Source organism: Gopherus flavomarginatus, chromosome 9, assembly GCF_025201925.1.
Source record: "Gopherus flavomarginatus isolate rGopFla2 chromosome 9, rGopFla2.mat.asm, whole genome shotgun sequence".
In the NCBI taxonomy this organism is placed as follows: domain Eukaryota; kingdom Metazoa; phylum Chordata; order Testudines; family Testudinidae; genus Gopherus; species Gopherus flavomarginatus.
In genome coordinates, this window is record NC_066625.1 from 36,484,136 (window position 1) to 36,623,115 (window position 138,980).

Below are 138,980 nucleotides of genomic sequence, written 5' to 3' on the forward strand. Positions count from 1 at the left end.
GACATCAGTTGGAGATGGACTGGCCAGACCTCTAGCAGGCAGCACATGCACATCCCATTTCAAAAGTGGCTGCTGGTTTTGGGGTGTGGATAGGCACAAGGCTGATCCTAGCCCCAAAATAACCTTTGCAGCTTGCAACACATCATCACAATTGTGCTATGTCGGACGACAATCTGCAGAAACAACATCCCAGTGTGCATTTTGCAATGCAATGGCTGTTTCCACCTCTGAAAAGGGATGGATTTATATGTACCTCCAGGTGTTATATTAGTTTATGTCCGTGCTCCCTGAATCATGCCTGAGGGCACAGTGCAGTAAATAAAGATCAATTGCACAGGTTTGTCTGTCATGGGGCTATCTTGCAGACATGTGGCCGGGAAATCCCCAACGTCCTGCCTTTGGTGGTAGCTTTTAAGATTATTTGCCTGGACTATTTTTAATGGCTGTATATTAATATCACGCACTGCTTGGCTGGCAATAACTGTTTAGCAGCAGCCAAAGAGGCTTAGCTACAAAACAGAAAACGGTTAAACAACACCAAAGATTTCATTCACCCAGCAAATGCAGAGAGAACAGAGAGGAACCCCAGGCCCGATTTCTTCCTCCACTCTATTTCCCCTCGTTCAGTGAACAGAATCCAGAGCGCCTTCGGTGTTTTGTAGTTGGATGAAGCAGAGGCGCCACCTGCCCCTTTAAGAGGCTTGGGGGGCGTGTTGCATACATGCTGCTGTCTCTCACGGCCTCCCTCTGCCTGTTAAAGGGGAATCACTGTCTGTCCCAAGCTCTGCGCAGCGAAGTTAAAGTCAAAGGCATCTTGGAAGAGTTTTGCAACAGGCAGCTCTGGCTTTGGAAGCTCTGGCTAGACCCGTCTTCTGTTAGCGGCCCGCTCCGGGAGCCGGGAAAACATTTCCCCACCGCAACAGTAAAGCTGGGCTCCCTCCAGCCCTGCCACACGATCAGCTGGAGCTGCGGGGCACATGATGTACACGATTACCAGGGGACCTAGCAAGCTAGCCACCCAGAGAAGGACAGGTAAGGGGGGAGCCAAATGGGAAGCTGCTTCTCTTTGGTGGGAGCAGGCTCGGCAGAGGGGCGCCCCTGTTTCTGTCCAGCGGGGCCAGGAGGATCTGCTTCCCCTCCCCCGGTGCTGCTCCTCTGAGCTCTCCCCCCGCCCCGCTCGGCTGCGCGCCCTCCTCAAGCACCACGTTGCCTGTGGCAGGGAGTCCCCCGTGCCCCGTTGCCTGCCCCTCTGACCTGGGAGATGTGCCGCCGGGCGGCTGTGGGTCGTGCCCAGGCGCGCCTGGGGCTCGTGCCCGCCCTGACCCCGCTGTCTCCCCGCAGGTCCCACGCAGCAGGTGGAGAGCAAGGCGGCGGAGCTGAAAGGCCGGCAGCCGCCGCACAGCGCCTGGCCTCTGGCAAGGTGAGCTCCGGGCCGGGCTGCATTTGGCACGTGTCGCTCCCGGGTCCCAGCTCGCCGGCAGCCCGGCTCCAGCCTTCCGCGGGGGGTGCCCAGGTGCGGGGCGCAGTAGCCCGGGGGGAGGGGTGACCTTGTGCAGAGGTTACCCGGCTTGTCCTTGCCACATGGCTCCGGAATAGGAGGAGGGGCTGGCGGGGAAGGAGCAGGGGGTGGAGGCGAGCAGCGGACTCGGGAACCGGCCGCGATCGCTGCTTCCCCAGGCCTGCGGGGAGAGGGATCCAGGCTGGGGCCGGGGCCGGACCCGCTGCACGCGGGAGCTGCAGTTGGGGACTGGGGTGAGTGGTGCAGAGATCTGGGGGCGGGGCAGGGGGCAGGGAGCGTGGGGGGCGAGTGCAGTGAGCTAGGGGCGGGGCAGACGGTGTAGGTGGCAGGGGGCGAGTGCAGAGAGCTGGGGGGGGGGCAGGGAGCGTGGGGGGTGGGTGGAGGCGTGGAGCTGGGGTCCCCGGGGGAGGGGGACAGAGCGTGGGGAGTGGAGGTGTGGCGTTGGTTGCCCAAGGGGTGCCAGCCAGATCAGAAGCACTGGCGGCCCCCCCTCTTGCTGCTGCCCAGAGTTAACCTTTGCCCCAGTGTACAGGCACACAGGCTCCCCGCGGGGGGAGGGGCAGGATGAGGGTGTACCGAAGTACGGGCATAGGATGCCCTGAAGCTAAACTCCCAGGGCCTCTGCCTATCTTTCTCCTGCTGCCCCCCATCCACGGGAAGGAGCCATGCTAGCCCATGGCCTGGAATTGCCAGCCCCCCGGGACTCCAAAGCCCCTTTAGTGGGGCTGCAAGATTTGGGACCTAGTAGGATATACAGGGCCTAAGACTGTGCATTTCTTTTTCCCTTTCTCTGTGAGGCATGAAATCCTGGCCCCAGTTAAATCGATGACAAAACCAGTGCTTAAAGTGATCTGAAAAAAGTGTGTGTGTGGTGTCTATTATCATCTGGGAGCAGCAGTTCTGGCAAGACAATGCATTAAAGTGCATGCACATCTCAGGGACCTCGGGGAATTAAAAAAAAAAAATTCTGTGTCTGTGACCTTGCAAACCTCATTCTCTCTTTAAGCACTGTGCATAACTCCCATTGACTTAATTGGGGCCAGGATGTCACCCAGGGGCTCAGTCCCAGGCAGGGGAGCGTCTTCAGAAACTTTTATGCTTGAGCAGGGGGGGAACCGCCAAATATGGAGGTCATTTTGGAAGTTCATGGCCTGGTGCAAATGAGCCATTACAGGATCAGGTGCAACTCATGGGTATTTCTCCCCCTGCCCTTGCAGCCTGTCTGTTCCTTCATTGCTACCCCCAGCTCCCTGCTGCTTGAAACAACTCAGCAAGGAGAGCTTTCACTGCGGATCCAAGCCCTTTACAGCCTGGCTCATAGAAGATCCTCCCATGTTGGAGAAGCAGAGACCCTGTCTCTGTTCTCCCCCCACCCCCTTTCCCAGATAGTGTAGCCTGAAGATAAGGAATTAAACCCTCTTTGTGGGTCTGAAGATAAGAAGGGGTCCAGCCCTCAGGCACTCCGTGGCCTAGGCAAGGGTAATGAAGGTGTATTGGGACGGCCCACCCAGCCGCCTGCCTGCAGTAGGAAATATTTCCTAGTTCCCAGCCCACGTGAGGAGACAGAAAGGTCAGAGCAGCATGTGGCACTATGATGACATAGCCAGAAATCCAGACTGGAGGTGGTGCAGGGGCCAGAGGCAGTTAGCCACTGCAATCCACTGTCTCAAGTCACAGTCACTGCCATGTCCAAGCCTCTCTGTTGTCCACACCAGGGAAAAATAGCCAAGGGCAGAGTGGTATTCCACCTTTGCTACATGCATGGCCCTCAGTTGTGCTGTCAGATCCACCTGGCAGGACCTTGGTCCCCACATGGAGCCCCATGGATGTCAGCAGGGCTCTGTGAGGGCTGCTTTGGCACCCCCTGCTGGATCACCCACATGTACAGTGAACCCTTCCATCTGGAAAATTACCATCTGTGAAAGGTGCATAGAATTGGGATGAAAGTAAACTTACTTTACTCTAATCTTATTGCACCTAGAAGATCTTCCCAGCACCTGCTTGCTATGTGGCCTCCCTCTCACTCATCAGACCTTTTCTTCCCAATCTCTCTCCAGAATGGACTCCCTCACCAGATCATTCAAAATTCCACACAGCAAAAATGCAATAAGAAAACCTTAGGGTTGCACAGCTAAGCCCTCGGAAGTCAGGATATTGCAACATTGCTATTGTACGCACAGCCTTAACGCTGCCCTGTTGGGAGTAAGCATTACTATACTGGTTTTTAATTACATGCTCACATGCTATTTGTCAAATAATGAACAAATGAAATCAGACAGTATTCCCATTTACAAACAGCAGAACTAAATTCACTCTTAACCAACCATAGCATGTACTGTAAAAGTTCTTCAGAAATAACCCCTTGTTAGAATGATTAAACACAGATTTCTGGTGATGACACAGCCATCAGATCTGACTTTTATTCTGTAGCTGCCAATGAAACAGAACTAAGAGTAGGGGGAGACGTTTCACTTAAAGGCCAAAGAAACTGCAGATCTATTCAAATTGATCTGAGGTGGGGGAGGTGTGTGTACACACCTCCAAACAGTAACAGGTAGATTAGTCTATAGATGATATCCTCAGTTCCTCCCTTATCAATTCTCTGGTGTGGGGACAATCTTCATTTTCATGATGGGATGTATACAGTGGGTCTCTGATTATTCCCTGGCAGATAGCGTTGTCTACTTTGGGAAGCTCTCAAAACTTTTCATAGATCAGGCCATACCTTCTTAGAGAGATTGTCTAGTGAGTACTTTCCCTCCCTTTCACCCAGTTCCCTTTGCCCTCCCATTCAGGATCGCATAACACCACGGTGGTAATTGCCTGCATAAAAAATGAACATGAGGAAAGGTGGTTGTGGTGGTGGTTCTGTTAGTGCAGCGTAGCAGCTGGAGACAGGGAAAAGATAGCACCATGGGATGAACTAACTTTCCACAAGCCACCAGTAAGTGCTCTGTAGACTACAGGTTGGTCTGTTTGTTTCTGTTCTTCCACCATTTGAGTAATAGATATAATTATATCTAGGGGATTATGCTCTAGGGGAAACATAATATATTTAATATAAAAAAATCCATCTTTGGAACACTTTAGACATTGCACTGCTAGGATAACATCAGAAGACTATATAATGTACTTACTGTAAAAGCATTGCAACCAATGGAATTTCAGTATGCAAAAGAGCCATGTGATGATTGGGCTGATGTCAAACCCACTGATTACAAAGAAAGGCCTCCTGCTATGCTCCTCTTTCCAGGTGGAGAGTGCCCCTGATTTCCCACTGAAATCAATGGGTTGATTTCACCTAAGCACCTTGCAGGATTGGCCCTTTATCCCTATACTGTCTCTAATCCAAACCCTATTGGAATCAGTGGAATAGTCTGTAATACTCCTTTGCACATTCCATTCAAGGACCTCAGCAGTGCCTGGACCTGGTGAATTCAGCTCCCCAACACCTTCTTAAAATACATATTTTGGCAATGACAAATAAGCAGCCTGTATTATCACTGAATGGCGGTAGAGACAGATGCAAACCTTTGATCAGCTCTATATGATGCGTCTTATCAAATATTTATTATTGCTACATTGTGGTAGATGAAACCGCATTGGGTTTTGCTCATCTGGCTTCAGTGGAGGTAGATTATTCTTGGATTTCACCACTTAATATATTATTTCCCTTAGAGCCTATTGAACAAACCACAGTCTTCATTAACCATGAAAGGCTGTTTCTCATTTTGACCAGACTTCAGTTTAACTTATAGCCACAAGATTCTCCCATCAAGATGACCTGTGTTTGTGCCCTTTTGGTTTGCTTCTTTATGGTATACAGTGGCTGTCTGGAAGGGTCTGATATTTGTTGTTGTCAGAAACATGAGGAACATCAATCTTCCTGTTTTTGCTGGAGAACTCCTTGGATGACACAGTGCTATCATTGGGAACTTTCTCTGCTCTTAACTGATAGGGCTGGAGGTGCTGAATAGGAGTTAAAACAAGAAACAGAGGTTTATATAGTCTTTCCCTCTCTATTAATCAGTTTTCATTTCTTTGCTATTTTCAGTGTCACAGTCCTAGTAGAGCTCTAGTCATCCATAGACTCTCCCAGGGCAGACCTTGGTGTCTAACATGAAAATCATGCAGATTGGGGGTAGGGGGAAACCCTAAAAATCTCAAAACATATTTCTGGCTGTTTTTCTCCATCCTCAAGAACCAAACAAGAAAAGCCGCATAAGCTCCATTTTCCATTGTTAGTTGTCTTTCACACATTAAACAATATGATTGTTAAACATTTACTGTCTTTAAAACTGCAAGTCACTTATTTACCATCCTGGCTGTAACAGTCACACTGTGTTGAATGTTATGCAGAATGCAATTTGCCTTTGGCATTCTGAGCACCTTCCTCACTGGCTCATATGGCATTGCTTAGGTTGTGTTATGGCACTGAAGAATCATCAAGGCAGGGGAATGGCTCCCAGGCAATGGAGCCAAGAATAGACTAGCAGTATTTTGTGAGACTTGGTCGGACAGGGTCTCAAGCACTTTTCAGGACTGACAGTCTCAAATGGTGACAGGGCAGGTCCTGGCCTTCAGGTCACTAACTGAGGCCTTGAGTACAGTGGAATTTCTAAACTCGGGGAACTGTGAGAGCTGGTGAAACTGGAATTTCTGCCCAATCAGAAATTCTGATATTTCAAAATTTGTTTTTGTCCCAAATCAGGAGGAAAAATTGAAATACAGAGATTTTTCCCAGAACAGCAAATTTTGAAGTTTCACTTCAAAACCTTTAATTTAAACGTTTCTGTTTTCACATTTCCAAATTCAAATGGTTTTGGTTGTTTGAATGTCTTGTGATGTATTATCTCCTATGGGACTGGGATCCCTAGCTAGATTACATCTCCCATGATGCATTGCGATCAGGTAACTCACAAGGCCCTCCCACAATGGTTCAGTTACAGGGCCTGCCACAGTGCATCATGGGAGATGTAGTCCAGTCAGGGATGCCATTCAATAGAGAAGAATGGTGGCATAAGGTATCCAAACTACAGTTCCCATGAGACACTAGGGCAGCTCAAGCAGACAAGTGATTAATACTATACTGACCTGAAAAGCTTTGATTCTATTCAACAAACTGAAATGTTTCAATCTGGGTTGACCCGGCCTGAAACACAGTATTTCATTTCTATTTTCCTGACAGAAAATTGAAAAAAGTTTTGCAAAATCAGGTTTTAGGGTTTTTGTTGTTTTTTTTTTTTTTGATGAAAACTGCATTTTCCCATCAAATTCCCAGTCAATTCTAGTGGCTATGCTGTTTTAGACCCTTCTTGCACACTTGGTACATTTGTGAAAAGTGTGGTCTGATGCAGCTACTCCAGTTTCAAACTCATTAGCTCAATCTCTTTCCTTCATTGAGCCCTCCACCTTCTAGGATCTATGGGGAAAAATAGCATGTGATCATGTAACTCATGACTGTACCATAATGCATATGCAGAAGGGGCCAAATTAAGGTTGCATGGGCAATCTTAGTTCTGGCATGTCTTATCTTCTGAATGCACGACTTAGCATCCTTTATGTTCTTGTAAGATAGCATGTTTGTGTGTAATTTCCTAGGTTTTAAAAAAAAAATTAAACTGAACTGCCCCCAGAAATACCATCAAGTGGTATCATATTTAGTCCTACATGGTTTATCAGCAGGATTGGACCCTTTAGATGTACTGCACAAATCTCTGCCACTGAGCTAATGAGGTAACTGATAGCAGTTGGTAGGTTGTTATCCTCTACATGGGTCCAGCACTAAAAAGGTATGGGACACTTTGCCAATGGGTTTCATAGCATAGGAATTGAGAGACTCAGGAATTATGGATTCCATTCCATGCTTTGGAGGGGACTGTGCTTTAGGGGGCACAGGCTCTTCTGCCCATTGCTCCCAACCTGCTTCCTTTTCCAGGTCCCACTCCTCAGGCTTTTCCTCCCAGTCTCCTTGCCCAGCACATCCTAGTCTCCCCCTCTGGGCTCCCCAGTTCCAGTCTCCTTGTCCGGCCAGTCTCACTTTCCCACCTCTCGGTTCCTCATCCAATCTGTGTCTCACTCCCACCGCAGCTTCTGGTCTCCCTTCCCCATTGGATCCTAGTCCCAGTCTTCCTTCCTGGGCTTCTCATCCAATCTCAGTGATCTCCCCGCAACCCTGGTTCCTTGTCCCAGTCTCTGCCTGGCCAGTCCCAGTTCTGCCCTTCCACTCCAGCCCCTTGTAAGATCTGTGTCCCCGCTCCCTCCACTCCTTCCCTCTACCCCACCCCATTGGTATGCAGTCCCAGTCTCCCCCCAGCCCACCTCTCAGTTTGAGTTTCCCTTTCGCTTTCCCATCTGTCCCCACTATCTCTAGCCCCAGTCTCTCTCCACCAGCCCAGGCCCTTTATCCCAATCTACTCCCCAGCCACCCCTCCCCCCCTTGTCACTTTTGCATTCAGATCAGAGAGTTTCCTCTATCTGCTTGGGCCTGGCAGGGGATCATGGCTCTGAAGCAGATAGGGGCCCTGCTAAATCTTTTCAAATAAAAGGTCACTAGTTTGTTTGTTTTTTTAAACATATTTTTCCCAAGCCTCATTACTGGAAACATCGGAGCCATTTTGGCTAAAATCTTCCCCCTCAAAATCAGCCTAAGGCAGACACTCAGTATGGGAAATTTCTGCTTAACAGCTTGAAGTTTGGCAAAGTTATAAGTAACTAAAAACAGGAGCTTACTCTGGGAAGCATCAGGCAACCTTTACTCTAGGTGGTGCTCCCAGCTCCACTTATAGTAAAATATTCAACTCCTTTGGAGATAACATGTGGAGTGTTATTTGAAATTTGATTTATTTGAATGCTTCACTGTGGCCGCTACCTACGCTGATGGCAGGGGTTCCCCCATCACTTTCTTGAGAGGCCACAGCTAGGTCAACAGAAGAATTTTTCCATCAACCTAGCACTGTCTGCACTGGGGGCTAGGTTGGATCCGGGGTGAGGATTGTTCACGCCCCTGAGCGATGCGGCTGGGTTTAACTTTTTAGTGCAGACCTGGCCTCAGAGTACAAAGCCCATATTCTCCTAGGGCATGTTCGGCCTGTGACCATCTCTGCAGCTATGGCACTAGAGACAAGCAGGCTGGATCTCTGGACTGACTTGAGCTTTTCTAATCCAACCAGTTAGGAGCAGTTTTAGTGACATCTACAGACTTGACGTATTTTGCCCTCGGGCTCCCTCTACTGGCTTGAATGGGTAGTGACACACCGTGCCTACACCTCACGCTGGTGCTTGGACACGGTTAATGTCCAGGGCCACGTCCAGACTAGGGTATTAAAATCGATTTTAGATACGCAACTTCAGCTACGTGAATAACTTAGCTGAAGTCGAATTTCTAAAATCGAGGTACTCACCCGTCTGGACGGCGCGGCATCGATGTCCGCGGCTCTCCGTGTCGATTCCGGAACTCCGTTCGGGTTGATGGAGTTCCGGAATCGATGTAAGCGCGCTCGGGGATCGATACATCGCGTCCAGACTAGACGCGATATATCGATCCCCGAGCAATCGATTTTAACCCGCCGATGCCGTGGGTTAGTCTGGACGTGGGCTAGGTCTATTAGATCAAGTGAGGGTTGGGGGTGAACCACTGCACAGGGAAGCCAGAAGCTAGCCATCACAGGATTTCACTTCCTGGCCAAAGAAGGCCAGGGAAAGATGAGGCGCCAGCTGAAATGCCTCTGGCTCGGTTTCTTTTGCCAACTCTGCTGCTCCTACCACGATGGCAACATTTTCCTTCCCAGTGAAAACTCATAGTGCAGTGACTCTGCCATAGCAGTGGTCCACACACTGAGGTTCTGGAAAGTGTACTGGCAGAAAGAGTGGCCCCAACAGTAAACGATCAAAGTCCCATGTGCTGAATTTGATCATTTATAGCAATATGCTGTTAGTTAAAGAAAGCAGACTGCAAATGTTAATCACGGGCTTATCAACTCACCGTGTTTATATTTCACTAATGCCTAGAGCTTCCACCTGAGCTCAAGGCACCATTGTGCTGGGTGCTGGACAGATAAAGGGACAGGTGCTGCCCCAGAGAGCTAATCTACATAGAGCAGACAGCTAAAGGAAGGGGAAATTGAGAGAGAAAGAAGCAAAGTGACTTGTCTCAGGCCGTAACAAATAGAACCCAGGAGTCCGGACTCCCAGTCCCAGTCTCCAGCCACAAAATCCACTTCCTCTCATTACACCATGCCCCCTGCCCCCTATCCTACAGCTTGCTGGCTCTGGATGCAGACAGATCTGTCTTTTCAGCCTCTGATTTTGTCTCTTTACCTCAGTAGCCCAACTCCCAAACTCGTGTTCAACAGAGTGAATGGCAAGAGGCCCCTGGTGACGACACAGCCCACGGCAGCCACGGAGGAGAGCTACACGCTGGCCCATGAGGAGAACGTCCGCTTTGTCTATGAAAGTAAGAGGCCCCCATAGCAGGGTCTGGCTAGTTCAGAGAGAGAAGGGAAGCCTCTCTAAACCCCAGTCTCACAGGGGTGTGTCAGTGCCAAAGGTATCCAGGAACTGTAATGTAGCAGAGGGAACACAGGGGTGTCTCAGTGCTGTGGGTCCCCGGGGGCTGTAACATAACAGAGGGGATGCAGGGGTGTCTAGGTGCTGGGATTCCTGGGGGTGTAATGTAGCAGAGGGGATGCAGGGGTGTCTCGGTGCTGGGGATTCTCGGGGACTGTAACAGAGCAGACTTGAGACAAGGGTGTCTCAGTTCCAGGGATTCCCAGAGGCTGTAACAGACGGGTGGCTCGGAGCTGGGTGTTACCCTGGGGCTGTAACAGAGCCGAGGGTTCCCAAGGGCTGCAATAGAGCAGAAGGGACACAGGGGTGTCTCGGTGCTGAGGATTCTCGGGGGTCATAACGTAGCAGAGGGGATGCAGGGTTGTCTTGGTGCTGGGGGTTCCTGGGGACTGTGACAGAGCAGAGGGGATGCAGGGGTGTCTCGGTGCTTGGGGTTCCCAGGGGCTGTAACATAGCAGAGGGGATGCAGGAATGTTCCTGTGCCAGGGGTCACTGTGGGCTCTAACAGACCAGAGGAGATGCAGGGGTGTCTCAGTGCTGGAGATTCTCGGGGGCTGTAATGTAGCAGAGAGGATGCAGGGGTGTCTCAGTGCCAGAGGGTCCCGGGGGCTTTAACGTGGTAGAGAGGACATAGGGGTGTCTCAGTGCTGGGGGTTCCTTGTGCTTACCCATGGTAAGGATCCTGTTGTGTGACTTGGCCCTTCTCTCACTCTCCCAGCAAACTGCCACCTCCATGACATCCCTTGTCTCTGCTCACCTGAGGATGTTGATTAGAGGTTTCTTGTGATCCAAACATCCTGCAGCCAACCTCTCCTTTGCTTGCCCAGACTCTGGGTGGGGATTTGGGGGTCCTGGTTCAGCTGATTATCCACATGAGCTCCCAGTGTGATGCTGTGACTCAAAGGCTAATGCCATTCTGAGAGGCATGAACTCTAGAGTAGGAGCAGAGATGATTTTACCTTTGTGTCAGTGGCGTAGCCAGGTGGAGTGAACCGGGGGGCAGACATAAAAAAAGGCATCACCCGCTGCGGTGCTTGTACTCATCGGGCGGCGCTCCGGGTCTTTGGTGGCACTGAAGGACGTGGCGCCGAAATGCTGCCGAAGACCCGGAGCGAGTGAAGGACCCGCCGCCGAAGTGCCGCCAAAGACCCGGAGTGCCGCCCGGTGAGTACAAGCGCCACAGCGGGTGGTGTCTTTTTTTAATTCTGTTCCCCCATTCAGAGTAAAAATTAAAAAGGCGCCAAAAAATTAAAATGGTGCTACTTGTGCTCAGTGGGGGAGCAGCCGCTCCCCCTGTTCCCCCCCCCGCCAGCTATGCTACTGCTTTGTGTCTGGCAGTGGGGAGGCTACTGCTGGAATCCTGTGTCCAGTTCTGGTGCCTGCGCAGCTGAAGCAGGATGTTGATAAATTGGAGAGGGGTCAGAAGAGCCATGGGACTGATCAGAGGTTTAGAAAACCTGCCTGATAGTGACAGATGGAGCTCCGTGAGTCTAGTTAGTTTAACAATGCGAAGGTTAAGGGGTGACTTGATCGCAGTCTGTAAGTGCCTACATGGGGAACAAATACTTGATAATGGGCTCTTCAGTCTAGCAAAGATCCAAAAATGGTCCACTGACTGGGAGCTGAAGCCAGACCAATTCAGACTGGACATCAGGTGTAGATTATTACCAGTGAGGGAACTAACCATTGGAAGAAGTAACCAGAGGAGGCACGGGAGGGTTCTCCAGAACTGACAGTTGTTCAGCCCAGATGGGGTGTTTCTGACAGATCTGCTCTAGGACGTGGCTGGGTGCCGTTCTCTGGCCTGCATTACACAGGAGTTCAGCCCCCATGATCCCAGTGGTTCCTTCTGGCCTCTGACGCTGGGAATGTGTGTGTGGGGTGGTGGCTGTTAGCGGTGGGGAAGGAGTCTGCCTGCCCTGCCGCATATGGGCATTTGGCAATTCCCTTGCTAAGGCTGTCACCAGCTCCAGGGTGCATCTCCACAGTGCGGTGGCCAGAGCAGCCCAGTGATGTCTCCTCTCCTGGGTCTGAGCCTGGGGGCTCTACGGGCAGCAGTGCTCTCCAGGACAGGCAGAGAAAGCTTAGCCCTGGGGCGTAGGAGGAGACACACCTGTGGGAGGCACCACCCGTCACTCAGCAGCAACCTGCCCGCCCCCAGCCAGGCACTGGGGCAGCATCTTGTAGCCCTGGGCAGAGGTGTGGGAGGAGGAGGGAGCTGGGGAAAACGGGGGAGGGAAGGGGAAGCACAGAGGGATCCAACATACAGCAGAGCTGGCGGAGCCTGTACTGGACCAATCAGATCGCAGGCTCCCTTGTGTGATGGTGGCTCCTCCCAAGGACCTGTGGCTCACACCTTCACTCTCCATTCCAGCCTGGCAGCAGGTAGAACAGCAGCTGGACGGCAGCCAGCCAGGGGAGAGCGGGCGTGGCCCGGTGCAGTACGCAGAGAAAACTCCTAACCCCGTGTTGACAAGTAAGTGTCCAGGAGCCACCTGCGGGGGCGGCACATACCTCGGCACAGGCTGCATGCAGGAGAGGAAGCGCTGCGTGCTGGCGGTGAGCCAGGCTGGCTTCCTAGAGACCAGTGCATCCCCAGCTCTTTACTAGGCGACTCACCAACTGCATTTAGGCTTCTTGAATGGAGGGGGGGGGTGTCCTACCAATATCCCTGCTCCCCTCTCCCTTCCTGCCCTCTGCTCTCACCTCAAATGCCTGCTGCCCCCTTTCCCCTTCGGGTGCTGACTGTCTGGTCGCTGGCTCCAGTTGCTTGCTCCCAGCCCGGGGTGGCAGGCATGTGCCAGCCAGACTCCAGCGAGCGTGCTGACAGTAGCAGAGTGAATGTTGCAGTGTGGGCTGGAGCTCAGGCTCTGAAGCCCAGCCAGCCCCCCTCAGTGAGAGTCTGAGTGCCAGTCCCAGCCAGAACAGGCACTCGGTGAGCATGAGTGAGTCTGGCCAGGTGGCTCGCTCCCAGCTGCAGTGCAGAGGTCCTCAGGAGGGCAGCATGTTGTTACCCAGGAGCCGGGGGCTCGTCCGCTGCTCTGGAGAAAAGGGCCTTGGGACTTTGAATCAGCCCAAGTCAGCAGGAGCTCCCTTCTCTGGTTCTTTTGTAAAATGGCCTCTCTTCCAGCGACCAGATTGGATCAGGGGCACCTGGGAGAGGGGAGCCCCCACCAGCACCATGCCGGTGGATTGGGTGAGATCTGGCTCAGGAGAAGAGCACCGCCTTTTGAGTCACCAGCAATGTGTAACTTTGCTTTTGGCCAGATCACTCATGAGCACCATTCACTTGGTCACCGCTCAGTCACTAGGGAATCCTTTTACCAGGAAGCCCAGGGCTCTCCTGGGAGCAGCAGGCAAGGTCAGAGTCCCATGGGGAGCACGCTTATCTCCTCCAAAACTGACTGCTAGGGAATCCTTTTACCAGGAAGCCCAGGGCTCTCCTGGGAGCAGCAGGCAAGGTCAGAGTCCCATGGGGAGCACGCTTATCTCCTCCAAAACTGACTGCGCTAAGGTTTTCACGCCTGGCAGCCCAGTCACATGGCTCCAGGGAGCGAAGGCTGCTGCTTTCATGGCAGGAGACCTTTGATCAAATGTGCTAGGAAGAGAACAGGCGGGGAGTTGCTTCATACTCCCAGCAGCCCAAAGAAAGAACTGGGAGAGCCATGATGCAGGCAGCTGCAGCAGCCACTGGGGAGAGCAGATCTGCTGTGGTTGAAAGAAGGGGAGGTGCTCCAGGGCATGGGAATTATTCCCTCCTCAGCTCAAAGGGGCAGTGGTGAGAGGCCAGAAGAAAAGATTTGCCTGCAGTCCAATGTCTCCCCCGGGTGGTAGTTGGGGGAATTGCCATACGCCAATATGAGAGCTGTTAAGCTGTGCTTCCTATCTTCATGCATTCTGTTCTAGTCTCTTTCTCTCTTTCAGATTTTGTGCCAATTGACCTGGAGGAGTGGTGGGCGCAGCAGTTTCTAGCCAAAATTGAAAATGGATCATAAAAAAACCCAACCAAAAATACAGTGTAAAAAATACTAAGTTAAAGAAATACACTTGTTAAAATAATCCCAGCCCAACTGACGCCACTGGAAATGGACCACGGCTCCGCCACCCCACCCCCACCCCTCTGCCCGGACAGGGGAGAAGAGCAGCCCACTGTCTCGGCTGGGATTCCTTAAGTGCCAGTGTTCAGACACTTGAAACTCCTGCAGACTCTGGGGCCCGGCGACACAGCTGCAGCGTGGGTGAGGGGAGAGAGGATTGTGCTTCCCCCTCATCATCTCTCTCCTTTCTGCCCCTTGAGCTTTTCCCCATGGGAAGACAATGGTTATCTGTAGCCAGGACCTTGATACAATAAAGAGCTGAAACTGCCAGTGGATGGAAGTGTGCTCCACCTGTGTGGCTTTGCTTGCAGGGTCCCTGCTGGCCAAGGAGGGGCAAGAGACAGCAAGGCCCTGTGCAGCTACCCACTGCCACTCCAGCTCTGGCAGGCTGGTGGCACCAGACAAGGTCCCGTGTGACTCTGCCAGTTCCTCCACGAGGGTGGGGAGCATGCAAAGGAGCCAGTGCGTGAATGATGGAGAGGGGCTGCTGGGTCAGAAGAACATTTGGGTGCCTTTGCAGCTGGGCTGGTCATGGGCAACAGGGAGTTTACCTGCAGCTTGTGCCCCTGACTGAGGAGGAGCAGAAGGTGTCTATGTCTGACTGGGGTAGCGTTTGGCACACACTGTACAGGGAAACGGCTGCCCCATTGCACACTCGCTGCAGGGCTGGTGCAGCCCCTTCAAAAAGAACTTGGTTCATCCAGGCCAGCATGCCACTTCGGGGTCTCCCAGGCCCTATCCTCACAGAGCCGCCTCCTCCTTCCCTAAGCTAAGCACCCCCGTGACATGCCTCTCACTTCCCTCCCCACCCCATACACCACACAGGCATTGCCCCTCCTTACCTCCTGCACACTCACCCCACCCACTAACTGAGGATTTAGACTTCTCCCGTAGGCGTTGCTCCTCTTGCTAAGCACCTGGGCTGCCTGCCCTCCCCCAATCGCTCTGCGAGCCAGGCCTGGCACCTGTGTGATGATGGGCAATATCTGAGAGGCAAAAAGATGGGCCAAGGCCTGTCTCGGCCAAGTCCAGCTGGGCCTTGTGCCCACCCTGTAGCAGCTAGGGAAGGTGAGTGCAGGAGGAGCTGAGCAAGATCCCCAACTAAAGGCCAGAGACTAGGCAGGATAGCACCGTACGGGTATGGGCACCGCTTTCCTTTAAATGGGTGGGACCCACAGCGATCCCGCTGCTGGTCTGACCCAGCTACCACAGCAGCAGCCCATTAGTGCCCCAGCCAGTGAGCAGCACCGACCCCACCATGCCTGCCAGCGCCCCAGGCAGAGAGCAGCAGCACCCACCAGCTAGGGCTGAGTTCCAGGCTACTGCTGGAGGCGTGCTCACAGCGAGTGCATACAGCCCTGCATGAGGAGACCTCATTAGCAGCTGTCCCTTCTCCACTGCCTTGTGCATTTGGCCATGCAATGCTCCATTCCCAGCCTGGGCCTGAGAATAGGCTGGTGCCTGCACAACCCAAGGGCACATAGCTGAATGGCAGAACGTATCCCTTGGGAGGCTGCAGCCATCACACGTGTACATACCCTCTGTGCCCAGGGATAGTGCTGACTAGTGACTAGTGCAGGGGTGGGTGGGTAGGCAGGACCCTTCCCCATGGCTCAGGCTCCCCGACTGGGCAGTGCACTCAGCAGCCCTGGGCTGACCGGCCCCAGCAATGCAAAGCACTAGATGGGCCGGGCCAAGCCAGGCCCCAAGCGTGGCACTAGCTGAGTGACTGGAAAATGCCAGTGTCCCAAGAGCTGCCTGAGAGGTGCTAGCTCCTCCCAAGCTGCTCTGTGCAGTGGTAGCTGGCAGCCATGAGGCCCCTTTCTGGGCTCTCCCAGGGCCACCAGCACATTGGCGAGTGCTCTGAGCAGCACGCTTGAGGCTCTATACGATGGCACGCGATAAAGGACACTACAGGGAAGCTCCAAGGCCTCCCCCACCCCCCCCCCCACTGTGAGCAGGCGCACAGGGAGCTCCGAGATGGGGAGGAATCATGCCTCGAGGGTCCCCTGCAGCCATGAGCTGGTTTGTGGAGGCAAAGCCATGTAGCGGCAGCCCCTGGGGCAGGGGAACCCCATGGTTCAGCTTAGCTGATGTTTGGCTTTGGAAGAGACCTCACACCATCAGTTACAGCCTCAAGAGCTGGCCTCTAGACCCTGCTCTGCCCATGACCTGCTGTAAGGCCCTGGCCTGATGGCATCACTTCGCTGCACCTCCCATTCGATTCCCACTGTGTGGGGCTCGTCCATTGAGCCTGCTGGCTCTGGGGGAAGGGACTGGGTCCCTCAGTGCAGTGACAGGACAAGGAGACTGAGTGCAGGCAGGGGCTCTGGCTACAGCTCTACCATAAATAACAGGCCAACAGGAGAGGCAAGTGGGGTGTGTTTTGCTTCCTTATTTCCTCACACCCAAATCTGCACTTTGATCCAGTGGATGAAACGATTCCTCGATACAAATCCAGTGTCAGTCATCCCACCCCCTGCTAATTATCCAGTGCGGCCCCCATGGCCCAAATCCTCTCCAGGGCACCTTGGGCTGGGGAGGGGATTGTACCTGGCGTCACAGAGTGCTCACGCTACCCCCATCAGCACATACCCAACACTGAGGACACGTCTACGCTACAGACTTGAGTTACAGTCACTGCAGCAAGTACTGTGGGTTTTCACATCCACACTGCCCTCCTTCTGGGGCTGGTGCATGTCCTCACCAGGAACGCTTCCATCAACTTGAAAGGGGCAGCATGGTGGGCTGCCAGCTCCTGGGCTCTCAGCGCTATGTGCAGGTCCTTGCCAGGAACCTGGCAGCTGCTTGACTCTTGGCAGGGAGCTCGGCACCTGGAGTCCGGGTAGCAGCCAGGTTCCCAGCAGGGAGTCTGGGGGGCACTCTGGCTCAGATCAGGGAGCCCAGGGGCAGCAGGGCTCTAGCTGGAGCCTCCTACCCACCCCAGGGTGAAAGCCTGAGTTGAGCTGGGTGCGAGGTTAACAGGAAACTTACCAGCCTTTCTTGTCAATTTCACAACTCCAGCAGGCACCCATGAAATTGACAAGAATGACAGATTGGTCTTTCTTTGAGCAGGGGTTGGACTAGATGACCTCCTGGGGTCCCTTCCAAGCATGATATTCTATGATTCCATGATTCTGTGACAGTGCCTATTAGTAAAAGCAGGATCTGGTGGCATTAGCTACACCGACATAAGCCCTACACCTCTCGTGGAGTGATGTCAGTGTAGTAGGGCTCTTACATAATTAGGTTGACGTAAGCTGCCTTATGTCGACCTACCTGTGTAAGGTTGACCAGGTCTGAGTCACTGAAACTCTCCCCTTCCACACTTTCTGGGGGACAAAAAGCAACGCTGCCAGCTGTTCATCCTGGGAGTTGCTCTTTACAAGCAAATAATGGGAGGAGGCACTGGTAGGAAAATCCAGTTGATTTCTGAGATGGGACAAGCTTCAATGCTGCAGCCTGGTGCGCACATGGACACGGCCATCCAAGAGCAACAAGCCCTAGCACATGACATGGTCTCACGCCGCCGCCTCCCTCCCACCACTGCTGCTAGGCTGCTCTTTACAGTAGATTGGTTTCACACAAACCAACACAAACCCAGATCAAAATAAACAAATGCGGAGAACGCCATGAGCTGGAAACAGACACATGGAAACCGTGGGTGATATCAAGACATACAGCACAGAGAGGTGCCAGCGCCACCTCTGGGGCTAACTCAAACTGCCGTAGGCTTAGTTCCTGGCATGGGGTCTTGTTATTATAAATGGGCTCAATGCTCCAGAGACCGATGTTGGGCTTAACCCTATGCATTGTGAGCAGATCCAGTGACCTCTGTAGGGCTGCACACCCTGCCTTAAATTAAGCCCAGCCATAAGTGTCTGCAGAATCAGGGCGTGTTTAGTAAATAAGCAGGAGAAAGCATGATGACAGCAGGGGCTGATCATTCCAAGCACTGACTAGAAGGCAAAATTCACAGATCCTCAGCACCCACATGCCTGAGGGTTGTTTGGTAATGAAAATAAGATCAATTTAAATATTGAGCTTAAAAAAAACAAGGCTGAACCTTCATTTTAACTAACTCAATTTTTTTTTCAGATCAGTTCCAGTTCAGCAGGTAGGACAAAATTAGAGTTTAGGTTCAGTTCCGATTCCACTCCTGGGCTGGAGGGAGATGAGCTGACATGCTTGGGAAAATTCCCTTCCAGAAACACCACTAACATGCATGCTCCTGCACATAGGTAACAGCTACAGCTTGCAGGTCATGCTGAGGGCATGAAGCAGGTGCGCAGGCTCCAGGCCTGTGTTTTGCAAAAGGTGGGAGGAGGGGGTATTTAGTGCAATGGGCAAACATCACTCAAAGGATTTGAAAAAGGGAGACTCCATTTCCTTGAACTATGAAGGCCAGAATTGCTGGGTGGAGGTTTCTTGCTGTAGATAGGGAGGGGGTTAAAACTCGAAGCGCATCAGAAACACTTCCAAGAGCAAGCAAGGCAGTTTTGATGCAAAGCATGAACCAATAGCAAATTGAAATGGAAAGGAGAATGCGGGGGTACACAGACCCCAATCTGCTGAAGTCAGGCCTTGCACATACTGTTCTCTTTGGTTGAAATCTCGCCCCACTGAAGTTTTGCCATCGATTGCAATCGGGGCAGGATTCCACTCTCAAATCCAGCTCGTGCTTATGCTATGGAGACTTTGATAACGTAGGCTTTAGAATCCGATCATGTGGGGCTGCCTTGCCACAAAAAGCCAATGAATCCTGTATTAGCAACAAATACAAGGGGTAGCTAGGACCCTGGCAATTTCTTAGCCAACAGGTGCTGACAGGTGAGAAAACGCCCCTGCCATAAATATTATTCCACATTTAACTCCACCTCTAAAAGTGGCTCTTCCAAGCCAGGCCAGAGACTTCCCCTACACAGTTGCGTTGACAGGTTGCTGTCACTGTAGACAGCAGCCACTTCAGAGCCCCCCCTCAGCCACATCACAGCATTTGGGGCTTAGCGACAGTGACAAGGCAAAAAGCAAAATCTTCAGCCTGAAACCTGAAAAGCTATGCACCAATGCACGGGAACGCCGCCTCTCCACACTGTAATCACCTCTCTTTGCCCCCTGCTGTTCCACAGAATTTGGGACAGCTCCAGGGATTTTGGGGGGTGGGGTGGGAAAATAAAGCAAGCAGTTTACTCCAGCAGGGCAAGGGTTAATCACAAAAACACACATGGATTCTTCCTCCCCCCAGCAGTAATCAGCCAGCCACTGGGAAACATTCATTCCTGGGCTGATCCAGCTTCCACTCAAGTTTTCCCATGAACTTCAAGGAGAGCAGGACAGGGCGCTTCTTGCTTAGTGGTTGTACAACTGCAGGACGGCTGGATCACACAGCACCTGGCTGAGCAGGTGCCCACCCTTTGCTGCATCAACATATGGACTTTGGGGGATCCAGATCTCCCAGCCCACGGATCCCTTAGCACCAGCTCCCATTGATACTGCCATTGCAGTCAGGTTCAAGCAGGAGCAGGACTGGCCTTTGGTAGTGAGAGCTGCCAACATCCACTGAATCTACTACGTGGTCAACACCTCCAGGGTTTGATGGGTCCAAAGCTTCCCCACTTACCAGGCAGCCGAGCCCTGGTGCCCACGCTCGGCGAGTGAATAATAAAACTGACACATGCCACAGTGAAGAGCCAGAGCCATTCTTATACAGTAACATGATGCACCATCGTAGTAACATTTGGGGGAACAGAACGGAACAGAAAAGGGGCTGGTTACAGGAACAAAACACAAATTAAAAACCCCAATGACACGATCACTCAAACGGAATCTGTACCCCGCCCATAAATATTAGTTCCTTATGTGCAATCGTGTGTGTAGCTATAGTGCAATATCTCAGCTGTGCTCTGAGCACGGAGCAGTCAGATGGACGGAGCGAGTCATCAGCATGGGAATCAGACCTGGTTATAGGCAAAGGAGAAGAACCGAGACACCCCAAATATACCACCAGCTGCTCCTGCAGCCTCTTCAGCTGGCCCTTCCGTACAGGGACGGCTCTGCAAGCCAGAGAGCTCAACCCTGCCCACAATCACTGATCACTTCCACTGCACGCCACAGGATCGGGCCCACGGCAGGGTGAGGAACATGCAAGCCCTGCAGGGAGCACACTGGTGCCCCCTGTGGGGGCAGTTTGGCCATTGCTAGGGAAGTACCCAGCCCAGGCTGAGCGGAGAAGTGTCCCAGGCATGACATATTTGGATCCACAGGTTGCCCACCTCCTTGGAGTGCCTTCAGGAGAGAGCACGGAGAGGGCCCCACAGCTATGCCTCCACTAGCAGCACGGGTGTCAGACCAAGCTGGGCTCCTGTTGGGCACCAGTTGGAACCCCCACAGCCTGGGTGTTTGGATCCACTATGCCAGGGCAGCCCATTGTAATTAAAACATTTAAGGAACTAACAAAGGGCTACGTCTCACACAGCAACCCCATGAACCTCCTCCTCCCAGCCCACGTTTGCCTCTGTCCCCTCTGCCATGTAGACTGTAAACTCTTCAGGGCAGGGATGGGGCTATTCCTTGACCACCAAATGCCGTGCCCTGTCTGGGCGCTATGTAGAGGCCAGACTTACACCAGTTACAATCTGCATGTGGATCTGAACGAGCCAGAACCTGGGCTGGGGACTTGGCTCCCAGTGCCTCAGCTTGGGGTTTGGGAACCAGAACATGTCCCCCAAATTATTTGTGCCCAGGCTGCAGTTAGGGTTAGACTGAGCCATCTCTCACAGCAGAGCAATGTAAGCAGTAAGAGCTTCCCTCGGAGGGAGCGGGACAGAGATCAGCCGTGCCCCGTACCTCACAGGGTGCTCTGCATGAAGGTTTCACTGAAGATCTCACAGTGCTGCAGGTTGGGGACCACAGCAAGGGGCCTTCCACCAACAGGCAGCCTTACAAGGGCAGAGGATCTTTTCCCTTTTCAGTGGCATGTCTCCGACCTCCCAGGGTGGTTTTTGGTGAGCTAGCTGGCAGCATATGCAGGGCTCAGTGCTGAGCTGATGCTCGTTGCAGCAGGTGCTGTGCAAGTCTGACAGCAAATGCCATGCCCGTTGGCACAGACAGGCCCATGCTGACCTCAGGGTGGGATCTGGGGTGGCCTGGAGCACCCCAAACCTACTGAATAGGATCAACAGGGTTCCCTTGTTCCACATTAAGTCATTACTGGGATAGTCTACCCGCACTCCTAGAATTTACTCTGTGGGGCATGTGCGCTGGGGGAGGGGACACAGACAGATGGGAATGTAATTTCACTGCCCTGGTCTGGACCATGCACCAGGGAAGCCTCTCCCCAACCATGCCCACAAGCATCTCACGGGGTCTATACTACAGATCCAGACCCTTCCCGGACAGCTCTGCAGCGCATCAGCCATGGGTTGTCCCCACAGACTGTTCTCTAGGGTGCCCCTCTAGAACATAAGCGCCCGCTCTATGTGGATTGCAACCCCAGTGCTGGGCATGGCAGGCGTTTACCCCTGGAAGCCCAGAACTGTTGTTAAATGCTGGCTGTGAAGGATGTAAGTGAAGGCCATGCAGTGAACTCAGAGCACCTGTGAGTGCATGCCGGCACGACTCCTTCACTCGTTAGCAGGCAGGATGGTCTCTGAAGAGGGCAACTGTTGTATCCGATAGCTGCTCCCTGGGCGGTGGGGTCTTGCATCCTCCCAACACAGAGCATGCCTCATGCTGATGGCTGTGTGCCAGGACGGCATGCCATCGCTGCAGCCCAGCTTGGTACGGAACCCGGCTCTCCCCAGCGTCAAGTCAGAATAGGACAGGCTGACAGGAGGCTTAAAGAGAGAAAGTGAACAGCTCTGTCCTTAGCAGCTGCTACCCCTGCCCCCGTGGAATGGATGGAAAGTTCATTGGCAGGGCCTGTTGCATGAACAGTGGCTATTTGCTTCTTTCCATCTAAACACCAAGGGCTCCTGGAGGATAATCCTCAACAGATCCCAGTGACTCGAGTGAAGTGTTGGCTCTAAGCTATGTGACAGTGTCCCCTTAGATCCCAGCAAGCCCAATGGAATACAATTCGACATGGATGAGTCCCAAAGCCAGGTGCAGATAAGGCATGTGCAGGGATGTGGCACGTTAGCGAGGGGACCCTCTGGAATGGTGCCGGAAGAGTTCCTCCCATGCTCATCTACAATGCAAACCTGTCTCACACTGTTGCCAGCGCGGAACAAAGCAGCCCTCCCGAAGGACGCATGGGGCCCGATCCTGCTCCCTGCAAAGCCACAGAGACTCTGCCCGCAACTGCAAAGAGCAGGATCAGGTGCCCACCTCTGTGCTGGTGCCCCTGTCCCCTGCATTTTGATGCCGTGCCTATGGAAGGGAGTGAATGTTGAAGAATGACGGTCTCTCGCACACTCAGGCATGTGCTGCCAGCGCCCCACACAGACGTGTGCAAGGATCGGTGACAAGGACACCGATCCAGAGGGGAGCTCTGAACCAACGCCCCCCCCAATCATTCAATACATGGATTCCTCCCTTTGAGTAGAGTAGCCATGGTGCAGAGATGAGCACTGGACTCCAGCAGCTCTGTAGTTCCATTGGCTGCTTCCCCATCTTTGAGTACCGTCCTCTTCTTAGCTGGTTTGAAGATGGGAAGGGGGGAGTAAAATTCAGAGATTTCCTCAAAAGGCAGCAGTTGGTGAGCTTCTTCACCGTCTGTGCTTCGCACACCCCCATCCACATGCTCTTTGTGACCCTTGCACTGAGGAGCAGACAGGATGCCGCCCCCCCCCCCCCCCCCCCCCCAACACACCCTGGTCAAAACTTTCTGACATTTATACATTATTTAAGACACACGCTGATATTATAAATTACTGTCTCTATATATACTATGTATAGGCAGCAGGTCTGTCCAGGAGGAGGGCAGGTGGGTCTCTGTTCATTTCCCTCGCTCCTCTGTGCAGTGCTGGAAGCGGGTGAAGCTCATGAAGACTTGCTCCAGGGAGATCTGGCTGACGGAATAATCCTCCACGTGGAACTTCTCTTTGGCTCTCTCCAGCGCCCCAAAGACCTGAGGGGAGAGCACAAGAGGCCGGGTGACTCCACGTGGTTGGGCTTGGGGGGGTAACTGGGTGGGACTCTCTGGAGTGCGTTACGCGAGAGGTCAGATCAGGCATCTCTATCTACACAAGCCTCGGCATGTATCCCATGACACAGAGCTGGCTACAGGTCCCAGGCAACGCTGCACTCTGACAGGGGTCACCGGAAGAGAACCCTGCTTGCGGTGCCACCTGCTGGTCAAATGGCAGATGTGGATGAGTTTCCACAGGAGCTGGGTCTGACTGTCCTGACCTGGCGCGGGGGTGCTGGGGCTCAGGGTGCAGGGTGTTTAGTGAAGGGTCTGCCCCTGTTTAAAGAATACGTCCCTGGGACGGAGGCAACTGGGTTGCACAGTTCACCAAAACCCAAGGCAAGCAGCTTAGGCCAGGACAATCTGCACGGCGCAGCTCATGCAAACTGCATCCCCCAGTGCTTTCGAGCTCAGCAAGCGGCTCAGGCAGCCAGGAGTGAGTCAGAGCGACGGGGAAGGAGGAACAGGGGCTTTCAGACAAGATCTGACAAAAGACAGAGAATGAGCATGTCTGAGAGACTGAGGCTGTTCCAGATGGAGAGAGCTGCAGAGGAGAATGCTCTCACACCAGAAGCAGAGACATGGCCTGAAGGGCTAGGCTGGTGGCAAGTCCAAGGCAAACAGGAGAAGAGGGAAGAGAAATGAAGGGGTGGGGGCTATTGGTGTACGCGACAGGGTCATGCTTCTAGAAGCCTTGGACATGCTGGATCTGGGAGCTGCAACAGGCCAGGTGAGAAGAGATGAAGGGAGAGGCAGCCAGGGCTGCAGTGGAGACGGAGAGGAGGAGATTTGCAGGCATGGGAGAGGGGGACATAGAGCTCAGGGATGAGGGATAGGGGAAGGGGAGACAAGCGGCAGGTGAGAGCTGAGAGAGGGATGGGGGAAGCACCTCTAACTCAAGATGGTCAGCTACACTGAAGCAGAGGTTTCCATGTACAGGACCAGCAGGGGGTGTGGACAGCAGATGCCTTGGAGAGACTTGCCCTGAGGATGCCCCGCCCACCGCACTGCTCCCTCTGAGCTGCACAGCAGAGCTCAGCAACCTCCAGCCCAGGCATGCTGGCTTGGCCATTTCCGGGGCAACTGTTTTTGTCCAAAGAAATTCAAAAGCCCCCAGAAAGGGAGGAATTTTGCCCAAGCCAAAGCCAGAGGCCAAAGACTGTGATCATCCACCTCCCAGCACTGCTCAAGGGGGAGAGCTACAACCCTTGTGGCACCCAGAGTCCAGCCACTAACGCACAGCCCAGTACTAGCAGAGACTTTGGCCGCACCCACATACCCTGGTATTTCTTTATTGTAGCAGCTTTGGGTACCACGTGCCAGTCACAGCATTGAGTTGGGTGGGGGACACCACTGACTCATCCTAACTATTCTAGAGAGATTTAAAGACCTCCTGAAATAGTGACTCCTCCAATTACCCATCTGCTCTGGGACAAAAATCAGCTTAAAAAGCGACTTGCGAGAGGAAAAGGCAGAAATATTAGCATGGGGAGTGGGGGTGGGGAGAGGAGCTGAAGCTATTTTTAAATTCATTACTTCCGATGGCCTGTATTTCAAACGGACAGCGTCCCTTTAAACAGACACCAGTAAATGGAACGTCAGTGGTCCGGGGGATGTGCGTGTTGAAGCAAAGCCCAGCTGCAATGGATGGATAATCCCAGCTGGAACGGCACCTAGGTCTCTCCATTCACTCCCTGCTTTGCTCCAGCACCTCCTGTGTCTGCTATGGAAAGGGAGAAGCCTGGCTTGGCCTGGGCCAGACGCTAGCAGCCTCTGGCCTGCCCTCACCTGTGCCCAGCTGAGGTTCTTGTTGGTCAAGTGATAATGGACCATGCCTTGGTGCTCGTGCTTCAGGACACTCCCTACGGGAGACAAGCAGAGGTTAGCGCTGAGTTAGGAGACTGCAGGCGACATGCGCATGCCTGGGTGCAAACGGGGCCCACTGCCAAGCCCCACGCCCAGGGCTCCCCGACATGAACGGGGGCTGTGTCCCAGTGAGGGGCTGTACCTGGAAACATCTTCTCCACAAAGGCCTTGAACACCTGCACGTCGCCCTCCTCTTCGGCCCTGGTTTTTGCCAGCAGGGTGTATCCGCTGCCGAACTTGCTCTTCAGGTGCTGGGGGCTGCCCAGACATTTGAACTGCCCATTCACCATGATGGCCAGCCTGGTGCACAAGGCCTCACACTCTTCCATGCTGCAGGGAGGAGAACAGAGCCATGGAAAGGAGGCAGCACCCAGAAGCGACCATGCTGGAGCATCAGGGGGTGTTGATGCCTGGGACTGGGGCCAGGCACAGGAACTTGCTCTTTACCCCTCCCTGTCCCTGCTTCGCAGGCCAGACGCCACGGACAGAGCTGAGCGGGTTACACTGCAAAGGACTGTGCACTGCTACCACTGCAATAGTCATTCAGCAGGTGTCACGAACACTTGCCCGTGCAATACAGCCGGGTGCTCTGGGAGACAGGGAGCAAGGGCTAGTCCATTGCAGGGAACCTCCCAACCAGCCTGCCCCGCTCCTCCCCGTCCCCACTGGATCCCAGCAAGGAAAGGGGTGCCAGCCACCTGTGGGAGGTGATGATGATGGATTTTCCACATTCCCGTGTCCTGGTCACAGCATCCCAGAGCAGGCGCCGGGCTACAGGGTCCATGCCGGTGGAGGGCTCATCCATGAAGATCACAGGAGGCCCGCCGATCAGGGCAATGCCGGCGCTCAGCTTCCGCTTGTTGCCGCCGCTGCAAGGGAAGGGCCGAAAAGATAGGCAACCTTGAAACCAGCTCTGGGACAGCCATGCTGGGAGAGCATCGTGCATGGCTCTAGGGGATGCCGAGCTGTCTGGGCTACGGCGGGGGGTGGGGACAAGCCTGGGGCTTGGGGCATCTCCTTGAACCATTCCCAGGCGCCTGCGCCGCACCCCCACTCCCCCAGCTGTAACAGGTAATAGTTGGCACAACCCTGTGTCTCAGTGCCCTGCGGTGCATTTACCTGCACAGCCCCTTCAGGCAGGGAAAGTTTCTTCATTTGACAGATGGGGAAGCCTAGGCAGAGACAGGGAGGCTGGACGAAACCTCTCAACAAGCCTGTGACAAAGTTGGGACTAGATCTTCAATCTTCTGAGTCCCAGCCCTGAGCTTTAATCACTAGGCCAGGCTCCCGCAGGCACTCAGGTTTCCAATCCTGCCCACAGAGGCGTGTCTGGGCAGAGAACGCCTCCGGGTCTCTGTCTCACCTGTAGGACCTCACTAGCTTGTCCGCGTGGGGCTCCAAGAGCAGCCCTCGCAACATGTTCTCCACGCAGCTACCGATGTAGCGCTCGGGAATCCCCCGAAGCCGGGCATACAGGCTCAGTGTCTCCCGCCCAGTCATGTGATCCAACAGGGCATCAAACTGAGGGCAGTAGCCGATCCGCTGCTGGACCTTGGGGCAAAGGAAGGCCAAGAAAATAAACCAAGAGCGAGGGGCTCATTTCACTGAGATCACCAGCAGGGGGAGCTTTGTTCTTGCCATAAGGACTCCCTCCACTACTAATTGTTTTACATTAACTACATCAGTGGGTAGATTCAAACCACAAACAGCCCTGAACGTACTGGGTCTCCAGATAGACAGACAGACACCCCCCTATGAAAGGGTCTTATGACTAAAGGGTCTTCTAACCAGTTGGTAGGATGAGCCATGAGAAGTCACAGAGCTGCTAGCTATGTAGGGATGGCTAGCTAACCATGGCATGGGTGGCTGCTGCTTGCCAATTCCTACACAAGCTTCCTGAGCTGCTAGCCTGACAACCCCATACTACCCTATTCAGATCCCCTTTGGGTGGCTCAATTCAGCTGGCTGTGGCTACCAGGAAAGAAAGCTACACTCTACGTACTTCCTGGCAATAAGCAAGAGGAGAAATTGGTCACTCAGAGAGCTCAAGTGGGCACCACACAAAGTGTTCTCTGTACAGAACATCTGGTATCTTGCTCTCCAAATCCTCGCTAGCAAGAGTGATATTTGCGCCAGACTCCTATGGTCTGATCCCCTGCGTTAGTTTCTGGTGGGTAGCTTTCCAGGTCTTACCTCTGTGTTCCCTCTCCCAAACCAACACCCTCTGCAGACCAGAGCCCAGGGACATGAACACCTAGCTACAGCACCGCTTCAGCATGACAAGAACAAGATCACAAGTTCCTAGCCAGTTTTATTCTGCAGCCAGCCGTGCAGATTCAGTGTCTGTGCAGAGGGCACTGTGCTTCCTTGTGTCTGTCGCTTCCCAAAGAGGGGCTGCCAGGGGTTAGAGAGACAGGGAGAAGAACAAACTAATGCAGGGAATGGGACAGACACAGAAAACCTCATTGGAACTTTGTCAGCATTCAAGGAGAGCCCTCAAAACCAATCCCCGATGTCAAGGCGGATTGTTTTGGGGAAGGAATTGCTAACACGCCTGGAGCAGCAGTACCATGTATTGGCATCCACCCGCCAATGTGTCAGAACCTAAATGATCATGGCCCATTCTCAGGATTCTCTGCACGGCTACCAGATGCTTAGTGAACAAGGGAAACGCTGCTGCTTTGGCTGACATCATTAGTTTCCTGAAAGCGAACCAAGATGGACAGACAAAGGCCAGCTCATCCCATTTAGGGACTACAGGTCCATTATCAGTCTCATAGTGGTCAGCACCCACTACTTCAGAGGAAGGTAAAGAAACATGATGGAACAGCCTATCCATAGGGGTGTTTCTCACCAATTCCCCATCAGTTAGCAGCTACTTTATTCCATAAAGTATCAGGGCTTCAATCCCTTCTGAATAATTTTAACCCTCTCAAATCTAACTGCAGAGGTTCTCATTAGCCATAAAAGGTCTAATACTTGTTTGAATCCCATTGTGTGGCAATGAGTTTCACCAGCTAGTTATGCATTACGTGAAACATTTCCTATAACTAGGTTTATTAAATGTGTTGCCTTACAACTCCATTGAGTACCCACCATTCTTTTAAACAGAAATTGTGACAGATATGGCAATTTCCTGCAGCATTCTTGAAAAACCTCACTGAATTAAGTTTAAGTAACTTCGGCATCGACTGCACTAAATGCACAATTTATTGATTATTGTGGGTTGGGATTGTCTGTACCCTCGAGTGGGAGATGAGATGTAAGGAGGATTGGAGGATATAAGGACTACACTTAACAACATGCCAGCGGAGAACGGACTTTTGATGTGGATTTCCTGGGAAATGTCTAGGGGGAGGGGAATGCAAACTCCTCACCTCTGGTTATGCCAGAACACAGCCTTTGGGAGCTCCGTTCTAAGGGCCTTTGCCTGCTGATCCCCTGTTCCCACAGACTGGACATCAAAGGCCAGAAATGTGTAAAGAAATAGATGACCTGACCAGGTGACTGTTCTGGGTCAGAGCTAAGGCTGTTATGAACTTGTACCCACAGAAAACCCTCTGGAGTGGTGCGAATGGCTGACTCCTGCCAGAGCCCTGCTGGAGACAGGGTGATCCCTGGTGAGGTCATTAGCAAGTGTGTAAGTTTTTATTGTTTGACTCTCACCTTAAGAATAAATGAGCTGTGTGAGAACTTGTAACTGCTGGCAATTCACAGCATTACAGATCCCACACCAGATCTGTCATGGTGCAGGCCAACAGTACAGGCATTCCCACTGTGGTCCACAGAGGGCACCTGCTCTAGGCTTCTGGCTTCTCAGCCATCACCTCTCTTGGGCAGTGACCTGCGTCTCTCTCCTGCCGGACTGGGGTTTTCCTAGGCTGCACAGTTCCGACCTCTACAGAGCTATCCTCAGCAAGCAGGACTGTCTAGGCAGGCCAGCATCTGCCCTTTGTTTCTCTCCAAAGGCTGAGAACAGCTGCGATTGCCAGCAGGGCTAAGTTACTGTAGTCAGAGTGCACCACAGAACTTTTGTCCACCTGGCCAGTTAGTGCGCTGTTGATTTACATCTTGGCTTGCCACGCAATGAGTCTCCATGACAAGCCCTAATATGCATGCTTGTTTTTAGCAGCCCATCTCATGCTGGGTAGCTTAACGCACTTGGAGTACTGTGCCTGGCATGCTTCAAAGAGTGATTGAAGTTATCCACGTGTTAAACTTGTTTGATTTCTGCCGTTACAGCAGAGGGGGCCAGCATGCCAAGTAACCAGATTTCACTCAGTGGAGCAGGCTGGCTGGACGTGAAAGCAGCACCTTGGGATCATTATTACATCAGCCTACAGCGCAGCACCCCAAGTCCTGCTTTGGCCCTTCCTTGTACCAGGCAGACAGCTGCTAAGCACATGCACACAGCCAGAAGCAGCATCATGCACTTTGAGAATCAAACACAGGGCGCTGAAGCAAGACTTCTCCCCATCCTGCCCCTCCAGCAGCGCCCGCCACGGGTGGCAGCAGAACCCCAGCCTTGCCCCTTCGCTCGCTGGGGTTTAGTACCTTTTTGATGTTGGCCAGAATGCTGTGACCGTCCACATAGGCATCCCCCGAGGTGATGCTCTCGTCGCCCGTCAGCATTTTGAAGGTGGTGGTTTTGCCAGCTCCATTGAAGCCCAGTAGGCCGAAGCACTCCCCTTTGTTGACAGCCAGGGAGATTCTGTCCACAGCTAGCAGGGACTCACTGCTGTTATAAACCTGGGAGAATGCAGAGAGCAAGCACTCATCACAGGGAGGCTGGGCTGCCTCTGTCTGCCACAGATGCACTACCACTGCTTCCTGACTGGGCGTTGGACTCCACAGGGGATACTCAGGGACAGGGCTCAGAAGGGGACCCCAAGAGCCTTGAGACAAATGAAATCCAAGCCCTTGACCTGATGCAGGGCCGGGAACACAGAATTAGATCCCCACCTCCTACCCACGCCAGCAGGGGGTCCCTGCCCACCACAGCTGTGCCCAGTGTGAGGAGGGAAGCTGACCATAACGTGGGCATTTGGCATCCTGCGTGTGAGCAGCAATGGGGCTCAGGCCCCTGTCTCATGGCAGCCAGTGCACAGGGCCCTAGTGTGCAGTGCTCAGTAGCATAGAATCGTAGGACTGGAAGGGACCTCAAGAGATTTTCTAGTCCAGGCCCCTGCACTCGTGGCAGGACTACATATTATTTAGACCATTCCTGACAAGTGTTTATCCAAGCACTCAGGGAAATGGCAAGCATGAGCGCATCCTTTCACATTCACGGAAGCCCAGGGCTTTCCTTGGGCACTGTGCTGTTAATTCCTCCCCATGGACGTGCCAACAGGACGCTCCAAGGACTAACAGCTCCACTCTTCACCCCAGTCAGCACCACCACTCACCAGGGTGAATATGGCTTTGTGGAACTTGGCATTTGTGCCAAGTTGCTGAGGGTGCTTGCGGAAGAAAGGCCAGATTTTGCTGCTGTGCAAACAAATGCACAGGCCAGAGGCTGTGCAAATGTTCCCTTGCATGGCTTTCCTAGAGAACCTTGAAATCCAGACCCGAAACTCCCCTGCTAAGCTGAAGTGGCACAAACCATCCGTGTCCATCCCCTTTAACCCAGGAGCCCTGTAGGAATCAGATCTGTGAGGTGCCTGGGCTCCAGCTCACCTTAGTGAGCTCTTTGATGACCAGCGGGCTGCTCAGCGATGACAGCAGCTCTGGTGGGGACTCCAAAACTTTCTTCCTCTCATCTGCCACGTCCCGGTCTTCCGGCAGCACAGGCATCCTGTTCAGAAGCATTGCCTATGTCGGTAGAACCAGAGGGAGTTATAGGCAGAGGTAAGTGGGCTGACTGAGGGCAAGCCCCCAACATGAAGAAATGCAATGTTCCGATACACCCTGGATGTACCTTCCCACCAAGCCAACCTGAGGATTGATCCCTGGAGTCTCCTCCCCAACCCCGCCCCCTCGCCCTTGGTTGACCCTTCTGCCCAGTTGACTCTAGGAACAATTCTCTGCCCCCGCCTGACACAGCCCTGATCAGGGTGGGGTGGGAGGGGGAGGGGGAGGAGAAACCCGCATGCTCAGCGGACAGATGGACCAGTGCTGTGAGCACTTTAGCACCCGATTATTCCTGCCCTTAGTCAGCAAGAAGATGGGATTTAGAGCAAAGAGCAGGTAGTTTGGGGCTCCAACACAATGACTACACCTCTCACAGGCCTCGTGCTCCGTTGAGATTTGGACTTGCTAACTCATGCTCTAGGGGGCTTTCCTTACACCAGCCTGATGCAAACGCCCCCGAACTGAACGCACATCCCCCAATTCCAATGGTCCCAAACGCTCGGGGACAATCGGGACCAGATCTGAACTGAGCGCTTTGGGGCCGTCTCCAATTTGTATCATCACCCCAAGAGCCAATGGGCCCAATTCCCACTTACACCAGTGTCACCTCCCTGACATCAGCAGAGTCAATCCTGACCACCTGGAGAGTCTGTACAGGACCCCAAGCACACAGACATGCCCTGCAATGCTGGGCCTGGCAGACTTCCTGCTGCACATGCTCGTGCCCAGGGGCACATGCCAAACCTGGCAGACGGGGCCATGAACAGGACAGTTGCTGGTACGAGCCAAGAAAAGGGCACAGACCATGGAGAACGAATGTGGGGGGTAGAGGAGGCCTGGAACTACAATGCGCAGTCAGCAGCTCACCCATTTCCGCCTCCTACAGATGCCGCAGACTAAGGTCCTCAGTCGCCAGAGGAGGTTAGTTTCAATGAGGAAGAGAAGGAGGAGGAAGGTGGCGCCCTGGACACTCAGGGAGGTCAGATATTGCCCAATCCCTGGAGTCTCCCATGAGAAGTAATTCGTCTGGTAACTGATATCTGGAAGGGCCGGGGGAGGGAAGAGAGAGAGAGAAAAAAAAAATCAGAGGTGAGTCATTCGGCCCTCTGGTGGGAGGGGAAGATTCACCCTTTTATGTTTTCAGAGGGAATGTAGCTGCCTCCCTGCCCAGCTTGGCCAGTGGCCCCCTCCCCCCAACCTGCTGCACCCTAGCTGGGGATTCCCCCCCACAGTTGGGCCAGTGCCCCTCCTCCGTGCCACACCCCAGAGGATGCAAACTGGCAAGGATCTGGTGATGCAGAAAGATGCCCATGAGGACCCACACAAAGACCACTGGATTCTTCATTCTTTGTCCAGACTTTAACCTAGTTCCTCTGAGGTAAAAGGCGAATGCCCCACCCCCACTGTGCCCTTCCCCCTCCCCATTAGCCTTTAACCATCTCCTCGTTTCTTGCTTTCCAAACAGACTTCTCAGCTCCACCATCCAAGGGCAGGAGTGGAACCCCAAGGTGCTGGATCCACTGTGTAGCGGGGTGGCTGCCCCACTCCTGGAGAACAGGAGTTAAAAGCAGCCATGCTAGTCTGACTGGGGAAGCAGCCACAGCTGGGGCCACACCCAATCAGGGCCCAGCTGGCCCTGATAAGAGGGCTAGGGGCCAGTAGCTGGAGGAGTCTCACTCTAGCCCTGGAGCGGGAAGGGCCGGCTGCCTGGGAGCAAGGTACCTGAAGCAGAGCAGTGCTGGGGAAAAGGGCAAGAGGAGCTGGAGAGCTCCATCCTGGTAAACCCCCATGCTGCAAGCCTTGGTGAAGGCCTACAGAGCTACTGGGGCTGCAGAGGTTTAGCCCGGGGATAGGAAGAAGCAGCTGGTCCTATCATTGCCAATGATGAGCGGCCATTACGGACTGCAGTCTGCCCCAGTGAGCCGGGGCTAGATGATGACTGGCAGTAGCCACTGAGGCAAGGTGGGTGTAGTGGGCTGGGGGTTCCCCTGGTAGGGGAGGGCCAGAGAGTGGAGATACTGCTGGGGCAGAACCCCAAGGTAAGGGGCACTGGGAGGGACACAGAGGCCTGAGGCAGGTGAGCTGCCGGCCAGCAGAGGGCGCTCCAAGCTAGACTCAAGCTAATTCCCAGGACAACAGCAGGAAGTACGGCACCAGCGAGTCTCGCTTTGCTACACACAGATTTCCCACGCTAAGGTGTCCTGAAGAAACACTAACTGTAGAAGCCAGGCCCAGAGAAACAAGGTTTCGCCCTTGCTGTGCATTCACACATCAGGGATCAAAGACACCAGTAAGCTTTCAAGTATTTTTCACCTCTCTCCAAGCTCCTCCCCTGAACTCTTCTGTCCCCCTTGAGCCTGGCCCATCAATACCATGGCTCTGGATGACCATGAAGATTCTAATCTGCTCTCCAGCTCCCCAGGAGCCCAAATGCCAAGTCAATAAATATAATTCAACCAGCCATTTTGCACTGGTTTCCCCAGAGGGAGCCGAGCCTCAGGAATACAACTGCACCATGAAGGCACTCAATAGCACCAAATGATACAGAGGGATGAGCAGCATTTGTAATTCAAGTTCCCTGGAATGTCAGAAATGTTCCTTTCTCTCCCCTTAACTCCCAACACCTCTCAGAAAAGTCTGCAATGGACACCAGCTCGTGCCATCTTACTGCAGGGTGCGTAGGGATGCTGGACAGTCGTGGGCTGGCGAGCTGAGCAGGGAGTGACTGGGACACTCACTGAATGCTTTGCAGATGATGATGGCTTCGACGGAAGAGGTGCAAAACTGAATGAACTCATAGTTCTGGTAGAAGTCACTGATGCACTGACCCAAGCAGTAGTTGGGCAAAATCAAGAAGATTTTATCCAGGGTTCTGGACAGGTCCACGAGGCCCAGCTCTGAAAGAGAAACAAGATCAGCTGGGCGGACTTCAATGATGGAACCTGCTGTCTTGCCAAGAAAACACAGCGCCAAGACTTCAGAGTTTACAAAGCTAGGAGGGAAAATGAATTGGCACCGCAGCGCATGGCAGGAGGAACGAATCTGCAGAGATCTCATCTCCCTGCTAGCAATTAGTGCTGTAGGATCCCCCAGCAAAGGAACTGAGGAAAACCTCTTTCCACTGGAGGACAAATCATGCCAGCATCCTTACGAGACACAGGGGGTGGGGGATGGGGATTCTGTCAGGAAGGCAGAGGGCAGCCCCTTTACCTGGAATGCTCATGATCGTGACTGCGAGGAAGGTGGCTGTGCCCGAGAAGATGTTGAAGATGGTGAGGCGCGTGTAGGCCGTAGATGCCACTGAAAAGAAGAAGCTGAGTAGGTACATGAGGGGGATGATGGCCCAGCCGTAGAGCAGGAAGATCAGCATCACATCGACGAGGTGGCTGTCCTGGGTGAAAGCTTTCACGTCGAAGGCTTGGAATATCACCTTAGAGACGACATTGAGAGGAAAACCAACACGAGAAGTGAGCTGTTCTAGATCACGGCCCATAGAGCCTCCATCTGAACAGACCAGACAGCAGCATTGTTAAGCTGTTAGCTAACTCTTCACACACACTGCCAGCTCCCTCCGGGGCCTGGGCAGAGTCAGCTGTCTGATGGAGCCCCCAGCTCTGCACAACCTCACCAGCTCCCACCAGGGTAAGACAACATTCTCCTTTTAGAAGAAGGCATAGATCAAGACATTGGGAGTAAAGCAACGCTGTTTACACTTCACCACCACCACCACAAGTCTTTCCAGCAGGATTACTGTAGGCCAGAGATGCAGTTTTCCCTTTTGGTCCTTTAGAGTAATCAAGACAATAACGGATCCAGCTGGGATGGTCCCATTCTATCTATCTCCAGACTACAACACTGGGCACCATGTAGACATTTGAGCATCTCGAAATCATCAGTGAATTTATCCTCAACCCCTGGAGAGACAGGGAAATATTATCCCCATTTTACAGATGGGGAACTGAGTGACAAGGCAGATCAGTAACTTGCCCAAGGTCACAAAGGCAGACTGAGGCACATCAGGCCAGTGGATCCAGGTCTCATCACCAGATCATGCAATCCACCAGTTTGCATCACTCATGAAGAGGCTCAAGGAGTTTATGGCAAATAAAGAGCTGCCCAGGCCATGCCACTGAGCTAAATGACATGGTATTGGCCACATCAGCACCTCCTACAGCTTCTGGCCATTCGGGAGCCATCTTCAGCCCTGCTGTGCCTAGAGACAGTTACTAGAATAAGATGGGCCCTGAGGATAGGAGATGGATGGGAGTTGACAAAGTTACTGGCCCAGTGGAAAGGAGCAGGGAAGGGGAAGCAGTAGAGATGATATATCTTGATTTTAGTTAGGCTTTAGACACAGTATCACATGACATTCTCATAAGCAAATTAGGGACATGTGGCATACATTAAATTGATATAAGATAGGTTCCCAAGGGGTTGAAAGACCATACTCAAAGGAGTAGTTATCAATGGTTCGCTGTCAAACTGGGAGTGTGTTGCTGGTGGGATATCACAGGGATCAATCGAGGGTCTGGTACTATTCAATATTTTCATTAATGGTTTGAATAATGGAGTGGAGAGGATGCTAGCCCTTTGGAGGCCAGGATTAGAATTCAAAATGACCTTCACAGCTGCAGAATTAGTCCAAAATCAACAAGATGAAATTCAATAAAGACAAGTGCAAAGTACTTCATTTATGAAGGAAAAATCAAATGCACAACTACAAAATGGGGAATAATTGGCTAGGCAGCAGCACTTCTGGAAAGGATCTGGGGGTCAGAGTGGATCACAAATTGAATGCAAGTCAACAACGTGATGTAGGGGTGAAAAAGGTTAATATTCTGGGGAGCCTTATCAGGAGTATTGTATGTACGACACAGGAGGTAATGGTCCTGCTCTGTGTGGCGCTGGTGAGGCCTCTGCTGGAGTTGAGTGTCCAGTTCTGGGCACCAAACTTTAGAAAAGATGGGGACAACCTGGAGAGAGTCCAGAAGAGAGCAATGATAACAGGTTTAGAAACCCTGCTCTGTGAGGAAAAGTTAACCTGGGCACATTCAGTCTCAAGAGGAAAAAAAGACTGGGGGGAGGAGCGGGGACCTGATAACAGTCTTCAAATCTATTAAGGAGTGTTATAAAGAGGAAGGTGATCAATTGTTCTCCACTCCTCTGAAGGTAGAAGAACCAGTGGGCTTAATTTGCAGCCGGGAGATTTAGGTTAGCTATTAGGAAAAACTTTTTGACTACAGGGGGAGTTAAGCTCTGGAACAACCTTCTGAGGGAGGCTGTGGAATTCCCATCATGGGAGGTTTTTAAGAGCAGCTGGACGAACACCTATCAGGGCAGGTCTAGGTTTACTTGGGCCTGTCACAGTGCAGAGGGATGGACTAGACGACCTCTCGAGGTCCCAGCCAGCTCTACATTACTATGATTCTAATCCAGGGACGTGTCAGTGGTGGCTCACCAGCATCAGCGCACAGGGAATGAGGAAGTTGATGAGGTCCCAAAGCAGGGCTGAGAGCCAAAAATTGGCCACGTAGACTCCGCTGACAAACTGCACGTGCTTGGCCTTGATGGCTCTCTCGCTGACCAGCAGGAGCGCGAAGGTGCTGGACAAGGAAGCCATCCCATAGAGCAAGTTTATAGCAATGGCAAAGCCAGTCTGGCCTCTAAGGGAACATTAAAACAGCTGGTTAGCAGGGGGAAAATCCCACCAGAGCAATACTGAGCATTTTAACTCATGCTGCAGACTACGCCATAGGCTGCACACAGACCAAGCTTGAACTACTGCGGCTGTATGGCCTATTGCTATTCCCTCCCCCAGCATGGATTCACCTAATGCCAGATGGGATCCTGACCATGTTCCAGACCCACCCCTGGGCTCCCTCTCAGTCACTCTAGGCAGCAATGAGCCCAGTGCTCCAGCCTGGAGAGCAGATGGACAGTTCAGGGAGACGTTCTTGGTGCAACATCTGCTCTGCAATGTGTTCAGCATTTGCTGCACCAAAGGGCAAATCCTGAGCGGTGCTGCAACTTCCATAGACTTCAGTAAAAACTGCAGGCACTCTGCACTACTCAGGATTGGGCCGCAGCAGTTCACCCCTGGCTGGACCTTTACCCATCACATAATTCAGCACCAATGGCAGGCTGCTTTGCCTGTGGAGAGGAGCCATGGGCTGGAAGAGCATGGTGTGCCAAGATGGCAGCAGAGCTCGAGCAGCCCCTGTCCAAGCCTGGCTCAGCTCAAGGGAGCCAAAACCATGCCCAACATGTAAGTGAAATAAAAATGAATGAGCACTACAGTAGTAACCCAGCGCCTCTAGCCACAACTCTCAGAGCACCTGGCAACCATCAACTAACCCTAACACTCCCTTGTGACATCAGCAGCATGATCCTCTGGGAAGAGAGGGGAGTCAAGGCACAGACAAGCATGGTACAACATGGCTGAAAGTGGGCATCTCCACTGACAAGTACCTGCCTTTAGACACCTACAGCCTGACTTCCTGAGGTGTTCGTCAGCTCCATCGACCACAGCTGGAATCCTGGGCCCTCAGTGCCTCCGAAAACCAGGCTCTAGGTGTCTAGAGACAGACTCAGCCACTGAGACACCCACTTTTGACTATTTGGGTTTACATGACCTTGGGTGAAGTGACGCAGTAAGTCTGTAGCACAACTGGAAACAGTGCCCTGATCCCCTGACTCCCAGGCCTGTGCTCTTGCCTGGGATAATACTCTCAGTTTTGGGAAATTCTGCACGGGACCCTCAGCTGGTGCAAGTTAGCATGGCTGGATGGAACTAGGCCTATTCACTCCAGCTGCCGATCTGGGCCCCTAACCCTTGGCATGAAAGCAAGTAGTAAGAAAGCTGGATGTACTCCATGAGCTGGTCCTTCGCTGTCTCTGTGATGTTCCGGGGCTGGGGATAGTTGGTGACAGTGATGGAAGCATTGGGTCCAGCCAGCAGCCGGAACAGGGCGTTGTCTGCCAGCATCAGTGCAGTGGCGGAGGCATGATACGCCTGGTTGTTGAACAGCGCCGTGACCACCGTGCGGTTTTTGACCTCTTCGAAGGAAGCAGCTGCTATATAACGTTCGTTGAAAGCTCCGCCCTCTTCCGCCGCTCGGGAGATCAGGTACTCCTCCAAGTCACCTGTGCCAAGCACACCCACTTCGCTATTACAAACAGACCCCAGCTCATACCCATGCAATGCACAAGAGCAACCACACTCCATCAGAAGTCCACGGGAGCAGGGGAGGCTCCACACCTCAGAGTCCAGCTCTAATACAGCCTGACAGGGGAATTAGGTGCAAGGCTTGGCATGCTCCTCATGGAAAGAAATCTCACGGAAAGAAATCACATGCCACACTGGCGGGTGAGTCTTAGGTTTGTGTTGGTGGTTTTTTAATTCAGGCAAAACTCAGAACATATCGCATGGCTCTGCAAAGTTCCAGGGCTTGGATAGGACACACACAACAGGCAACTGATAGATCTGATCAGTGATAGGCTGCTTGCTTAATATAAAACTGAAATGCCCTTTGAAGGGAGCATAGATACTGCTAGTACTTCTATGCTGAGCTAAGTCAAAAGAGGATCGCGCCATCCAGAGTTCTTGCTAAGGGATGAACCTACAGGTTGTTATTTAATGTAACAGAAGAAATAGAATAGCAAGTCTACCAATAGTGCAAGCATGTCAGAGAGATACAGACGGGCACCTGGGGGCCAAACCTAACGAAGTTGGGGAAGGGTTATTCAAAGAGAGCCGTTTATGGGACAGCCTGTACAGCAATTCCAAGCCTTCCTATAAAGCCAGATTTCCTCGTTTAGAAGCAAGATGTGCTTGAGTTTAACACAGCATTCTGAAAGCGAACACATTTTTAAATTAAGTTAACACGCATGCAGAGTCTGGGAAAGCTGCACTAAGTTTAACCCCTGTTCTCATCTACACCAGGAAACATTTATGCATCTGCAGACAAACATCTACATGTCTTACAGACTGCAGAGGCTAGCTAAGAGCCTGCATAGCCTACCTTGAGAAATAATATGGAGAAAATAAGCAGACCATACGCAGACCTGGATACATTTAATGAGCATTAATATGCGCACCTTATATTAAGAACATAAAGCCAGTGAATACAGAGGCCAAAACGGAGTTCCACAAAAAGAATTAGCTCCCAGAAGTGCCCAGGTTGAAAGGCAGGTGGAAATTGGGAGGCTAAGGTAGAGCTCTGTCTTTAGCATGCCTGTTTAGCGAAATGGTCTAACAGGACGGGGTCAGGAATAACCTATGTACTGCACTACCTAGGCCGTTCAGGATACAGTGAGGCTGGAATCTGACTTCCCCGGTGTCTGCTGGCTGCACCACATTGATTCTGCTCAGTTCTTCTAGCTGCTCATGAACTTTGGAGCAGGCAACCAGCAGCTCTTCTACATATGGCCTGACACCGTATGACCCCTCCAGAGTAGCAGCCCTGTCCCTGGCCTGACCTACCTAGCACCTCCAGGGGTACTTGGCCCTGGGCATCCAGCAGCGCTGCATACTGTTCCGCCAGCCTTGGGGAGATCCTGGATGCCTCGGAGACAGAGAAAGGCACAACAGTCTTGCCATACGGGTCCAGCGTCAGCCTGAGCAGCGCGGAATCTCTCGGCCCGGGGAAGGTCTTGGCAACAACCAGAGCAAGGGTTGTAAAAATCAGAGGCACCAGGAACTGCGCTGCCACCATCTTCCAGTTGCGCCAGCTGTACACTGCCCTCTTCATGAACATGGCATAGAACTGCTGGCAGCACAGGTAGAACTGAGATGGGAGAGAGGGAAGGGGAGGTTTTAATTTGACACCAGCAGACAGCCCAGCAGGACAAGCATGCTAAAACCCATCCCTGCTAGGCCCTTCCTGACCCAGACCATGTTAACTGGACTCACATCAGAGCTCCCACTAGCGATGCTGGCTTCCAGCAAAGCCTGTAAGAAGATTATGGGGGGTTAACAACTTGACTTCTGATGGCAAGGTCAACAATCTGCAGCTAACGAACAGGACGCTGTCAGCTTGAGATCTGATCCGTGTTCAGAAGAGTAGCTCCAGACCCCTACCCTCAAGGCTCCAGCCAGTTTTTGTGGTTTTACAACCACCTTGTCTGTCTTTTCTCTCCTCCCCTGTAGCTTAGTGAAATACACACAGAGAAATAAGAGAATGTGGAGACACACAGGCTGCATACAGGGTGCTGCTGCAGCTGCACAAAGCAAGAGAAAGATTGTGTCCACTAATCGCCTTCAGTGCTAGGCACAGGCGTGCTACTTGGACCAACGGCAGGGAAAATATTAGATAATTTGCATCTCTTTCAATTGAAAGTGACCCTTTAAACATAACACTTGCAGGGCTGTTGTAGTTGTGTTAAGGGGCCTGAGAGAGCTCGTCCCTTCTACCCAACAGCAGCTGGTCCAACAACAGACATTGTCTCTCCTCTAGATCTAATGCACTTTTAAAAGGGCTGCAGTGGCTATTCCCTCATTTAATGCACAAAATCCACCTAGCAAAGGAAAGACGCCAGAGAGAGGAAATCCGCCTTTAGAATGCTTGAAATATTCAGTGTTAAACATTGAGAAGAGTAAGATCAGGACATCTCAAAAGGAGACAGGAATTCTTGTACTTCCCAGTTAAAGGCTTAAGATGCATACAATCCAGTGATTTCGCTATGGAGGAATTCTGCCTCTTCTCCAATACACCTCAACCCTGGCACAGCAACTAGTGCCAGTCGAATCAGAGAGGTTTCAGAAGGAGAGCGACTGAGACACAGTTCAGATCGCAATTCTGGACATTTGAAATCAGAGGCAGTGGGAATCCAGAGTCAGAGGAGGAGACTAGAATCAGGACTTCTGGTTTTAATTCTTGACTCAGCCACTGACACACTGTGTAACCTTAGGCAAGTCACTTCACCGCTCTGTGCCTCAGTTTTCCCACATGTAAAATAGGGATCTGACACTGACCTGCCTCACAGCTACACAAGTGAAACCAGCCAATCACTGTGCTCTCAGATGAACTCACACAGAAAAATGATAGAAGACAAAAACTCTCCATCACTCATGGGAGAAGACTTCACAAAGCAATCGCTCCACATCTGGCCTCTCAGTCCTCATCCTCCAAGAAAACCTGCACCACACCTTTGACAGACATACCTGGGAGCTTAAATTCATAACTTTGGTAAATACTGAAAATCATGGACTCAGTAGAGACACTGGTTGTATGTCTCATTACAACAACCTGTAACCCACTAACCCTGCTTTGCCATATGATTGCAGTGTTTGTTAAATGCCCACTTCATCTTGAAAGGTCTCCGGCAACATGTGTTAACTCCTTACTACGCTTAACAATCTGTTCCCCCTTGCATTTAGCTATGACACAGATTACCTTTCCCAGATCTGAGGAGGAGCCCGGTGTAGCTGGAAAGCATGTCTCTTTCATCAACAGAAGTTGGTCCAATAAAATATATTACCTGCCCAACCTTGTGTCTTTGTCTGAATACGACAATTCCCTCCAGACCCCAACCACGCCCGTGGAGACACTCTCTAGCCTTCCCTGTGCCCTGACATTCTTGACAGAGCACTCACCCCCGTGTTCAGTTTGATACTGGAGCAATCCTCCGTGATCAGAGCCCCACTATCATCAGTCATGTCAGTCATTCCACTCAGGCTGCTGGAGTCATCCATGGCCCAGTCGTTGGACCGCCTCTCGTGTTGGTACTGCAGGGCAGGGAGTTGGATGGCTTGGATATCCATGCTGGAGTCCACCAGCTTGCCAACCCTGAAACGCAATGAAAAGCAGCCGATGGAAGTCACGCAGGGGACTGAATTTCATGCTGCTACATTAACACAAAGGAGACTCGTGGGTCAGTGCTAACAACTTACACTACAGATTGGCCTGAGCCCACACAACCATGCAGGGTTCTAAATGGACAAGCTGAACTCCAGTCCACATGTCCTTTCCCAGCCTAGGTTCATTCAGATTTTTGCCTGATCGACTCATCTCCCCACATATCCCTCTCTCAGCTATTCATTCCTAGTTCAGCCATGAGGAAGAGGGTTCGTGGAAAGGCTTTATACTGTGGAAATGTTGGTCCAGGAGCTTTCAGGGCTCCAAGGAGCTCTTGCGAATGCTGCTTTTCTTTTTCGTCCTTTACATCTAAGAAAACTGAAGGCGGCTCTTGCCAATCACATGCTGACTCAAGTGGCATTTCCAGAGAGCCTCCCAATCCAACTTCACAGTGCCCTAACCACCACTGACACCTACAGCTGAAGTGGAAGAAGTCTGTGCTGTGGAGCTGGGGGGTTCAAACACTGTTGATGACTCACACAGAGGTGAAAAATGTAAAAAATTGAGTGCCAGGATGCTGAAGTAATTGCCGAGATAACTGGCGATCAGCCGAGTCCCTTCTGGACTTCTGTGACTGACTATGAATGACAGGAGTTAGGGCTACATTAAATCTCAGTGATCAGTCGTGTAAGAGACGCATGAACTCCACGAGGGTTCAGTTGTTTCCTTAGAGGTTCCTAGAGTGCCCTTGTTCTCAGTACAGGTTTTACATGTCCACCTCCCACAAGCTATGCTGATCTCAGAGCCCCGCTGCAAGGCTCAGATCTGGAAACTTTCCTGAGAGGACAAGGAAGGGGATTGGGTTCACTCATCATGTTACTGCACTGAAACAGATATTGCTGACAGGGGCTCGTATTCGGAGACCCCACCCTTAGTGAGTGGGGTGCAAGCCTTCCCCGCTGGCTATCCGAACGGCTCATCGCGTGATACTCACCTGAGGAAGACCTCCTCCATAGTGGTGACAGAGGCACCATAGCTAGCAATCCCCAGCTCCTCCCGTTTCTGCTCCAGCTCCGTGAACAGCGCCTCAAACCTGCCAGGACAGAGATGGAATTAGAAGCTGCATTCTGGCCCTTGCTAGAAGCCGGTTCTCCAGTTTTCCTGTGCAGAGGCCAGGCAATAGCCAGCCACACTCGTCCATTAGGGTGCCAGGCAGACAGCTCCCTCTGCATGGCTTGACATCAGACAAGCTCGTTCAATTAATGGACCAGAAGAGGGTGAAGGGAAGCAAGATGGAGCAGAACAGCAGTTCACCAGCAGGTGTCGCCCTAGACACCCAGCGTCAGGATTTCAGGCAGACAGGAATGTATGGGAATCAAGTCAGCTAAGGGCAAAGAGACCGTCCAGACACTGGCCAAGCGCTGGCATGAGCCAAGGAGCCTGGGTTCCGTTGTGCAGATCCTGCATTCAGCTATGCTTTGGCTCTGGAGCAGGTTTTCAGCTCTTTACCTGCCCGCCTTGCAATGGAAGGGTGGTTTGCCAAGCGCACGGTCATCTCATTGCAGCTTCACTAAGCCCCTTTGGAAACGCTAATCAGCAGCATTAACTATTAGTTTTAACTGTTTATATCCCTGTAGCGCCCATGGCGACTAACCCCACTGTGCAACAACACGGTCCCTGCCCCGAGGAGCTTACAATCCAAGCAGCCCTCCAGCAACTGAGCCCCGCTGCCCGTTAGCGACAGCACGTCTGGGAACAGCAGGGATCTCCCCCCAGCAGTAGGAGCACTCTGGCTCTGCCCTACCCTGCCTAAACGGAGGCCGAGGGCTCCTGCACTGAGCACAGAGCTACACAGCAAAGCTGCTTCCTCAGCCTCTCTTCTGTGCACCTGAGGAGCGATCTGTATGTCCCACGTCAGGCAGTCTGGTCTGTCTTCTCTAGATACAATAGCTGGGGTGTACCAGAGACCCTCCATCCTAGGAACGCCATTAGCCAATCCAGGGAGAAGCCCTGTTTGGCACTTGGGAATGCTGTAGCAGAACAACTGAGGAACTTGTCCAGGATCCCAAAGGGAATCAGCATCAGCATTACCATTATAACCCAGGTCTCCTGGGTCATAATCCTGCACTTCAACCACCAGGTAACTCTGCTCCTCTAAGCAGCCCTTCGCTCGATAGCATTGCTTTTGCTACTGACAGTTTGCCCAGTTCGTCTGGATTTCTGTCCATGTTAGGTACCTCTTTGGCGCCCATCACCATAGTGTGCGGGGAACTCACAGTCTTTAATGCATGCATCCGACAAAGTGGGTATTCAGCCACTAAAGCTCATGCTCCAAAACGCCTGTTAATCTATAAGGTGCCATAGGATTCTTTGCTGCTTTTACAGTCTTTAATGCATCTACCCTCAGCACCCCTGGGAGGCAGGGCAGAGCTACTGTCCCCATTGTACAGATAGGAACTGCGGCCTGGCCAGGCTAAGGGACTTGCTCAAGGTCACACAGGAAGTCTGGGACAGAGCAAAGATATGGACCCAGGCTCCCATGTTGTAGGCTAGTGCCCTAACCACTGGCCCATGTTTCCTCCTGCACCTTGCTGGATAACTGAGCAGTGCAGCATAGTTAAGGTCTCTAACTGCTGGCAGGCCTCGTGTGTGGCAGTACTGCCAGAAACCTGGGCACTGCAGCTTAGCACCGGATTCGGCACACAGCCATGTAAACAGCAGTGAAGGCAGCTATGACAATTGCCAAGAGCAGCTGTTACCTGTGTGTGCTCTCTGTGGGCAGAATGAATGACAGCTCGGCCCCGGCGTTGCTCTCCAGGCTGGCATTGGGCACGTACTGACAAATGAGGCGGGAGATCTCTCCGAGGTTACAGTATGGCTCCTTCACCATCACCATGTGGTAGCCGGCACCTGGAGGAGACCAGGTACAGAACGGCACCAGTCACAAAGAAAATTTCTTCCACGGCATACCTAGCCTCTCACTGCTGGGGAGAAGATAGGGCCCAGCCTAATGTCACATTACACGGACCTCTACGACCTAATGCCAGGTGGCACCTTGACAGGACCTGAAGGAAGTCTCACCTGCCCTACTCAGCTGGGAGCTGGTGGACGTGACCCCAGGGACTAGCGGATAGTGTTGATCTAGCAGGGAACCCTCAGGAATCCCAGCACCAGAAGGAGTGAAAAACCCTCCCAGCCTCACGGTGCCTGCAGTATCTCGAAAAACATATGAGCATAAGAACAGCCAGACTGGGTCAGACCAATGGGCCATCTAGCTCAGATTCTTCCGACAGTGGTTGGTGCCCAGTGCTTCAGAGGGAATGAACAGAGCTGGGCAATTATCGAGTGATCCATCCTGTCATCCAGTCCCAGCATCTGGCACTCAGAGACACGTGGAGCATGAGTCGTGTCCCTGACCATCTTGGCTAATAGACACCTATGGACTTATCCTGCATGAACTTACCTATGATGAGGAATATGGGCAGATGACATCTTGAAGAGAGAGAATGGCAACAGGCAGGGGGAGTGAGTGAGTGAACAGGAATACAAAACGACCAGGGGTTTTCTTGTTAGTCCCATCATCCCTTCGCCCTTGGAGTCTCTCCCTCCCCAAGGTGCCTGACAGCAGTGCTCCAAGGGTGAATGTAACCTCGTGAGCCCATGGGTGCGCTACACTAGACCACCGAGGGGGCACCTATCACCTGCAGCAGCACCCCTGCCTCCAGCCCAGTGCCGCAACCCTACGTCTGGCCTGAGGAGGACGGGAGAGAGAGCCCACCCTGCACTCAACCTGCTGGGGTGGGTCCTGTCCCCTGGCACTGGGCCCAGCTCCTTCCCTCAGTCCCCCTCTGTCAAGATGATGGGGCAGCTGGGCCAAATCTGAGCGAGTAGTCACAGTGCCACTCAGGTTTGGGCCAGGATCCCGTCTGTCACGGGATGGAGGGGCAGGCAGCTGTGCCAAACCTGTCACGTGGAGGGGAAGCTAGGGGCCCTGTGCAAGTGCACATTGGTTGATCCAGGCCTGAGTCCTGTGGGTGCAGGGGTATTCATGGACCCTGGCTAAAGCCATCCCCACATTGTTCCCCTTCCCAGCAGAAAGGCCCTGCAGCACCCCCATGAGGCCTGGAACTCCCTCCTCCTCTGGGCAGATGGAGTGAGGGAGAAGGTGGCCTCTCCATACCATATTTGTGCTTGAGGAAGAGCGAGGACCCGCAGCACTGCAGCTCGCCCTGGGCCATGATGGCGATGCGGTCTCCAAGCAGGTCTGCCTCATCCATGAAGTGGGTGGTCAGCAGGATGGTACGGCTGCTCCTCTGGTGCTGGAGGAGGTCCCAGGTGGCCCTGCGGGAGGCTGGGTCCATTCCTGACGTTGGCTCATCCAGCATCACCACCTGGGCACCAGAGAAGGTCGTCTGTTGGATGGGCCCAAGACAGACCTGGCACTGTGCAGGGGCCTGAGCTGAACACAGCCCTGGCCTGGCAGCTCCGCAAAGACACGAGGAGAGGGGGACACAGGTAGTTACAATAGGGTCACAGGAGCAACAAGTGGGAAATCGGGTGGAATCAGCTCAGCATCTTAAACATCTGTACACAACTGCAGGGCATATGGGGAGCAAACAGGAAGAACTGGCAATATTAGCATATGAGCTAAATTCTGACTTAACTGGCAGCAGAGACGTGGTGGGATAAGTCTCATGACTGGACTATTGGTAAAGAGGGGCTGTAGCTCATTCAGGAAGGACAGGCAGGGTAAAAAGGGAAGAGGTTTGCATTATACACCTAGAACATGGACACTTGTTCTGAGGTCCAGGAGGAGGTGAGAGGAAGATCATTTGAAAGTCTCTGGATAAAGAAAACAAGGGTATAAAGTAGGGGTGACATCATGGTAAGGGTCTACTATAGAGCACCAAATCGGGAAGAGGAGGTGGATGAGGCATTCCTAGGCAAATAACAGAACTATTCAAAGCCCAAGAGTTGGTAGTAATGTGGAACTGGAACTACCCGGACATCTGTTGGGAAAGTAATGTGGCAAAAGACAAACTTTTCAGTAAGTACTTGGAGGGTATTGGGGACAAGTTGTTTCTGAACGTGGAGGAAAGAGCCAGGCAGACAGCCAGTTTAGACTTGATTCTAAGCAACAGGGAGGAACCAGTAGTGAATCTGAAGGTGGAAGACAATTTGGGTGAAAGTGATTAACAATTCTAAGGAAAGGAAAGAGTGAAACAGCAGAATAAGGACAATGGACTTCAAAAAGTCAACTTTAACAAACTCCGGGAACTGGTAGGTCAGGTCCCATGCGAAGAAAATCTAAGGGATAAAGGAGTTCAGGACAGCTGGCAGTTTCTCACGGAGACAACTGCAAACTATCCTGATGCAAGGAGGGAAAATAGGAAGAGGCCAATATGGCTGCGTAAGGAGCTCTATAACAATCTAAATATCAAAAAGGAATCCTAAAGGAAGTGGAAAGATGACGACTTGCTAAGGAGGAGTACGAAAGAACAGCACAAGCACATACGGACAAAATCAGAACAGTTAGCCACAAAATGAGTTACACCTAGCAAGGGACATAAAAGGCATTAAATACATTATCGGAAGGAAAAAGAGGAAGAAAAGTGTAGGACCTCCACATAGTAGGGAAGGAAAGCTAATAACTGATGACATCAAGAAGGCCGAGGTATTTAATGTCTGCTTTGCTTAGTCTTCACTACAAAGGTTAATGATGACCAGATATTCAACATAATTAATATTAACAACAAGGGGGGAGGAATGCAGGCCAAAATAAAGAAAGAACAGGTTAAGAAATCTTAAGTTAAGTTAGATGTATTCACGTCAGCACAGCCTGATGAAATTCATCCTAGGGCACTTATGGAACTAGCTGAAGCAATCTCGGAGCCATTAGCAATTATCTTTGAGAATACATGGACAACAGGGGAAGTCCCAGAGGACGGGAGGAGAGCAAACATAGTACCTGTAGTTAAAACGGGGGACAAAGAGGACCTGAGGAATACACACCAGTCAGCCGTACTTCAATCCCTGGAAAGATACTGGAACATATTACTCAACAATCAATTTGTAAGCACCTAGGGGATAATGGAGTTATAAAGAATAGCCAACATGGAGTTGTTAAGAACAAATCATGCCAAACCAACCTAACTGCCTTCTTAGACAGGGTTACTGGCTAGTGGAAGGGGGAAGCAGTAAATGTGATATATCTTCACTTTTAGTTAGATTTTTGACCCAGTCCCACAGCATAGTCTCATAAGCAAACTAGGGAAACATGGTCTAGATGAAATTACTATAAGGTGGGTGCACAACTGGTTGAAAGACTGTACTCCAAGAGTCGTTATCATTGGTACATTGTCAAAATGGGAGGACATATCTAATGGGGTCATGTAGGAGTCAGTCCTGGGTTGAGTACTATTCAATATTCTCATTAATGACTTGAATAATGAAGTGGAGAGGATGCTTATAACATTTGCAGATGACACCAAACTAGGAGGGGTTGCAAGCCCTTTGGAAGACAGGATTGAAATTTGAGATGACCTTGACAAATTGGAGAATTGGTCTGAAATCAACAAGATGAAATTAAATAAAGACAAGTGCAAATTATTGCACTTAGAAAGGAAAAATCAAATGCCCAGCTACAAAAGTGGGGAATCGGCAGTAAGGAAAGGATCTGGGAGTTACAGAGGATCACAAGTTGAATATAAATCAACTGCGTGATGCAGGTGTGCAAAACGTTAATAGGAGTCTGGGATGTATTAACAGGAATGTTGCATGTAAGACATGGGAGGTAACTGTCCCGCTCTACTCAGCACTGGTGAGGCCTCAGCTGGCATCCTGTGTCCTGTTCTGGGCTCCACACTTCAGGAAAGGTTGGGACAAATTGGAGAATCCACAGGAGAACAACAGAATTAGAAAAGATTTAGAAAACGTGTCCTAAGAAGAAAGGTTAAAACCTGGGCATGTTTAGTCTTGAAAAATAGACGACTGAGGGGGGACTTAAGAACAGTCTTCAAATGTGTTAAGGGCTGTTACCAAGAGGATTGTGATCAATTGTTCTCCTGTCCATTCAAGGTAGGACAAGAAGTAATGGGCTTGATCTGCAGCCTGGGAGCTTTAGGTTAGACATTAGGGAAAACTTTCTAGCTACGAGGGCAGTTGGGCTCTGGAACAGGTTTCCACGGGAGGTTGTGGAATCCCCATCATTGGAGGCTTTAAGAACCAGTAGGACAAACACTTGCCAGGGACCAATCTACGAGATTTGTGTGGCCCTTCCTCAGTGCAGGGGGCTGGAATTCATGATAACTTAAGGTCCCATCCATCCCAACGTTTCTATGATTCTGTGGCCAGCAGGGATCTGCAAGGCCTGGGCTGAACACATCCCCGAGCTAGCAGCTCTGAACAGACACAACACAGCGCAGAAGGATGTCCTCAGCCTGGGCTGAACACAGCTCTGCACAAGTCTGTAATGGGCACAGTGGAGGGACCAACTGCCACACACTCGGCTGCCCCACCAGTCTAGATGCTGTCGGTACCAACCCTGGTGCTAGTCTGGAAAAGGCAGCCAGGCCTCCTGACTTCCATTATGGGGGCACCGGACCCTCACCCCCAACACTGCTGTTCTAACAAACCCTCCTGACTCATGAGGGGAGGGGCAGCCTTTGGCAAGCTCAGCGCCCATCCTGCTCCAGCAGGCCGGGGCCAGGCACTGGCGGCAGCAGCAATTTGCCATAGCCCTGTCCCCAGAGAGCCCTCTGCTATAGCCACTGAATGACACAGCCTCCTTGTGCCCCTGAGATCACCAGTGCATCTCCTGGTGGCAGAGCGGGAGGGCTCGAGACCAGCCACTCTGCCAGAGAGCTCTCTCACTAGCACTCCAGCCGCTGGGCTCCACAGGGCCACCTGAGCAAAGGGAGCCACTTGCCTTGGAGTCCCCGATGAGCGCGATGCCGATGGACAGCTTGCGTTTCATGCCCCCAGACAGTGACTTCGACAGAGAGCAGCGCTTCTCCTCCAGGTTCAGCAGCCTCACAATGCGGTCAATCTCCTCCGGGCACTTCAGCGAGGGGTAGCCCTTCAGCTGGCAGACAAGGTGAAGTAAGGGTTAATGGTTAAGAAAGCAAACCCAGCAGGGAGGAACCTGACACAAACAGGCAGGAAAGTCCCTATGCAAGGGGCCTTGTTCACTCGGCTCCTGGGTGTAAGGACATGCCTCATACTCCCTCTCTACCCATGCTTCTGCATTAACCAGGAATGCAAAGTCAGGAGAAGGGGAAGAAGTTAACCGCTCATCTCCTGACACAGAGTGAATCCTTTCCTGCAGGACTCCCTGGATCAGACCCTTCCTGTCCTCTAGGAGGGGCCATGCTGCTCTGGCACAGCCAGTCCCAGCGGCTGCCCCAACGCGACAGCCTTAATGGGATTCCTAGGGGCTAAATCCCAGCTGGGTTTGCGGAGACCCAGCCAAGAGGGACGCCCTGAGCTGAGCTACTGAAGGCTTTGCTTAGCTTGGCTGAACCAGAAGCTTACGACTAAGGCCAAAGACAGGAGAAAAAGGGGGCGGGGGATGGTTTTGCTTGAACTGTGCTGCTTGCAAATCTCCTTTCAGCCACTCAGTCTCCAGTCCAGTAACCCTCCGCCCCCAGCAGGCTGGGAAATCGGACAGCAAGATGTCTCAGTGAGAGAGCATCCTTGGAGCTGCTCCACCACTCAAGGGGCTCTGCTGCTCTCTCAGACCTTCTAGAGCTGCAGCAATACATGTGAAAAGGCCCCCAAATGCAAACGAGCATGTGGGGGAAGCCCCGTTCCCTTCAGAATTTAACAAGGACCATGGTCTGCCCTGGATGGCAAGTTCAGCTCATCCTGCCCCATTGCCACAGAGCTACAAGGAGGGAAGGGAATTTGGACTCAACAGAATAGCCGGCAGGCATCCAAGAGTAGTTAGATGCTACGCACCCATCCACAGTTTCTAATATCGATGACCAAGGAAGCAAACTTCCCAATCGCGCTCTCATACACTCTACAACATTTCCCAGGCCATAGGCTTGTCCACCTGCTGAGCTGCAGCAGCATAACTTGGTGTCATTATAATCTGGTGCGTGCCCCAGTTTAAACCCAACTCTTTTAGATTAGCTGAAATGGATCACCTATAAGTTTAAGATAAACTGGATGGAATAAGCTACTCAAACCAAAGACAGTGCTTTTGCAGGGTTTGCACCTGTTCAACCAAACCAGCCGCAAGCTGGCATGTAGATAGCCCCAGCATGGATAGAAAATTACAGGATAAACATTATTTTCTATTATTTGTATGAAAAGTATAAACATCGGTGTTCAGTGCAAGGGGCATGCAGGAGTAACATGGTGCTACATTACTGACTGCAACTGCTGTGCCCAGCCCGGAGCTACAGGCCACAATTATGCTACTGAGACACCAACGCTTCTGCAGGCACAGCGAGGCCCCTGGCCTCTTCCCTCCCAGGACGCTGCATGTCCTCCGCTCACCCCAGAGTAGAAGTACAGGTGCTCTGCCACTGTCATGTTGTCAAACAGAACGTCATGCTGGGGACACAGACCCAGACTCCTTCGGATCAGAACCATGTCCCGGGAGATCTCGTAGCCACTGATGTAAGCCTGGCCGCTCGTGGGCGGATACAGACCTAGGAGGTGACAATAACCACATGCAGGTAAGAGCAGTGAGGTGCCAGGGCCCGGTCTCCTCCCAGCCCGCACTGAAGCCCTCAGCTCCCAAGCCCTGTGGGTTCCCCACATCCCTCACCCTAGACTGACTAACCTTCACTTTAGCCACTGTGCTTTGAGGAACTGAATGGGGCTCCCCTTAGTGTCACTCTGTACCACCCCTTAACTAGCTTCTTCCCTTTATCCTGACAGAGCTGATTTTACAGAGCTCCCAGAATGGCCTGAGCAGGGAGAGACACAGATGGGTGGGGATGTGAACCAGTGTCTGCCATGCAGCAGTGCACAGCACCTGCCACTACACCACTGGCCCCCACCTCCTGAAATCCCCTTCAGAGCCAAAGGAAGTCTCAGTCCTGGTTTGGCTGCATAGCCTCGATCAGCCAGGAAAGGGTGCTACTGCAGGGAGAGGGAAGACTCACTGCAGGGGCCAGGAATTCACTCCTCCCTTGAGTGAGTGAGTGTTTGCATAACTGGCAGGGGTTGTGCTATCCTCGGATACATCAGCTATTGGCTGCTACAGGAGGCAGTATACCAGACTGGCTGAACCAATGGTCTGACCTGGCCTGGCAAGTCTTATGCCCCACACACTGCTGAGAGCCACATGAAGGGTGGGCCAACCCAGGGAATTCAGCCATCAAGCAAGAGAGGCTGGCTGAGATTCCCACATTTCATCTTCTGGTTCTTGCGCCAGCAGAGGCAGGCCCCATGAGGAGGAGAAAGGGGCCACATGTCACCCCACAGCTCCCTGAATTGTCAAGAGCCTCTCATTTCCAGATAGCCATTTGCTGTGCAATAGCAACTGTCTATCATTCTGTGGCATTCACCAAGGCGTCACACAGGAAAACAAGGAGGTATGTGGAAGCAGGGTGTGCAAAGGAACAGGCCAGGGCAAAGTACAACAGCTCACCTATTTGTAATAGGACAGACACTGGAGAAGTGCATAGAACAACTTTTAGACTTCAAACAGGCTTTTGATAACACTTAGCAGCAAGGGGCATGGTGAGTTAGGAGAACGTATAGCACCCCAGAGAAACTGATCAAGCTGAGAGAAAAAAAATCTACAGCAAGTTGCTGAGTGTGGTGAGAGCTTACAAGAAGCTGATGGAGCGGGTCTGGATGACCACAGGAACGAGAGAAGGGCGCACGCCAATTGGCAGGTTTGTTCCACTCGATACTGGTAGTATAGGCTGTACCCCTGAGAGAAGTCACGTTGTATGAGAGGACTGAGAATAACACACAGACAATATTGCTCCCCTCTCCCACCAGCACTGACCAAGGAAGATTTACAAAGAATAGCTGATAAGGCCGACTGGGAAAGTAGAAAATTTGGATGTAAGATCAGCATGGAGAAGACAAAAAAAAAAATATGGCAATTGGAAGACAGGAGGAAAAGCTAAAGATCAAAGTCAGAGATAAAGAACTAGAAAATCTGGGAAATCTTGTGTGCCTTGGAAGACTACCAGTGGAGAATGGGAATTGTTACAATGACACAAAAAGACTTGGACTAACCGCTACTGCATTCAGAAAACTGCAAGATCTGGAAGGCTATGAACACTACCATGTGGGCTGGAATGCTGGAGTCTGAGGAAAGCTGACAAACAAGATTTTGACTGCAGAAATGAACTAGCTGAGGGGAATGCTGAGAGCTTTGAGGCTGCAGAAAATTAAAAATGCAGTGATAAGAAAATGTAGAGGACAAGAAATAACGCTGTTGCAGAGGGTTCAAGAAAGACAACTGCTATGGTTCAGACGTGTCACAGATGGATTTGGAATAGATACTGCGCAGGGTGATACATACCAGAGCATAAAGGACTTGGAACAGAGGGAGACTGAGGATGCATTGGACAGACATGGTGAAGAAAGGTTTAAAGATGAATGAAGCTTTAGAATGAGGTAGAAAGCAGTGAAAATATTTCATGCGGATGGGAACCAAAGAAGAAGAGTCGATTGTGCTGCCGCAGTCACAGGATGCTGCTTTGTGGATGGATCAGACATCAGGAGAGAGTCCAGGCACCTCAGCAGATGGTTATGGCTTCAGACGCTCCAAAGCAAGATACAACCCTGCACCAGGAAATGTGCTGTCACCTGGGCACTCTCAGCCATATCCCCCTGCCCCTGGATGGCCTGGGGGCTGTACCTGTGAGCATGGACAGGGTGGTCGTCTTCCCGGCACCGTTGTGTCCCAGAAGGACAGTGATCTGCCCCTCATACATGTTCAGGGTCAAGTCCCTTACTGCCTCCTTGGTCTTGCTCCCCACTTTGAACACCTGCAGAAGCAGAGAGAGAAGCCGAGTATTAGAAAGAAACACACATTCATCTTGCCCATCCATCGCATCCTTCATCCCACAACACGTACAAGAGACCACCTCCTGATGAGGCCACCTCACGTCTTAGGAGACCACCCCTAAGTGTGTCTAAGCAGAGCAATTTCAAATCTACAACATTATGCAGCCAGTGTATGCAGATCCCTTGAGTGGCTATGTTAAAATGTTGGGTTTCTCCATATGCATGGACAGATTGTTTTATCCCACTGCAAAAATCCTACCACCCATGATGTGAGCCTTGGCTACTGTTTAACAAATTCCAGCCATACTCTACTGAGGAAGATGGCAGCCTACTGAAATGGGAGCTATGGTTAGGCAGTTTTTAAATATATAAGAGGGCAATTCAGTCCCCTGGGGAAGGACAGGTGTGCCCCAAATCCCCCAAGCCTGTGTCATGGCCACCAGCCTGTAGGCAGATGTCTTTTCAGCATCCATCAATCCCATGCCATCAGCTACAGGGATCTGGTGTAGATCAACACTTCCTGTCCCTCCTCAGCATGCGTAGCCAGACAATTAGCAAGGGCCTGGGAATCCAACCTGGTCCGTTGTTTAGAAACCCAAAGCCCCTGTAATGAGGGGGTTTACGCAGCAGCTTGCGCGTCACGCACGGAGCTGGCCGATGGGTGATCCAGGCCAAACACACAGTACACACAGACAGTATAGAAGGGGGTGCGGTCCCTACGGTGGGGGTGGTTTAACAGTAGGTGATTGCAGAAGGGAGGAAAGGAGGGAGCTAGCTCAATATTTGTTAATTGATGCATCAGGCATAGAGGCGGAAAGACGTCAGGAGAGGGCAAAAGGAAGGACTGCTCAGTGCAACCGGGATGCATGCCCACTGGGAGCTCAGCGCTCATAGCTAGCATGGCAGTAGCCCATTCCAAGAGCAGCACAGGACCCACTGAATGCCAGGAGGGGTTTTTTGCATGCACGCTTTTTTTGACAGAGGAGTTGTATGCAGCCCTGTGCTCTGGGGCCACTGCTCCAGGTAGAGGAAGGGAATGGGTCTGAAGGATGAGGAGCCCCACTGACGTCTTCCAGGGACTCCAAAGTGAGGACTTTGCTCTCCAGAGCATTGTAACAAACCCTTTAGTCATTTCCTGCAATCCCCATGGTTCATGAAAGTGACAGACTCCAAACCATTAGCCCTGGTCTACACTTAAAATGTAGATAGAGCTTGGTATATCGCTCAGGGGTGTGAATTAAGTGCTGGAGTTAAACTGAACTAACTCCCAATCTAGCTGCAGCCAGGCTGATGAAAGAATTCTTCCACCAACCAAGCTACCGTTGCCTGAGGAGGCAGATTACAGACACTGATGGAAAACCCCTTCCATTGGTGCAGGAAGCATCTACACTACAGTGCTACAGCAGCATAGCTACAGCACTTTCACCCGTAGTGTAGACATGGCCCCAGATGCTGTTGCAGGAGGTGGGGGAGAAGGGAGGGAAAGAGCTGAGTCACCTCAACCTTAGCATTGCTACTAGCTATTCCTGTCTGAAATTGCATGACCCATGCCAGCACGGATCTATCTGGTGTCAGACTCTTTCTGCTGCGGGGAGGATCTCTACTGCTTGCTCCAAAGACCTGCAATGTGTTGCTGTCAGATTGTCCCTGCTTGCTGGGCAGGGGCTGGTCTGGGGGACTTTACCTTGGAGAGGTGCTTTATTTTGATCCCTGACACCAGATCAGCAGGCTCTTCCTCAATGTACTGGCTTTTCAGGGCCTTCTCTGGGTCCTCGTCTTCCTCCTTCTCTTTCCCCAGGACGGTTCTGGGAGTCCCACACCAGTATGAGGGCTAAGAGGAAAGAGACAGAGAGAGTGAAAATAGTCCAGCTGCCGTGCACAGCAACCTTCCCTCCACCCAGCAGCATAACCCAGATGGGATTCGTTCTGCCACAGCTCACACCGATACATCCTGTACATAGAGCCGTACAGAGCACTGGCAAAGAGACAGACACGTCATACAGAGATGCCCATTAGACACATCTCAGACAGGCTTTAGAAATACTCTCCCTTTCAAATCAGCACTTTGCAGGATCCGGCTAGGAATGGAGCGTCTCCAACACAACAGAAGCCCTGGGCCACGAAATCCCCTCTCCCTCCACCCCAAAGGGGAGCCCCCTGATTTTCTCAAGACTCTCAGGGGAGGCTCTGACTCTACTGACAGCCATTTCCAAAAGAAAAGGCATCAGAAGAATTAATTCACTCCTCCACTGATGCACTCTCGCTTCCAAGAAGTCAGTTTTAGCGCACCTGTAATCAAAAGTAGAGCACTGACAGGTAGATCAACCACTGGCTGAAAGCTCTTGCCCTTACGTGCTGGTCCTTCTGGTTCTAGAAATCCCTCATTGACGCTAATATTAGAGTACATCATCATCATCATGAAGGTAGTCATTCTTATAGCGGTCATCATCATGGAAATGATAGCAGCACAAGGACCCCAGGCACCACCCACCTAGCATGATATTGGCCAAGGAATGAACCAAGTGAAACACCAGCTCCCCAAGGCAGGGGATTGGGCCAATGAGAATGTAGGGGGCAATCAGGGCTGCTCAGAGGGTTGTCACCTACTCTTCAATCTCCCACTGCCCATCATCCTCCCTGCTCATGCAACAATTTCAAACACGCTAAGTGAAAGGAGCCATGAACTTCCACTAGTCAGAGGTTGCAGTCACTCTAGTCACTGGGGTAGCCATGCTCTCAGGACTGAGAGGGACACTCAGGGTCTTAGCTGGAGGGAGAGGCCTGACTTCACTCCCGTATTTGGCTACAGCAATCCTCTGCCTGCCACACGAGTGGGCCTGACCCATTCCATGCTGCAGGGGAAAGTGTCAAAAGTCATCGCACCACGTTACTGTTTCCTGATCCAAAGGGTTCGGCACTCCCTGTGCTTTCCAGCAGTCTGCAGCACAACCTGCCAAGCAGAGAGCTGGCTCCTGAGCCCCACACAGGTATCTCAGAGGAACGCGCTTGGCTCTGTGTGCTCCCACCTGCCCTACAGAGCCAGGCACTAAAATGAAAGCATGCTGGGATGTGGATTTGGGGGCAAAAGAAAACACCACCATGCCTGGTGGCCCTGTACCACCTGCTCTTGTATGGAACCTGCCAGGTTTCAAACTCTAAGATCTAGTCACTCATGTGGCTGCTCTCTAAGCCTTAATGTAGGTGTTTGGGGTGTGGTGACATGACTCGCAGCATCACATGTGCCAATAAACCCCAGCCCAAAGATCTAAAGCCAAGACCTGGAGAGCGCATTTCACTCTCAGTCCAAGGCTCCTCAGATATAAGGCAGCACAGGGCTTTCGCTGGCACAGATGCTAAGACTAAGCCCAGAAGAAACCATTGCAATCGTTTGTCTGACCTCCTGCATAACAGGGCAGAGAATTCCTATTTAAGCCCTGTTATCATAAACACTCTGGGTGTGAGAGCAGAATCCCTGCATTTCATCTCAGAGGTTGCCAGCGACAGAGCGCGCAGCAGCGGGGCTCACCGTCAAGAAGAAGTACCACGGCTGCGGCACGCCATACTCCCCTGGGAAGACGGCCTCCACATACCAGGCCACCAGGCCATAGAGGACAGAATCCAACAGCAGCATCCCCAGCACCTGTGCAAAGGTGAAGTTATCATCCACGCTGACTGGCTTCATGAGGTCCTGCCACTGAATGCCGGACCCTGAAAGCACACAAGATCGTGTTTGCATCTGCCAACGTGCAGCCACAGTATGTAACACATCAGAACGCCTCACCCGCAGGCTAGGAGAATATATACAGCAGTGCATGTTCTCTGGGACTGTGAAATAAGGGATCACAATACAAATTCGCTGCTAGCACACTATGTGTACATGTGTGGGAGGGGGATAGAAAACACATCGGAAAGCAAGACGAGAAATATGTTTAGCACATGCCTGTAACTTATTGTGTGATTTAATTTACGAAGATCTGCAAAAACGTGTTGGCTAAATACCTAAGTTACTGAATGACCTTGTTCTCAGCAGCTTGTTCTATTTCCCCCCCCATGTCCCCGCATCCTGAGTATGGCTTCAAAAACTCCACCTGTGCTAGGAATCAAATAATTGCTAAAAATGTTGTTCCAGTAAAGGACACCTGAGCTGGCAAAGAAAATATTCAGTGCTGGTATAGATCAGTCCACCCAGCCTCAGTGCCGTGTCCATACTTTAGACATGTACCATTTGGTCCTCCTAACACACTTGTAAACCCCCCTGTATCCGCTTTGGAGTGCTTTGAACAGTGTCCCTGCCACATATCGCTTAGATTAGTGTAACCTTCACGTTAGTCTGCACCATTTCCCATATGGGCTCCCACATGGCCTCCACCACTGTAACGTCTGAGCATCTCTCATATGTTAGAAATTATAGCCCATGGCCCCCTTGACAGGTACGAATGTACAGTCAATCCCCATGTCACAGATGGGGAACCGAGGCACAGACAGGATAAGTGACAGGAGTGGAACTTGGATCTCCTGATTCCTAAATGGGGCCCTTGGTCACAAACCATCCACCCTCTTTTGCACTTTTTGACACTGTACCAAGGAAAGAGTTGTGTGTCTTCTCCCCTAAAAATACTACCCATGTCTCAATCTCCTGCAAAGTTTTATCAATTCGCAAAGACAACGTCCTTTTTGGAAAAAGAGACAGACGGCTCATTGATATGGAAATTAGCAGGGGAAAGATGATTTGGATTCAATTAACGTCAGAAATTACATTCTTCAGAGTAGTATTAACTTTGTAATTAACAAAAGCAAAACCACCGACGGATCCTAGCTTTGTCAGCCAAATCCAATTTGGAGATGAGGTGCTCCCAACAAAGTGAGCGCAGCTCCTCCTGAGAGGTATAAGTTATCCAGAACCTCGAAGCTGGTAAGTGTGTGCATTGACAGATCCCCTCCTTTGGATTAGCTGTCCAAGGACTGACTCCTGCTCTCACTTATGCCAATGACAAGACTCTTTCAATGGTACAGGATCAGTATCAAGTCTCAAGATTCAAAAAAAAGAGGCCAGATTAGAGCTTGATTTTTCAGACTGGCATCAAAGTGCTTAACATCCCCAATCCTGGAACTCTAGAGCTCAGTGTAAGTCTCCAGGCTGACTTCCCGTGCTTGGCTTCCCCAGCTGGGCCTGCATATTACAACAGCAGGGAGAGAGAGAAAAAAAATCCACTCACCTTTTCCTTCAAACATGCCTATCAGCTGTGCCCCCATGGCCATGGCAACATTGGAAATGAGGCAGGATGACAGTTTCTGACTGTGGGACATCAGGTCGTAGCGAGGCGAGATAAAAAAGTAGGGGATGTAGGAGAAAAAGTAAAGGAAACCCCCAGCGGCAGCTGCCACATTTGCTGCAAGTGCAGAGAAGGGGAAAAAAAAGAAAAGAAATTTCCAACAGGGTGGTGACAAACACAAATGGATACAGACACACTGCAAACTTCTCCAGAGTTTCCATGCAAGGAGATCTAAGTACTTGGCAAAGGCGGGTGTTATGTCCATGACGCCAATGGGGAAACAGGCGCAGAGCAATTGACTGACTGGCCCAGGTGACACAGTAGGTCTGTGGCCGCGCTGGGACTAGAGGAGAGTCTCCCAACCTCCCTGCACTAACTATTGGACTGCACCATGTCGTTTCAAGCCCCAGAACGCTCCAAGCAGCGCAGTGAAGAGTTCAGCGGGTTCAGTGAGGTCTTAATGCAGACACTGGCCCGTTTTGGAAAGGTCCAGTATATAAGCTTCCCATGCACCACAGCTTTTAATAATAATGCTGAATGGGGGATGTGTATTGACAGCCCTTACTGGGATCAAGCCAGACAGCTCCCAAGTGACTGCACGCCCCACGCACAGCCTACCAGTAACGGGAACATGCTTTGGAGCTTTTCCCAGCATCCTACCATACAGAGTGCGGCAGCCAAGGACACCTGCGGCCTCCCAAACTGAAGCCACTGCTCAGTGCACATCTGCAGAGGAGAGCAGGCTTGGTTTTGTAAGTCACACCAGGATGACGGAAGAGACCAAACCCTTCCTCCACCAGATGAGTCCTGCCCTTACCAGGTGGGAGGGGCATCAGCAATTCAACATACAGACCTTTCCCATTAGAAAGAGGGATGTTTACAAGCCACGACACTGACCCGTACGAAAGAGCTTCCCCTACTGGTGCGTTTCAGAACAAACTGCTCCCTGAGTCTCCTGTGGAAAATTGCTGGAGGGGCTGATGGAATATTTGCCTGCATTCCTCACCCAGCACAAAAATCCAGAGCAACAGCTTCTCTCACCTGGCTAGAGGTCACCCTCCCCCTTGGATTGTCCCCTGTACAACAGGAATTAGAGCCATTAGGAGACCAAATAATGGACAAGTGAGACCAGCAGGTATTTCCATTGCAGTTATTGACATGGAGGAATGTACCTGCTCTGTTGGGTTTGCGGCACACTGCTCATCCCTTTGTCTTCAGCGCACTCGCACTTAATGCCCAGTGCCAAATGGACAACTGGGCAAAGGTCCCACAACAATCAAACCTTCAGGTGGCTCCACTGGCAGAGCATCAAACTCTAGATCAGGGTTTCTCAAACAGGGGTCGCCGTTTGTGTAGGGAAAGCCCCTGGTGAGCCAGGCCAGGGTGTTTATCTGCCCCATCCACAGGTCCGGCCCAATCGCGGCTCCCACTGGCCGCGGTTTGCTGCTCAGGGCCAATGGGAGCTGCTGGAAGCGGCGCAGGCTGAGGGACTTACTAGCCGCCACTTCCAGCAGCTCCTACACAAGCGGCAACCCCTGTTTGAGAAACCCTGCCCTAGATGTGAGGGTGCAGGCATCACGACTCTCCTCTGGCTTCTTGTCTGCCTTCCCTGCTTGCCCTCTTTAAAGCACGGGCCACAACAATCCTACACAAATACAGCTTGCTGCCCTCTGAAGCTGGAGGCACTAGGTTGGAGGCGGGATTTCATTCCTTTGGTCACTAGTTCCATCCGGAAGAAGCCGGGAATTCTAGTCAAATCCCCTGCCCACTCACAAGCAACCAACAGCCCTTTGGTTGTCACCCCTTGTTTCCCCACAAAGCGCCCACACAGCGAGGGGCATTCAGAGGAGCTAGCCCAACACTGTGATATTTAGCCCCAAAGAACAATCAGTGCTCATGAGTGCTGTCGAAACTACTCCAGCCCCTGCCCCTTCCACCACGTGGTGAAGAGAAATTGTGAAGATGGAGCTGTGGGGCTCTGTATTTACTGGCTCTCAGTGGCTCCTATAGCATATCTGCTCTGTTTGTAAATAACAAGTTGGCTCTGCAAGGTCCAAGGGATCTGAGAGTCAAGCTGGGGTCTTTCCTTCTCACACATCCCCAATGGAAATAAAGGTTCTGCAGGACAAAACCCCTTAGTGACACCTATGCAGCTCCCCCGTCTTCCAAGGTTTAACTGATTGCCATTTGGTATATCATTCTGTTGATCACTCTCAAGGCAGATCAGACTCTAGGTGACTCTCTCAGGGTTGGGCTGGCTCTGACAGGCTAATGGGAAGATCTTAGTAAAGTCGGCAGGTAGGATCCACACGGGAAGAGGATATGGTGCCATTTCTAAATGGGTGTCCATGTTCCATAGCCAAAGCACCCTCTCTGACAAACAGCATGAAAGGTTAACAGGATGGGCTCACCTCTGGAGAAGAAGGTGCTGACCATGAAGCTGAAGGAGATGGAGGAAATGGAGAAGACGGCCAGGAAGGTGAACACGAGGGTTGGGTCACTGTTGGTGAGTACTGCCCCCTGCTGGCTTACCTATGAACAAAATCCAGGCCATGAGTACTGTTACCCACACGGACACAGCACCTAGCCTGGGAACTGAGACCTGCAATCCTCATGGTGCGGATGGTGGCACAGAATGGGCTCGGAGATCAAAAGAGATAAAGAAACTGTGTTAAAGATACCCAAGAGCTTTCTACCCTACAGTCTGTACCACTGCACTGAGCATTACGGGCAGTGATTATCCTAGTGTAGACCAGGATCTAATGAAGAGTGGCCTTTATGCCCCTGACACTCCAAGGACTCCTGTAGGCTCACCACCAGAATGGCTAGACTGGATCAGACCCGTGGTCCCGCCAGTCCAACACCTTGTCTTTAGGCCAGCACCAGCTGCTCCAGTGGAAGGCACAGAAAACCCTTCAGCATCAGTTCTGGGATAGCCTGTCCACAAGGGAAGTTTCCTCCCATTGGTTAAGGCTGCATGCAACCTGAAGCAGGAGGGTTTAGATCCCTTCGAAAACCCTGGGTGATTTTATCCTTTAATAACCAGATGTTCCTGTTAACCATATGAATGTTCCATCCCTTTCTGAATCCTGCTAAGCTCTTGGCCTAAATGATGCCTGTGGAACTTCTTGCCACACGGCTGTGTGAAAAGCAAGCTATGGTGTCTGCAGAGGGGGATTCAAACATTTACAAAACTGAGTGCAGCAAAGGCCCAACCTGAAGTAGCAAAGTGAACTTTCACGTTGAGAAGGGGCAGGCACAGCCTTGACCCCCAATATTGACTTCAAAAGTCTTACCCCTCAACTTCCACTTTCCCCCTGGTTTGGGATAGTGAAGAGAAAAGCTGTCTGGATTGAAGAAGTGGAGAGTGGTGGGGAAATACAATTCAGCAGCATTTTTGAGTCTAAGGGCTTAGGACATCCCCCCTCCCCCTGCAGATGCCTGTCCACATGAGAAAGCCATCAGCTCCCCCAGCGCCATCCCCAGGGTGGTTCTAACGTATACCTTGGGAGCCGGAGTCAGGACACTCACCTTGACACAGAAGAGCACCGTGACAAAGAAGATGGACACCAGGAGGAAGAGGAAGAACATGAGGAACCAGGCACTCCAGTGCAGCCAGTTACTGAGGCCCATCATGCGCATGTACTCCTGTGGGAGGTCCACACAAGTGCGTATTACTCTGTGCTGTGACAGCTGCCTGCCAAGAGCACCCTGATCGGATTTTCCATTGTGGGACAGAAAGAGGCGGCTGATGAGAACCGGGCACCATGTACTAGAACCAGGCCCAATGTGGCGAAGCATGGTGCAGCTGTCACCTATGCGTTCTATGTTAAATCCTAGCCTGTTTCTGAACAACCGCCAGTGACTCTGGATGACGTGGGGGTCAGGCTGGGGTGGCAGGAAGAGCAAGGTTCCCCTGGAGCACTGGGTGGAAACCCAAATCCATTTTCATAGAGGATAAGGCCAGAAGGGACCATTACAATTATCTGGTCTGACCTCCTGCATAACCCAGGAAAAATCTAACCGACCAAAGAAGAACTGAACCCGGGACCCTCAGATTAACAATCTGATGCTCTAGTGACCGTGTTACCTGAGCTCATGGTTGCCTAGACACCAGTCTCTTGATATAAAACAATACATTGTGCCCCAACACCTAAAAAAAACCCCCCACCCCAACAAACCTCCTTGTGCACCTGAGCCGCCAGAACCCACAACAGTTTCTGTCTCCCTCAGAGCTACCCTTTAGGCATCAGACTCAGACCCACGACAGCGACCCGCCTGCCATTGCCACCAGATCTAAGAGCATCGCCAAGCAGACAAAGCTGCATGGCAAGGCAGCAGAGCTGAATTCCTGCAGCAGGATCAGCTTCCTTCCTCCCTGGAATTCACTAACCCTCCACAAACCCCCTTTCCTGCCCTCTTCTTGCCTGGCAAGAGTGGGATTTTGTTTACAACTCAAGAGTTTAAAAGCATTAGAATGCATTTGGGCATGGGTAAGCAAAGCAGTTAATGCAGAGTTATTTGTGCCTGTGCTTAGAGACCGAGCCCATACTGATCGCAGGCTTTTTACTCCTTCCAAGGAGATTGCGCTGCATGAAGCTAAGCAAGGCTCTTGCCATTAGTTGTTTTTCTTCCAGGGCTATTTTTTGACATGTTCCTTTTGCACAGGGTTCACTCCCTCACTTCCCTATTGCTTTCCTCTCCCTTGTTCCACCTGACTCCAGCCAACGTAGAGTGCTCAGGTTTCCCTCCGCAGCCCAGGACAGCATCATTTCTCCTTACATTCTTCTCACAGCTAGCTATCAGGGGCACAGACACAAGCAGCCTCCTCCAAGGCGCAGAGCCAGGCTACTGGCCAGCAGAGCAGAGCAACCTTGCCGGCTCACCTTTCCAATACACTCCCCTCCCACCGCATGGGAAAAGACGGTTACTCACCTTTGTAACTGTTGTTCTTCGAGATGTGTTGCTCATATCCATTCCAGTTAGGTGTGTGCACCGCGCGTGCACATTCGTCGGAAAACTTTTACCCTAGCAACTCAGTGGGCCGGCAGGTCGCCCCCTAGAGTGGCGCCATCATGGCGCTTGATATATACCCCTGCCGGCCCACCCGCTCCTCAGTTCCTTCTTGCCGGCTACTCCGACAGTGGGGAAGGAGGGCGGGTGTGGAATGGATATGAGCAACACATCTCGAAGAACAACAGTTACAAAGGTGAGTAACCGTCTTTTCTTCTTCGAGTGATTGCTCATATCCATTCCAGTTAGGTGAATCCCAAGCCTTACGTAGGCGGTGGGGTCGGAGTGAAATGTGGCAGCATGAAAACTGCTGAGCCAGAGGCTACAGCATCTCTTGACTGTCGAACCAGGGCATACTGCGAAGCAAAGGTATGGACCGAGGACCAATGGAGCTGCGCGACAGATCTCGTCGGTAGGAACACGAGCCAGCAAGGCGGCAGATGAAGCCTGAGCCCTGGTAGACTGTACGATGATGTGGCTTGGGGAAATATGAGCCAAATCATAACAAGTGCGGAAGTCCGCCATCACCCAAGATGAGATCCTCCGAGAGGAAAACAAGCAAGCCCTCCCTTTGGCCCGCTACCGTGACAGAGCTGGGGCACCTTACGAAATGGTTCTGGCAGCGCAATATAAATGCGAGCACTCCACAGATGTCCAAGGAGTGCAATGGTTGTGCCCATTGCGTTGAGCTGTGGGTAACATGAAAGGCCGAAACCACCTTAGGGAGGAAAGCTGGGTGCGGTCATAACTGCACCTTGTCTTTGTGAAACCTAGTGTACGGCGGAACCACCGTAAGAGCTCTGAGCTCGGAGACCCGTCTGGCCGATGTAACAGCTACGAGGAAAGTTGTCGTCCAAGACAGGTATAGCAGAGGGCCAGTCGTGAACGGCTCGACTGGGGGAGACATAAGTCTGGTTAAAACTAGGTTGAGGTCCCAGGTTGGGGCTGGGCGGCGCACCCGAGGGTGCAAGCTCTCCAAGCCCTTGAGGGATCTCGAACCCACAGAGCGTGAGAACACGGAACGTCCACCTTAGCCTGGCTGGAAGGTAGAGATGGCTGCTGAGTGTATCCTCAGCGATGATACCGCCAGGTCCTGCCGCTGAAGGCCAGAGGCAGGCCAAATAGAGGGGATCGAGGCCTCAGCCGGAGCAAGATTGAGCGTATTGCAGCTGTAGACGAAACGCTTCCACCTGGCCCGGTACGTTGACCAGGTGGAAGGCTTCCTGTCACCCCGGCTCAGTTACGCAGCAGCCACACCGTGAGGCGAAGAGGCTGCAGGTCCGAGTGACGAAGCCTGTCGTTGCCCTGAGTGATGAGGTCTGGGTGGGGTGGCAGGGTAATTGGGTCTGTTATTGACAGGCCGAGCAACGTGGTATATCAGTGCTGCCTGGACCACTCTGGAGTGATCATGATGATGCGCGCTCTGCCCCTGCGGAGTTTGAGCAGGACCTAATGAACCAGTGGGAACAGTGGGAAGGCATAATGGAGTTGGCCTTTCCACGGCATCAGGAATGCATCCAAGATCGATCCCGAGGAGGGACCTTGGAAGGAGCAGAACATCTGGCATTTTCTGCTCTCGCGGTGAGCGAACAGGTCTATGTGAGGAAACATCTCCACTTCTGGAAAGCAGAACGCCTCACATGGGGCAGAGTGATCACTCGTAAGACAGGAAAGACCTGCTGAGTCAAAGCGCCAAGACGTTCCGAACGCCTGGGAGAAAGGACGTCACCAGCTCCATCGAGTGGGCCATGCAAAAGTCCCGGAAATGGATGGCCTCCTGACAAAAGGGGGGAGGACCATGTCCCTCCCTGGATATTTATGAAGCACATGGCCGCTGTGTTGGCTGTAAACACCGAGATACAACGGCCTCGCAGCTGCCGCTGGAACCCCTGGCACGCCAGGCGGACTACTCTCATTTTTGGGGCATTGATGTGGAATGCCAGCTCCCGAGAAGACCAAAGGCCTTAAGCTCGGAGGTGACCATGAGCACTTGAGCAGAGAGATGACGCGTCCGTCGTCAGGGGCAGTGAGGGCTGGGGCGGATGAAACCGCATCCCTGCCCACACCAGGGAGGGAGTTAGCCACCACTCTAGGGAGCCTAAGGTGCTCGAGGGAACGGTGACTACCATGACCATTGGCTCCCTGTCCGGGTGGTACGCCGAGGTGAGCCGGACTTGGAGAGGACAGAGGCGGAGCTTGGCGTGTTTGGTTACAAACTTGCGGGCAACCATGGACCCAGGAGACTGAGACAAGTACGAGCCGAGGTCATTGGGAAAGCCTGCAGACCTCAGATGATTGTTGCCATCGCCTAAAACCGCAGTTGTGATAAGCAGGCTCCGGCTAGGTAGGAGACCAGGATAGCCCCTAGGAAGTCCAACCTCTGCGTGGGAACCAGAGTGGATTGCTCTATAGTAATCATCAGGCCTTGACCTGTGAATAAGACTGTGACGATGCCCACGCGCTGAGTGGTTTGTGTCTCAGAGTCTCCTCGGATAAGCGAATCGTCCAGATACGGAAAAACGCATATCCGACATCAGCGAAGGTAGGCGGCGACTATGGCCGTAAACCAGAAGTACTGACAGTTGGCTAGAAAGCGGAGGTATCTCCTGTGCGGAGGGAAGATGGCGTTGCGAAAGTACGCGTCCTTAATATCCAGGGCGGCATAGTAGCCCCCAGGAGGCAAGGATGGAATAATGGTTCCCAGGGATACCGTGCGGAACTTCAACCTTATCCTAAACCGGTTGAGTCCGTGCAGGACTAGGAAGGTCTGAGACCTGCGTTTGAGTGGGGGACTAGGGCATAACGGGAGCAAAACCCCTTGCCCCTTTCGTCCATCGGCGTCTGCACCTCTTGTACGAGGAATTGCTCGTGAGAGGGGTCCCTGAAGGGGGACAGGGCTGGAACAAATTAGAGGTGGTACCTATGCTCCACCGTGCGCAGGATCCAGCGATCTGAAATTAACTGGGGCAACGCCAGGAGAAAGCGGGATTGGGATCCCGGCCTGTGACTGGTACACCGCCCTCAGGCGCACCTTGGAAGGTTCGTCTTTGGTCCCAGTGGTAATTGCGAGGGACCTTGACCTTGGCTCTTTAGCGGTCCTGACGTTCGTCTGCGACCACCTTGGCCTCGCCGTTTGCCAAAGTCCTGTCTCTGGCTAGGCACAGAGTATGGCGGCTGGGGACAGAAAGGCCTGCGTTTGGTCGCTGGCATATGCATGCTGAGAGAGCGCATTAGGACCCTATTGTCCATCAGGCTTGGCAGCCTGGGGCTGTCTTTGCCGCGAAAGGCCTTTACCAACAAAGGGTAAATCCTGAATGGCATACTGCAGCTCCGGCCGGAGGTTTGAAACCTGAAGCCATGAGATGCACCTCATGGCGACACCAAAGGCCAGAGTCTTGGCTGCAGAGTCTGCTGCGTCCAACGAGGCCTGGAGGGACGCTCTGGGTACCTTTTTTCCCCCGTCCTCCAAGACGGCAGCGAACTCTTGGCGGGAGTTTTGAGGGAGAAACTCCATAAACTAAACTACCTTCACCCAGGTGCTATAATTATCGCAGCTAAGCAAGGCTTGTTGCTTTGCTACCCAGAGCTGCAGGGCTTCTGCAGAGTACACCTGGCGGCCAAACAGGTTCATTCGCCAAGCCTCTTTCGGTTTCGGGGCTGGCGCCCGCTGGCCATCGTATCAGAATCGTGGTCCTGAGCATAAGATCTGCGCATGTGGGATGACACGGATGCGTGTCCAGATGGCCATGGAGGTACTAAAAGAAGGCACAGGCAGAGTCTCTGACTCTATCGGACCTTGCCCAACTCGGCACCGGGAACCGGCACCGGGAGGCGTACCGGTACCTGAAACGAGATCCAGACCCGCAACCAGAATGGTGCCTGGAGGTCGACCGAGATCTCGAGGCTCGGGGAGAGGCTACAGGAGTCAAGGTACCTGTCGCGGTGCCGGGAGTCGGAACGGTGCCGATAGCGGGTCGGCGAACGGGATACCGACCGGTGCAGCGAGTGCGACCAGTACCGATGAGGAAAACAGCACCGGGACTGCAAGTGGTGTCGGGCGTGCTGACAGGATCTGGAGTGTCTGCGGGACCGTGATCATGAACGGTGCCGCTCTGCTGTGCTGACAGAGGACGGTCACATGAAGAGACTGTATTACCCGCACCGGCGGTGCCGGGGTCAGGCAGCATCGACTCTGTCATGGCAATGAGATCCCTCGCCGTTGGTAATGTCTCCGGCGTGGAGGGAACAGCAGGCTCAACCACAGTGCATACTGGGGAGCTGTCAGGCACCGGATTCGACGGCCCTCGTGGGACCGGGATCGACGGTACCGAGGTCGTCAGAGCTTCGGTAGGTGTCGGTGCTGGGCAATCCGACTTAGACGAGCTCTCTGGCTGCGGTGCCGTTGGCACGGAAGCAGCAGGAGCAGTAGCTCAACCACGGCGCGTGCCGGGGAGCCGTCAGGCACCGGATTCTACGGCCCTTGTGGGACCGGGATCGACGGTGCCGACGTCGTCGGTGCCGCAACAGGTGTCGGTGCTGGGCGATCCGACTTAGACGAGCTCTCTGGCTGCGGTGCCATTGGCACGGAAGCAGCAGGAGCAGTAGCTCAACCACGGCGCGGGCCGGGGAGCCGTCAGGCACCGGATTCTACGGCCCTTGTGGGACCGGGATCGACGGTGCCGACGTCGTCGGTGCCGCAGCAGGTGTCGGTGCCAGGCGATCCGACTTAGACGAGCTCTCTGGCTGCGGTGCCGTTGGCACAGAAGCAGCAGGAGCAGTAGCTCAACCACGGCGCGTGCCGGGGAGCCGTCAGGCACCGGATTCTACGGCCCTTGTGGGACCGGGATCGACGGTGCCGACGTCGTCGGTGCCGCAGCAGGTGTCGGTGCCAGGCGATCCGACTTAGACGAGCTCTCTGGCTGCGGTGCCGTTGGCACAGAAGCAGCAGGAGCAGTAGCTCAACCACGGCGCGTGCCGGGGAGCCGTCAGGCACCGGATTCTACGGCCCTTGTGGGACCGGGATCGACGGTGCCGATGTCATCGGTGCCTCTGCAGGTGTCGGTGTCGGGCAATCCGACTTAGACGAGCTCTCTGGCTGCAATGCAGGTGGCACGGAAGCAGCAGGAGCAGGGGGCTCAACCACGGCGCGTGCCGGGGAGCCGTCAGGCACCAGCAGGAATTGTAGGCTCTCTCGACCTCGGAGGAAGGGAGCGGTGCCGAGTCGACTTCGGTGCCGGCGACGGCTGGTGCCGAAAGGCCTTGGCAGTACCGGCGGGGTCCGGTGCCGAGGAGGCGCTTCTGCCAGCCGCTTGATCATCGCTCGGTGCCAAAGGTGGAGGGGTAAGTGAAAGTCCCGCTCCTTTTTGTTCTCGGCTTAAAAGCCTTGCAAATGGGGCACTTAGCTGTCAAGTGCGATTCCCTCAGGCACTTCAAACAGGAGTCGTGTGGATCTCCCTTCGGCATCGGCTTCTGGCAGGCCGAGCCCATTTTAAAACCCGGTGAGCCGTGCATGGGCTCCGGCACCGGGATCATGGAAGGGGCTACTTCCTGAACCCCGCTAACAATTACTAAACTAACTATGTTAGCAAAGAAAAAACGTATAACTATACAAATATATATATAAAAGGATTATAACTGCATAACTATATACGAGAACTACGAGTAGCTAGGGAAGTGGAGGTCAGCTAAGCCGCGCTCCACTGTTCCAACGACCGACACGGGCGGTAAGAAGGAACTGAGGAGCGGGTGGGCCGGCAGGGGTATATATCAAGCGCCATGATGGCGCCACTCTAGGGGGCGACCTGCCGGCCCACTGAGTTGCTAGGGTAAAAGTTTTCCGACGAATGTGCACGCGTGGCGCACACACCTAACTGGAATGGATATGAGCAATCACTCGAAGAAGAACAGCAGGTGACCACTCAAGTGCCATCCTGTCTTGGAAGCCATGGTCCTGATCTCCCCTAGACTAGAGCACTCTGGCAATAGCACATGGTGTCACTGCGGCAGCGGCAGCTCAGCCTGTCAGGAAGTCAACGGTGTCCTGGCCATCTGCCTAGCATTTACCTTTAACTTTTTCTCCTTCTCGTGCACAACGGCGCGGACGATGTTGAGCGAGGTGTAGGTGAAGCTCAGCATGAGCAGCAGGGGCAGCTGGTTCTGGATGGCCAGGAGGAAGAGGTCATTGACGTATGGTGGGTAGGGGAAGCGCTGGACAACCACGGTGAACCCCTCCAGCAGGTGGGTGGCAGAGGTGTTGGCATGGTATTGCATAATGGCTCTGTCAACGGCATGCTGCACGGCCAGAAACCCTTCCCGGATGTAACCTGTGAGAAAACACAGAGTGACAAGTGAGAGGCACCACAGGAACGGGGCAGCCGGCTGCCTTGAGAGGTGAATGCTTCCCGCTGGCAAATGGATGTGCACTGTATTATTTGTATTAGCATAACGACTGGGGGCCCAGACAGGGAACAGGACCTGATGGTGCCAGGCGCTGTACAAACACACACAGAACCTGCCCCAAGGAGCTTACACTCTAAACCAGGAGTGGGCAAACTACGGCCCACAGGCTGAACCTGACCTGCCAACCATTTTAATCTGGCCTTTGAGCTCCCACTGGGGAGCAGGGCTTGCCCTGCTCCAGCACTCCAGCCGGAGAGCAGGGTCAGGGGCTGCTCCACACGGGTTGTGGAAGCAGCTTCATGGCCCTGCTCCAGCGCTTCAGCCAGGAAGCAGGGTTGAGCACAGCTCCCAGAAGCCACGGCATGGCCCCCCTGCAGCGCTTCAACTGGGGAGCAGGGTCAGAGGATGCTCCAATGGCCCCGCTCTAATGGCCCCCTCCAGCGCTCCAATAGGAGCTGCACAGGTGTTGCTGTGGACGGGAAAGTGTGCAGAGCCACCTAGCCATGCTGGAGCCAGAGAAGGAACATGCCGCTGCTTCTGGGAGCTGCTTGAGGTAAGCGGCGCCCGAAGTCTGCACCCCTGAGCCTTCCCCTGCACCCCAACCCCCTGCCGCAGCTCTGATCCCCTCGGTCCCATCCCAGGTCACCTTCCTATACTCCAAATTCCTCATCCCCAGCCCCACCCCACAGCCCGCACCCCCAGCCAGACCCTCCACCCCTCCCGCACCCCAACTCCAATTTTGTGAGAATTCATGGCCCACTATAAATATCTATTCCCAGATGTGGTCCTCAGGCCAAAAAGTTTGCCCACCCCTGCTCTAAACAGACGTACAGAAATGGCAACGAGGGGTAATGCTGCATATGCTAGGAAAGGATGTGGCCTTCAGAGGCTGTTTGGTGGAGCAGGAGAAGCAGCAGCATAATTAGCCCTGGGACTGATCATCCTCATTGTTCCATGTATAACACAGTGCATACGGCACCATACTGTAGGGCCTATGTTTTATTTGGACTGTTCCTTGGATAGATTTCAGCTATTGCAGTGCATGGCGGCATCTCTGCCCCAAAGTTTTAACTGAGCACCAGTGATGCCAGCACTCCCACCTGCACAGGCTGCCAGCAGGTGTGCTCCACGGATTTACTACAAGAGGAAGGAGAATAGTTGGACTAAGGCACTGGGTTAGGACCCAGCAGACCCGAGAGCGACCACGGTTGGAATCCTGTGTCCAGTTCTGGGGCCCACAGTTCAAGAAGGATGTTAATAAATTGGAGAGGGGTCAGAGAAGAGCCATGAGAATTATTAAAGGATTAGAAAACCTACCTTATAGTGATAGATGGAGCTTCTTGAGCCATTTAGCTTAACAAAGAGAAGGTTAAGGGGTGACTTGATCACAGTCTCTAAGTGCCTACATGAGGAACAAATATTTGATAATAGTGCTTCAGTCCAGCAGAAAAAACTCTAGCATGATTCAATGGCTGGAAGTTGAAGCTAGACAAACTCAGAGAGGAAATAAGCTGTAAATTGTTAACAATGAAGGTAATTAACCACTGGAGCAATTTACCAAGTGTTGTGGATGATTCTCCAGCACTGACACTTTTGAAATGAACACGGGATGTTTTTCTAAAAGCTCAGCTCTGGGAATTGTTTTGGGGCAGGTCTCTGGCCCGTGCTGTGCAGTTCAGCCTAGATGATCACAATGGTCCCTTCTGGCTTTGGAATCTATGAACCCCAGAGATATCCTGCTCACCTGGCGTCCCTCCATCTGGGAACTTGGCTTCTCTGGGGCCCGGTAACTGGAAAAGTGGGAACAGGTAGCTGGTGTGCCAGTCACGGTCAAGGTTGGGGTTCAGGCCTGTCTGCTCACTCCGAGGGGCATTCCTAGGGCTGTATTTGAAGCGCAGCTGATAATTAACCTACAAGGCAACAGAACAAGAGGGGCATTGGAGTCAGAAAAAAATTAGGGGATTGTGGAGAAGGCAACGGAGAATCAGAGCCTGAGAGAGAGCACCAGTTTGAGAGGAGAAAAGGGAGGTGCATCTTGGAGCACCCCAAAGGACCATTAGGAGGTCTTCCCCCAAAAGCATCACAACAGGGCTGCTGTCTCTGGCCTGGACAGGTGAAGGAATACCAGTCCTCCCACCCTGCATTTAGCATTGGGGATGCTGTGTCAGGGAGGTGCTGTCTCTCATATAGGTATCTGGATACTTTGATGGCCCCCATCACTATAGCAACCTCGGTACTCTCCTCTACCACCGTGGCACTAGGAAATGCTCATGGCATTCTCTGTGCTCATAGCTTCTGGAGCTAGCTCCACATTGAAGCGAGAGCTGCTTGGTGTACAGTAACATCGTAACTGGGATGTCCTCTCTCTCATGTCACGTTGGGGAGCCATGGGGGTCACCACACAGCTCCTCAGAGTGCTGGCCTTTGTGACGGGGGAGGACACCCACTTCTGAAAGGGCCTGGCCTGCAGATTCACTTACCTGCAGCGGCAAGGGGTCCTTGCTCTGATTGAAGCAGTGTTTGAAAACAAGGGCGGCCAGCACATTACCCGAGCGGTTATCAAACTTCACGTAGTCCTCAAACTCCCTCTCCGAGGGAAACCCTTGGGCTGCAGAGGAGGGAAATCAATGCAGTGAGCCGCCTGTGATGCGGTGGGCTCCACGGCCACAAAGGGGTGCACTGGGACGTTTCCAAGCCAACGGCTTTTGGGTTTCAGTCCGACAGGCTGCCTGGGGAGCATGGCGGGTGGCGGGATGATTTCATCAGAGCTCTGCTTTGATCAGCGACATTGGCTCTGTCTCCCACTTGAAGGCAATTCCCAGTATAATGCCCTGTCCCCACCCATGCCAGGAGTGCCAGCTCCTGGTACGAAGGGGTTATGTTCTTCACCTTTCACAAGAGAGGAAGCTCACCCCGCCCCTAATCCTTAAAGGAAAAACAATGGGAGAGTTTGATTTATGCATGTGGAAGCCCAGCCAGACTCAGACTCTTCTTAGGCAAGGCCTGTACACGCCTCCCACAAACCATTCTCCCAACTCCGCTCCACCTTTTGTGGCCAGCAATGTCAGGACCCTCCCCAAAGCCGGCTCACCAAACCCGTCACATGACAATGCAATTCTGGTCTGGGACAGCTCTTCTAGAGCTAGAGGGGCTCCCCTCCAACACGGCTCAGCCAGGGTAGGGCATGGGGAACCTTGCACTGCTGCTGCCAAGCTGTAGCTAGTGTGCAGCTACCCAGAGGACTTAACTCGCCTGGGTGGAATCTGGCACCTTTTACTGGCATTAAACTAACTCAAAACCAGAACAAATCAAATGTTGGCTAAGGTGGAAGGTCTGGTATCGATCCTATCGAGTTTATACTGCTAAAGGGATCCTGCCAACTTGGAAGCCTAAGCAATATGAAAAGTGAGTTAAAAAGCTATTTTGGGGATCCAGCCTCAAATCGCCTTGACAATTCCTATGGTTGCAAAACCCCATTTCCCTATTTGTAAAGCTTTTTCTCTCCAGTGCTGGGTGAAAGACTCATGCAAACTACAGGGAGATACAGATCATTAGAGCTGATGGAAAAGGGAATTTCCATTCCATGGGAAATGCCAACGTTCGCTTATTTTCCAAATTGGAATGAAAAAAAGAAATGTTCCACTAAATGAAACTTCCAAAATATTTCAGAAACATTCAAAATGACAACAGAAAAAATATTCCAATAAGGTCAGAACATTTCACAACAGAACAAACGAGTGAAAATGAAGCAGTTCCATAATTTCTCATTGAAAATTTTGACAAAAGTGAAATATTCCCGCAAAACATTTCCATTTAGCTGAATCAGCATTTTCCAACAGAAATTTTTTTCACCTGGCTCTCCCTAACAGAAGGAAACCAGCAAAACTGACTAGATAAAGAGCTGTCAAATGCACAAAACAAACAAACAGCATAAAGGACATTGCTAGTTTTTCTAATCTCGTTCTGTTAGCCCAGGGGTGGGCAACATCAGGTTTCCGAAAATGTATGGAGGGTCGTTTAAGGGAGGCTGTGCCTCCCCAACCAGCAAGATGAGGCCTGGCCCCCACCCCCATTTGGCCCCCCTGCATCTCTCCCTCTGACGGCCCCCTTGGGACTCCTACCCAATCCATTCCCCCCTGTTCCCTGACAGGCCCCCTGGGATCCCTGCCCCATCCTTCCCTCCCTCCCTGTCCCCTGACTGTCCCTGGAACACTGCATCTGACTGCCTCCCGCCACCCCATCCAACCCCTCCTCTTATTCCTGACTGTCCACTCAGGACTTCTGCCCCGATTCAACCCCCCTCTTCTTCCTCACTGCCCCCCCAGGACCTCAGCCCCCTGCTCCCCACCCTCTGACCGCCCTGACCCCTACCCACACTCCCGCCCCCTGACCACCACCCTGAAATCCTCTGCCCTCTATCCCACTTCTCCCCATCCCTGCCCCCTTACTGTGCTGCCTGGAGCACCGGTGGCTGGCGGCGCTACAGCCAGGCCACACAGAGCAGCAAGACAGGCAGCTGTGCCGTCTGGCTGGAGCCAGCCCCGCCACTGCGCAGCACAGAGCACTGGGTCAGGCCCGGCAAGAGCTCGCAGCCCCGCCGGCAGCACAGTGAGCTGAGGCTGCGGGGAAGGGGATCAGCAGGGGAAGGGCCGGGGGCTAGCCTCCCGGGCCAGGAGCTCAGGGACTGGGCAGGAGGGTCCCACAGGCTGTAGTTTGCTCACCTCTATGTTAGTCTCTCTCAGGTACTACTTTGACAGGAGGGGAAAATTTCCAGACAGAAGTCTGATTTTTAAGTGACTACTTTAATTGCAATGGCAGAAGGCTCAGCTCAAGATGAAGGCAGCCACATCACTGTCACCTGGTGCCTACATCAGATTTTGAACCCTGGTCCCTAGAAATGATTAACTTAGAGAAATATCCATTCCCTTCTGAAGCTGAATCCAGGTCACTTAAAGCAGCCTCCCCACAGATCTCAATTTAGCAAAGCACTTAAGCAGGTGCTTAGCTTTAAAAGCACTTAAAATAATCCCAATCTCTCTTCAGCGAAGCAAAACGTGCTTAAGTGCTTTTCTGAATAAGGCCATGTGAAACGCATGCCCACATACATGTACACACTGGTTTCTACACTTAAAAGACCTCCCTCCCCTCCAGGAACCCCCAGCCCATTCTAACCTTTGATATTGATGTGCAACGCCTTTTCCACCACCTCCGCGATGCTCTTCACAGCAGTGATGTTGGAGGGGACATAAACCAGCTCCCAGGGGTTAAGTTTCCGGTGATGGAAAAACCATGGCAGCTCATCTACTGACTTGCTGGGGTAGATGGTGGCATTGGGGTGACTGATCGAATGCACTCGGTGGCGGAGCACAATGAGGATTGCAGCAAATAGCAATGGCAAGCAGATTTCTATGACCGTTACCAAAATCTGTCGCTTCTGCAGAAGAAATAAGGGAGAATCAGTTAGACTAGCAGGCAGGGGATCAATTTAGCACTGGGAAGGAAATTACAGCTCACACACGCCAGTACTACACATAGTGAGTCAACTGCATTTCACTGTAGTCATAGCAAAAGGCAAAAGTGATGACCATTATTTGCATTGCATTGGCAAAGGGACCCCAATCAAGCCAAGACCCAATTGTGCTAGATGTTGTACAGGCAAAGGGAAGAGATGCTCCCGGCCTCCTTGTCATCTGGGTTTTGTGGCACGTAGCACAGGGTGAACAAGCCAAAAAGGCCTCGGGAGTTAATAGTGAATCAAGCCAGTTTGCAGCCTAGCCATTGTCAGCTAGCAAGGTTTTGATGTAAAGTCCTGATGGATGCAGGAGCACTCAACTCATGACATGTCATTCTCCACCCTCTTCACCTCTTGCTGTGCACAGAGAACCTTCCTAGAGGTAAGGGCAATTGCATGCAAGAAACAGACAGGAAATACAGGGCTCTCTTGGCCATCTCTGGGCACTTCACAGACATCAAATTACACCACAGCGTTCTTGCAAGGATGGAAAGGGATGCTTGGTGATTGATCACCACTGGGGTGAAGGAGGGCAGCTGATTAACAGCGCATAGAAGCATTACCCAATACCTCAGGGCTGGGAGTGAAGAACAATCATGCATTCAAATGGAAAAGGAGAAGAATGGGACAAGCAGAGCTGGAGTTAAGACAGAGCATAGTACGGTTAATTCTCCTCCTCCAGCAAAAAGAGGTCTTTATAAGCAGGTCAGCTCTGACTCCAGAGGAAGGAGCACCTCCAAGGAAGTCACCAATACCACTTCTTGCAGCTCCTCAGCAATTCCCTGGAGGCCACCCATCAAAGCACCCAGTCTGATTCGCTGATGAGATCTGACAAGTTCACAGCACAAAGCTGAATAGCTGCAGATTACAGCAGGGCATCAAGGATAACGGGAATCTGACCAGCACGGAGCATGCCCAGCTGTGGGGCTATTCGGCAGCACTGGAATCTGACAGTACGTCTGCAAAGTCACCTCTTGTTTGGTTTTATATGTAAAAACTGGACAGTTTATAGTATAACCCTACAGCAGCTTCAAGCATGACAGCCAATCCCATATCTATAATGGTTAAAGCTATTTAGCTGCCAACCACTCAAACCTTAGCTGTAACAACACTGTTACATAGAACTAGAAGTGCTGCATGCACCCCATACAGTAGGGAGAATGCATCTGAGTCCAAAGCCTCTGCCTCAGAAATTTGCCTACACTGGAGTTTTAATATCAAGTTAACTGGGCTGACATTTAACACGAGTTAACACATGTGAATGTGCTAGTCTAGACACTCCACGTCCCTGGCCACAAAGGTTTGTGATATACCTAGGGCTCTGTCCCGGAACAGACGCATGTAGAATGTTCAGACATGGTAACTAAAGTTGTCATAAACAGATTGTTAAGGGTTAACGTTTCTTCTACCTGTAAAGGGTTACAAGCAGGGAACTGGACACCTGACCAGAAGACCAATCAGAAGACAAGATACCTTTAAATTTGGGTGGAGGGAAGCTTTTGTGTGTGTTCTTTGTCCGTTGTGTGTTCTTCTCTCGGAGGGTCTGAGAGAGAGCAGACATTACTACAGGCTCTCTAAGTTTCTTTTCAAATAGTAAGTAAAAACAGGCGGTTTAGGCTTTTTGACTGTTTTACTCTATTTGCAATTGTGGATCTGGCTGGTTAACGTTTATATGTGTAGTTGCTGGGAATATTTTGATTTGTATTGGTACTGGGGGGAAAGTCTCTTTCTGGTGTCTGTAAGCTATAGGACCCTGTAATATTTACATCTTGAAGTTACAAAGATCATTCTTTACTTTTTCCTTTCTTTTATTAAAAGATTTCTTTTTAGAGAACCTGATTGATTTTTTTTTCTTGTTTCCCTTGTTTTATTCCAGGGGATTCGGATAACTCACCAGGACGGGTGGGGAGACGGGAGGGGGAAGAGATAGAATCTCTCTCTGTTTTCCTTGAATCTGTTTGCCTCTTTGTGGAAGGGGAGAGGCTTCTCTGTATGGTAATTTAAGAGGTTGGATCAGTATCTCTCAGAATAGCCCAGGGAGGGAAATTCTGGGAGGGGGAAAGGTGGGGGAATGGTTTATTTCTCCTTGTTTTAAGAACCCAAGGGATCTGGGTTCTTGGGGTCCCCAGGGAAGGTTGGGGAGGTCAGAGTGCCCCAAAACACTATATTTTTGGGTGGTGGCAGTGCTATCAGATCTAAGCTGGTAATTAAGCTTAGAGGATTCAGGTGCTAGTATCTCATTTTCTGAACTCTAAGGTTCAGATCTGAGAGGGAATGCTATGACACAAGTACATTGGCATTAAAACCTTAAGTGCAGTCACATCCAACGAGTTTAGAATCTGGAGGCACAAGGCAGTAAAGCACAACAAGCTAAGTAGGATGTGATTCCAGCCACAAAGTTTCCCTGAGTACATGGAATGCCCCACTGACAAGTGTCAATACTTGTACTTACCATGTCTATCACTTTATGATTCCCAAGGCCATACAAACATTACCCTCTACAGCCATCCCAGGAGGCAGCAAAGTATCATCATCCTCATTTTATAGACAGAGAAACTGAGGCACAGAGCGATGAAGTGACTTGCCCAAGGTCACTCAGTAAATCAGTGACAGAGCTGGATTAAGAGTGAGTTCTTGGCCCACAGGCCCAGTTCCATGCTCAATCCACCAGACCACATCACCTCATTAAGGCCTTCATCCCAAGTCAATTGAAGTCAGTGAAAAGAATGAGGAGTACTTGTGGCACCTTAGAGACTAACAAATGTATTTGAGCATAAGCTTTCATGGGCTAAAACCTACTTCATCGGATACATGCAGTGGAAAATACAGTAAGAATATACATATACACACAGAGAACATGAAAAAATGGGTGTTGCCATACCAACTGTAATGAGAGTAATCAATTAAGGTGGGCTATCATCAGCAAGAGAAAAAAAAACTTTTGTAGTGATAATCAGGATGCATTTCCAACAGTTGACAAGAAGGTGTGAGTAACAGTAGCGGGGAAAAACAAGCATGGGGAAATAGTTTTTACTTTGTGTAATGACCCATCCACTCCCAGTCTTTATTCAAGCCTAATTTAATGGTGTTCAGTTTGCAAATTAATTCCAATCCTGCAGTTTCTTGTTGGAGTCTGTTTTTGAAGTTTTTTTGTTGGAGTATTGCAACTTTGAGGCCTGTAACTGAGTGACCAGGGAGGTTGAAGTGTTCTCTGACTGGTTTCTGAATGTTATAATTCTTGATGTCTGATTTGTGTCCATTTATTCTTTTGCGTAGAGACTGTCCGGTTTGGCCAATGTACATGGCAGAGGGACATTTCTGGCACATGATGGCATATATCACATTGGTAGATGTTTAGGTGAACAAGCCTCTGATAGCGTGGCTGATGTGATTAGGTCCTATGGTGGTGTCCCTTGAATAGATATGTGGACAGAGTTGGCAGAGTTTTCCACTGCATGCGTCTGATGAAGTGGGTTTTAGCCCATGAAAGCTCATGCTCAAATAAATGTGTTAGTTTCTAAGGTGCCCAAGCATTCCTCGTTCTTTTTGCGGATACAGACTAACACGGCTACCACTCTGAAGTCAGGAAGAATCATTTAATGGGCTTTGGATCAGGCCCCCAATAGAGATGCTGCTTTAAGCATGAGGAGCAGCGGGAAAGGAGAAGTGAAGTTGGGACTAGGTAAAGGAATAGCAAGACGAAGGAGGAGGAGAGAAGAGTTGATGTATAGATAGGAACAAGAGGGAATAGTTGTGCTGAGCTTTGAACATGAAGGAGAATGGAAGCCAGTAAAAGTATCTGAGGCTACATTTACAGTTAAAACACTACCACCATTGTAGTGCTTCAGCAACAGGAGGAGCTCACCAGCTACTATAGTAAACCCATCTCACGGGGACTTAATTCGGCTTAACTCCAGTGCTCATGGATGTGGATTTTTCACATTCCGAGCGATACAGCTGGGTCAATCTAATTTTCTAGTGTAGATGAGACCTGAGAAAGGGGTGTAGGAATGAGATGATTGGGGGAGGGGGATAAGAATCTTGGTAGCAGAATTTAGAATATAGTGAAGAGGAGGGGGAGGAAGGGCACAAAGGGGGTGACCATGCACAGCATCATTACATGGTGTCATGTCTTACAGTGCTTAGAAGACAGGGAATAAGGACTTTGAGGTTCTATTCCCTGCTGTGCCGCTACATTGCTATAAACGTCACGCAAGTGACTTTGCCTCCATCTTCACATTGATAAAATTAGCAGAACATCTCAGAGGAGTATGGCCTCAGGGATAGAGCACTGGGACTCAGGAGACCTGCGTTCTAGTCCCATATCTGTCAGCTGGCTGCTGGGTGACCCTGAGCAAATTACTTCACTTCCCCGTGCCTCAGTTTCCCCCTTTATAAAGCACTTTGAGATCTACTGATGAAAAGTGCTAAAGAAGAGCTCGGTATTATTTACGTACTTCAGTGGGGTAAGGGGAGGCTTAATAAAGGCTTGTGAAGTGCTTTGAGATCCAATGATAAAGGGAAGGTGTTATTACTCAATTTGTTGTCCAGGCAATTGTCTGTTCAGGTGCCCCAGCCCCACCCCTGACCACCACCTGGAGCAGTCTCCAAGCTGTTAAATCATCTCCAACGTGGTGCGCAATTTGTGTAGCTGCTTCCAATAATCAGTTAATTTGGCCCACAAGTCTATTGATTCACGTTAGGAAGGATCGCAATTTAAACCCAAAGACAGAATAGGGTTTGGTTTTCCTGTCATAAGATTCATACTGATGCATTTCACTATCCCCGTTGAAAGGATCAATGCACCGGAGTTGAACCTTGATACTTTCTTCATGAGTGTATGTTGGTACTCCCCTCCCTCCACCTTTCATAGATTGTTTTTCTTCCTACAATGGCTGATGCCTCCTAGGCCTATAAGAAGTGAATGCAACAAGGCAGCCCCCACAGGAGATTATCGCCCCTACCTCTCATCCCCTCACAAATATTAAAGGATTTTATCCTCACAGTGGGGAAGGATCACCCCATTCTTCAGATGGGGAGACAAGAGTTTAAGTGACTTGTCCAAGGTCACACAGCGGATCTGTGGCAGAGCCAGGAATGGAGCCCAGGTGTCCCACTCCAGAGCCAAAAAGACCATGCTTCCTTCCCACACTGTGATGCACACTCCTGAGGAGGGGAAGAAGGTTATTGGGAAGGAGGGAGGGAGCAGGGTGCAAGGACCTGACTGGCTATGAATTTGTTGTTTCTTCAAAATACTGTTGAAGAAGTAAGAATTCCTCTCCCAAGCCAAGTCCCCTATTCCAGCTCCAGCCACTGCTGCCTGGCTGGAGGAGCATGGCTGCCCTGAGCAGGAGGGGTGGGGAGCCTATTCCAGCTTGCCTGTCCCGCCAGAGGCTGATGAGCCCCATGGGAGGTAGAACCTCCCTGCTCACGCAGGTTCTAGGACATGCATGCTGGGACAGCGCCAAGGCCAGAAGAGGCTGAGGCCTGTGAGCAATTTGAGGGCCTCCAGGGTGGCATAAATGAGGAGAGGGGCACAGCCTGGCTCTCTGGGACCTTCTGCCCAGAGCATATCCCAAGAGCAGGGGGACACCCCGCCAGGATGGGCTTCCAGATCCCAGGCATCTATGGAAATACTGTTTATAGAAAGGAGGGGGGCTTACCTGGGACATGAATCCATGAAAGGGGGTAGCATTTGGGGGACTGGCAGTACAGCTAATCCTGCCCCCCTCACTGCTGCCAATGCACCTGGCCCACATTTGGATTCCCCACACACATCTGCCTGGGGCAGGATCAATCAGAGGGGTGGCTGCCTCACTTTGGCATGTACCAGGCATCAGCCTGTTTTCTGTCCTCCTGGGGTTTGGGAATCAATGAAATAACTGACATGTCATGGCCCAAATTCAAACCTGAGGTAAATGTACTGCCGTCCCTGGAGTTACACCCAGTATGATCTGGCCCTGCATGATGGAGGAGTGTTTCAGAGGCCATGCTCAGAGTCAGTGTTATGAATGTCGGATGGTTTTATTTTCCCCTGGCAGACAGGCTGCCTCCCAGGGCATCATTATTGTATTAACCCGGTAATTGCCTCCTGGACCTTGTCCAAAATCATCTGGCTCCATAAACGGAAGCCAACGTACACTGCCCACTGCAGGACTGCACTATTACAGAGCTCACTAGCTCAGGAGGCTACGGGGATGCTGCCATCTCTCACCAGCAACGAGGGTCTCAGCTACTGCTGTCTAGTTGTTAAGCCAGTCACATGGACCCAGCTCCATACACAGAACTAGCCCTCACACAACAGCCATTTTAACTGGCCTGCTAATCACTTGCAAGTTTCATTTCTTCAATCAGAGTGACTTTCCCTGCGTAGGAGACCAAGGAGAAACAAGTCCTTTGGCTGATCCAGGCCTGCAGGTTTCCTATTAGAGGGAACTAAGTGCAGAGAGATATATCCCGAGTCTCCCAAGACACACATACAAACCCAGGAACAGGACTGACCCAGCCCCCGAAGATGTTTGCTTTGAGTACAGTGTCCCCCATTCTGCAGGAACCTCCGAAGTACAAACCTACATAAAGAGGCCTGTGCTCTACCCACTAGACAATGCTGCCTCCCAGCACTAAGAGCATCAGACAAGAGACGAGGGAAGTGAAGCAAGTTCAAAATGAAGTCTCCTCATTCAGGCCGCTGGCTCCAGCCCTCCATGATGTGGTAGCTGCATCCACATAGTGCAGTGGTCTCCAACTGTTTTACGCCCAAGATCACTTTTTGAATCTAATGGCAACCCAGGATTTACCCTGCCTCTTCCCCAAAGCCCTGCCCTGCTCACTCCATCCCCCCTCCCCATCGCTCGCTCTCCCCCATCCTCACTCACTTTCACCGGACTGGGGCCGAGGGGTTCGCAGTGTGGGAGGGGCTCTGGACTGAACCTGGGGCAGGGGGTGAGGGGTGCAGGAGGGGGTAAAGGTGCAAGCTCAAGGAGGGAGTTTGGATACAGGAGGGGGCTCCGGGCTGTAGCAGAATGTTGGGAGGTGCAGGAGGGGGCACGGAGTGTTGTGTGCACTACAAGGTGCTGGCTCTGGGAGGGGGGTCAGGGCTGGGGCAGGGGGTTGGGGTGCAGGAGTGGGTACGGGGTGCTAGCTCTGGAAGGAGGGTCAGGGCTGGGGCAGGGAGTTGAGGTGCAGGAGGGTGTTCAGGGTGCTAATTCTGAGAAGAGGCTCAGGGATGGGGATTGGAGTGTGGTTTTCCACTGGACAGTGCTTACCTCTGGCAGCTCCCAGAAGGGGCCAACATGCCTCTGTGACCCCTGGGTGGGGGGCCTCGTGGCTCCGCACACTGCTCCTCTCTGCAAGCACCGTTCCCACAGCTCTCCCAGCCAATGGAAGCTGCTGGGCCGGTGCCTGCAGGCAGGAGCAGCGTGCAGAGGAAGACCCCTGCCCCCGGGCTGCAGAAGTAGCATGGGGCCGGGGTAGGCAGGGAGTCTGCCTTAGCGGTAGCCACATTGCGCTGCTGGAGATTATGATCGACTGGGAGACCCCCTAGGACTGATCAGTCAATTGCGATCGACCGGTTGGTGACCACTGCCATAGTGCCTAGGAGCCCTAGTCACGGATTAGGACCGCACTGTGGGTTTGTGATTATTTCAGACATGTAGTGTTGATCTGCAACTTTTTCATGGTTTTTAATTGTGAAAACAAACTACAGATTCCGCCCCCGCCCCCCCACCCCCCGCAAGGGCAGGCTCCATGCCTCTGCATGTCTGGGTGGTGAGTCATGGGAGAACAGGAAAGGTTGGCCCCAAATCAGCAAGAGGCCAAAGGAGCTAAGCACTGTTTGAGCTGCTTTCTGATGGATGGCTCATTAACCCTTCGCTCACTGGTCAGCCTGAAGGAGCTTACGTTTCTCATTGCTGCCCAGCTTGTAGAAACAGTTGGGCTGACAGGGTGCTCCATCAAGGAAGAGACAGGCTCCGTACTGCTGAATCAGGCCGCTTGAGTGGAGCCAGATCTAACCCAACCTGCCTTCCTCTCCCGCTGGCCCAGTGCCTCATCGCAATCCTAAGAGGCGGACAGCTTTGGCAGTGAGGGGCAGAGCTGAACCGGCAGCGAGCCGTTCGTACTCAAGAGGCAGGCAGTAGTCAAGCCCAGGTGGGTGGAAAGCCAGAGGTCCTCTCCCTCTTTCAACAGGCATCGCAGGGTCTATCTGGATAGTGGCGAGGTGGAGCTGGGCCCCGCGTTCACTCCTCTCCCAACATGAACTCAAACGGTTACAGAGCAAAGAACAAGTCTGGAGTTACCAGCATGGCTGGACGTAGACAGACTAATGCTCCCCCTCTACTGCCTTTCCATGGGCAAGTGGACCAGCTCTATCAGAACGTTCCGTTTGAAGAGGTGATGCAGGGGCAACGACAAGGAGACATTTAGTGAAATGAATCTTTCTACAGGATCATTGGATTACCCACTTCCCCCAGCCAGTGCCCTTTCAATCAGGATAGAGACACTGAAGGAAACACCCCTTCACCTAACCAATCCCAGTGTTCTCCACCTAGCACTGCTTCCACAACGCCCACACGCAGCAGGGTTGTGGGAGAGAGTTGCAATGAGAGGGTGGAGAACAAGGATTGGGAGTGTGGGCCAGGCACAAGGGGCAGCACCAAAATAAATAAATAAATACCCACACACCTGTCAAAAGCATACAGCTAAGGGTAGCATAAAATCCCTCTTTACCCTGTAAAGGGTTAATTCCTCTTTCACCTGTAAAGAGTTAAGAAGCTCAGATAACCTGGGTGGCACCTCACCTAAAGGACCAATAAGGGGAGAAGATCCTTCCCCCAGAGATTTGAAAGCTTTTTTGTCTGTGTCTCCCAGTCAACAATGAACCAGGGCAGGGAAAATACATCTCCCTAAGTCATATATAAGCTAAGCATCTAATATTGCAGAAAAAGTAAGTAACAGCAAAGAAATGCATTAGGTTATCTTTTGTTTTAGCTTGTGAATTTTCCCTGTGCTAAGAGGGAGGTTTAGCCCTGTTTTTGTAACTTTAAAGTTTTGTCTAGAGAGGAAATTCTCTGTTTTTTTGAATCTTTTGTTATTCTGTAAAGTACTTACCATCCTGATTTTACAGAGGTGATTCTTTTACCTTTTCTTTAATTAAAATTCTTCTTTTAAGAACCCAATTGACTTTTCATTGTTCTTAAGATCCAAGGGTTTGGGTCTGTTTTCACCTGTACCAACTGGTGAGGATATTATGCTCAAGCCATCCCCAGGAAAGGGGATGCAGGGCTTGGGGGAACAGGACTCCAAGTGGTCTTTTCCCTGATTCTTTGTCTAAATCACTTGGTGGGGGCAACATACTGTTCAAGGCAAGGTGGAATTTGTGCCTTGGGAAAGTTTTTAACCTAAGCTGGTAAAAATAAGCTTAGGGGGTCTTTCATGCAGGTCCCCACATCTGTACCCCAGAGTTCAGAGTGGGGAAGGAACCCTGACAACGCCCCTGGTGAGTTTGGTCAACAGCTTCCAATCAGTGCTCTGCTCTGCCCAGAGCATGCGCAGCATTTGGGAGCAAAGCAGGATGGAACATGGATCAGATGCCCTGAGCAACATGCCAGCTGGGTGTGGGTTGTATGCCAGATGGATAGAGTCCCCACCCTAAAATAAAAGCAACTGAGAGATCAGGCATTTAAAACAGTGTTCCCTGATTAGTTAGTTTCCAGATGCTGAAATACTGATGTCAAATCTGAAGTGTCTGAAAGAAACAAGCCAGTGTCCAGCTGCCCTAGTCTCACAGCTTAGCCTTGCAGAGCAAACAAATTCAATGACGAGCTCACAGCTAGACTGTGTACCCCAGACTGTATTCGAAGCAGATTGCAAAGAACCAAAAAAATCAAGAGGCTGTCCTGATTTTACTGACAAGGATTGGTAAATGGTGAAGGGGAAAGGGTGGGGGGGCAGGGAAGGGATATGACAGAAAACTAAAGCCACCCTGCCTTCCTCATGCACACACTCAGACAAATCCAGAAGAAAATGAACCCAGAGACGTTCTCCTCTTGATGATGACTTGCCCTAATGGCTAAGGTTCACTGGAGCTTGAAGACATACCAGGAGGGTCTTGAGAAGTGACTTAATTTGAAGCATTGTACATTAGACAGCTAAAGCCATGCTTCTCTTAGCCTCATCTCCACAATCATCTATTCTCCTCCTCACAGAAAGCCCAGTGTGAAAGTACCTGCAAAATGTAGTTCTTCCAGAGAAGCAACCCAAACTGCCTTAACACGACCATTCTTCAATCAGAAGAGGAGAGTCACCCGGTTCCTGGACCCTAGGAAAAAAGAGCAGTCAGCAGTGAGTGAAATGTACAAAAGAAACCCAGGATCATCTATCATGGGGATGGCCATTGGAAGATCCCACGCACAGCTTTCTCTTGCTGATTCTGTTTGATCTGCCTGTATCTAGTTCTTAGTTCTAGTTCTTCTGTCTGATGTAGAATCTGTACAGCACAAGTAGCAGCAGGGCAAGCTTCCCTGACCCTACCCTGCCATTGTGCTTCAAACCTGGCCCAAAGGAACTACCTCTTGGAAAGAGGGAGGGAGGCGTTCATGCTTTATAGCCCATTTGGTTTTTGGCCAGTTGTGAGATTCCAGTAAGGTGCTCAGTTATGGTTGGCTTCTTAGGCAAAAACAGCTTATCTACAAGAAACTTACCTGGGGCCACCAGCTCTTTTCACATCACGTAGCTCCCTAAACAGCCAGCACATGGGAACAGCTTTGGATCCAGCCCGGTTTCTTTTAACAATGGATCCAACTCTTTGGGGAGTGGGGAAGTCTCATTTTTACAGTCTGGGATTTTCAAATGTGTTTAAGTGAATTATGCACACAAGTCTCATTTACTTTCAATGCAGGATCTTGGGTGCCTAAGTCACTTAGGTGACTTTGAAAATTCCCACTCGTAGGTGCACAAAGACTTTTCCAGAGGCAAAGCTACATCAGATAGGTTGATAAATTACTAGGTCCTTGCCTCAAAGAGCTTACAGTCTCCAGACACCATACCAGAGACAGCACTACCACCGCTAGGAGCAGTCAAGAGACACATTCTGAGGTTAGTCTCACTAGACCTCCCAGAGCAGAAGGCTTGGAGAACTTGGACCGGGGGGCAGGTCTGTTCCATGTGTAAGGGAGATATGTCTGAAGAGGGCATAAGACCATTAGGAGAAGCCTGGATGCAGCCTAAGGTAAAATTATCAGTAACAATGCAGGAGTGTTCAATAAGGAGGGGGGTGGGGTGTAAGAAGAAATGAGGCCACGTGCAGAGCTGGGTGCTTTAAAGGTCAGTATTTGTGCAATGCTTTGAATGCTTAATACAACGGTCTCACCAGCAGCAACTGCCACATAGGAGGTTGGAATGAAAACTGTTACCTATTGTTTCCACATGTACAGGCAGCTTTCCAAAGCAGTCAGCTTTTGCGCTGACATTTTCCAGGCTCAGTCTCATACAAATGCACTTCAGGCAAAATCTGAGAAAAACCCCTTTGGCTGTGGAATAACAGGAGAACAAGCTCACACACTCCTCCCTCCCACCCCTCTACCCAACTGTAAAGAGCAGCCTCTCTTTCCCCCACCTTAGGGCTAAGTTCAAAAACAGCCGTTTTGTTCCGATCACTGCACCCACACAGAGCCCCAGTGAAGTCAACTGGGTTCTGCCTGTGCAAGATCAGGGTTCTGGTGTCTCAACAGGTCTTAATGAGCAGCACATGCTTGGCTAAGTTTGGGGAGGGAGGACATGAAGGTGGATCATGTGCATGCGCATGTGTGGTGGGGAGAATGGTTTTGAACAGTCATAAATGTCTGAAAATGCAGCACTGAGCATACATATGCACAACAAAAAGTTGTGCTAAGCTGTTAGCCACCCACAGAGCCAGCTCACTTGCTAATGGAGACAATGGCAGTGCATTTGTCGGTGACTTTAGTGGGAGCAGCATCAGGCTCACCCAGGCGGATACAATATAAGGCCCTGACCCCACAGTCTGATCCAAGTGGAAAGAGCCTCACGGAGCCCTAGTAACATCACTTAAATGGGGAAAATTGACTAGAAAGTAGAGGAGAAAGTGAAACTGACCTGACACAGAATTGTCCAATGCACAGAGTAAACAACCAGAAAAAAGTAGAGAAATCCTTTTCCTCTCCTATTCTCTTTTACTTACAAAGACTAGAACAGCAGGAAAAACATGCAATGTTCACTCTGCCATGCCCCACAAACAAATATGTGTAGCATAATGTTAAGTAGAGCCCTGCAAATCTGCAGATATGTCCATGTTTACAGATCACAGATGGATGCAGATACAAAATTTGTATCTAGAGCCCTGCAAATCTGCGGGTATCTGCTTTATATCCACAGACCATGTTTTCGGTTTGCAGATCAGATGCAGATACACATTTTGTATCTCGGCAGGGCTCTAATGTTGAGTTTTGATAAGCCTGATTTTTTAGCTTAGCCTTAACTGGACCTCCCTCCTGGGACACAATTTGCATAAGCAAATCATTAGAGAAAAGATACTTCCTGGGATTTATAAAACTAACAAAGGCATCTGTTGTAAACTCTAATGGCCTGTTTGTAGTGTTAAGCAACTCCTGCTCTGGCTGAAGTTACTAGAGCTACAGGTGCTCCACCCCTTTAAAAAAGAAATCTGGCCATTGTTGTTTATAATAACAAATAACCATAAAGAAAGGGTCCAAAGGGAAGAAGTCAAGCCATAGCACAATTTAGATCATAAGACATCTCAGCACCCAATTAGCAAGTACTGTCAGAGACTTAGACATCTGAGTGGCCTAAATTACACTTAATATAGTAATTGCATGCACAAAAAGGGAGGTCACCATTTAAAAGTCTGGCCCTATAACTCCAAAACAAGATATAATTGTGTATAATTATATAACACACTGAATACACCCTGTACCACACTGCAAACCCTTGGAATGCTGAGCATGTCCTTATAGGCTAGGCATTGAAAAAACAAACAATACTAGGGGAAAGATTACCTCTGGTAAGGCAGCGAAATATACCAGGTGACAGACTCTGTGAGAGAGACTGAATTAAAAATGTGAAAAAAAACTTTAAAGAGACAGCATCTTAAAAAACATACTTCTGTTCACGTGTTTTACCCACCATTGTTTCAGATAAACCCTGATTCCTAGAACTGAAATAAATGAGGGGGGACGGGAAGAGTCTTTATGTTGTGTATTTAGCAATTTGCGTCCAGTCAGTTTTACCACTTCCCCTATTCCTAGGAGTCTTTCACATAGCAAAGATTATTTTTTATATAATGAGAATGAGAGATTGTACAACCTCAAAAATTGGAAGACTCAAAGCTACTTTTTACTCATTATGTTAAAACTGATTAGATCTCAAGTTGGTAACTTCTGGAATTTCCAGGTTTTGCAACCTTAGCACTGCATCAACAATAAGTCATCTTACTTCACTATTACAGGTGAGGACAAGAACAATGTGGGGAGCTCTGTAGAGACCCAAAAGGGAGGTGTGTGGGAGAAAGATCAGCACTTGGATTGCACCTCAGTCCTTCAACTAGCCTTGCAAGATTCTCTCTCTACTTTTCATTCCAACCACTTCCCCATTATTTTGGCCACTGCACTAAGAAATTTTCTTATGGGAAAAAAAGAAAATCTCCACCCCAGTGAGAGATGAGCTGTGATTTTACCCTCGTTATGATTTTACCCTCTTGTATTGCCAATTGACATTGCTCCTCTCAGGTAAGAAAAACCTGCCTGTAAGGGGAAATTTTTCCACACTTCTTTTTGTACTTTGAGCTGAAACATCAGACTTTTCTAAAAGCTTCAGGGCAAACAATGGACTTATCCATCTCCCGCTCCCAGTGCCCAAGCACCAGGTGCTGGCACACTGCACGCTAAGGGCTTGATTAGTGTTTACCCAAAAAAAAATGTCAAGGCCTCTTGCACAAATATGGCTAAAGTATGTTACAAACAGTAGGAGTCCCAGGACTTTGATGTCTGGCTGTTCTGCCTAACGCTAGGTCAGTAGCCCCAGGGCCGGTGCAACCATTTAGGTGGACTAGGTGGTTGCCTAGGGCGCCGAGATTTGAGGGCGCCAAAAAGCGCCCCACAATTTTTTTTTTAAATGGTTGAGCAGCCGCTGCTGCTGGGACAGAGAGGGAGTCTGAGCTGCCGGCGGCAGCCGGCAGCCCAGGATGTCCCCTGGGTCAGGGCACCGCCGCGGCAGCCGGCAGCCCAGGGTGTCCCCTGAGTCAGGGTGCCGCCGGAGGGGGCGGCAGGCAGCTCCCGTGGTCCGCGGCTCGGGTGGAGCTGCCGCAGTCGTGCCTGCGGGCGGACGGTCGGCTGCTCGTGCGGCTCCAGTGGACCTCTCACAGAGGCCACTGCAGCAGCTCCACCGGAGCCGCGGAGCACCGGACCGCCCGCAGGCACCACTGCGGCAGCTCCACCGGAGCCGCGGAGCACCGGACCGCCCGCAGGCACCACTGCGGCAGCTCCACCGGAGCCGCGGAGCACCGGACCGCCCGCAGGCACGACTGCGGCAGCTCCACCGGAGCCGCGGAGCACCGGACCGCCCGCAGGCACGACTGCGGCAGCTCCACCGAGCCGCGGGACGGTGAAATTGCCGTCCGCCTAAGGCGCTCAAAACCCTAGCACCGGTCCTGAGTTGCCCCTGCCACCAGGCTTAAGAACAAGGCTGCCTTTGTCCCTGGCTCCCTTAGAGAGGATGGGAGTAGTGAAGGAAGGAAGGAGTCAAGTGGAAGCAGATCATGGGTAAGATCTGGGCAGACGCATCTGCCTCAATGTTCTGGGATGGAACAGGGGCAACTGCTTCCCTCCCATCCACTCCTGTAATTCCCCTGAAGCCACAAGGGAGGTTCAATGTAACTATGGTCATGGCCCTCAGACACTCAGGTTGCTAGTACATCATGGCTCCCAAGGCTTACTTCTGAACTATAACATGCCCTTGGGTTGCTGAATAGGAATGCTTGATTTGCCACAACCGCGCCCCCCGCCCCCTGCGTGTTCTGTCCAAAGCAGCAGACAGTACCCTGATGCTTCACAAGAAGGCAAGAAGCTACTGTGACACCCCCAGCTAAGCATGAAATGCAATACATGGATACTGGGGGAGAACACAGAGGGGCATGTCCTTTCTAACCCCTTCTGGCAGTCACTTCATGCCTGGAAACACAAGATTTAATCACCCTTCTCTTAGCAAGCCCAACCAGTGGTAATAAGTTTTACAGAGCTGAGACAGACTGTACCCTTATATTCACCACTGACATACCATTGTAATGATCTTTGTACAAAGTATGCCTTGGAAGGTATCACTTGAAAATTCATAATTTGCTGATTATTATTGTCCTGGTAAAACATGTGTAGCAACATTACATGGCGAGTTCTAAGATTCCTCATTCTGGAGTTACTAACACATATTCCAAGCCTGGGGAGTGGCCAAGCCAGTTCTTCCATGACAAAGGGCAAGCTGCTGCTTAAGCCAGAGGTACATAAGGTCAACGGACAATCACCTACTAAGTGGCCATTCTTTGGCAGGAAAGGGGATGTGGGTAACAAATCTACATTTTAGCAAAGAAACAGCCCGGGGTTCCTGTCCACATAGATCTTCTGTCTCCTGACTCCTGGCTGGAGATGCTGCCCAAAGGCAGGCGAGAACTATAAAAAGAAAGGGGAAAAACCCCAAAGCACTCCTCCTTCTTGCTCTCCATCGATTCACTGCACCAGAAGGAACAAACGAAGCAGCCATTACACAGAAGAAGGGGTCCTGGCCTACAAAGCTGGTCCAGTAATACTGTTGAGAACATGTGGCAAGAGAATCTTTGCTTAGAATTTAACCGTTTGTTAAGCGAGGCACTAGCTGCTTTTTATCTTTATTTTTCTTGTACTTCATTACTTATATTCACACAAAATCTCTCTCGTTGTAGTTAGTAAACTCATTTTATCTTTTTATCTAAACCAGTGTGTTTTGACTGAAGTACTTGGGAGAACTGGATTTGTGCGTATCATTTCTATTAATAAAATGATGGACTTATATGAGCTTATATTGCCCAGGAGAGGGCTGGGCAGTGCAAGACATACAATTCTGGGGAAATATCTGGAGCTGGGAGTATGCTGGGGTCACCCTGCAGTATAATCCAAGCTCGTAAAAGTCTGGGTGTGACCGACAGGTAGCAAGTGCACATAGATATATAGCTGGGAGTGACTTACACACCAGTGGTGGATTGCAAGCAGTCCAGGAATGGAGGCAACAACAACAAAGCAGTGTAAAGAGCCCCCAGGTTAGAGGGCAGAGATGACCCAGCTAGTGTAGACTGCACCCTAGGTATGTCACAGGGGCTCCTTTTAAAATCCTGCCACAGTGGTTGTGCCTCTGCCCTCCCGCAGCTGATACTCTGCAGGATGTCTGCACACTGGAATCAAACAAAGGAAGCAACTTTGTGCAGTGAGACTGCTCAGCTGCCGCAGACTGACACAAACATAACAACTACTTTCCTAATCTCACAAGACAGGATTTCCTCATCAAAGAGATGGATTTCCAGAGATGAAACCATCATAATACCACACCTAGCCTCAAACCTCCATGGAGAGCTCAAGGCATCAAAGACAAACACACAAATCAATGAGAAATTTCAGGTTAATAAATCACCTTGTCTGATCTATGCTGCAAGACAGGGACTGCCTTGTAGCGTGCGCTATCACTACAGTATTTACTGCTGGAATAATTGCATATAGCGATTATCCCAAGGCCTGGCAGAGAGTCAGATCGATACAGATCCATAGAGTTCACAAGTATAGATACGCATCTGCGTACATCCCACACAGTGTCAAAATCCCAGGCGCAAATCGGCCTCTAATATGCATGACTGACCCACAACCCATAATCGGATGAAGTGTTGAACCCGTCTGGGAAGGATCTTGTTACCCAGAACCCAGCACAAGGCTGAGCACCCTCTGGGCAAACAGAAGTGTTGGGTTTCCTGCCATTGAAGATGAAGGTGTCACATTCACCAAACTACAGCAAGCACCAGTCTGTGGTTTTGGTACCTTGACCCCACACGGTGGCCCAGCAATGAAGAATTGGCCCATTCTGGCAATGTACAAACTGAGACTCAGGAGTGCTTTCCCTGGGATGGAACAGGAGAGGCTGCGCCCTCACCCACACTGGCTGCCTCCAAATTGACATTTAGACACCATTAAATGGGAAGCAAATGACAGCACACAGGCCTTTTGAACAAGGCTTATGTGTTCACCAGCCACCTGCCTGCGTCACCCCTGGTAGAAATACCACTAACTTACAATACCGCTGTGGCAGAAGCCCCACCCACATGCAGGCAATGAAGAATGCTCCGGGATCTGATGAAGATACAAGTGAGTGGTCCAAGAGTAGAAACTCTCCAGTTCCAACAGGCTATTTACTACCAACATGAAAAGAATTGGGAACACGGTCACAGGGAGCACCCAGCAGCAGCACCAGGCAGGCTACTCTTCATGATCAGATCTAGACTGCAAACCGGATGGACATCAGCCATCTAGAATTGAACTTGAAGTCAATTGCACAGCCTCAGCGTCTGATTTGTAGGGGCATTTTAAAGTGAAGACAAAGCTCAACACATCAGATTAAATGAGGTTTGGACATGCTAAACCAAGAGGATAAAAACTGAGCAATCTTAGCCCAATAGCCCAGAGCAGAACGAGAAGAGTGCAGAGAAAGACACTTAGTTGCAGAAGCAATAATATTTCATTTCAATTTGCCTGAGGGACTGAGACTTAAGCATGCAGACTGGATAGCCACATTTTTGCAACAGACATCAAATTTGGAATCTAAAGCTGCCCAGGCCAAGTGATCAGAAGATTTTGTTTCCCAGCCTCAACTGTGCAGACAATTTTAATTTAGAGTTTAAAACAAAAGAGCAACAGAGAGGACTGTAGGAAGAAAGAGACACTCCTGGCAGGAATTCCTCTCCCCGTCCTGACAGTTCTCCTGGTCCATATTTTCTTCTCCAATCAGGGTGCTCAGACTGTTGATGATACTATGCCATTGGTTTTATAAGGAAACCAACAAGCAACTGTTGAGTAAAACCAAGATCACATGAAGTCAGAAAAACATATTTATGCCAGTCAAAACCCAGCAAGCCCTCAATAAGTCAAAAAAGAGAAGTACAGAATTCCCACCCTATGGGAGATAAAGAAGTTTCACTTCAACACTGATGTCTGACTTGTCTGACTCACTGGAGACAGAAAAAAGTGGAAGTTAGGGGTTAAACTGAATAGTCAGCATATGGCTGAGACCATACGAGATTTTTCAGGGTCTGCAGACCAGAGAGCACAACCTCTCAACATGGACATATGGCAGCAAAGGGAAACTCCTTTCAGAAGCTGTCTGAAACAGCCCGAGACAGTCTGAAGAGTGAATGCATTGGATCTGGCTTTGCAGCCCTGCATACATAAGTATGTGTTGGGGTTCTGTTGAAACCATGACACCTGTTGCTTTAATTAACTAAAGAAGGTTTGATGAGCTGAACATCAGCTCCTGAAGGACTCTCAATCAGCGTCTTCTTCCCCAACATCGATGCCAGGAGCAACTTCCTTGCAAAGCGACCACAAGTGACCTATGCAACGTTCAGGCACAAGAGCAAGGAGGTTTCAGAGTAGCAGCTGTGTTAGTCTGTATCCACAAAAAGAACAGGAGTACTTGTGGCACCTTAGAGACTAACAAATTTATTTCAGCATGAGCTTTCGTGAGCTACCGCTCACTTCTTCGGATGCATAGAATGGAACACACAGACAGGAGATATTTATACATACAGAGAACATGAAAAGGTGGAAGTATGCATATCAACAGGAGGAGTCTAATCAATTGAGATGAGCTATCATCAGCAGGAGAAAAAAAAAAAAAACTTTTGAAGCGATAATTAAGATGACCTATAGAAGGTGTTAGGAGAACTTAACACAGGGAAATAGATTCAATTAGTGTTTAGACCTGAGTTAATTGTATCTAATCTGCATATTAACTCAAGTTTAGCACTCTCTCTTTGGAGTCTGTTTTTGAAGTTTTTTGTCGCAAAATTGCCACCTTCAAGTCTGTCACTGAGTGGTTAGAGAGGTTGAAGTGTTCTCCCACTGGTTTTTGAATGTTATGATTCCTGGATGTCAGATTTGTGTCCATTTATTCTTTTGCGTAGAGACTGTCCGGTTTGGCCAATGTACATGGCAGAGGGGCATTGCTGGCACATGATAGCATATATCACATTGGTAGATGTGCAGGTGAATGAGCGTCTGATGGCGTGGCTGATGTGATTAGGTCCTATGATGGTGTCACTTGAATAGATATGTGAACAGAGCTGGCATCGGGCTTTGTTGCAAGGATAGGTTCCTGGGTTAGTGTTTATGTTGTACGGTGTGCGGTTGCCGGTGAGTATTTGCTTCAGGTTGGGAGGCTGTCTATAAGCGAGGACTGGCCTGTTTCCCAAGATCTGTGAGAATGAGGGATCATCTTTAAGGATAGATTGCAGATCTTTGATGATGCGCTGGAGAGGTTTTAGTTTTCCTACAGCCCCCAACTAAAACCTCTCCAGCCCCAGCTCACCTCCATTCCACCTCCTTGCCTGAGGGGACTTTTAGGCGCGCGCCCCCAACCACTAGGCACCCTAGGCGGCTGCGTAGGTTGCCTAAATAGTTGCACCGGCCCTGTGGCCAGGAGCACTGTTCGCTCTGACTTCAGCACTAAACTCTGCAAGATGAGACTGATTTCCTAACCCCTGTAAACAAAAAAGCCAGAGGAAGCTTCAGCAAGGACAGCTGGACAATAACATTCTATCACAGAGATAACCCTCAATGTACAGTGCTGATACCTCTGTCTTTCGGGTGAGAAAATCTAAGTCCATGGGGCCAAATCCATCTTCAGCGTAACTCCATCAAGTTCAGGGGAACAGAGATGAAATTGAGAGACATTCTCCAACACACACTGCTGACAAGTGCGAGGTCACTGGGGGAAGAGGTGGAATGGGGACTGGCTGGGGGTGGAGCAGGGAGGAGGGTAAGAGGTGGGGCGGAGGGAGTTGTCCGGGGTCGCACACTCTCCTAGGGACGGCTCTGCCCTTTGCAGTGGGTGCAGCTCGTGGGGAGGCCGGCCAGGGGATAGGGCTGGTTGCAGGGCTGGTGCTGCCGTGTATGCAGCACGCAGCTGCCTAAGACACCATGAAATCTGCGGCTATTTGGTGCCCAAAATTTCATGGTGCCCTAGACAGCTGCGTATACCTAAGGATGGCCCTGACTCCCGAACTACCGGAGCCAAGCCTCTGGTACCCGAAAGTGTGTAGATATTTCTTGAGGAACCCGTAATGTCAACACTCAAAACACTGAGATAGAAAGTCTATCACAGAAGCTGCAACTGCACTGCCCATTTTCTTCACATTTCCCACCATTTCACTAGCACAAGCAATGTTGGGAGAGGTAGCCTGGATTGACCCCAGTTTATTAGCGGCCGTGTTGTCTAATCCAGTTCAGAAGAGATCTAAATCAGTGGTTCTCAGGCTTCCTGGGGGGCCATGAGCAGATTTCAGGGGGTCCGCGAAGCATGGCTGGCATAAGACTCGCTAGGGCCCAGGGCAGAAAGCCAAAGCCCACTGCATGAGACTGCAGTCTGGGGCCCTGAGCCCCACCACCAGGGGCTGAAGCTGAAGCCTGAGCAACTTAGCTTTGTGCTGCCCCCTGTGGCATGGGACCCCAGGCAATTGCCCTCCTTGCTACCTTCTAACACCGACACTGGCTTTTATATGCAGAAAAACAGTTGTGGCATGGCTGGGCCAAGCAGTTTTTATAGCATATTGGGGCACAGGGGTGGGAACGGGTGTGTGCTCAGAAAGAAAAAGGTTAAGAACCCCTGATTTAGATGACTCAGAGGTTAAAACACAGGCTGCTTGCATATACTAGTGCTCTTCTGCTGAAGCATCTTGTTATGGGGGCTGGCCACTTCCAGCTGCCATCGCAACAGAGGTGAGTGACTGAGCTGAGAACAGGCCATATGCTCTGAGAACTGACAATTATTTTAAAGCACTTACTGCATTTCTGCTCTTCTGATGTCCTGTTTCCATAGAAACCAGAACTGGAAAAGGCAGTTTCCCTTATCAGCACTTCTCCTTCCCGCACTTGGATAAGCATTAGAACCCTGTAATGTAGGAACTAGCCCAACCTGCAGGACTACATCAGACAGCTGCACGCCAGAACCTGCCTTGTGCCCATATTGGCAGGGTGGGGCTGCAATAAGACATCACATGCTAGGCTTACTGGCAGCATATCCCGGCATAGAGGCAAGGAAGGGCAGGGGTGGAAGGACACACTTGAATCAAACATTAATATTAATCCCCCCGGTGCCCTCTCTTCCTACCCTCCTCCCACTCAACACAGCCAGAAGGGGATGTCTCCTCTATTCATTCTCATACCGAGATATTCCAAGAAACATACCGATGGCAGCAGGCCCTTTGGCCAAGACTTTCAAAATTGACTAGTGAACTTATGGGCCCACACTGAGCCACCTGAAAGACGCTGGGCTTTCAGAGAGGTCTGGCCTCCTCCCTTCTGAATGTCAGGCCCCTTTAAGGTGGCTCACGTTGGGCATCCAGAGCTTGAAGCCCCTAGAATCACTAGCCACAAGCCAACATGCTGAATCACAACTAGACAACCCAGAACCACTAATCATTTGCCAATATTTTCACCTTCACTTGTCTTGAAAGCACATTACCATTCTGATGGCTCTGTACTAACGCAGTCCTAAAACAGAACCAGTGTAGAATTCTTTGTTTGCATCCCTACCTCTATACAGGAGGGTTTAAGGCAATTAAATTATTAGAAGAAAAAAAGTTTCAATAGAGGCTGCAAGATGCAAAAAACACAGAGGCCAGCTGATCTTTGTACCCAAACACATGGTACATCAATAACATGTTAATATACCAAAGCAGGTTGCTAACAGTTTTACAGCCTTTGCCGAATCTCAGATTTTATAGACACCCCAGGTGGATTTATTTTTATGCACAAAGACTTTATCAGTTCTCAAAGATTTAAATAAATACACACAGTGGATGTAGCAGTTTCTCAGTTTAGAATGCTCTGGCTTTACAGGATTTAGAACAGTACTATATACAATGCACTGCTTAATACAGTACCAGTAAACTGTAGGATCTCATCAGATCTTAACAAGCACAAATAACTCACCTCTCCCACAGATGAAATGAGGCAACAGGGCAAGTCATAAGACAAAGGAGTTTGGTTTGGGATTCCTGTAGGTGCTGAGAGGATGAATGACTAAGAGGCAAGTTAAGAACAATCCATCAGGAAGATAGCTTGGGTGGACAAGAAATGGGGAGAAAGCAAGAAGGGGCCCTGTACTGTAGTCTCTATTTTAAACTGGTGCTGTCATTTATAAACACATCTCTGAACAATGTTCCTGATTGTTACAAGTAACATCTGGGATTCCGTCCTGGAGCAATTACCAATATTTTCTGTTTTGTATATTTGATGGGTTTGTGGTTAAGGCACCAGAATGGGACAAGGGAGGCTCGACCTCAATTCCCTTAATATCCATCTCTCAGTTCTCCAACTGTGACAGAGAGACAATAATCCGACCTTTGGTGGTCTTGTCTCTTTAGACTGTAAGCACTCCAGGGCCGGGTCTGCAGGCGTGTACAGCACCGAGTAGAACAGTACCTCAATCTACAATCTAAGATACAAACGCATTTGTCCCAATCTCTCAGACAGAGACAAACATCTACAGAATCTCTATCAAGCATTCTTAAAATTACAACACCCACCTGCTGAAGTGAAGAAACAGATTGACAGAACCAGAAGGGTACCAAGACGTCACCTACTACAAGACAGGCCCAACAAAGGAAGTAACAGAATGCCACTAGCCGTCACCTACAGCTCCCAACTAAAACCTCTCCAGCACATCATCAAAGATCTACAACCTATGCTGAAGGACGATTCCTCACTCTCATAGACCTTGGGAGACAGGCCAGTCCTCGCTTACAGACAGCCCCCAAACCTGAAGCAAATACTCACCAGCAACTACATACCATACAACAGAAACACCAACCCAGGAACCAAACCCTGCTACAAACTCCAGTGCCAACTCTGTCCACATATCTATTCAAGGGACTTCATCATAGGACCTAACCACATCAGCCACACCATCAGGGGCTCGTTCACCTGCACATCTACCAATGTGATATATGCCATCATGTGCCAGCAATGCCCCTCTGCCATGTACATTGGCCAAACCGGACAGTCTCTACGCAAAAGAATAAATGGACACAAATCTGACATCAGGAATCATAACATTCAAAAACCAGTAGGAGAACACTTCCGTCTCTCTGGTCACTCAATAAACAGACCTAAAAGAGTCAATTCTTCAACAAAAAACTTCAAAAACAGACTCCAACGTGAAGCTGCAGAACTGGATTTAATTTGCAAACTGGATACCATCAGATTAGACCTGAATAAAGACTGGGAGTGGTTGGGTCACTACAAAACCTTAACCTAATTTCCCCAATACTAATTTCTCCCTACTGTTACTCACACCTTCTCGTCAACTGTCTGTAATGGGCCACTCATTACCATTTCAAAAGTTATCGTGCTATTAATTGACTTATCTCATTAGACTGACCTCATACTTGGTAAGGCAACCCCCATCCTTTCATGTATTTATACCTGCTTCTGTATTTGCCATTTGATGACGTGGGTTCTAGCTCATGAAAGCTTACGCCCAAATAAATTTGTTAGTCTCTAAGGTGCCACAAGGACTCCGTGCTGTTTTTTCAATCTACACTGGAGCCACTAGAGATGACCATAATACAGGATTAAGTCCTCTCACGTTTTCCACTGTAGGGCCAATTACCCCATTTGTGAGAGTCTCACACAGCAAAAGGGTAGAATGACTATTAAGAAAAATGGGAAAATAGGATGGCAAAGCCACAAAAATTTACAGTAGGACTCAGAACCTGGAACTAGTTGTTTAACAAGCTGCTCAAATGAACAGTGTGCTGTGAAGGTGCAGGCGGATGAGGAAGAGCTACTGATGAGCAGAGCGTTGGCTCATTGGGGACACAACCAGGAATCTGTGTGTAGACTCTCTTGGCCAGATTCTCCTGTTTCTCAGTCATGTTCCCCCGTTAATTTCAGTTAAGTAACCCAGGAGTTACACTAGCATGAGCAAAACAAAACTTGGGTGCCTGACGGCAAATGAGGTGCTGGAGAGGAGATAGGCACAGAAGTTTAGGGTGGGGAAGGAAAGGCACAGAAATGTCTGCAAGGTGCCACACATGACCAGTCCCTTTCCTAGGGCAGAAGCCTTCCCATGTCATGTAATGAAGCCCAGTGAACTCCAGAGATGCAGGTTTATTTCTTTCCAGTTTCATTTTAACTTTTCAAGAGCCCTTCTGATTCCTGCAGGAGTGACTCCTTCTCTTGGAACGCACTTTGGCCAGGCTAACATTTATCTCCCAGTGGGGCCATTGTCTGCTTGACCCTGAAGTGTCAGCCAACCAGAGACCTTTCTCTTTTCAGTCCCAGCCTTAACTGCAAAGTGATTAGCATGTTCCAGCTCTCAGTAAATTCAGTCTCTCTCAGACAGGACTGACTGATCCAACCCATCAATCTGAGGAGTGCTTTGAAGACATCACAACTGATAACCAGTAACTCTTCAATATTATTATGCGAGAAGATGCGTAAGATCAATTATATTTAGTGATCCCGAGCTGAGAGAGTCCCTTGGGTCACCTCGGGGTATCTTATTATTCCAACACCACCAAGTGACACTACTGTACTAACTCAGATCAGTGACATTACCCCAGCGTAAACTGGAGAAACTAAGGCACAGAAAAGCTACAGCAAAAAAAATGGCCACTGATTTTAGGAGCCCAAATAGAGACATGCTGAGCCCTGATATTTAGAAACACTGAGCACCCCTCATTCCAACTGAAATCGAAGCATTTATGAGCTCAGCACCTCTGAAAATCAGGTCCTAGGCATCTTAAGTTAGGCGCCTAAAACCAGCAGCCACTTTTGAAAAGACAGGCCTATTGCAAGAGACGAACATAAAGTCACACAAGTCTGCGGCAAAGTTGGGACTAGAAACTGGGCCTACCATCTCCCAGTTCTCTCCTTCTAACCACTAGATAACACTGCCTATCATGCATGTTGCGTAAGAACACTGTCAACCAACCCCAGCGCAGACAGGAAGGAATTCTTCCCAAACAAGCTAAGGCCATGGCTACACTGGCACTTTACAGCGCTGCAACTTTCGCGCTCAGGGGTGTGAAAAAACACCCCCCTGAGCGCTGCAAGATACAGCGCTGTAAAGCCTCAGTGTAATCAGTGCTGCAGCGCTGGGAGCGCGGCTCCCAGCGCTGCAAGCTACACCCGTAAGGGATGTGGTTTACATGCAGCGCTGGTGCTCCGACTACACTCACACTTCAAAGCACTGCCACGGCAGCGCTTTGAAATTTCAAGTGTAGCCATACCCTGAGTTACATACACTGCACCCTAGTCCTCCCATCACATGCCTTTCCTCACACACACTGATCTTTGGAACAGTCGGTGAAGGACAAATCCACTCTGCAGCTCAAGGACCTCTGCCAGAGCCTGGAGGATTTCACTAGGAGACAGGAATCCTTCTCCAGGCACCGAATAATGCTCTCTATGGACACAACATCAGCCGAATGGCTGAAGGAGACTCCAGTGCTTATAGTACAAGGCGAAAGGAGGAGTCCACACAATGGTGCATCTTTCATCCTTACTCCCCATGCAGCAGACTGGGACCTCTGTATCATACAGTGGACATGCTTCTCCCTGCCCTCCTTTGCATTGTGAGACCACATGGGTTCCTGTACAGGGGGATCCTACACAGACCAGAAGAAAGGGCACGTACACTGTACCATGGCCAGGTCACCTTCAGAAGTATCTGCAACCCCCTTTGCAGACACATCTTTCACCAGCTTCTAGCTCATGTCATCCCTGCACTTACACTCTGCCCGTCCAGCACTGCTATTGCTGGGAAATCCTGCTGGGCCAGCATTGACAGCACGGACTGGCTCCCAAACCAATGGCAGATATTCTAGCACCAGCATCTTTTACTCGCTTGAAAATGTTTCCTTCGTGTACGAAACTAACATGTTGATTGCACTCAGAGGCAAAGACAGCCCTTGCAGCAGAAGGAAATCCCAAAAGTTACAAGCTGGCTGTGCTCTGTAGCAATGCGAGGGCTCACCGGGTCAGAACCTGCAGCAGCATGGTGAAGTGAGTCAAGGGTGGCACAACTGAGTCATGCCAAAGGGGTAGCAAGAGCAGCCAAAGCCGGGACCCTGGGGGCGGGAAGCACATCTGTGAACACTTTATCAGACGTTACAAAATGAAATCCACGCAAAAGGATAAGACTGAGTGTAGATCCTGTCAGCCACTTGACATTTCAGAGAGGACTTGCAGTCCCCACAACCAGAGATGGCCCCAATCCAAGGCGGTCTCAAGCCTCCTGAATTGCCCTAATCAAACACTTTGGCTCCCATTCACTCTCTTCTCTCACTTCATTTCCTTTAGTGGCACTTCCCCGCTAAAATGCATGTTCTCTTGCTGTTAAAATATTGGTCATTTCATCAGGACCCTCTTCAGGGGAGGCTCTAATGTTTGCTCTTTTAAGCAAGGAACTGAACCCTTTGATCTTACAGTGGTGAGGGAATTCGTGCCCAAAGGGATGGGCCATCTGAACTCACAAATATTTTGTATGGCTCCAGCTGTGCCCTCTGTTCTAAGCCTGGAGTTAGCGTGGATGCAGGTGAGTAACTGGATGTAGAATCTGGGCTTTGTCACTTACACAGTACTCTGTGTCCTCAGAGCAATCATCAACTAGTTACCATAAGCTTCCTGACAGGCAAGTATAATCCCCGTTTTATACGCAGGGAAAACAGAGGCACAAAGAAGCCAAATGACCGCCTAGCCTGAAATTCAGACAAAGGAGTCCCCCAATTCCCAGTCACATGGTCATTCACCCAGACCATGCTGTCTCATTGATCTGCTGCACGAGCCCGTCTTAATGACTGCTACTTGGAACAGTTAGTCCTAGAACCCACAAGAGAAGAAGCAATTCTTGATTTAGCCCTAAGTGGTGCACAGGATATGGTCCAAGAGATAAATATAGCTAAACTACTCAGTAATAGCAACCATAATGTAATTACATTTAACATCTTTGGTGTGAGGGTGCAAAGCACCAAAACAGCTCACTGCAGGAGCATTTACCTTCAGAAAGGGGAACTACACAAAAATGAAGAAGCTAGTTAAACAGAAAGTGAAAGGAACAGTCACAAGAGTGAAATGCCTGCAAGCTGCATGGAAACTTTTTAAAACACCATAATAGAGGCTCAAATTAAACATACATCCTAAATTAAAAATAATAGGAAGAGGACCAAAAAACCATCACCATGGTTATATAGACTAAGAGAGACAGTTAGAGGCAAAAAGGCATCCTTTAAAAATTGGAAGTCAAATCCTACTGAGGAAAATACAAAGGAGCATAAACTCTGGCAAGCCAAGTGTAAAAGTCTGATTAGGCAGGCCAAACAAGAAATTGAAATGCACCTAGCAAAAGACACAAAACTAAGAGCAAAAAGTTGTAAGTACATCAGAGGCAGGAAGCCTGCCAAACAATCAGTGGGGCCACTGGATGATCGACATGCTACCGGAGAATTCAAGAAAGACAAGGCCACTGTGGAGAAGTTAAATAAATTCTTCACATCCATCTTCACTGCAGATAATCTGAGAGAGATTCTCACACCTGAGCCATTCTTTCTCCGTGAGAAATCTGAGGAACTGTCCCAGATTGAGGTGTCAGCAGAGGAGGTTTTGGAACAAATTGATATTACTGTTCAACAGGGCTGTCAATTGCACTTAATGCCTGCAGTTAACTGAAAACAAAATTAATGCATTAATTTAACACATTAATTGCATGAAGCCCCAGCCCTTAGCCCCGTGCTCCCAGCCTATACCTGAAAATATAGAAAACATCAAAAATATTTGACTAAATGGTATTCTATTATTAACAGTGCAATTAAAACTGCGATTAATCACAATTGATTCTTTTAATTGCTTGACAGTCCTACTGTTTAATGTACATCAGCAGGACCAGATGATGATATTCACCCAAGAGTTCTGAAGGAACTCAAATGTGAAATTGCAAACTACTAACTGTGGTATGTAAAACCTATTGTTTAAATCAGTTTCTGTACCAGATGACTGAGGATAGCTAATGTGACACCAATTTTTAAAAGAAGGCCCCACAGGTGATCCTGGCAATTACAGGCCTACTTTGAGTACCAGGCAAATTGGTTGAAACTATAGTGAAGAACAGAATTATCAGAGACACAGAAAAACACGATTAGTTGGGGAAGAATCAGCACAGCTTTTGTAAAGCGAAATCATGCCTTACCAGTCTGTTAGAAGTCTCTGAGGGGCTCAACAAATATGTTGACAAGGGTGATCTACTGGATATAGTGTACTTGGATTTTCAGAAAACCTTTGACAAGGTCCCTCACCAAAAGCTCTTAAGCAAAGTAAGCAATCATGGGATAAAAGGGAAGGTCCTCTCATGGAACAGTAACTGCTTAAAAGACAGGAAACAAAGGGGAGTAATAAATGGTCTGCTTTCATAATAGAGAGAAGTAAATAGAGTCCCTCAAGGATCGGTACTGGGACCTGTTCTGTTCAACATATTCATAAATGATCTGGAAAAATGGGTAAACAGCGAGATCGCAAAGTTTGCAATCGATACAAAATTACTCAAGATAGTTAAGTCCAAAGCAGATTGCCAAGAGTTACAAAGGGATCTCACAAAAGTGGGTGACTGGGCAACTAAATGGCAGGTGATATTCAATGACAACAAATGCAAAGTAATGCACATTGGAAAACACAATCCCAACTACACATACAACATGATGGTGTCTAAATTAACTGTTCCCACTCAAAGATCTTGGAACCACTGTGGACAGTGCTTTGAAAATATCCACTCAATGTGCGGCGGCAGTCAAAAAAGCTAACAGAATGGAAGGAAACATTTGGGAAGGGATAGCTTATCAGTCAAAAAATCCATGTTACGCCCACGTCTTGAATACTGCATGCAGTTCTGGTCACCCCATCTCAAAAAAGATAAATTGGAAAAGGTGCAGAGAAGGGCAACAAAAATTATTAGGGGATAGAACAGCTTCCATATGAGGAAAGATTAATAAGACTGGGGCTTTTCAGCTTGGAAAAGAGACGACTAAGGGCAGATATGATAGAGATCTATAAAATCACAAGTGGTGTGGAGAAAGTGAATAAGTGTTATTTACCCTTTCACACAACACAAGAACCAGGGGTTATCCCATGAAATTAATAGGCAGTAGATATAAAACAATCAGAAGGAAGTATTTTTTCACACAACACACAGTCAGCCTTTTTGGCCTGGCAATGAGTTCCAAAATAGGACTGGGTTCAAAAAAGAACTAGGTAAGTTCATGGAGGACAGATCCAGCAATGGCTATTAGTCAAGATGGTCAGAAATGCAAAACCATGCTCTGGGTGTCCCTTGCCTCTGACTGTCAGAAGCCTGGAGTGGACAACAGGGTATGGATCATTTGCTAAGTGTTCTGTTTGTTCATTCCCTTTGTAGCATCTGGCATTGGCCACTGTCCGCAGACAGGATACTGGGTGAGATGGACCATTGGTCTGGCCCAATCTGGCCATTCTTATGACAGCATCATGAGAAGCAGGTACCCGAGAATGCTATTTCAGTCAACTCCCAGCGTTCCTGGAAGTGCAGCTTCCAGGTCAAGCATTTCTTTGTGCTGACTTAGTTCAGGTTAAGACAGCTGTTCCAGATACCAGCCATGTTTACTTCATATTTCCCTCCTTGCTACCCATCCATAATTATTATGAGAGACCTTTCCCAACTGTGAACAAGCAAAGAAACGTAACCCCCAAAATTTCCCTACATATATTAGTCACCAAAGCAATATAATCCTATAACCACTAAGTAGTGCTGGAAAAGCTGCACGTTGACTCTCCTTTGGAAATCAACAGTGTCATCATCACAACCTCCTTTACACACACATGCACAGGACAGGAGTTTCACCAGCACACTTAAGCCATCCATGCTGTAGGGCTACAATAAAACAAATCTTTTCCCAGCTGTTACAGCCCCAGTGTTCAGCAGCAGCAAGTTTCCCATGCTGGAAAACAAAGATATACACTGGAAATAGAGGCCAGGTGATTGCTAATGGGGTCCAGTCATTCTCTAAGATGGAGCACAGAGACTACCATGTGGTACCAGAAAGACACTCTCTCCCCCTATAAAACACCAGGAAACCCCAACTCCAGCTCAGTCTTCTGCTGTCCCATCTATTATACTTTGCTCACTGCAACGTGTTTTAAAGAGACTGAAAAGCAGCAGCAACCAAATCCCTTGGGTAATTCTCTGGCCTCTCATCACTTCCTGTTCCCAAGTAAGAACCCCAAGCAGGGCCCAAAGCTGAAAATTCATAGATGTGGGAAGACTCTCAATTAGAATTTACTACTAGGCAGCTATCCTGTCAGTCACAAAACCTTGTACCCACTCGGAACATTAACACTTGTGTGCGTAGAAGGACAACAATTATGAAGACTGGCAAAGAGTCAAGAAAGGGACAAAGAACGCATGCCATTTGGATTTAGAGCATGGGTAGACAACCTGCGGCATGAGAGCTGATTTTCAGTGGCACTCACACTGCCCGGGTCCTGGCCACTGGTCCTGAGGGCTCTGCATTTTAATATAAATTTAAAAAAAACCTATTTACTTTACATACAATAGTTTAGTTATATATTATAGATTTATAGAAAGAGACTTTCTAAAAACGTGAAAATGTATGACTGGCACACAAAACTTTACATTGTAGTGAATAAATGAAAACTCGGCACACCACTTCTGAAAGATTGCTGATCCCTGACTTAGAGACATCCTCACTCACAGTCATACACTCAGATTATTCTCTCTGCCACCTGTGCCCTACCTAACATAGGCAGATGGTGAACAACCATGAGGTTAGCCTCCTGCAGCAAGAGGGTAGATACAGGGCACAGAGGTTTTCTAATTCAACAAGGGGTGATCCATGGTCAAATTACACACAACCAATGGCAGCTCTGCAGGCCAGTCTAAGGGTACCAGTCTGGATTCCAACATACAAGAGACCTCCAGAGAACAAAGAAATGGATGGGCCACAAAGAGAAGATTACCCTTTAGCTTCTAGAGGTGATCTCTACCAAACAAGCCTTAAGCACCGCAGCAGGATGACATCTGGGACTTGCTCTGCCACTACTGTGCCTGGTATGGAAAGAGAAGACTCAGCCTCCAGGACTGGAAAGCTAATATCTTCCACCTTCACTAAACCCACCTCAAAATTAAAAATATTAACTCCAGGAGACTCCCTTCAATGAGTGCCCCCTGGGGCCAAGTATTGCCCCTCTTCTGATCCCTCTCCAGGCACTACTTTCACATAAAACATTCAGAATGAAGATTCAAACCTTACAATTAACACAGGTTTCTCTCCAAAGCACCCATTCAGCTGCCAAGGACTCAGGTCACAGCTGCCACAGGGGCTTCCTACACCTCTGCACAACCCAGTAGCTGAGGAGGCCTCTGCTCCAGGTGGCTGCAGCCACCGAATGGGCTGCATACCTGTCCAGAAAGCAGATACACCTGCAAGTGTGAGTCCCACCCATCTGCCCTCCTGCAGGGTCCTGACTGGATTCCATGCTACACGGCTGCTCTACAACAGTGGGCCCATCCTCTCCATCATGTGATGCCAACCACAGTGGAGGACTAGAGCTGGAAAAGCCCTGCCATGCTTTGGATTCCCCATGGGGCAATAGGCCTGCTGCTGAGGGAGGAGTAGGAGAACAGGAACAGAAGAGGAAGACATGGGTGGGGAGTGAAGAGATTGGGGGGGCAGGACCCTGAATATCCCCCCAGCTCTGCTGCCAGTTCAGAGTCAGAGCTGCTCCCCTAAGGAGCAGGGGTGGGGGAGAGACATGGGGGACAATTAGACCTGGACTGGGGAGTTGGGAGTAGCTTGTGGGGAACATGTGGGGGGGTGAGACTCAGGGTCTAGGAGGAAGGGGGTTGAGGCTGCCAGGGAAAAGGTCCAGGGAGGGGAAGGAGTGTTAGGTTAGGGGGAAGGAAGAAGAGGGGTGAGGCCAGGGATCTTGGGGCCTGAGGAACAGGCTCTTCCTGGGGTGAAACTGGGGCGGGGGGAGATGGGGGCCAGGGGTCCCTCTGCAGGACGCTGGGGGGGATAGATAGGGGGTCCCGGGGATGAGATTCCCACCGGGGAGAAGGGAGGGGCCAGGGATCCCCGGGGAGAGCTGGGGGGGATGGAAGGGGGACCCCTAGGGGAGAAGGGGGGTCTCTTACCGGGCAGCGCTCCGGGTCGGGATATCAGCGCTGCCCCGCTCCAGCCGCTGGCCCCGCTGCCATCCCGGCTCGGCCCAGGCCCTGCGCCGCCTACGGGGAAGGCAGCTCGGCAGCCAGCTGGTCCCGGCGCCGCCTCACGTGACCGGATCTCGTCACGTGACCCGGGAGCTGGCGCTGCCGCCGGCCCTGTCCGTGTGTCCGTCGGGAGGCAGGTGGGCAGCGGCCAACCCCCATCCCAGGCATCGCAGACCAGCCCCCCTGCTGGGCTGGCCCTGTCAGCTCCGCTCCCCGCCCAGGTTTCGGTTCCTGCTCAGCCGCCAGGGCTGGAAATTTCCTGTTTAAAAACAAAAAAGCGGAGAGTCTCCCCGGATCCCGCGACTCCAGGCGCCAGGGCTTTCCTGAGCACAGTGGCACGACGTTCTCGATGAGATCGCCGGAGTTAGCCACACTGCTGCGGCCTCTCTTGGACCGCCTCCTGTATCTGGGGAAATCCGCATGTGCCCCTCGCTGGGCGCCTCCGGTCCGGTGGGGGTGGGGGGCTCAACTTCCTTTATTTCCATCCCTGTGCCCCTTTGGCTCTCTGTTCTCACAGAGCTGCGCTTGGCTCAAGCTCTGCTCTTGATGGAGGCTCAGATCAGCTAGCAAACAAAACCCCCTCCGTGATCTCGAGCAGTTTTATCTACCTGCTTTAAGCGTTGTTCATGGAGAGAAATGAGGTAAATATGTTTCTCCCCTCCCTAGCCTACAGAGCTATCAGCTTCCGTCCCCTAACTGTCCCATTGTTGTGGGGTAGCATTAGAATAGCTCAGCTGCTCTCTCTGTAGTCTAGGTGGCTCAGTGCTGTTTTATTCCTTAGATCCTCACTTTAGTCCCTTGTCTGCCCCCTTATTCCCTTTTTCCCTCCCACACACACCAGCACCTTTATATCTCCCCCTCTTTCAGCAAGTTGCTTCAGTGCCTCTTCACATCCTCATTCAGACCCCTCTTCCCCAAGAGCATAACACTTTTTGCCTGCCCTTTCCTCCCTTCTCTTAGAGAGAGGGACCTTTAGCCCTGCTTAGTTTTCTCCTGGAAGAGGTGTCATCCTCCTTGCTTAAGGACATCCCCATTCCCTCTCTCTTCATCCAGAGCCCAGATGGAGCAGCTGAGGCTCTCTGCACTCAAAGAGAACCTTATGCATTTTCTTTCCCCCAGGACAGTATTTGGAAAGTTGGGTTTTGGGAGGGTTGAGTTGCAGAAGCTAAAATCTCCTCCTGGTCAATGCGAACTGCACACTGCATTGCATGCAGCCAGCACAGCCCTTAGCCCAGAGAGAGAAGGCTCCATAAAGCAGATACTTGGTGCTCTCTGCAGACCTTTAGCAAGCACTGCAGGCTGCATAGCTGCTCTCCAGTTGGTGCAGCAATCAGGTGCCTGCCATAAAGCCATGGGGCCCTGACTTCATTTTCTGATCAGTTTTACCTTTCTGTCCAGGTTGATTAGTGAGGGGGAATCTCACTCTTTACCTGCAGGAGTCCAATTGTCTTGATGGATCTATCTTCTGACCTGCCTCATGCAGACATGCCACCCTCTGAACCAGTCAGCTCTGCCAACAGCACTTGCTGGTCCTATGTTTGTACACCAGGACAGTGCCAGCCGAATCATGGCTGTTCCTGTGCACTAGAGTGTGGGGGCGCTCTCTACCTCCCCTCTCCAAATTTAGCATATCAGGGTAGGGACAGCCATAATTAGCTCTGAGACTGTCAGTGGTGGAGTTGTATCACTTACTCTTTAGTGAGCCCACAAGAGTGAAGAGGAATAAACAGGGCCGGCGCTTCCATTTAGGCGGCCTAGGCAATCACTAGGGCGCCAGGATTATTGGGGGGCGGCATTTTGCCAGGAGGGGGTGGCAGGTGGCTCCAGTGGACCTGCCGCAGGCGTGCCTGCGGAGGGTCCCCTGGTCCCGCGGCTCCAGTGGACCTGCCGCAGGCATTCCTGTGGACGGTCCGCTGCTCCCGCTGCTCTGGACCCTCCGCAGGAATGCCTGCGGCAGGTCCACCGGAGCCGCGGGACCAGTGCGCGGGGCAGCGAAATGGCCGTGCACCTAGGGCTCTAAAAACACTAGTGCCAGTCCTGGGAGTAAAGCAATTTGTGTGTCAAGTGACATCTCCTTAAAGTGGATGAAAGGCCAAATTATGAGGATTCTATGTGCATCTAAAATCCAGGGTTCTCCAAGACAACTACTCCAGATCCCTCGTGAAATGAATCATACTTGACTGTGCAGTGAGTAACTGCTGCCCATTCCTCCATGCTGTCCATCCCATTTCCAGCTAGCATCCCACCTCCACTGGCCAACATGGGGGAAAGAGATGAGTGCAGGAGAGGAAAGGAACTACAGGAGAAAAGAAAGATGAAAAGCAGGGCTGAAATCTCAATGAAGAAGAGCGTTTTAAAGATTGGGGAGAAAACATATTACTTGGCTACTTTAAAAGACAATGAGACAGGGACAGAGAGAGGGAGGTGCGGGGACACAAGAACTCAAGGGAGAGTGAGTAAGCTGTATTTATTTGATAGAAGATGGGTGTTTTTACTGTACTTTGGAAATTTTTTTATATAGATGCAGCAATAAGGGCCAAGACTGAGTCCATGGGTTGCCCAGAGTGTAAATTAGGTCCCAATTTGTCCATGAGTCAAAAGATACAATAAACGCTTGATAAACTACTGGGGACCCAGGGTCTGATTCACCACTGTGTTACACTTGATGGTGGTGTAATGCTGTTGGAGTCATTTATTGGAGTCATTTGGTTGCACAATCCAAGCAGCGACTGGCCAAAAGTGCTCACTCACGTAGCTGTGAGCAGCTTACATGCCAGAGGCTGTGCGTGAGCAGCCCAGGAGTGGGGGTTCTCACAGCAGAGCAGGGTAAGGCTGGCTCCCAAAGTCAAGGATTGGAGTGACCTAGCAGATCACTGGTCCAGATAACACCAGGGGAATGTCACAGAGGGAGCCTTCTAAATAACTGCAGCTGACAAGACTCAATTTGTTCTTGAATATGAATTGACTCATCATCAGTCTAACCAATCCCACCTCCATCTCCATGATCTCTCTGCTAAATAAAAACCTAGGCCCTGATCCTGCACTTCAGTCTGTGCCATTAGACCCATGCGCCCATACTGAGCCCCTTCAACTTTATGGGCATGAGTCTTCTACCTAGATCTGCATGTAGGTCTTGGCCCCACACTTCCCTCAGCCACCCAGTCATAGGATGGCTCACATATCTGAGATTTGCCTCTACTAGAAATGACAGCTTATTACTTGAACAGAGGACCTCAGAGCTTCTATTGGCTGCTTCACTTGGGTGACTAATAAAATACACGTGGGCCACGATCCTGCATCACATGCACTCACTGACTTCGGGGTGACCGATTTCGTGAGCATGGATCATTCCTATGAGTAAGGGTTACAAGAATATATCTACTTCTACTCTCTAATGTGTTAGATGGGAAGCATTGCCGCCCTTAGCCCAGCTTTCAGATTTATTTTAGAAAGACTGTTTTGGTCGTCCCCGCTTTAGCGGTTTTTTCCATTAAGAGGTTTTAGTTTAAAATGCTTATTTACGTCTTAAAATGAATCCACACTCAGCTGCCTGAACCCACAAATAAATTCCCACAGCATCTTTCCAAAAAGAAGAGAAAACAATGGAGACTGGAGTGACGCTTTCTCAATAAAAGACTAAAGACGATGCTGAGATCCTGCTTGAAAACCACGGATGCAAAGAAAAGAGTTCTCCATTTTTCTCAGCATTGCTAACACACATGGCCTGTAATAGCCGTGCAATGGAAGATGCGCTCTTACACAGAGGTCGAAAGCCAGAGGGAGCATTGTATTGGTCCCAATCAAAGGAGTTGTTATCATTCAATAAAAAAAGAACCAGGGGCAGCATTTTAGGATGTATTTTTTATTTGACACAGGCAACGTTCAAAGAATGTCCATTGTAACAGTTGTACTGACCCTACATTAGGTGATTCTCTCTTCTGCTGTCTGAAGTTATAGCAACAACCTCTTAAGATATGAAGTCTCTCTCTTTTTTGGTCACTGCCTCCCGAATGGTGTTTTCTAGAAAGTAATTCTGTGTCTCCTGCAGTAACAATAATGTCAATAATTATTCCAATGTAACGTGAACCTTTTGGTTTTTATATGCTGTTGAGTATGGGAGATGAGTGGTGTAATATCTGTATAGCACTAAAGAAAAGCTTTAAATGAAGATGGTAACAGTATAGTAAATGGAGAAGGGAGGGAAGAGGGAATAACAGCTCCTTTTTACTAAGAAAACTGTTCCCACTTTCCTTCTTGGATTCATTTTCCAGTTTATAAAAGCACCCTGTGCTCTAGGTACCTTACAAAATACACAGAACCCATCTCGTCCGCAATGCCCATTCAAGCATTTTAATCCTCTACAAAACTATAGCTTACAAAGGTCTCACAGCATTTCAGAGACTCTGAGGCTCAGCCTTTCCTACTGAAAGTCAGTAGTCTATAAGGGCTTGACTACATGGGAAAGTTTTACCAGTATCAGCCAGGGTGGATTTGATTTAAATCACTAGTCAGGAAGACTCGATTTAATCATGGCTTTCTACATAAAAGTGCATTCTTGTTGGTTGTTATAACCTTAATCCATAGTCTTCACAATTCAGAGAGAGATGTAGGTTTCATTTTTAGAAGGTACACACTGAACATTTTTAAAGTGATTTATTTTGAAAACTTTTCAGATTAGTTTTACAGCTATATCAGAAAATGAATGACTGGTTATTTCATTTACCAAAGGTAATTGAAGCAGATATTTATGAAGTCATTGGGAGGTGAACTATCTCCAGTTCAACAGGTTAATCATTAATACCTGGAGGATTTTCTTGCCATGTTGTATTAGGAGGAGAACATCACCAGGCAGACATTTAAATTGTTTTATTTAACTAAAACAATGTTATATATTCTGGATTTTTTTTCTTCAATGGCAAACATATAATATTTTAACAAAACAAGCATATGAATTTTTGAATTTAGTTAAACATTCAAGTTTTTTAAAATCAGGTTTATTTTTGTTAAAATTGTTTTTAACTAAAATAGTTAAATGAAATATTTAAAAAAAAATTAAATTGACTATGTCAGCCAAGTCAACATGAGAAACTTAAAATATTGGTTGCTGCAGCTAAAAGTCATCTTCACCTTCATTTTCGTGTTTTTTCATAATCTGGAAAAGAAAAACAAGCTTTCCTGCTTTTTCAGGTTCCAAACGATTTCTCAGTTTGGACTGAATTAGTCCACAGCAGGGGTAGGCAACCTATGGCATGTGTGCCAAAGGCGGCACGCGAGCTGATTTTCAGTGGCACTCACGCTGCCTGGGTCCTGGCCACCGGTCCAGGGGGCTCTGCATTTTAATTTAATTCTAAATTAAGCTTAAACATTTTAAAAACCTTATTTACTTTACATACAACAATAGTTTAGTTATATATTATAGACTTATAGAAAGAGACCTAAAAACATTAAAATGTATTACTGGCACGCAAAACCTTAAATTAGAGTGAATAAATGAAGACTCGGCACACCACTTCTGAAAGGTTGCTGACCCCTGGTCCAAAGGAAGAAAATATTCTTTCTAAACCGGCAGAAGAAGCTACTGCTATTAAAAGTGAGATTATCACTTCAACAGTCTCTGAATCCAAGTGCTTAAGTGACTTCTCCCAGTTCACTGGTGTGACTTTCTTTAAAACATCATCAGCAAACACATGTGTCTTGAATGGTTCATCCTCTGAAGTTTATTATAGTTGGCATTATGGAGGGATGATTGTTGGATGTCCATGTCATAGCCAACTCCTCTTCTTCAGCAGTTAAAGTTTGACCCTTGTACAGAGTATTGAGAATATTTGCAAGAAAATGAGCTGGAGATAGTGCTCGTCTCATTCATTTTTTTAATGCTTGTAATTTAACTCTGTCATTGCATATTTCTCTTTTTAAGATCTCACTCAGTTCCTTCCAAATTTCAACAGCATCAGCAAAAAAACAGCTATTTTCCTGCATTTTGTTCAAGGCTACGGAAGTAGGTTTCAGGGTACTCAGCATGCTTTCAACATTTCTCTTAAACCCAATGTTGAGAACTTTGGCTGTGATGGTGGCATCTATTTGTTCACAATTTTGTTCACAAACTGTCATCAGAATAGGCCAGTTCTTGATATAGTGCTCAAAACAGTCCACTACTGAGTTCCAGCACACGTCTTGTGAGAGAGTTAGCTTGGTTCCTCCCACTTTTTTTCAGAGCAGCTGCTGCAAAGTGGTTGTTACGGTAGTATTTGCAATTTCAACAACATTAGCCTTTATTTCTGGAACACTGAAGTCTTTGGCTAGGAGGTGAATCAGATGAGCACTGCAACCATATGTTATTAGCTTGGGACTCTCTTCAAAATTTCTTCTCATCTTGGATACATTTGCAGCATTGTCTGTGACCAAGCTGCCTACTAGACATTTGAATATTTTTTCACAGTTTGTTATAGCTTTTACTGCTGCTTCTTGTAAGTATTCTGCTGTGTGCGCATTTCCTGATGTATCAATTCAGAAGCTACGAAGCCATGCCCCAAAGGCCACTCTCTCAGGTTGTGATTCTGCTCCCATTGACACCAATGTGATTGATCTCAGTGGCACACAAGTGGGCCCGTATTGGCCTGTGGTTTCAGTGAGTAGGAAAGAAAAGGGACATTGTTTGAGAGCATCAGACATAGAAAATTTACAACACAACAAGGTAGCAGGTGACACTTGCCATGATCCACTGGAATATTCTGAACCTTTTTTGACTAATTGGGGAGACTTTCTAGAAGCAAGCCAAAGGGCCTGGCCTTCTATTGCTAATGAACTCCCAATGGCAAAGGGTGAACTCTTGGCTGCTGGGAGCCATATGGTTAGTTTAGACCGTCTTCAGCAGATGGTCCTGGGAGCAGCCTGCTCATATGCTGCCACTGAACAAGGTCAATGATCTGAAAGGACCTTTATCTGTCAACTGTTAAGGCAACAATATCCATCTAGAGTCTGGCTAGATGCTAGCTATCTGGGTCCTCTGTGCTGATCTTGGCATGGGAAGTGAGACCTGGAGAGCAGCCAAGAACTGGGATTACTGCACCTCCTGGCCTGAATGCTCGTTCTTATCTACTTAGAACAAGATTCTGCACGGCTCTCAAATATTCTCTCCAAAGAGTCTCCTGGTAACAAATCAGTGACAGTCCTCCACCCCTTACATGCAGTGAGCAGGGCTGGCCTTACCATGAGGCGAACTGAGGCGGACACCTCAGGTACCAAACACGGCGGGGGTGGGTGGGAGCACCACTATGACCCAGAGTGTAGAAAATTGTGTCTGCTGCTGGTGCATATGTATTCTTTCTGCTCTAGATGCACAGAGATGGTGGAGTGCTGTGCTGGAGGAAGGAGGGCTCAAGAGACATAACAGGAGAAAAGATGAGAGGGAATAACAGAAAGCAGCAGGAGCTGCAAGGAGAGAGAGGAGGAGGAGGAGACTCTTATGTATCTCTCTAGCACCCACAGAAGCCTGGACTGATTAACACCAGCTTCTCAGGGAGCTTCCTGTTTCCTGCTGCTTCCCTGAACCCACTTGAGGAGAACAGGCGGTCAACTGAAGTAGTAGGAGCCAGTTAGGCCCTTAAGATGCTGATATCTTCCCTCACTCAGGCCCTACTACTAGCCTGCTTATTTGTCCCCTTTAACTGAGTGTTGAGAGCCACTATAGCTGGCACAGAACAGCAGTCATGAGTAAAAGAAGAAAATGCCCCTCTGGGGCAGCATTCAGAATAAGTAAGAGAGAAAAGGAAGCTTTTCTATCTAAGCCGGAAGGAGCTCTCCTGAGATACATAGACACAAATAGAATGAGGAGTACTTGTGGCACCTTAGAGATTAACATTTATTTGAGCATAAGCTTTTGTGAGATAAAACCCACTTCATCAGATGCATGCAGTGGAAAATACAGTAGGAAGATATACTTACACAGAGGACATGAAAAATGGGTGTTGTCATACTAACTATAAGAGTAATTAGTTAAGGTGGACTATTATCAACAGGAGGAGAAAAAACTTTTGTAATGATAATCAGGATGGCCCATTTCCAACAGTTGACAAGAAGGTGTGAGTAACAGTAGAGGAAAAATTAGTATGGGGAAATAGGTTTTACTTTGTGTTCATGTCCCATCCACTCCCAGTCTTTATTCAAGCCTAATTTAATGGTGTCCAGTTTGCAAATTAATTCCAATTCTGCAGTTTCTCATTGGAGTCTGTTTTTGACATTTTTTTGTTGGAGTATTGTGACTTTGAGGTCTGTAGTGATTTAGTGACCAGGGAGATTGAACTGGTTTTTGAATGTTATAATTCTTGATGTCTGATTTGTGTCCATTTATTCTTTTGTGTAGAGACTGTCCAGTTTGGCCAATGTACATGGCAGAGGGGCATTGCTGGCACATGATGGCATATATCACATTGATAGATGTGCAGGTGAACGAGCCCCTGATGGTGTGGCTGATGTGATTAGGACCTATGGTGGTGTCCCCTGAATAGATATGTGGACAGAGTTGGCACCAGGGTTAGTAGCAGGGTTTGGTTCCTGGGTTAGTGTTTTTGTTGTATGGTGTGTGGTTGCTGCTGAGTATTTGCTTCAGGTTGGGGGGCTGTCTGTAAGCGAGGACTGGCCTGTCTCCCAAGATCTGTGAGAGTGAGGGATCGTTCATCAGGATAGGTTGTAGATCCTTGATGATGCGCTGGAGAGGTTTTAGTTGGGGGCTGAAGGTGACAGCCAGTGGCATTCTGATTCTTTCTTGGGCTGTCCTGTTGTAGGTGACTTTTGGGTACTTTTCTGGCTCCGTCAATCTGTTTCTTCACTTCAGCAGGTGGGTATTGTAGTTGTAAGAACACTTGATAGAGATCTTGTAGGTGTTTGTCTCTGCCTAAGGGGTTGGAGCAAATGCGGTTGAATCTTAGAGCTTGGCTGTAGACCAGGGGTCCGCAACCTTTCAGAAGTGGTGTGCCGAGTCTTCATTTATTCACTCTAATTTAAGGTTTCGCGTGCCAGTAATACATTTTAATGTTTTTAGAAGGTCTCTTTCTATAAGTCTATAATATATAACTAAACTATTGTTGTATGCAAAGTAAACAAGGTTTGCAAAATGTTTAAGAAGTGTCATTTAAAATTAAATTAAAATGCTGATCTTACGCCACCAGCCCGCTTAGCCCACTGAGCCCACAGCTGGTCTGGGGTTCTGTTCACCTAGGCTAACTGCAGGCTGAGCAGGGCCTGCGGCCGGGACCCCAGACCGGACCGGGGATGGGGGTTCAGGGATCAAGGCAGAGGGCTGGGGGAGGGGGTTCAGGGCAGAAGGCTAGGGTGGGGGTGGTTCAGGGATCAGGACAGAGGGCTGGGGTGTGTGGGGGGTGTAGGGCAGAAGGCTGGGTGTGGGGAGTCAAGGGTCAGGGCAGAGGGCTGGGTGTGGGGGGGGGCTTCAGGGCAGAGCGATGGGGCTATGGGGATGCAGAGCAGAAGGCTGGTTGTGTGCTGGGGTGGGGAGGGTTCAGGGCAGAGGGCCTGGCGGTGTAGGGGGTGCAGGGCAGAACCAAGCTTCTGTCTCCTGCCCCCACAGGGAAGAGCGGTGGGCGGGGGGACTGAGTGGGGCTAGGGGCTGAGACCGTGGCAGGCAGTTGCATGCTGCTGAAAAATCAGCTCGTATGCCATACATTGCCGTCCCCTGCTGTAGACAATGGATTGTGTGGTGTGGTCTGGATGAAAGCTGGAGGCAAACCAGCCAGGTTTGACCAGCTGGAGAAGTAAGGGCTATGGAGGAGGCCAGGGGGACAAGGTTTGCCTGGGGACAAGGACTAAGGAGAGGCCTTGGAGTGGTTACCTGTGGGGGCTGCTGGAAGCAAGCTCTCGACTTCTGGATTGGGACTCAAGGGGGGTCAGAGGGAGCTCTGGGCTCTGAACTGACCCAGAAGGACTTTGCTGTAACTTTTTTCTGTTCTTTGTGCTAACTTAAGGACTTTCTATACTGTGTTCCAGACATCTAATACATTCTTCAGTTTTTATAATGCTGACTGAGAGTCGCTGCAGATTAAGTTTGGAGGTGCATTACTCCCTTTGGGGGTGTAAGACTTCCCCCCGTGTCCAAGCCAAGTGGACTTGCTGAAGAGAGTTCACAGTGTGAAGCAGGGGTGCACACAGTATTCAAGGTGTGGGCACACTATGGGTTTATATAGCGGCATTATGATATTTTCTGTCTCATTATCTTTCCCTTTCCTAATTGCTCATAACATTCTGGTCCCTTTTTTGACTGCCACTGCATATTGAGTGGATGTTTTCAGAAAACTATCCACAGTGACTCCAAGATCTTTCTTGAGTAGTAATAGCTAATTTTAACCCCATCACTTTGTATGTTGAGTTGGGATTATGTTTTCCAATGTGCATTACTTTGCATTTATCAACATTGAATTTCATCTGGCATTTTGTTGCCCAGTCACCCACTTTTGAGATTCCATTTGTAACTTTTCACAGTCTGCTTTGGACTTAACTATCTTGAGTAATTTTATACTAATCTGCAAATTTTTCCACCTCACTGTTTAACCCTTTTTCCAGATCATTATGAGTGTGTTGAACAGTACAGATCCCTAGGGAATACCACTATTTACCTCTCTCCAGTCTGAAAACTGGCCATTTATTTCCTACCCTTTGTCTTTTAACTGGCTACTGATTCGTGAGAGGACTTTCCCTCTTATCCCATGACAGTTTACTTTGCTTAAGAGCCTATGGTGAGGGGTCTTGTCAAAGGCTGTCTGAATGTCCAAGTACACTATATCCACTGGATCATCCTGGTCCACATGCTTGTTGACCCCCTCAAAGAATTCTAGTAAATTGCTGAGGCATGATTTCCCTTTACAAAAGCCATGTTGACTCTTCCCCCAACAAATTGTGTTCATCTCTGTCTGACAATTCTGTTCTTTACTAAGGAGTGTGACAAAGTTCCTCCTCTACCTTGATGGGTCCTGCGCTTATTGGCGGATTTGCTCACCTCAGTGATCTTTCCCTCTTGTGGAACCCACAGTCTGGGTCAGCTCCTCCTGTGTCTGATCAGGAGTTGGGAGGTTTCGGGGGGAACCTGGGCCACCCTCTACTCCGGGTTCCAGCCCAGGGCCCTGTGGATCGCAGCTGTCTATAGTGCCTCCTGTAACAGCTGCATGACAACTACAACTCCCTGGGCTACTTCCCCATGGCCTCCTCCAAACACCTTCTTTATCCTCACCACAGGACCTTCCTCCTGGTGTCTGATAATGTTTGTCCTCCTCAATCCTCCAGCAGTATACTCTCTCACTCTCAGCTCCTTGCCCTCTTGCTCCCAGCTCCTCACACACGTTCCTTCTCCTCTGGCTCCTCCCTGCCTGACTGGAGTGAGCTCCTTTTTAAACCCAGGTGCCCTGATTAGCCTGCCTTGATTGGCTGCAGGTGTTCTAATTAAAGTAGCTATCTCCACTGCCTTCTAGAAAGATCTTAATTGTCCCCAGGTGCCTTGATTAACCTGGAGCAACTGCCATTTGGTTACCAGGGTCCTAGGGATTTGTTTAGCCTGGGGCTAACATACCTGTTTCTCAGTACTTTACTGTAGCCATCTGGCCTTGCCCCATCACATATCCCCCCCCTCTCTGCTCAACACCAGAGGGTTGGGCAACTTGGGATGCCAGGCAGTGTACTTGTGAAAGGCCATCAGCGTTGCCGTGGTGGCATCCAGTCCTGTGCCGTATGCGGAAATGGAATGGTTGGAGGAATAAGAACCACCTGGTGACCCTTGCATTCTTTTCCTTATTTCTCTGCATCCACTCAAGGGGTGCATGGTCTGTCACAAGAGTATATCGCCGGCCTAAGAGGTAATAACGCAGTGTCTTCATGGCCCATTTGACAGCAAGGCATTCTCTCTCGACTACTGCATACTTCTGTTCTCTTGGGAGCAGCTTTCTGCTTAGGTAGAGGATCGGATGTTCTTCTTCTCCAATCATTTGCGACAGAACCGCCCCCAACCCCACCTTGGAAGCATCTGTTTGCAAAATAAATTCCTTGGTAAAGTCCAGGGCTATGAGTATGGGGTCATTACAGAGAGCTGTCCGAAGGTCTATGAATGCTCTCTCTGCTGCGTCGGTCCACATCACCATGTCTGGACCTTGGGCCTTCACCAGGTCCATTAGAGGACTTGCCCTACTGGCGAAGTGGGGAATAAAACGTCGGTAGTAGCCTACCACACCTAGGAACGCACGGACCTGTTTCTTTCGAGTCGGCCGGGGCCATAGTTTTGAATCGCCTCTAGCTTATTAGTTTGGGGCTTCACTATACCCCTTCCTACAATATATCCCAGGTACTTAGCCTCTGCTAGTCCTATGGCGCATTTAGCGGGATTAGCGGTGAGGCCAGCCCGCCTTAAGGTGCATAGTACAGCCTCAACTTTCTCCAAGTGGGTTCCCCAGTCTGGCGTATGGATGATGACATCGTCTAGGTATGCAGCTGCATAACTAGAATGGGTGCACAGCAGCTTATCCATGAGGCGCTGGAATGTGGCTGGGGTCCCATGTAGCCCAAAAGGGAGGACTGTGTACTGGAATAGCCCGTCTGGGGTGGAGAACGCTGTCTTTTCTTTAGCTTCTTTGGTCAGGGGAATCTGCCAATACCCTTTTGTCAGATCCAGTGTAGTCAAGAATCGGGCACTACCCAGTCGGTCAACCAGTTCGTCGATGCGTGGTATGAGGTATGCATCGAACTGGGATACTTCGTTCAGTCGGTGAAAGTCATTACAGAATCTCATGGTACCGTCAGGTTTAGGCACTAGAACTATTGGACTGCACCACTGACCGTAGGATTCTTCAATAACGCCTAATTCTAACATTTTCTTTACTTCAGCCTTGATTTCCTCTCTTTTGGCTGCTGGGATTCGGTAGGGTCTCAGTGTTACCTTGGCTCCGGGGATCGTGCGGATATGGTGATAGGTCTCAGTCGTCCGCCCCGGTTTTGTAGAGAACACATCTCAATTGCGATTAATCATGTCAGCTGCCTCAACCTTTTGATTTGGCGTCAAGTCAGGTGATATCCTCACTTGCTCATGTAAGTTATCCTTCTGGGGAAGGGTCTCCTGGGTGACTAAGCATGCCTCTAGATCATGTCAAGGTTTTAGAATATTGATGTGGTAAATTTTCTCAGGTTTCCTGCGGCCTGGCTGCTGCACCTTATAGTTTATCTGTCCCACGGCTTCAGTCACTTCGTAGGGTCCCTGCCACTGGGCCAACAGCTTGCTTTCTGCTATGGGCACCAGGACCATTACTCGATCCCCTGGTTGGAACCGTTGAAGCTTTGCTTGGTGGTTATAATGGGTTCGTTGGGTCTCCTGTGCTTTCTCCAAGTGTTCCCGTACAATGGGTGTAACTCGAGCTATCCGATCCCTCATCTGTAGTACATGCTCGACTACGTTCCTTCCGGGATTTGGCTCCTCTTCCCAGGCTTCTCTGGCTATATTCAATATGCCCTGGGGGTGGCGCCCATATAGTAGTTCGAATGGAGAGAAACCTGTGGAGGCTTGTGGGACTTCCCGGATGGCAAACATGAGGTAAGGCAATAGGGTATCCCAATCTTTCCCATCCCGGCTCACCACTTTCCTGATCATGGCCTTGAGGGTCCTATTGAAACTTTCCACAGGGCCATCTGTTTGTGGGTGGTTTACAGAGGTCCGTAGGGCTTGTACATGGAGCAACGAACAGAGATCTTTCATCAACTTGGACACGAAAGGTGTCCCTTGATCAGTCAGTATCTCCTTGGGTAGCCCAACCTGGGAAAAGATCTGTAGTAGCTCCTTAGCTATTGTCTTGGAAGCTGTGTTGCGTAGGGGAACGGCTTCTGGGTATCGGGTTGCATAGTCTAGTACAACCAGAACATCTTGGTGGCCCCGAGCTGTCTTCTCTAGGGGCCCAATCAGATCCATGGCTATGCGTTCAAATGGTACCTCTATTATTGGAAGAGGTATCAAAGGGGCCCGCAAGTGTGGGTGAGGGCTATGTAGCTGACACTCTGGACAAGAGGTGCAGTATCGCCTGACATCTTCATGTACTCCTGGCCAGAAGAACCTCCGCAGGATCCTGGCCTGGGTTTTCTCTACCCCTAGGTGTCCTCCAAACAGGTGACTGTAGGCGAGGCTCAATATTGCTTTTTGATGTTTTTGTGGCACCAGAAGTTGATCTCCTGCTCCTGCATTTGCACCACATGGTACAAGAGATCTTTCTTCACTATAAAGTAGGGTCCTGGACCCCGGACCTTCCCCTCCACTGGTGTCCCATCTATCTCAGCCACCTCTTTCCTGACGTTATTATATTTAGGGTCCTCTGCCTGATCCCTCCCGAAAGTCTCTCTCCCAGGACTAACCTGCCTGAGCTCCCAGGAGCCAGCTTCTGTTTCTTCCAACGGCTCATCACCATCATGGCTGGGGCCAGCCTCCGGCTCACCTTCCGTGTTGGTAGTTTCTCTAGTGGCTGCTCGTGTCCATCTGCCTACTAGCGCAGTCTTCTGGCCCTGGGTCAGGATCCGGGTTCCCAAGGCCTTCATGGCCTTCCTTTCTTTTTTTGTCTTCCAGGCCTTTTGGGGGGCTGAGAATAGATCCTGAGAAAACTCTGAAAACACTGGGGGTTGACATTCGCCCAAAGATGAGTCGCTGCCAACAGAGTCCCCATCTCCCTCCAGCCTCTCTGATGGGAGTAAATTATCAAACCCTGGATAGTCCCTCCCAATGACTACAGGATATGGGAGTTTAGGAACTACGCCCACTGTCACCTCAATGGGGTTCCCCTGAACCTCTATCTCCACTGGGATGGTGGGGTAATGGCTCACAGCCCCATGCACGCATGTCACTGCAACGCGTTTGGCTTGTAGCAGCTGGCTACTTTTTACCAGCTTACCCGATATAAGAGTGATAGCACTCCCCGAGTCCACAAGTGCTGTAGTCTCTACTCCATTTATCTTCACCGGCCTGGTGTAGTTATGCGGGGCTAATGCGACGCCCGCAAGGTGGATAAGGGAGCATGGGACTTCCCAATCCCCCAAGTTGCATTGCATAGGCTCCTCAGTGCTGGGACACTGTGCTGCTATGTGTCCCCACTCCCCACATGCATAACATCTATAATTGTTTCTAATCATTCCCCCATCATGTGGGTTAGGGGGTTTAGTCTCAGGGTTTCCCCCACTCAGGCCAATCCCTTCCTTCTGGGGTCTCTGCTGGTTTTTGGCCCCCCTCTTCCTCCACCTAGGACTCCCCAGGGGTTTGGCTGCCCCACCTTCCAGGGTTGGGGTCGGGTGTTTGCTACGAAAGGGGCTTTCCTTGGGTAGTCGGGTCAATTCCCTGGCTGTCATGCGTCTTTCTACCAGCGTGATCATCTCATCATAGGTGGACGGATTGTTCTGGCCTACCCATTTGTGGAGATCTGGTGGCAGTGCCCTCATGTATCAGTTGATGACCAGAACCTCTAGTATCTCTTCCGGACTTTGAGACTCTGTTTGCAACCACTTTCATGCAAGATGGATGAGGTCATACAATTGGGACCGCGGGGTTTTGTCTTCCTGGTACCTTCACTTGTGATACCGCTGGGCCCGCACTGCAGTCATTACCCCAGATCTGACCAGGATCTCTGCTTTCAGCTGGGGGTAGTCTGCTGCAGCCTCTTCAGGCAGATCATGGTAGGCCCTCTGGGCCTCCCCACGCAGGAATGGGGCAAGGATGCCAGACCACTGATCTCTAGGCCAGGCCTCCCGTAGGAGAAAATTGGCTGCAGAAAATGACGTGGGAGGATGATGTAGAGGCATACGTTCTGGCCTTTGAGAGGCCTCCCGTAGGGCTGTCCTCTCAAAGGCCAGAACGTATGCCTCTACATCATCCTCCCGCGTCATTTTCTGCAGCCAATGGCTGGCCCGTATGAGCCGCGTCCCATCATGGCCACGGTTCAGCTCTGTAAGGGTCTTTACCTGGTTTACCAGTTCCCACAACATAGCTCGGTCTTGAGAAGCCCGGTCCATCAGCAGGCGATTAGTTTCTTGCTGCAGCCACACTGCCTCCTGTTGGGCTGCTGCCTGGACACGGGTAGCCTCCTGCTGCGCCGCTGTGGCTTGTATCAGTGCCCACACTAGGTCATCCATTGTGGTGAAAAAAAAAATAAACCCTCTCCTTTTTTTTTTCTGCCGTGCTGTGCACACCAAATATCCCACCCCTAACACGTTGTGACAAAGTTCCTCCTCTACCTTGGTGGGTCCTGCACTTATTGGCAGATTTGTTCACCTCAGTGACCTTCCCCTCTTGTGGAACCCACAGTCTGGGTCAACTCCTCCTGTGTCTGATCAGGAGTTGGGAGGTTTGGGGGGAACCCAGGCCCGCCCTCTACTCTGGGTTCCAGCCCAGGGCCCTGTGGATCGCAGCTGTCTATAGTGCCTCCTGTAACAGCTGCATGACAGCTACAACTCCCTGGGCTACTTCCTCATGGCCTCCTCCAAACACCTTCTTTATCCTCACCACAGGACCTTCCTCCTGGTGTCTGATAATGTTTGTCCTCCTCAATCCTCCAGCAGTATACTCTCTCACTCTCAGCTCCTTGCCCTCTTGCTCCCAGCTCCTCACACATGCTCCTTCTCCTCTGGCTCCTCCCTGCCTGACTGGAGTGAGCTCCTTTTTAAACCCAGGTGCCCTGATTAGCCTGCCTTGATTGGCTGCAGGTGTTCTAATTAAAGTAGCTATCTCCACTGCCTTCTAGAAAGACCTTAATTGTCCCCAGGTGCCTTGATTAACCTGGAGCAACTGCCATTTGGTTACCAAGGCACTAAGGATTTGTTTAGCCTGGGGCTAACATACCTGTTTCTCAGTACTTTACTGTAGCCATCTCGCCTTGCCCCATCACAGGAGGAGGAGTGGGGAAGATGATCCTGATAGGAAGTTTCGTGAGCAGAGAGCTCACTAGAGCTGCAGACTTGGGAATCAGAGCAAAGAAACTACCTGCTGTTGTCTGTTCCTACTGTGTTCAGGGAAACAGGACTTTGGGGACAGTTCCTATAAACAAGGTTACACCAAAGAATAGACCTGACTTATTTCATCCATTTCTCCTGCTAGTGGGAACAGCCCTGCAAGGCCTCAAACATTGGCTAACTGAAGGGACAACAATATTAACAAACTTAACGTGCTCTGAAGTTTTCCATTTGGAACTACAATGGGCCAGATTCTGTTCAGTTATATATTGATGTAAATCAGAGTAACTCTGTTGCTTTAGATTTACACTAGTGAAAATGAAAGCAGAGTAAGGCGCCTCCCAAAGAATGACATTGAACTCAATGGAGAGACTCCCACTGACTTCAGTGGAGTTTGGATCATTTACTGTGGGGCAGGGAAAGGGATTGGAAATGACGGAATCCCCTCTTATTGGGATCTCCTTACACTGAGATTTCATAGTAAGGTACATAACTAAGAGCTTCACTGATATAGCTATCCAATGTGGAGATCCACCCATCAAACTCCCAAAGTCCAGTCCCTGACACCCAGCATGCACCAAGCTCCATGTAAAACCTAGGAAGGCTTAGAAGGATGGGAGAGGGAACTTTTCTTTGCTTGTTCCAGAGTCCTGGTCAGGAATCTGGAAGAGGAATCTGGCATTAGAAGTATAACACCTGATTTCATAAGCAAAGATACTTTAAAGATTCTAGAGCATGTCAGTTAATAGGAAATAACCTTACTCATCAAAGTCAGGGAGCTCCTCCCCTCTGACTCATTTCCCTCCCTGATTAGCATCTGAAATGGAGAGAAGATAGGTTATACTCTCATCACAGGGGATGGGGGTGGTGGGATGGGAGTATTTCTAAGTAGGTTTTATATCTGGGCTTCTCGTACTGATTTCCCGGCTTTCATACTAACACTCACCCTCCCTTCCCCCCAGTGCTGCAGTTGATCACTGGGAATTGCTTTGTTAGGGGAGGATGGTACTGTGAGGTCAGGCAGCCTCCTTTCATTATGACAATCATTTTAATAAGCTTCCATCCATTTTTTTTCTTAAGAACACAGACATGGGAACACACACACAACATACCAGCTATTCTACACTGCTCTTCCCTCCTACTAGCCTCCTGCAACACCCACTGCTGCCTCTCCTTCTGAAAGAGGAATAGAGGAAACAAGACATTACTTGGGACTGAGGGATTAGCACAAAGCCACTTATCTGTGTCACTTCCCAGGGAACAAGGGATTCAGAGATACACAAACCCAGTGAGGATCAGCACAGGGCATTGCTCTTTGAGTGTCACCACCCAGGAACTAGATAATCAGAGATATACAGACCCAGCTGGGGATTTGCAAGGGACAGCCCCATTCCCCTTGGAGTGTTACCACGCAAGAACAAAGTGATCAGATTGAACAAAGCCAGCAAGGAATCTGCAGGGCATATTCTAAGTTTTGTACTATCTTCTATCAACTGGTACTGGTGTACTGCTGTAGCACTTATAATAATTGGAGATATACCTATCTCCTAGAACTGGAAGGGACCTTGAAAGGTCATTGAGTCCAGTCCCCTGCCTTCACTAGCAGGACCAAGTACTGATTTTTGTCCCAGATCCCTGGGTGGCCCCTCAAGGAGCTCACAACCCTGGGTTTAGCAGTCCAATGCTCAAACCACTGAGCTATCCCTCCCCCTATCTTAGTGAAGATGCTCCTGTCACATAGGTACTCCACTTCCCTGAGAGGCGGCAGCTATATCAATGGGAGAAGCCCCAGGGGTTAGGTCAGTATAACTACGTTGCACAGAGGTGTGGTTTTATGTAGTTATACTGACATAAGTTGGTAGTTCCACCCAAGCCTTGGGCCTGCTCTATACTACAGAGTTGGGTCAATGCAAGGCAGTGCACATAGGCCTTTGTAAGTGTCTACACAAAAATTTCACTCCCACTGCTGTAACTGCCTTGCTACACCAACTTAATAACTCCACCTCCATGAGAGTCAATGTTGATGTAGTTAGGTTGATGCAGTGTCAGTGTAGACACTGCTTTGTTTACGTCGACTGTTACTGGCTTTCAGAAGATGTCCCACAATACCACACACTGACAGTACAATCTGTACAAGCGTTCCTGGCAAGGATGTGCACTGCTGACACAAGGAGCAAAGTGTAGACACGCACAAGCTATATAATTACTGCAGCAGCTGCATGCTAACATAAGTTAGGTCGACTTAATTTTGTAGTGTAGATATGCCCTTAGTTAGATAGGAGCATTATCTCCCAGGACACAAGATCCAGAGATACACAGAGTCAGCAGAGATCTGCAAAGGACATTTCTGTTTCCTTAGAACATGGGCGCAAGCAAAATGTGGTAGGGAGTAACTGTCTCTTTGGATTCACCTTAAGGAGGATGGGTCTCCAATTTCCATCTCTGCTCTGGAACCACTTCTGGAAACTATTATAAAGTCAGGGCTTCTATCTCACAACAACCTCTCTACTAATTACTAAACGAATGCTGGTATTACTTGCTTCTAGTTTAAAAGAGGGAAAATGGCATCTGTGTGTGCCTTAAAATGAGAAAGAAGTTGTACTGTTGGAGATGTGTGATTGCAAGAGTGTCATACTCACAAGTGACTGCCAGCTGAATTGCTGAGTCTTAGGAGAAAGCAGCACACATTAGAATATGCCACCTGTGCTTTGAGTATCACAGACATGACTTCAGGCTCTGAGGTGCAAGTGAAGGAGGGAATATTTTTCATGCACCTTTTGGCTTGTGGATGGAGGAATTAGGTTTTTTTAAGGTAGGGTGCAGGAGAGACTCTAGATTACTCATATCTCTGTACAGCCTGCTCTCATGTGCACTGTCTCCTGCAAGGTGGCATATCTTCCGACCTTCTTGCTTTCAGCAGGATTGTCCTGCATGAGGAAACCTCTCGCCTACTCTTTTTAATTCCCATATGGCCTTTCCTTCAGCACCTGTCCCCATGCACTTGCTGTTCTCTCTCCCTCAGTCTATAGCAGAGCACTAACCACAGGGATGGGCTAGGTAATGTGACAGATCAGTTCCACTTTCAGCTTCTATGATTCCATGACTACAGAATGAAATGTATTTGACTTTCATAAGTTTCACCCTGCAGCTGTGTGCGGCATAGCCCGCAGCCCTTGAGAAGATGCAGACCCCAGAGGAGGGCTCTCCAGAGCACCCATAATGAACCTGCTCCAGGAGCAGATGATGGTTAGCAGAGCACTCACTATGTGTGTGAAAGTGATATCCTCTCTGGGCAGTGAACAGGGTAAGCAGCTTCTCTTCTTAGTGGGAGGGGGTGAGGTCTGTTCCTCTCTCATATTGGGAAGTTTCTGGGGCTTGGGCACTCCAAGGACCGGGGAAACCCCTAATACTGCCCTGCAGTGCCCACACTGCATGTGATCCCAGCTCCTGGGGTGGACGTTTCCAGCCCAGAATTAAACATGCTAACAAGTCAGCTACACAACAGTGCAACATTTAAAGGGATCACTAATATAAGGGGCGAACTAATATAGTTCAGTCACCCCTGGCTGCAGGCAAAGGGGCTTGCGCTGCACAGCTCTGAGCTCTGACCTCTACCTTAGCAGAGTGGAGGCTGCTGTCCAGTGAATGCTTGCTGCAAGTGTGGAAAAGGGATTGGGTGATCCCATTTGATTTCATCCTAAGGAGAGAAGCGCCTTGCTGAGCAAGAAATTTACATTACCTCCTGGATGAAGGGGGCAGCTCCCAGTTCGTCCGTCTTCTCTTCTCCATTATCATCTGAAATGGAGAGCAGATACAATGGTTAAGGGCAGGCATTACTATGCAGTGTCATCACAAGAGATAATTGCACTGGGGTTGGGAGGCGTTTTTGGAAGTGCTCCATTCCTCATTTCTTTTCAGCATTCTCTGCTTACATCCTAGTTGTCTACTCTTCTGAGCTTGTAGGGACAGCCTGGATTTTGCATCTCCAGTGACTGGGTGGGACTGAGCACTGGGCACTGATTTTAAATGCCTTTAACTATAATGATCATTGCAGTAAATATTAATTTGCTTTATTTATATTCCAGCTATTCTGCGCAGGTTCTCTCTCCTCCTGCTCTCCTCTTGAAGCTCCCATTGCAGCTTGTCAGCCTCATGCTGCCTCGCTGTCTAAGAAACAAACACAAATTCATCCAAATATAAGAAAATATAACTGTGAAGTCAGCCATGATCACACAGAGCATCTTGCTTCCCCCAGGTGATCGGAGAGGTACAATCCCAGCAGGCAATATTTGTCTTCCATAAGAACTCCCGCTTGATCCCAGAGCCGCAGCGGTTAACATCTCTCTGGCGACTCTAATCCTGTTTCACTAGGGAATCTCACCTTGCAGCAGGGGATCTCCTGGAAAATTTACTGAAAGTATTTGTGGGAAGGGACTAAAGGGGCCTGACCTGTGACTTCCAGTTCCACTGCCATTTCTAGAAGCTGGCACTTCTTATAAGAAAGACCTGGGGATATACCAGGAGGTGAGGGGCAGAAACCCCTGCAATGGCCCCCCTTGTGGAGAATCATCCCATTGGGGTGGAGAAGTAGGGTTTCCAGCAGTTCAGCCTCCAAAGTCCAGGGCCCCTTAAGATCTCAGCAGTTCCTGGAGCATCTGCAGAATGCCAGGGTCCCCAGCAGCTCTCCCTGACCAGCCCCCAGGGCTTCCACATATGCGGCTCCCCCTGAGAACCTCTTTAAAGCAGAATTTCCCCAGCATGGGGCTATATAAGAAGTAATGGAGCCTCAGGTCATATTAACCTTCTGCTGGGTTTTCCATGAGGCTTAGGGGTGGGAGGGTGTAATGTTACATTCCATATTCTTCATAGAAATGTTATTATATGAATACGGTATAACTAATATGTGTTTTATGCAAGATGGGTCTTGTGAGATATCATCATTGCAAAGGTTATGATTTGCTGAATATGAATATCCTATTTGTAGGCATGTATCATTTCTGTTTCTGTGTACAGGGAGACTTTGGCAAACCAGTAAAGTGCCTGCAACCACTATGGCTTATTGTTAAAGGCAGTCTAGTCAGCAAGCTGTAAATTGGCCATTCAGCAGTCTGGAGGAGCTAAGAAAGGCAGAGAGCTATGTTGACGAGGCTTTCTGGGACACTGTAGAATTGTCCCACCTCCGCTCAGACAGCCCCTGCGCTGTTGAGGAGGAAGAAAGGCCCAGGGAAGCAGAGCAGTCAATGGGAGCAGAAGGAAACCTTCCCTTAGTTGGGACCCTCCTTCCAGATGGTGCTGGGGTTGCCTCTCGCACTGAGGTTACCTCTCCAGGGGAGGGAACTCCAGTTTCTAGGAAAAGGCAGGTGTTAGTAATGGGCGATTCGATCATTAGAAACATAGATAGCTGGGTTTGTGATGACCAGGAGAACCGTATGGTGACTTGCCTGCCTGGTGCGAAGGTTGCGGATCTCTTGAGGCATCTAGACAGACTTATGTGTAGTGCTGGGGAAGAGCCGGTGGTTGTGGTACATGTAGGTACCAATGACATAGGGAAGGGTAGGAAAGATGTTCTGGAAGCCAAATTTAGGCTGCTAGGGAAGAGACTGAAATCCAGGATCTCTATGCTGGCATTCTCAGAAATGCTCCCAGTTCCACGCGCAGGGCCAGGTAGGCAGGCAGAACTTCAGAGTCTCAGTGCGTGGATGAGATGATGGTGTAGAGAGGAGGGGGTTACATTCATTAGGAACTGGGGAAACTTCTGGGATGGGGGGAGCCTATACAGGAGAGATGGGCTCCACCTAAACCAAAGTGGAACCAGACTGCTGGCACTAAACATTAAAAAGGTTGTAGAGCAGTTTTTAAAGTAGGAGATGGGGGAAAGTCGACTGCTGCAGAGGAGCATGTGGATAGGACACAGACTTCTCTTAGGGAAGAGTCTGATGATAGAGAATCTCCAGGTTACAGTCAGGAGCAGAGGACGGAAGAGGATAATGTAAGGGCCAGATCAGATGATAAACAGTCACATAAAAAAGAATCTGGCACATCAGAAAAGGGCAGACAAATAAACAGGGACAAGTTTTTAAAGTGCTTGTACACAAATGCTAGAAGTCTAAATAATAAGATGGGTGAACTAGAGTGCCTTGTGATAAAGGAGGATAGTGATATAATAGGCATCACAGAAACCTGGTGGACTGAGAGCAATCAATGGGACACAATCATTCCGGGGTACAAAATATATTGGAAGGACAGAACAGGTCATGCAGGGGGAGGAGTGGCACTATATGTGAAAGAAAATGTAGATTCAAATGAAGTAAAAATCTTAAGCGAATCCACATGTTCCATAGAATCTCTATGGATAGGAATGTCATGCTCTAATAAAAATATAACATTAGGGATATATTATCGATCACCTGACCAGGACAGTAATAGTGATGATGAAATACTAAGGGAAATTAGAGAGGCTATCAAAATTAAGAACCCAATAATAACGGGGGATATCAATTATCCCCATATTGACTGGGAACATTTCACTTCAGGACGAAATGCAGAGATAAAATTTCTCTATACTTTAAATGACTGCTTCATGGAGAAGCTGGTACGGGAACCCACAAGGGGAGAGGCAACTCTAGATTTAATCCTGAGTGGAGCGCAGGAGCTGGTCTAAGAGGTAACTGTAGCAGGACCGCTTGGAAATAGTGACCATAATACAATAACATTCAACATCCCTGTGGTGGGAAGAACATCTCAACAGCCCAACATTGTGGCATTTAATTTCAAAAGGGGGAACTATACAAAAATGAGGGGGTTAGTTAAACAGAAGTTAAAAGGTACAGTGACCAAAGTTAAATCCCTGCAAGTTGCATGGGCCCTTTTTAAAGACACCATAATAGAGGCCCAACTTCAATGTATACCCCAAATTAAGAAACACAGTAAAAGAACTAAAAAAGAGCCACCGTGGCTTAACAACCATGTAAAAGAAGCAGTGAGAGAGAAAAAGACTTCCTTTAAAAAGTGGAAGTCAAATCCTAGTGAGGCAAATAGAAAGGAGCACAAACACTGCCAACTTAAGTGCAAGAGTGTAATAAGAAAAGCCAAAGAGGAGTTTGAAGAACGGCTAGCCAAAAACTCCAAAGGTAATAACAAAATGTTTTTTAAGTACATCAGAAGCAGAAAGCCTGCTAAACAACCAGTGGGGCCCCTTGATGGTCGAGATACAAAAGGAGCGCTTAAAGATGATAAAGTAATTGCGGAGAAACTAAATGGATTCTTTGCTTCAGTCTTCACGGCTGAGGATGTTAGGGAGATTCCCAAACCTGAGCTGGCTTTTGTAGGTGACAAATCTGAGGAACTGTCACAGATTGAAGTGTCACTAGAGGAGGTTTTGAAATTAATTGATAAACTCAACATTAACAAGTCACCAGGACCAGATGGCATTCACCCAAGAGTTCTGAAAGAACTCAGATGTGAAGTTGCGGAACTATTAACTAAGGTTTGTAACCTGTCCTTTAAATCAGCTTCGGTACCCAATGACTGGAAGTTAGCTAATGTAACGCCAATATTTAAAAAGGGCTCTAGAGGTGATCCCGGCAATTACAGACCGGTAAATCTAACGTCGGTACCGGGCAAATTAGTCGAAACAATAGTTAAAAATAAAATTGTCAGACACATAGAAAAACATAAACTGTTGAGCAATAGTCAACATGGTTTCTGTAAAGGGAAATCGTGTCTTACTAATCTATTAGAGTTCTTTGAAGGGGTCAACAAACATGTGGACAAGGGGGATCCAGTGGACATAGTGTACTTAGGTTTCCAGAAAGCCTTTGACAAGGTCCCTCACCAAAGGCTCTTATGTAAATTAAGCTGTCATGGGATAAAAGGGAAGGTCCTTTCATGGACTGAGAACTGGTTAAAAGACAGGGAACAAAGGGTAGGAATTAATGGTAAATTCTCAGAATGGAGAGGGGTAACTAGTGGTGTTCCTCAAGGGTCAGTGCTAGGACCAATCCTATTCAATTTATTCATAAATGATCTGGAGAAAGGGGTAAACAATGAGGTGACAAAGTTTGCAGATGATACTAAACTACTCAAGACAGTTAAGACCAAAGCAGATTGTGAAGAACTTCAAAAAGATCTCACAAAACTAAGTGATTGGGCAACAAAATGGCAAATGAAATTTAATGTGGCTAAATGTAAAGTAATGCACATGGGGAAAAAATAACCCCAACTATACATACAATATGATGGGGGCTAATTTAGAAACAACCAGTCAGGAAAAAGATCTTGGAGTCATCATGGATAGTTCTCTGAAGATATCCACGCATTGTGCAGAGGCGGTCAAAAAAGCAAACAGGATGTTAGGAATCATTAAAAAGGGGATAGAGAATAAGACTGAGAATATATTATTGCCCTTTTATAAATCCATGATACGCCCACATCTCGAATATTGTGTACAGATATGGTCTCCTCACCTCAAAAAAGATATTCTAGCACTAGAAAAGGTTCAGAAAAGGGCAACTAAAATGATTAGGGGTTTGGAGAGGGTCCCATACGAGAAAAGATTAAAGAGGCTAGGACTCTTTAGCTTGGAAAAGAGGAGACTAACGGGGGATATGATAGAGATATATAAAATCATGGGTGATGTGGAGAAAGTGGATAAGGAAAAGTTATTTACTTATTCCCATAATAGAAGAACTAGGGGTCACCAAATGAAATTAATAGGCAGCAGGTTTAAAACAAATAAAAGGAAGCTCTTCTTCACGCAGTGCACAGTCAACTTGTGGAACTCCTTATCTGAGGAGGCTGTGAAGGCTGGGACTACAACAATGTTTAAAAGGGAACTGGATAAATTCATGGTGGCTAAGTCCATAAATGGCTATTAGCCAGGATGGGTAAAGAATGGTGTCCCTAGCCTCTGTTCGTCAGAGGATGGAGATGGATGGCAGGAGAGAGATCACTTGATCATTGCCTGTTAGGTTCACTCCCTCTGGGGCACCTGGCATTGGCCACTGTCGGCAGACAGATACTGGGCTAGATGGACCTCTGGTCTGACCCGGTACGGCCGTTCTTATGTTCAGCTTGACCAAGGTAGGAGGGGGGGGGAGTTTTGGGGTGCCACAGAAAGGGCAGCTTGACCCTGCATCTGTCCTGATAAGAATTGTGTTGAAGTCGCTGATACATGCATTTTAAAAGAGCAGGATATGCCCCAGGAATGTCTATTGGGGTCTCAAGGCTGTAAACTCTGGAAAAACCCACACCTGGTTAATCAAAAGGAGCCTCTTGCTTGCCCATTGGAACTGCTTACTTAACAAGGTTTCTTTAAGTAAAGTATAACTTTAAGTGAAAGCACTCTTGTGTTGTCCTGTTTGTGCCAGGCATCTATCGGTCGGACGACCGTGTCTCCCCTGATTTAATTCCTGACACCACCTCACACAGAGTAAAAGTTACCAAGAGCTCTGGGTTGAAGGAACCCTGGGTAACATCTGAAGTTAGGAATATTGACAATGCGTTCGCCAAAAACAAAAGCGTTTGCACCTGGGAAATGCCAACCAGACAGAATGCAATCAATCTGGATGAGCCATTAGGGAGAACAATAGGACTTTTGAAGATGCTAATCTCCCACCTTCCTGAGAAGCTTCCTGGGATGCTATAGACAACCTTTGGCTCATGGCTGCTTTGACAGGTCATGTGATTTTCAGGGTCATGTGATTAAGTCACCAGGTGCTGGATTCCATGACAGAATACCAGTATTTTTCCACAGGGGGTGGGGGAGGGAACCACACTGGCAAATGAAGGGCTGGAAAAGGTGTCTGGCCTGTGAAAAAAATGCCTAAAACAACATTTAGGGTGAGAAATTACTACTTGTAGCCAGTTTCTTTAGTGCATTAAGCTTACTTTGCATGTTTGTTTTATTTGCTCAGTAATCTGCTTTGATCTGTTTGCTATCCCTTAGAATCACTTAAAATCTATCCTTTGTAGTTAATGAGCTTGTTTTTGTGTTCTCTAAAACCAGTTGGTGGAATTCATAACTGAGGGGCAAAAAGCTGTGCAGATCTTCCTCTACATTGAGGGAGGAAGCAAATTTCAGTGAGCTTACGCTGTATCTCTGTGCAGCACAAGACGATACAATTTTGGGTTTGCACTCCAGAGGGGGTGGGCATTGAGTGCTGGGCAATTCCATAGCTGAGTCTTCCCAGGCAGAGCTGATCTCAGTGTCTGTCAGTCTCTGCAGCTGGGTGTGTCCCTACCTGTGTGTAATAGAGGAGGCTTGAGGGCCTGGCTCAGCAGGGCAGTATAAGGGAGCCCAGACTGGTGGAACAGGCGGGCTCAGTGGTACCCACTACATCAGGTGGCACCCTTGGGCGGGGGAGGGGGGGGCAACCCATCGGAGAAAGAAATTATGGGCAGCCCCACAATGCAGCCCCTAGCCTGTCCTCCATAACTGCATAACCCCAGCCTCCTAGAGGGGCTGTGTGGAGCCTGGGGCAGGGAGGGTGGTGCTGATCACACGGGTAATAATCCACTATCAGACGGTCTGTCCCAGAGACTGTGATGCAGATACAGGCAAGAAAAAAATCTTGTTTATATTGGGTTACAGAGCTCTGCACCCACAGTGATTCCGATCATCTTACTCTGAGACCCCACACAACTCATTTCACATAGGCCATCAAAGCAGCTATGAGATGGTAATGATGTCCAGTCACTACCAGCCTGGTCTGGATTTGAATTGGCAACCCAGTGATAAAAGGCTCCTGAGTCCATTGCTAGTTCCATGATGGTTCCAGCCCCTGTGCCAGTTAGTACCTTAAAAGGAAATAAATACTCTTCAAGACCAAAGATTTGTGTAAGGGCACAGATTTATTTCATTCATTGCAATTAACATTCTAGCAGCATTAGGAGTTTTTTGGAGATCTGCACTTCCAGATCTTAGCCAGCATCTGAAACTGACAAGTGAGTGTTCATACACTTGTAGGATTGCTGTCATTCTGCAAGGGTAGAGGAGACTGAGGGAGTCGTAACTGTTTGCTAGAAGCTGGGAATGGGCCACAAGGAATGGATCACTTGATGATTACCTGTTCTGTTCATTACCTCTGGGGCATCTGGCTTTGGCCACTGTCAGAACAGGAGACAGGATACTGGGCTAGATGGACCTTTGGTCTGACCCCATATGGCCAATCTTATGTTCTCTTATGACATTGAGGAGATCCCTGGAGGGCACAGATGAGTCCAGTATAACTGATCTTTCCATCTGCACTGCCTCTGATTGTGCCTAACAGGCTGGGCCTCAAAACATGATCCCTTCTAAATGACTGAGGTCCAATGCTGCACTCATTGAGGTCAGTGACAAATTCCCCTTTATTTCAATGGGAACTGGCCCCAGCCTTAAATAAATACTCAGCCAAGTAAGTTCCCCAAGACTTGTTCTGAGATGGTGAAGCAAACCACCTCTTAAAGAGGTCTCTCCCCGGAAAACACCCATCACAGACACACTCCCATGGCTAACCTCAGCAGCAGAGACACAACCTCCTTGAGTTTCCACTTTACCTGCCCGTGCAAAGGAATATTCTCTCTCAGCAGCAAACTGAAACCTTTAAAATCATATACAGTGCCACAGTCCTCAGATCCCTCAGGGTGAAACAAGTTCCTCCCCAAAGTGAAACAAGATTACAACACAGCAGCTTGTCAATCCTATTCCAAGGTTGCCATTCCCAAGTTACCCACCCAGGAGTCATGAACCCCTCAGTCATTGTTCCTTTAGCCCTTGTTCCAGGGCCCCCTCTCCAGGCCCATCCACCTGAGTCTTCTCCTGCTGCCCTAAGTCAACTCTCTTCACACCTTCTCACCCTACCTCTGCTCAGGGGAACCTCCCTCCAGAAACAACCCCTGGCTTCTGGGACAAGCTTACACTGATCAGGAAGAACCAGCAGTTCTTCCTCTCATTCCGTAGGGGCCACTGCAGAAGCCTGTCTGCAATTCAGCAGGGTTCCCCAGCTCTAGCCAGTCCTCCCTATAGCCTTCCTCAGAACTCAGCATCCACAGCTCACAGGAACTACCGCCTTCAGATCTTTCCTTCAGGCAACTCTCTGCTGCTCCCTCTGCCTCTCCCATTCTCAGACAGCTCTGCTCTGCCCCATTCTGCCTCTCACGCCTTTAGGTCTTCCTCTTTATACAGCCCAATGGCCTTCTCTTAAGTGCTAGTGGGTGGCAGATGACCAGTCACACGTGCACTGGACCCCACTCCCTCTTAAAGGGGCCAGTCACCCTGTGACAGAGCTGTAACAGGAAAGATTAAAAGGGAAAATAGTTTTACTCACCTGCCACATCTGTCTTCTGTGCATCCTGAACAAACACAGGGCCCTGATAAGCACCACAGAAAGAATTCACAAAAAATAGCCTCTTAGTTTCATTTTATCAATTTGAAAAAATGTGATGTAAGCTGAGAGCTTCTGGGTTGACACCCTGCAGAGGAAACCCTCTGTTCAGCCACAGAACAAGGACAGCTGCACTGTGCAAGTTTCCTCAATGCTGCCTCACCAACGGACTTCAATTCTGACTGGAAAGATCCCCTCCAAGAGGGGAGGGGTCATTCAGAGTCCTGCACTTAAGACAGAATAATACCATGGACTGCCACAAACTGGGGACCGACTGGCTAAGCAGCAGTTCTGCAGAAAAGGACCTGGGGAATTACAGTGAATGAGAAACTGGATATGAGTCCGCAGTGTGCCCTTGTTGCCAAGAAGGCGAATGGCATATTGGGCTGCATTAGTAGGAGCATTGCCAGCAGATCGAGGGAAGTGATTATTCCCTTCTATTCAGCACTGGTAAGGCCACATCCGGAGTATTACATCCAGTTTTGGGCCCCCCACTACAGAAAGGATATGGACAAATTGGAGAGAGTCCAACAAAGGGCAATGAAAATGAGCAGGAGGCTGGGGCACATGACTTACGAGGAGAGGCTGAGGGAACTGGGCTTGTTTAGTCTGCAGAAGAGAAGAGTGAGGAGGGATTTGATAGCTGCTTTCAACTACGTGAAGGGAGGTTCCAAAGAGGATGGAGCTCGGCTGTTCTCAGTGGTGGCAGATGACAGAACAAGGAGCAATGGTCTCAAGTTGCAGTGGGGGAGGTCTAGGTTGGATATTAGGAAACACTATTTCACTAAGAGGGTGGTGAAGCACTGGAATGGGTTACCTAGGGAGACGATGGAATCTCCATTCTTAGAGGTTTTTAAGGCCCGGCTTGACAAAGTCCTGGTTGGGATGATTTAGTTGGCGCTGGTCCTGCTTTGAGCAGGGGGTTGGACTAGATGACCTCCTGAGGTTTCTTCCAACCCCGATATTCTATGATTCAGTTTCCATGGCCCAGTCAGGCCTTGACCTCACTGTTGAGCTGGCCAACAAGGGGGCTGTTTATTGCTCACCGTGACAATGGGAAGAGCTATGCAG

The 138,980-nt window shown here is 49.9% G+C and overlaps 2 protein-coding genes across 3 annotated transcripts; one reads left to right on the forward strand and one right to left on the reverse strand.

Moving 5' to 3' along the window:
• The first annotated feature begins 751 nt into the window (after window positions 1–751).
• On the forward strand, window positions 752–14,459 carry MCRIP2 (MAPK regulated corepressor interacting protein 2). Of its 2 annotated transcripts, none has more exons than XM_050968509.1 (5): window positions 752–1,032; window positions 1,342–1,420; window positions 9,844–9,974; window positions 12,462–12,563; window positions 14,012–14,459. In XM_050968509.1, exons 1-5 carry the CDS (start codon window positions 978–980, stop codon window positions 14,080–14,082), a joined length of 438 nt encoding a protein of 145 aa, XP_050824466.1. In that variant the 5' UTR covers window positions 752–977; the 3' UTR covers window positions 14,083–14,459. The 2 variants fall into 2 exon arrangements, with proteins under 2 accessions (XP_050824466.1, XP_050824467.1); XM_050968510.1 differs by having other exon boundaries at window positions 9,847–9,974.
• An 8,588-nt stretch (window positions 14,460–23,047) lies between these two features.
• Window positions 23,048–108,643, reverse strand: ABCA3 (ATP binding cassette subfamily A member 3). Its single transcript, XM_050968051.1, has 31 exons — window positions 108,508–108,643; window positions 86,234–86,326; window positions 75,669–75,930; window positions 72,977–73,104; window positions 72,241–72,406; window positions 70,161–70,420; window positions 62,616–62,732; window positions 61,496–61,616; window positions 59,028–59,201; window positions 57,338–57,519; window positions 55,496–55,642; window positions 53,663–53,792; window positions 51,331–51,485; window positions 49,754–49,909; window positions 46,007–46,217; window positions 44,586–44,736; window positions 42,821–42,919; window positions 41,625–41,817; window positions 39,513–39,816; window positions 37,900–38,173; window positions 36,489–36,693; window positions 34,241–34,460; window positions 33,769–33,927; window positions 31,898–32,070; window positions 30,857–30,991; window positions 29,735–29,929; window positions 26,544–26,731; window positions 25,879–26,049; window positions 25,323–25,510; window positions 25,103–25,176; window positions 23,048–23,254 (listed from the first exon to the last, which is right to left on the reverse strand). Exons 2-31 carry the CDS (start codon window positions 86,285–86,287, stop codon window positions 23,123–23,125), a joined length of 5,124 nt encoding a protein of 1,707 aa, XP_050824008.1. The 5' UTR covers window positions 86,288–86,326; window positions 108,508–108,643; the 3' UTR covers window positions 23,048–23,122.
• Between the last annotated feature and the right edge of the window lie 30,337 nt (window positions 108,644–138,980).

What these genes read in the sequence shown, in the direction of transcription:
- MCRIP2 (XM_050968509.1), top strand. Translation starts at nt 978, where the DNA reads ATGATGTACACGATTACCAGGGGACCTAGCAAGCTAGCCACCCAGAGA. An exon ending in AGCCACCCAGAGAAGGACAG is followed by an intron (nt 1,033 to 1,341) that starts GTAAGGGGGGAG and finishes GTCTCCCCGCAG; the next exon opens with GTCCCACGCAGCAGGTGGAG. An exon ending in CGTCCGCTTTGTCTATGAAA is followed by an intron (nt 9,975 to 12,461) that starts GTAAGAGGCCCC and finishes TCTCCATTCCAG; the next exon opens with CCTGGCAGCAGGTAGAACAG.
- ABCA3 (XM_050968051.1), bottom strand. Translation starts at nt 86,287, where the DNA reads ATGGTCGTGTTAAGGCAGTTTGGGTTGCTTCTCTGGAAGAACTACATT. An exon ending in CACGATCATGAGCATTCCAG is followed by an intron (nt 33,928 to 34,240) that starts GTAAAGGGGCTG and finishes TTTCTCTTTCAG; the next exon opens with AGCTGGGCCTCGTGGACCTG. An exon ending in AAGCTAGTGAGGTCCTACAG is followed by an intron (nt 26,050 to 26,543) that starts GTGAGACAGAGA and finishes CTTCCCTTGCAG; the next exon opens with CGGCGGCAACAAGCGGAAGC.